The 144,179-nt window shown below is 44.7% G+C and overlaps 3 protein-coding genes across 3 annotated transcripts; 2 read left to right on the forward strand and 1 right to left on the reverse strand.

Moving 5' to 3' along the window:
- Positions 1-17,686: 17,686 nt before the first annotated feature.
- XKR9 (XK related 9) lies at positions 17,687-56,643 on the reverse strand. Its single transcript, XM_060242957.1, has 3 exons — positions 56,365-56,643; positions 27,123-27,346; positions 17,687-18,341 (listed from the first exon to the last, which is right to left on the reverse strand). The coding sequence occupies exons 1-3, from the start codon at positions 56,622-56,624 to the stop codon at positions 17,713-17,715; spliced, it is 1,113 nt and encodes a 370-aa protein (XP_060098940.1). The 5' UTR covers positions 56,625-56,643; the 3' UTR covers positions 17,687-17,712.
- Positions 56,644-71,820: 15,177 nt separating this feature from the next.
- On the forward strand, positions 71,821-81,984 carry LACTB2 (lactamase beta 2). The gene is made up of 7 exons (XM_060243655.1): positions 71,821-72,006; positions 73,018-73,181; positions 75,261-75,387; positions 75,790-75,968; positions 77,539-77,687; positions 80,306-80,387; positions 81,750-81,984. The coding sequence occupies exons 1-7, from the start codon at positions 71,885-71,887 to the stop codon at positions 81,791-81,793; spliced, it is 867 nt and encodes a 288-aa protein (XP_060099638.1). The 5' UTR covers positions 71,821-71,884; the 3' UTR covers positions 81,794-81,984.
- Positions 81,985-84,403: 2,419 nt separating this feature from the next.
- TRAM1 (translocation associated membrane protein 1) lies at positions 84,404-98,747 on the forward strand. Its single transcript, XM_060243656.1, has 11 exons — positions 84,404-84,758; positions 87,294-87,357; positions 88,683-88,804; positions 88,966-89,082; positions 89,525-89,583; positions 89,886-89,970; positions 90,625-90,695; positions 91,909-92,013; positions 92,216-92,359; positions 94,771-94,928; positions 95,648-98,747. Exons 1-11 carry the CDS (start codon positions 84,636-84,638, stop codon positions 95,719-95,721), a joined length of 1,122 nt encoding a protein of 373 aa, XP_060099639.1. The 5' UTR covers positions 84,404-84,635; the 3' UTR covers positions 95,722-98,747.
- Positions 98,748-144,179: the final 45,432 nt, after the last annotated feature.

Genomic DNA, 144,179 nt, shown 5'->3' on the forward strand with positions numbered 1-144,179 from the left:
CAACCTTTGGTTAGACTAAAAGATAACATCCTGCCCAAGGTCATCAGGTAAGTGTAATAACAGAGTGGGGTGGTATGCTAAGAGGGCACTATGTTCCAAGCTTTGGCCTTCTATCTCCAGGGCAGAAGTATATAGCTGTCAACGGCTTCCTTGAAAGTGCAAGAGCTTAAAGGCCTAGCAGGAAGGCCTGAGAAGGAGGATGGCACAACTGAGGGAAGCATGGACCAGCCTTTTTCCATAACTAAACTGGCTAGAGAGGGCTAGGGTTGCCAAGTCCAATTCAAGAAATATCTGGGGACTTTGGGGGTGGAGCCAGGAGCAAGGTTGTGACAAGCACAATTGAACTCCAAAGGCAGTTCTGGCCATCACATTTCAAGGGACTGAACACCTTTTAAATGCCTTCCTTCCATAGGAAATAATGAAGGATAGGGGCATCTTCTTTTGGGACACATAGAATTGGACCCCCTGGTCCAATCTTTCTGAAACTTGGAGGGTATTTTGGGGAGAGCCACCAGATGCTATGCTGCGAATTTGAGGCCTCTACCTCAAAAAGCAGCCCCCCCAGAGCCCCAGATACCCGCAGATCCATTCTCCATTATTTCCTATGGGAATACATCTCCATAGGGAATAATAAAGTTCCCAGCAGATATTTCCCTCCCCTCCCCTCGCTTTCTGATGACCCTGAAGCGGGGGGAAGGCCTCCAAGCCGGGGGATCCCCTGCCCCCACCTGGGGATTGGCAACCCTACAGAGGGCACTCTCAAGCAGACTCCAGAGGTTTCTGTTTCTGAGCTTCTCACTGACAGAATCATCCATCCAGACTGGCAAACTCCAGATCCCTATTCTGGCTGTAGGTGGAAGTGACTCCTGCACTGAGATGCATGTTCTGCACTGAGATGCATCAGTTACGAGACATTCAAGTGTTTCTATAATGAGGTTGACAGGTCCTCTATTCATCACAGTGGGGGGATTAAGGGGAGGACATTCCAGGGATGGGTGGGACATTGTGCAATGATGTTATCATGTCAGCAACATCAGAGGTAATGCTCTGGTTTTTGGACAAAACTCTATGGGTTTTTTACTTCGAAACTATAGTTTGCTCAAAAGCCAGAGTGTTGCCACCAACTGTCCCCAGAATGTTCATGTCTCCTGGAAGTGATGTCATTGCATTGGGGACATTGCATGAGGATATCACTGTTTGGTGGTGGGCTTTCCCCAGGCCAAAACCACCAAAAGTGGGGGGAACCCCGCCAGGATCTGGGAGCTGGCAACCCTATTCTATTACTATTTAGCCAGGAAGGAGTTCTCTGTGCTTCTGCCATCATGTTAATGTGAGCTATCAGGAATGGCCCAGAGTTTTTTTTCACAGGACATTCCTGAAGGAAGAATGATACTTGAACTATGTAAATTGTAAGCTTATGCTTCTCCTTTATTAGCCAATGTAAGCCAAATGTAAAAGCTGAGGATTTCAAGCAAGTGGTGGTGACAAGACTTCTGCTTCTTGAGAAGAGTTTTGAGGAAGATAAAAGACATTTGCAGATTACTGTGTTGGTTGACCTGAAGTGCTGCTGTACCAGTAAATGAAGATCTCATCCCTAATGGGTCACCTGTGAAACATGCCAATACTCTTTCATCCAACCTATAAAGATGTATCAAAAGGGGTTGCAAAATAGTAAATTAATTTCCCCAATTCAGACCACTATTTTCTTTCCAGTTGGATGCCATATCAGTCAGGCTTCTGTAATTAAAGTATTCACCATTTCTCAGTGCACCCTTCCAGTGCCTATGATGACTTCTAATAAATGGGCTTTGTGGTGTCTCTGTCCTGTGACCTCCTCGAAGTGTGCCCTAAACAAAGTAAGCTGGGCCACACATATAACTTTTTTGGGCAGCAGATAAGACTGCAGTGCCTAAGGCCAGGTGGAACAATAGGAGGAAGCATTTTATGTGATTATTGTGCTTGCTTTTTTGAAATTGTTTATTGTTTACATTTATTGATGAAGCTCATCTTTTGCTGCAGGCTGCAAACAGAAGGTATCTCCTTCTTTGATCCAGGTCAGAGTCATGAGAACTCAGAATGTGGAGGGCTATATCTCTTCCTTCTAGCTCAGATCCTCTGCTATCAGAAGGCCCTTGCATCAGCAGAACAGAATTTACCTGCTGTAGGCCACTGATCTCCTGCTACTGGAGGACAGGGAACCCTCAGAGATGACATGAAGAGCAAACTGGGATTCTGTAGTAGGAAGAGGAAATGTGTAGACTTGAGAACAGCAAAGAAAATAAAATCTAGATCTAGCCCCTAATATCAGAGGCAGTTTGCTTCAGCATGGGGTGCTATAGCTGTGAAATAGTGGGGGTTTTATGATGCCATAGCTACAGAGTGGAAGTCAAAATGTTCTTTGACTGGGATTGCAAGAAACAGCAGCTAGGAATACTGATGGAGAATCCAGGGCTTTAATCTACCGGCAGCTACCATTGCAAACTGAGGGAAAAGGCTCTGCCTCAGCTATGGGAAAGATCTAGCTTTCTGAGTATGAAAGATATGAGGGAAGAAAGGGGCATTTTGAGCAAGAAGAAAACAGAGGAACCTGGGGAAATGATACCAAGGGAATATCTGAGGGGAGTTTGGGGACGATCAGCAGCTGTGAAGTGAGTAGTGCTGAGGGAAGATCTCCAAAGAAAACACAACAGAAAACTAGAGTAGAATCTACTAATGGGATGGGAGTATACATAAGTAGATGTATTAATGTGTCATTTATACATTTCAAGAGGCAAATATTGGATTGACTTTTTACATAGGGCTAAAGGTTAAGTTTTAATCATTTGTTCTTTAATAGATAACATTAAAATTCTTGCTCATTTAACCACATTGATTCCCAGTCCCAAAATAAATTTGATTCTGTGAAAGCATCGAAGAGTTAATTCAGTGTCCCAGTGCAGGGAAAGTGGAAATCATTATAGTCATGACTAACTGCAAGTGCCATTGCTTTCCACAGGTCTTTGGCATCTCTGGTCAACATGTTCTTGCCTGATTAGAATCTGTGATATGAGAGATTGAGCATCTTTCCATGTATGGGAAAGAAGATTAAAGTCCAAGATCCCTATTATATGTACCTTTAATAGTACAGATGCCACTGCCTCTGCGGTTGCTCCACACAAAATTTTTATGCATTTGGTTTTATTCCCCAATATGTTTGCAATCCATCCAAGTAAGTCTACACCTTCCAAAGGGACACATATGGCATTTTTCAGAGTGCTGAGAACCCAAACCACAAGGGTGGTTTGCAGCATGCCCAGACCAATGTGGGAGAAGTCAGAGAAGCAGCAACACGCATGCTGCTGTATCTATCTGGTATGTTTTTATTTCATCCTTCCTCTCAGAACTTCAGGATGGAAAACATAATTCTCGCCCACGTTATCCTCACAATCACTCTGGGTTAATTTAAAGATCTGTTCTCAGCCTTCTCAGGGACCTGTGCATTCCATCTGATGTTTGAGAGACATTTGATCGACCATTGCTTTTTATATTTGTATATACTGTTTTTATATTTTTATTTTAATATTTTCATTCCATATAACATTATGTAAATATTACAATGACATAATATTTTTAATTTTAAAATGTATACTAGTACTAGAACAACAAGATCTATTCAAATTCACTTGGCATTCAGCACAGGCTGCTGGCGAAAGTATATATTCATTAAAATTTAACATTTATCCCAGCCATTTTTACACTGCCATTCCTTCAAGGAGCTCTGGAGAACATACACAGTTCTTCCCTCCTTCATTTTATCCCAACAGCAACCTGTGAGGTAACTCAGGATGAGAGAAAATGACAGGTCCAAGTTCACTGAGCACATTTCATGGCAAGTAGGGGACTTGAACTGAGGTCTTGATCGACTGATCAAGAGTGTCTAGACCAGGGATCTGAATCTGGGTCTGCCAGGTCCTGGCCCCCAACACTCTAACCATCACATCACCTAGGCTCCCCAGTATATGCAAAGGCATACAGAAAGGGAGTCTGAGGCTTCCTGAAGTTTTTATGGTGTCCTTGGGAAAGCAAAAAATGAAAACCTGCAAGATGAGAGACTCAAAAGGGATGCTTCTGTCTACCCGCTACAGATGCACTGTATTTATTCAATTGCTTTGCAGTTGCCTAGAAAGGAAACAGTTTCACCATTGTAAAATAGGAACTGATCTATACTCACCTTGATAACCACAGCTTACAATGTTACAAGCGCTTACATGAAGAACAGGCCCTGTGAGACCTAGAGGCATCAAACTCATGGTTGACCTTCCTGGGATACCTCCCCTACATGCCCTGGTGGGGGGCCCACCAAAGAAGGCACCTTTTCATTCTGTGGCCCAGAACCCACACTTAACATTTTCCCAGGAAGCATTTTCCTGGGAAAATGTTGTTAAGTGTGGGTTCTGGGCCATAGAATGAACAAGACTGACCCTATGTGACCTAGTAGAGGGAAGGCATCAAACTTGCGAAGGATCTCTCCAGGATGGACACTCCCTCCACCACCCCCAGAAGCATGTGGAAGAGAACTGTTGCTGGCACTGTTATGGATAGACATGTCCCTGGTTGGTTTTCAGAGGATCCTGCCAGCTGCAGAGGGAACTTGAAGAGAGGCAGAGCAACTCACCACCCCGGGGCAGCTTGTGTGAAATCCAGCAGAAGTGCTACAGGAAAAAGAACAATGAGACCAGATCAAGGCAAGTGGGAAATTGATCTCAGAAGGACATTAGGCTACAATTTATGCATCTCCGTAATATTCAGTTGCAGCATCGGTTTGTTAACAAACAGCTTGTGGAAGCAGCTCCCAATTTTCAGATGTGTTTATGTAAGCTTTCTGTGGTAAAACATAGGTAAACAAAAAACAATTCCTTTTAGATTTAAAAAGAGAAAATACTATAAAATATTTCATTGCTAAAAAATAGCCCGTTAGTAACTTCAGTACACATACAGGGTGTGCCCTTTAGAGCCTATCCTCTACTAGATTGTGGCAATAGATAAGGCTGAGCAATTGGGTGGCCAGGTCTGTGTTGGAAAACATCTGGAGACTTTGAGGGTGGATCCAAGAGAGGGTGGGATTTGGTGGGGAGGGGATAGGTCTCAGCATGGTACAATGCCATAGAGGCCACCCTTCAAAGGAGTCATTTTCTCCAGCGAAGCTAATCTCTGCCGGCTGGAGATCAGTTGTAAAAGTGAGAACTCTCCAGGCCCCACCTGGAGGTAGGCAAACATAGCTCAGCACACCCAGTTCCATCACATATTGGACATATCAGTTTATGGGACATCTTTTCACTTTTGCAATAGCTCAGGGAGCAGAGAACTCTTTGCTTATGCTTGGACAGCAGTTGCCATAAGCACTGTTGCGCTGCCATTGCAGCAACAAACTCATGAAGGGCAAGCAAGTGGAATTTTTTTTTTTCTGATGCAGAGGTAGTTATCATTTTATATCCAGTCCTAAGTAGACTCATATCCCAAACCAAAATTGTAAGAAGGGGCTACACCCCAGTCGAACTTATTTGTTATGAGAGCCGGATTTGACATAAATGAGACCTTGTTGGGCCAGGCCATGTGTGTCATAAAATGTAATGCTAGGTAACAGAGATACAAACTTTATAAAGGACACAAACACAATTAAAGATTTAAAAAAAAAAAAAACTTAAAATAAGATGCTTAAAAGATTAGTGTTGTTGTAATTTTTTATTTATTTAACAATTTCTGATACCTGACACCTCTTGCTCTGAATTATTGCATCAAAATCTGGAGACAATGTCTGTGCTGTAGCAATCTTAAGTATGCTGTTCAGATGTTGTTCAGGTGTGTGTCTGTAAATTGCAAACCTACTTTTGATTACAGAAATATCATGGTCAATGACCCAGAGGAAAACATAAAGTGGTTGGGCATTGTGAGCTTTTGGACATGTTGCTTCATGTGCTGGTCAGCCAATGGAGAAAATAGAGACTTTGCTCTGTAGCTCCTGTGCGATTGAGCAAGCCTGGCAAAGCAAGTTGTGATGCAGAAGGAAGCAAGAGAGAGAGAAAGAAGTAGATGCCAGTGAGATGCTTGCAGGCCTGATAGGAGCCCTCCAGGGGCCTGATGCAGTGCTTGGGCCATACATTTGACACCCCCAGACTACCCATTATAGATAATTGCACAGAGCACCATTTTAACAAGTTCTAGGTAGGGCTGTCAGCTCCAGGTTGGGACATACCTAGAGATTTTGAGGGTGGAGCCTGAGAAAGGTGGAGTTTGGGGAGGGGAGAGACTTCAATGGGATATTAATGCCATTAAAGGTGAACTGATCTCCGTCAACTGGAGATCAATAGTAATCCAAAGAAATCTCCAGCTACTACCTGGAGGCTGAAAAAACAGAAAATTCTTCCATATAATAAGCAAAAAGATATTTGAAATAAATGAATAGATTTGTTATATATTGATTTATTTGAAATATCCTACTTTTTGCTTATTATATGGGAGAGTTTTCTGTTTACTGACCTCCCTTCCCTGGTTGTTTACCACTTGGGAGGTTGGTGCCCCTAGTTCCAGGCAAACAGAGGCTGGTGCTCGAATGGCTAAAGCCTTGGACAGAATCATCCAATAAAACTCACAGGATCTGTATCTGTAAAAGAAAATATATATAATGGACTAGTTGTCTCTGTTTTAAGAATATAAATTGAATATCAATCATTATTACAAGACATAACTGAAGTTGGAATCCTAAAACCAATCAGGCTCCATCAATATTAATAGGGTGTACTTCTGAGTAAACCAGAGGATGAATTAGCTGTTAAAGCCACCAGAAAAAGTCCTGGTGAGTCAATAGCCTGGCCTTTGCTTGGGCAGCCCCTTGCCCTGTGTGGAACTGGCATGCGTTGCTGCTGTCACCCAGTGGTCCTTACTGTTGAAAATATGTATCTATTCTGTATGTCCTTTGCAATGTTCTAAAGGGAAAGCAGAACCCTGCATATACACTAGACTGAAAGATGGAGAATATCGATACATTCTGGTTTACATTGATGATTTGGTTGTGAACTGCAAGAACAAAGAGGACATTAAAGACATTGTTGAAAAGCTGAACAAAGAGGTCGAAGTCAAAAGACTTGGAGATATTAAACACTATATAGGAATAGAGATTGAGAGACTCGAGGATGGAACCTTTCAACTGTGCCAAAGATTAAAGATTATGGACTTTATAGAATCTCTTGGCATGAGAGACCGGAAGATTCTGTTCACTAACCATGAAGTCTTCCTTCTCGGTGGTCCCAGAGTGAGTCAGTCCTGACCTATGGGATATAGCTCCTCCTCTCCGTAGGCAGGGCCAGCAAAGCAAGTTCCTTCCAGGAGGGGGTGCTATTCCTCTTAACTTTCAGTTCATCTTCAAGCCAGTCGACTCCCAACTAGAAACTAGAAAACAAACTGCAACCGAGGGACGAACACCACAGTAATATCTGTCGTCCCCTCCCAGACCCGGAATCAAGGAAGCATACACAGAATCATCCAACTTCCTTTATTCGGTGGAACTGGACAGTTTGGTACAACCAAACCAGAATGCCCGTAACCAATAACTCCCCATGTGCATTTACATGGTCCACAGTAAACTCAGCAGAAAGACAAATGCCCGGACTCCTGGGCCTCCCAGTGTATTGATGCAAAGACTGAGTCAATCCCAAACCGGGTGGGGAGGACTGACCCACTCTGGGACCACTGAGAATGAAGACTTCACAGTAAGTGAACAGAATCTTCCGTTCTCCAGTGGTCCCAGTAGTGGGTCAGTCCTGACCTATGGGACTTATAACAGCAGTTCCCAAGGGTGGGCCCACTCAGTCCTTTGGATCAAATAGCAGCCTGCAACACCCTACCAAATGCGGCCTCAGCTGAAGCAAGCTTATCAATACGATAGTGCTTTGTAAAGGAATGAATGGAGCGCCAAGTGGCCGCTCTACACACCACCTCCATAGAAGGGAAAGCTCTGTAAGCTGCCGAAGTGGCTGCTCCCCTTAAGGAGTGAGCTGTGATGCCTGATGGAGGCTCCAGTCCCCAGGCCTTATACGCCTTGATGATGCAGCCTCGCAACCATCTACTAATTGTAGATTTAGAAATGGCTTTACCCAGGGCTCTGGCACTAAAAGAAACAAATAAGGAATCAGAAGACCTTAGAGGCTTATTTCTGTCCAGGTAAAAGTTTAAGGCTCTGTGAACGTCTAAACAGTGCCATAGTCTCTCCTTTTCATGCTGTGGATTAGAACAAAAGGAAGGAAGAATAAACTCTTCCGATCTATGAAATAGTGAATTAACTTTTGGGACAAAGGCCGGGTTAGGTCTCAAGACCATCTTAACTCGGTGGAAAACACAAAGATCTTTGTGTATAGACAATGCCTTAATCTCAGACACCCTGTGTGCCGAAGTAATCCCCACCAAGAAAATCATTTTAAAAGTAAGCATCTTTAAACTGCATGAAGCCATAGGCTCAAAAGGCTTGTGACTTAATGCCTCAAGCACTACATTCAAATTCCAAGAAGGGAACCTGTGTGCCTGCGGTGGATTAAGGAAAGACACCCCTCTTAAAAAGCATTTGATGTGTGAATATTTGAACAGCAACTTGCCCTTCCTATCACTTCTCAATGCTGAAATGGCCGCTACCTGCCTTCGGAGGGTGTTGGTACTAAGTCCCTTCTCCAAACCCGCCTGAAGAAAGGCTAGAACGTCTGCTATCTTAGCAGCCATTGGGTCTGCACTGTTCTCCTGACACCAGGATACAAAGGTCTGCCAAGTGGCATTGTACACTCTATTAGTAAACATTCATCTAGAGGCCAAAATGGTATCTACAACCCCTTTTTGGTACCCCAACTCAGTCAGTTGCCTCCATTCAACTTCCACGCTGTGAGTCTTAGCATCTCCAGTCGTGGACACAGCGCCTCTCCCTGTAGCAGAAGATCCTTCCTTAGCGGAAGTATCCAGGGTTCGGCTACCATGAGACGCATCAACTCCTGGAACCAGACCATTCTCGGCCAAAAAGGTGCTATTACTATTACCTCCGCCCCCAATTCCTGTACCCTGAGCAAGAACCTCTGCAGCATCTGCACTGGGGGAAAGGCATAAAGGAGAGTCTTGGGCCACTCTGCGTGCAACGCATCCGTGTCCATGGCTTTTTGAGTTTTTGTTCTTGACAGGAAGTTTGGAACTTGATAGTTTAGTTCCGATGTGAACAAGTCCACCTTTGGAAACCCGAACCTCTAAAAAACTTGACAGAAGACCATCTTGTTCAGCGACCACTCCGCTGGATCCAGGGTCTGACAGCTGAGCCAGTCTGCTAACACGTTGTCCTTTCCCGCAACGTGTGTCGCCTTCAGGGACAGAAGATTTGTCTCTGCCCAGTCCATCAGCAGAGTTGCTTCTCGCTGCAAGAGTTTCGATTGCGTTCCTCCTTGCTTGTTCATGAAGGCTTTCACCATCATATTGTCCGTTTGGACTAGAACATGTTGGCCTTTCACTATGTCCGAAAGGTGGAGCAGAGCTAGTCTGATCGCCCTCAGTTCCAGGACATTTATACTGTTGGAGGTCTCCTGACCGGACCAGCACCCTTGAACCATCTGGCCTTTCGCATGTGCCCCTCAGCCAAACAAGCTGGCATCTGTTGTCACGACTTTTCGAATTGGTTCTCGCAGAGCCTGTCTGGCTTGGAACCGCCATGGCAACAACCACCATTGCAAGGCCACTTTCACTCGTTTTGGCACTCCTACCTGGAGCGGCTTCCTCTGAGCAATGGCTGTCTGGAAGGGATGTAGGAAGAACTGGATGGGTCGTGTATGGGAACATGCCCATTGCACAAGGTCCTGGCATGAGACCAAGAGTCTCACCAATTTTGCTAGAGTCATCACTTGCATGGTTTTGGCCTGCAACACTGAATGGATCAGTTGTGTCAGCTTTGCTTGTCTTTCCTGGTGAGGAAGACTCTGTCTTCCCTGGTATCAATCTGTACCCCCAGGTGAAGGATGGATTGAGATGGTGTGAGGGAACTCTTCTCCTGATTTATGACAAACCCGTGGGAGGAGAGAACATCTATTGTCTCCTTCAGGGCCACCTTCATCTGCGTAAATGATGGTGCTTTGACTAGGCTGTCGTCCAGGTATGGAAACAATAACACTCCCCTGAGTCACAGGGCTGCCATTAGAATCACCAGTATCTTTGTGAAGACTCTGGGTGAGGACTTTAAGCTGAATGGCAAATGCCTTGTATTGTAGTGGCTGCCGTCGTAAGAGAATCTCAGAAAACGGTGGTGCCCCTGCCAAATTTGTATGTGTAAATAGGCCTCGGATAGATCTATCGATGCCAGAAAGTCCCCTTTTTGTAGGGCTAGGAGGATCAACTGCAAGGTTTCCATCCGAAACGTCTTCGTCTTCACCTTCCTGTTGAGCCACCGGTTGTATAGCCCCTATCTCGAGGAGATGGAGAATGGCTGATAGCAAAAGCTGATGTTTTTGAGGAGATTTGTTCCTGAGAACTTCCAGGAATCTATCCCATGGAACTGTCTTGAATTCTATACTGTAGTCCTTGGACAATGTCTCCACCACCCATCTGTCTGTTATTGTCTATCTCCACACTTCAGCAAAGCATTGGAGACGGCCCCCTATAGCCCCTGGGGGACTGTTCTGGGCATAGTCAGGTGGTATTGCCTTTCCTCGGACCTTTGGAGGACTGCCCTTTGCTATTGAAAGATGAAGATCTGGAACCGTAGGGCTTCTGTTGCCATCTTCCCCTATAGGATTTGGAGTAATTCGACTTGGAGTCCCTCCTTTGATCCCGAAAGGGCTGGAAGCATCTCTTATCTCTGTCCTGCTTTTTGGATGGAAGAACCTTCTTCTTATCCTTGTCCTCCACCAGGTAGTGCTCTAGGCCTTGGCCGAAGAGTAAATTGCCTTTAAAAGGGACCGCTGCTACTTTGGCTCTTGCAGATGGATCTGCATCCCAGTTTCGCAGCCAAGTGTTCCATCAGGCCGTCACGCTCGAGGCTATGGCTCTCACAGATTGTTGCATAGCTCATCTTTAAATTCCTTGGGCAAGTCTTGTTCTGCCTTGGCCAATTCTGAAGCCCATGAATAAATGGCTCTGACAGCCAAAGAAGCCAACATATTCGCCTGCAAAGAGGTGGCTGAAGCTTCAAAATCCCTTTGTAGGACTTGTTCAATCCTTTTATCCATGGGGTCTTTTGGTGTGCCATCAGCATCCAATGGTAGGATGGAAGAGGAGGCGAGGCTGTTAACTGGGTCATCCACTTGGGGCAACTTGAGCCGTTTCATGGCCTCTGGAATAAGAGTGTAAAACTTGGAAAAAACTGAATGAGTCGCCTTTGGTTTGGCTGGGTGTTCCCATTCTGCCTTCATAATGGAGAAAAATCCTGCTGGCAGTGGTACCAGCTGTGACTTAGATCTGGCCTTAGGAATAGTTTTCTCTGAACCCATTGGGAAATCTGTTTCCTCTTCCTCCTTAAGTTTAGGATCAAAATTCAGTTCCAAGGCTCTGACAATTTTAGCGAAGAGCCGTGAATAATGTCAAGAGGAAACAACCTATTCTGAGATGGTTGAATTATCTCCACCTCTTCCTCAGAAAGCTCCCCTTCTTCCTTTGAGGAAGATAGTTCTGAGTCCTCAGAATCTTCCCCTAGCTCAGACCCTTGAAAACTTTCCAAGTCTATGCGTCTCTTCTTTCTCTGGGAAGGGGCAGTCTCAACTTTCTCCTCTACCAGATGCTTAGTCTTTTTTGTGCATTTTTTAGACTTCAGCTTGGGGGTCTGACTAGGATCCTCTTTGCTAGACTGTACTTCTTGTTTAACTATCTGTTGGATCCAGGCAGAGATGTTTGCCTTGGTCTCTGTTCAAGGTAAATCCACTATTGGGCTTTCTGTCTGGTCCTCTTGAGAGGGGGAGTCAGACAAGTCCAAATCACATATAGCTGTGTCCTTGGCCTTGGGGAATTCAGATGGGGTAGCCATTTTGAAGTGCCCAGAATACTGTAAAAAGAAGACACAAAATGGCCGCTTTTCCTGCCTAAATTTTCCTTCCCCTTTCACACCCTGTAGGCCCTGTTCATGCCTTGCTACTGGGCTGTGGGACTCCCTTTCATTCTCTGGACCTCCACTCCGCCTGGTCTTCCTTTATGGAAGTAATCAGCCTCTGGACTAGTGCTGTTGTGCCTTCTGGAAAAACCCTGGTGCTAGGGGCCCTTGAGGCTCAGTTATGCTGGTGAGAGGAAGAGTTGTGGTGGGGGGGCAGACTATTCATTAAGTCCTCCCCCAGGCAGCCTTGCACAGGTCACCCTACTTTCCCCCATTCCTGAACTTCTTCCTCCACCAAAACCCCCATTCCATGGGTCTCTGGGACCCTACCTGTTCCTCAGAAGGGAGGAGGAGTTTGTTGCTGTCCTGTCCACCCTGTGCACGCTGCCAGGTCTGGACAGAGGCTCGGGATGTCCATGGGGCCACCAATGCATGTGCTGCTGTCTCCGCCCCGGTCGTCTGCAGTTTCCACCGCTCGCCGCCGTGTTCAGGGAGGCATGGGGAAAACTGCAGCTACGTTCCTGGGTCTCCCGGCTTCTGCCGGACTCCAGGAAGCTTCAGGTGCCAAGGGAAGGGGGGAGAGTAAGCTGCCCCATCCATTTCCTTGTCGCTTCTGTGGTCTTATTATTTATTTATTTATTTGTTTGTTTATTTTGCAAAGTTGAGCCGAAGCTCAGCTGGCATGTCCTGCTCTGGAGGCAGGGCCAAGCAAAACTGAAAGTTAAGGGGAATAGCACCCCCTCCTGTAAGGAACTTGCTTTGCTGGCCCTGCCTACGGAGTGGAGGAGCTATATCCCACAGGTCAGGACTGACCCACTACTGGGACCACTGGACAATGTAAAGAATCTAAGATACCTCTTGAACCTGCATACCTGAGAGCTCAGGGTGGTCAACCACTTAAAGACATTGGAGAGTACAGAGAAGCTATAGGAAAACTCCTGTACCTGAGTAAAACTACCAGATCTGGTATAACAGCTGCTGTCAGAATACTGAGCAGAAAAGTAAGTTCGCCTAATCACCACGATTGAATGCAGTAAAGAAACTTGCCAGATACTCAAAAGGGACTATGGACTTAAGAGTGATCATTGAAGCTTCTGAGAATCCCAGACTAGTTGGGTACGTAGATGCCAACTATGCAGAAGAATCATGCAATTACAGATCAACCAGCGGATACTTGTTCTTCTACGGAAATGGACTTGTAGAATGGACTAGCAGAAAACAGACTATAGTGGCACACTCTACACCAGAAGCTGAGTGTGTGTCAGCAGCCAGTGCCTGCAGTGAGCTTGAATGGATTTTTCATCTGCTGAAAGACTTCAAGATAAAAGAACCTGTACCTATTGTAATGTTTGAAGATAATCAAGCTTGTATTGCTATATGTAAAGGGGAAAGTAGAACAGCCAGAAGTAGATCTATTGGTATTAAATGTGAGCTAATGAAAGATTTACACCAGAAGGGGCTGATTAAAATAGAATATTGTTGTACAGAAGCTATGGTAGCTGATATACTTACAAAACCATTACCTGGTGCTAGATTTGAATGTTTACGTGAAATGATTAATCTAGTTGATGTGAATGTTATAGTGAATAATGAGTAATGACTATTGAATGTATAATAACTTGCACATTAGGCAGAGAAGGGGTGTTGGAAATATGTATCTGTTCTGTCTGTCCTTTGCAATGTTCTAAAGTTCCAGTCATTATAGGGTTAACACTGTGCCTGATTCCCTATTGTCTGCATGACCTAGGAAGAAGATACTGACTGCTGTCAATCAAGGTCTAGAAGCGGGAAAACATGCTTTGTTTGTTTGGTCAGTTAGTCAGGTGATTTCCTTTGTTCAGGCAGAGAGGTCAAGAAGAAGGAGGAAGTAGTCTCCATTAAGCATGTGGTTCTCAATGTGTTAGCATGTAGTTCTTTAGCGTTTGTTTTATCTCCCAGTACCCTTTCCCTGTAGAAGTAAATATGTTTTTGCTTTTTTCATGTTAAATGCCTCTCGATGATTATTTGATCCAGAGATCCATCGTACTGAGATAAAGAAATAGAATTTCAAACAGAAATTCCTAACACTTACCTTGTGGGGCATAGGGAAGTAGTCACAGAGCCTGGACAAGCTCCGCACAGGTTGTGATCAGACAGGTGGCTCGGTGTGGTCTGGCTGCGCCTTTAATTTGGTCCAGGGTTTTTTGTACCAGGAGAGTTGTGATCAGACATCACACTGATTACCATAGCCACTGCAGCTCCTCCATAGCATCAAGCCTGCTGCTGCCACCTTCTTGCAGGCTTTCTGCTCCAGCCCTAAACAAGCACCTCATTTCTCTTTGCCATCCTGCCCACTCTGCTGCTGGACCTGAGCAGGACTGACCACTTCACTGGGCCCAGCGCTCAGTCCTTCTCTATCGACAGCATCATTGGTTGCAGCCTCAGTCTCACTGCCAGCAGCTGTGTCTCTCCATTCACTGTCCTGCCCATCCTTGCCCTCTCACTCTGGGACTTGCATAAGCGGTTTTAAACAAGCCTTAGGCGAATAATGGCTTGTGTGCTTATTGCTAAAAGGTTGAAAAGAAATGACAGCAAAACCAGAGCAATCATTCTTCCCAAAAGGCTTCACCCGGCAAGAGAGCACTCAGATACTCACAGAAGCACTGTGAAGCCAGTAGGATCCCTAAATACAAGACCTTCTGCAGTGTCTAGGAAGTCAGGGTTGAGTGCGGGGGCCCAACAACTGGAGAACAGCTATCTGGACATGCATGTTAGATCCATTGGGAAGAAGCAACAACAATCAATCAAACAGCTTGTCTGATCTCAGTCACAGTGCTGGGAAGGCATCAACTAGCCAGGCTAAGCCCCATGCAACATGAGGAAAATACTGGGGGCCAAACTATTTTGTAGGATGTTTTTTTTCTCTCAGTCCACACCTGGGCTGAACTGACACAGACTGCTAATTATATCATAACCCAATGTTTTAAAAAGATATCAATTTAAAGACAGAGAAACAATTATTTGCCTATTCATATTAGCAGCATGCAATATGAATATTTGTTTTCATATGATGTTGGATCTGGGAAATACAAGTGAGACCCAAAGAGAATCTTTGTTTAAGTCACAGTGGCTCTTGATAGCCTTGGGAATATACTTTTTAGTGCAGCTTGCTGACAGGATAAAATGGAAAGAAAACAAAGTAATCTGGGTAATGAAGCTATACTAGGTGGCCTATGAAATTGTTCAACTTTTTCTGTGAATACTGAAAATATTTTACAGCATATGTAGCCTACAGTTCTTAGACCTCTGGCAGATGTTAGGAACAGAGATAATGACTGGCCCCAAGACCACACAGTGAGCTTCATCAATAAGTGACTTCATCTATTCATTGTATTAAATTATCAATATTTTTACATCCAGATTTTAATAGCTGTATAACAGCCCACACCAGACATATTGAAAGTTCCTTCCATTGCAAACAGTGAAGAATCCTGTTACTTAAGCATGTTCAGTAGAGTGAAATCTTTCTGTTGCTCATACTATGACATACTATTTATGTGTCAAATCCATGTTATATACCTGCTTACTTAGAAATTGCTCAGTAAATAACAAGTAGCTGTGAACATTTCCAGTAATTTATGTTTACAAATAGATCTTTGTGCCCAAGGCTTTTGAATATAAGGCTTGATATATATAATATCATTAACAAGCATGCAATAGAACTCAACACTCCAAAGGTTCAAAGTGAACTTTAGTCCTCCACTGATCACCCCTTAATACTCAGCCTTCATAAATTTCCCCCATTTATGGAGTGTTTTTGATGGCAGGCAATTCTTTGCTGAAAGTTAAGTGCTCTTTTATATGAACATATAAAGCAGGCTTTGGTTTGAATGAGTACATTATTTTGACAAATGTTTATTGGAAAGCCAATTACAGCTTCATAAATCAGGGGCTCTCTGTGGCACATCAGGTAAGCTCACCATTGCCACCAGATGTCATTGCTGAGACCAGCACAGCAATTAAAATAATTGGGTGGAATCCTGTCCCTCATCCACAGCACTGACAGTAGTCAAAACAGGAAGAAATTGTTTATTATCTTTCATTTAACTTATTAAAATACTTGTTGCAAGATGTCATGGCCATACTGGAGGGGGGAGGGATAACATTTGCTTTCAATTTGCAGTTAGATTAAAATGACAAGGTCAAGCACAATCCACAGGCTGACTGGCAGCTGAATTTTAAGAGCGGTCCAGAAGAGGAGGAGGAAGTGCTTGTGCCTATGCAATAGGGTGAAATCCTAGAAGGCTTTAACATTTTATTTCTGAGGTGACTAGTTTTTTATCTATAATATGGGAATTAGCAATATGGACATTTACATATCTCTGTGTGACTTCAGATACTTGAGTCCTAATACAGAACATATTTTGTTTATATTTATGGAGACCAGTTAAAAATAATAGGCTTAAGCACTTAGGGGAAAATGAAGGCTTTCCAAGCAGTGTTTACAGGAAATGCAAGCTTTATATTAACCTGTATGTCTGTCTTTACCTGTTTGTACACAAGAGCCCTCCTGTGGCAAAATCAAGATGTTCAAGACAGAAGGGATTTTCTTGCAGAATCGAAGAGAGAGCAAAGTTACACATGCCTTTTCATGTGTTTCCAGGATCACTCAAGCATCATCTGCCACATCAATAAAGCATTAATCTCTCTGGTTTAAAATATCTCTATAAATGTGTGGGGAACACGTTATCAATTTCACCAGGGCCCATTCTCCAGTCAATTTGTCAAGGCTGGGGCAATCATTACCAGTTTCACAGAAAGGGATTATACCTACCCTGTATGTTTTAAAAAGCCATGCTGGTAAAAAATGTTCCCCACATTAAATCTAAGTGGGTAAGGTAAGGTAAAGAAAACAGCCATGTCACAAATACTCATGATAACAGTAAAGGACGGAACATAACTGCAGATTTACTTGCTAATTTTGACTGAAGAGGCACTTCCACAAATTTTTACAGTATTTCCAAAAAAAACTATGTACTGCTCAAGGTCTTTATGGATTCACAGATCAAACCTAGCATCATGAACTGTAGTATAAGAATAAACAAAAATAGACAACTGGTGAATAACTAATGCATAACTAAGATAAAGATCAGATCAGATAACTGGGGATGGGAAAACAACTACCTAAGATTCTGGAAAGGTGCTATGAAGCAGATAAGACAATACTGACCTTGATAGACCAATGAGGCAACATCATATGCATCCTGTCCAAAACATTCTGTCTTAGTCCCATTCTTCATATGAGAGACATTATGTAGAATGTGGTCATGTGATCAAGTTATGAGCTATAATTTTTCCTAGATGTAGTTGGCAAAAAAGGGAACTAAACTATTGCTTCTACTTGAATGTCAAACAGCAAATCAAGCCTGCAAGCCTTTAGTAGCCATTGACAAAAATGTAATGGTTTTGAAATTCAATTTACATATTTAATTATTAGTTTTAGAATATATAAATACAGCTGGTTGATGGATTTGCAGATCAAACTGAGCATCATAACTCAGGCATAAGAATTTAGGAAATCAAAGTCTAACTATGTATTCTGTTGCTAAAAAGAAACACATACAGAGTGAAAGATAACTTTATAAATAAGTTTATTAAGCTTATTGCATTATGAACTTGCTTATTCTACATATGTCTTCATTTTCAGGCTCTGGTCCATCAACTACATCTTGTGTGCATTGATTACTAGGATGAAAAAACCTATAATAAACAACAAGAAAACAAATGCCTAATGCTAAAGTGAGAGCAACTGTCATGATCACAAATAACAGATTTATTTCCCCATTAAATTGTGACTTCCAGAACATACAAGCACATAGTATAGCTGAAGTTGTAAGTGCTCGGATGGCATAATAAACAGAAAGGGGAACTTTTGTTTTTTCTCCCTTTATATTAAAAAAGGTAAAAATAAGAATTATTCCCACCAGAGTTCGATATACAGCTTCCGCTAAAGCAGATTTGCAAAATGTGGTATGCTGCCTCAGTGTCCAACATGTTCCCCCAAACCAAAACAGCACAACTAGAATGAAAGCAGTTTTGGTGCTCAATGCCATGACCAGCACAATACTCAGTAACCAAGATGTTAAAGTGAACAATTTATACAAAAGATATGTTATTTTGGAAGATAGGCTCGTAAATTTAGTTTTATCAGGTAAGGATTTTCGTAATGCTATTTGGTAGTCCACAGTTGAACAGGTAACACTGCTGAAAGACACAACAATGGAAATATCTAAAAAAAACAGAAAATACAAAAATTGCATCAGAAGAAGAGTTGCAGATTTTTAAATATTGCTCACAAAAGGATCAATGCACATCTAGAATTCCCTTTCTATGCAATTTTTAAATGGACAGCAGTCTTGTCTCATTTTAACTTCAGACCTAGCAAATCTATTTCCCATAGTCTCTAAACATCCTTAGCCTATCCTTGTTACAATCCTTCTTTTTAGCTTCCCTCTTTCCTGTATCCTTAAAACTTCATCTTTCCCCCTCCTCTACATGCTCACCCATAGCATGAGCCCTTCCAGTGCACAGATGCTGTGAATTCTTTCACAATATGCTCTTGTTAAAACTTATCATTTCACTATCCTGTGCCTTCATTTTCAAGTTTCCTTCTCCACTTGTACTCTTTCCCTTTTTCTTTGTCCCTCTGTACCATTTTTCCACAGTCTTGTTTCTAAGTTCCCTGTCCTTTGATTATCTTACTTCCAGAGATGGCCTGCTAGCTATAGTCCCACAAACATACTCTTCATCAAACTGACATTATGCTAATACTTGTTTTTCAAAGCTGAAGTGCTCATGAGTATTCCATGCTGTTACGCTAACAAATCAGTGACAGAAGCTGCACTGCCACATGCAATGTAAAATCTATCTCAGCCATCCAGTTTGTAAGATTCAAGTATGCTAACTTCAGCTACATACCACTGATGTACTATAAAATAGTTCATTTTTCAAAGTGGGGTTCAGATTCAAACCAAATGCTTTCTGACTTCAGGATCCAAAATGTCTCCACTTAGTAAGCCAGCCACAGACCCTCATGAGGATATGCCATGTTCATATTCCAATACAGACCCTTTCTCCTTTCTGAAAATGAAGCAACCATGCAGGACACAAATAAGCAAGCCAAACCAGCAACCACATTCAGAGAGGAATGGCTGGGGACAGAAGCAACATCTAGGGGGACCCAGAACTGTAATGTACGCTCTGCTTGGCCGTTGGTGGCTGGATGGAAAGGGGCAGACCGAATGTGCTGGATGAGTTAACAATTCAAGAACTCCTAGAATTCCCGGGAGGTGAAAGCAGTCCCATTGTCCGTGACAAGGGTCTCGGGAATCCCATGAGTGCAAAAGACCCTTTGCAAGGCTCTGACAGCTGCCGCGGTGGAGGTTGAAGCTACAGGAATCACTTCCAACAACTTGGTGTATGCATTGACTAAGATAAAGAATATTTGGCCCTGGTATGGCCCCACAAAGTCTAGGTGTAACCGGGACCACGGCCTCCTGTTGGACTCCCAGCGGTGGACAGGAGCACTGGGCGGATCAGGTCGGGACTTTTGGCAGGGTTGTTATTATTATTTTTTATTATTAAATTTTATTTGTATCCCGCCCTCCCCACCTAGGCAGGCTCAGGGTGGCTAACAACATTCAATAAAACATTATACAAAATACAATAATTAAAAACGACATTAAAATTATACATAGTTAAATACATATCTTAAAACTAATCCAGCATATATAATCTATAATTTAACAGCAGCAGAGATGTTCCGGGCGCTATTTATCCATTTACGTATTTAGATAATGGCAAGGATCACTAGAGAGTTACTTGGCACCTTAAAACCCACCCTTCTATCTCCTCGTACATCCCTGGCCACCATACATAGCTACGTACCAGGGCCTTCATGCGCACTATCCCCGGGTATGTTTCGTGTAGGGCTTCCAGCACTAGCTTCCGCAATGGGGGAGGAACCACCACCCTGCTACCCCAGAGAAGGCACCCCTTGTGCATGGACAGTTCTTCTCTGCGTGATGCGAATGCCTTGAATACTGCGTCCAATTTGCCCGTGGGCCACCCCCTTCCCACCCACTCTAAAACGCGTGCGAGGATGCGGTCTCTACCCATGGCCCTAGCTACCTCAGCAGCGTGGAGGGGCCTCTCTGGTAGAGTCTCTATAAGCATCACATGGTGGGCGGGGGCGGGATCCAGGTCCATAGAGGGCAGCAGCTGAGGGCATCCGTGTGTCCCATAGCTTTGCCAGGGCGGTGGACAAGAGCATATATGTACGAGTTGAGGAACTGGTTCCACTGCAGGATCAACTGTGACAGAATTTGCGGTGTCTGGCACGGAGGCCCAGTAGTGGCTTATGGTCCGTGGCGATCGTGAAACGCCTACCATACAGGTAGTCGTTGAATTTATGCACACCCGCCACTATTGCCAAGGCCTCCTTGTCTATCTGGGCATAGTTGCACTCTGCAGGGGGGTCAGGGTCCTCGAATATTAGGCCACAGGAACCTCCCTCCCATCCGGGAGTTGGTGCCCCAGAACGGCGCCCACCCTGTACGGGGAAGCATCGCAAGCCAGAATCACTGGTAAGGATTTGTCAAAATGGTAGAGCACATAATTGGAAACTAGGAGGTCCTTGACTGCCTGAAAAGCGGCGGCTTGCTTCTTTTCCCAGACCCATGGGGTGTTTTTATCAAGGAGCCTATGAAGGGGTTCTGCAATGGCTGCTTTGTGGGGCAAAAATGAATGATAAAAATTTAATAATCCCAAGAAACTCTGTAACTCCATCTTGCCCGTGGGGGCCGGGGCGTGGACAATAGCCCTGGTCTTGTCGGCCATCAGGTGGATTCTCACGGCGTGTACTGCAAACCCCGAGAACTCTACCCTTGACACCCCGAGGGAACACTTCTCCCACTTGACTTTAAGTCCCGCCGTCTGGAAACGGCGGAGTACCTCACGCAGACGGCTGCTGAATTCCTCAGTGTCCGGGGCGGCAATCAAAACGTCATCAAAAAATGGTTGCACTCTGGGGATCCCTTTGAGAAGAACATCCATTATGCTCTGAAAAATCCCCGGAGCCACACTAACCCCAAATTGCAACTGCCGCACCTGAAAAGCTCCCCTGTGAGTCACAATGGTCTAGGCTTCTGCTGTCTCGGCATCCATCGGGAGTTGCTGGTACGCCTGGGCCAAGTCCAGTTTCCCAAAAACCTTAGAGCCTGCTAGGGCTGCCAGTACGTGGCTGACCACTGGAACAGGGTATGGGTTGTCCTGAAGTGCCTTATTTATTGTGCACTTGTAATCAGCGCATATGCGCACATCTCCATTCGGCTTCACTGGAGTGACTATGGGTGTTTCCCATGCAGCATAGGATACCAGTTCTAGCACTCCCTGGGCCGTGAGGTGATCCAGCTCCACTTCTATTTTTGGTTTAAGAGCGAAAAGAACTCGCCTGGCCTTCAGCCTTATCGGTCTCACGTGGAGATCGAGGGTAAGGTGATGGGAGGCCCCTTGTAGCACCCCAGGGACCCATCAAACACTTCCGGGAATTCCCAGCACACGTGCTCGAAATTTTGCATTCGCATCTGCTGCACCCTCACTATTTGAATATCCAGCGGTCGAAACCAGGCCAGCCCCAGTAATGTGGTGAGCTGGCATTTGACCACGAGAATGTCCAGCTTGCCCTTAAAGTTCTTAAACTCTACCCTTACAGTGGCCCAACCCAAAATCTGTACAGGAGTTTTTTGGAAGTCCCGCAGTATAAAGTCCGCCGGTCGCAGCCGGGGCCGGCCACGGGGACAAAGTTTTCTTAGAGACTCCTCCGAAATTATGGAGATGGAGGAGCCCGAGTCCAGCTCCATTAGGCATGGAGCGCCCTCGATGAGGACTGACACCCTGACCTTATATGGGGTGGTGAGGGGCAAGTTCATTACCTGCAGGCTAGTCGATGCGGTTGAGTAGGCATCGGTTGAGTCATGGTTGGTGGACTGGCGTCTGCGGGTGGCCTTGGCCCGGCAAGCCTGCTCTATGTGGCCCACTCTTCTGCAGTTCCTGCAGTCCATGTTGCGATAGGGGCAGTCCCGGCACTCGTGTGGATCCCCACAGCTGGCGCACTTGGTTTTGGCTGGTCTCTCTGTTGCTCATGGCCACATGGGTGCTCTCGGCCCCATTCCTGTTTGGCGACGTAGCTGGTTTGCCTCCTCCTCCTCTGGGTTGCCTGGTGCCATCTCCTCCTGGTGGACGGCTTCCGCTCGTGGGTTGTTGTAAGCTTTGGTTGCTCTCTCGAACGCGGTGGCTTCGTTGAAGGCGAGTTGGAGGGTGAGCTCTTCCTTTGTGAAGAGCTTTTGCTGCAGTCTTTCGTCTCGGAGGCCCCAGACTAAGCGATCCTTTTAACCTGTTTTTACATGCCATTAAAGGTTGATTGATTGATTGACTAAGCGATCCCTCAGGGCTTCCTCCAGCTTACCGAAGCTGCAGTTCCCTGCGATTTGGCAGAGGGCGGCCAGGTAGATGGCAGCTGTCTCTCCCGCCCCTTGATCCCTCTTGTGGAAGAGGAATCGGCGGACAATGATGGAAGGCTGGGGCAAAAAGTGCCCGGTCAGGAATCTGACTATCTCCTCGTACGTTTTCTCCGTGATCTTCACAGGGGCCGAGAGAACCTTTGCGATCTCAAATGTGGCCTCCCCGCAGACACTCAGGAGCACGTCTCTCTTACGGCTGTCATCTGTAATCATGTTCGCTTGTAGGTAGCAGTCGACTCGCTCCGTTTCGGTCTCCTACCTATCAGGGTTGGCGGGGTCGAACTCTGCAAGGTGGCCCATCGTCCCACTTGGGTTAGCCATGGCGGCAGCGGGCGCTTCTGTCTCCCTCGAATGCATGCCTTCCTCGTCTCCGGCCAGGTCAGCGAAGAACCACTTGGGGAGTTACCTGGCTAGAATCCCACCTTCGTCGCCACTGTAATGTATGGAGTGACGAGACATGTTGAAGGCAACATGCTTTATTAGCGAGTACATCACAAGGCAAAAAAACGCGGGCCGGAGCAACCCTCAGTCTGGCCAGTTAAACTTCCCGCCACAGATCTTGAATGGCGGAGCGTATTTGAGGAGCTACATCCGGGGACCAGTGGACTTCCACTGGTCACCTCCATAACGTCCGCTGTGTTGTAATTTTGGGACTGAAATGCAAGACACAACACAGAACCAGCTGATTAGTTCCCCAAAGTACACAGCCAGAAATGCAGTATCAATAGCTACCACAAAGGAGCCCACAGAATGGGCCAGCTAGGCTGGGTTTAAAAGGGTATCTGGAAATTCACTGGCAACAGCATCCAAGCAAATGACTAACAAGCAGGGGATAACATCCCCTCAAGAGTCAGGAATCCAGGTTTCTAGTCTTGCAGGAGATGAGACAGTCAGAAGAATAAATCCAGCATCCCAGACTAATTAATGACAATTTATTCCAGCATAGCCTCATAAAGGGTCTCCTTATCCTTGTGAGGTGCTGTCGGCTCTTCATCTTTTGCATCTATGTCATTCAAGATGTAAGTCATGAATGCCAGAAAGCCTGGCCTACTGGCTACCTCAGTTGCCACAGTCACCTGTGCTGCCCTCCAGAAATGACAAGGAAACTGCCAAGAAATCACAGTGCTGATGGGATGCAAGGCTGTGAATGCAAAAGCAAATACTCCCTGTTCTAGAAAGGGAATCATCAGACCCTGCTTGAACTAAGTCTAGTTCTGATGAACCAAGCTGTCAGCCAGCTTTCAGCATTGAAATCTGTTATGTATATGGACTCATGTGAGAACTGAATTGGGTGTTCCTGCCTGACTTATTGGAGCCAGATGACCAGAGCTTGGGGACTTGGGAACAATGGGCAGCAGATCCTAATTCCTGCTGCCCCACTCCAATCACAGCCCCCCTGCTAGTTTGAATGGACCAATAAAGTGTTTGCGCGGGAACCCTGACTATGTAATCAATAAAGAGCTGATGTTTCACTACCACCTTGACTCATTGATCCATAAAACTCACTATATTATAAAATCCAATTTAGGAGTCATCCTTTGTGATTCCACATGCAAGACTATTCCTGCAAGAACTTTGCCCTGTGGACTCTCAAGAGGGTTGCTAACTCCAGATTATAAAATTCCTTGAGATTTGGGGAAGAAGGGTGGAGAGGGGAGGGCTTGGGGAAAGGAGGGTATAATGCCATGGAGTCCATCCTTCAAAATATCCGTTTTCTCCAGGGGAACTAATATCTGTAGTCTAGAAATCAGCTGTAATTCCAGGAGATCTCCAAGTCCCACTTAGAACTCATTTGTGATGAGAAAGAATGGCACATATTGAGAAAGAACTGTGACACTTCCATCTACATAACTTGTTTTATAATTTCCATAGTGCATTCCAAACAAGGTCAAAGTCTGAAACAAATCAACCCTGACATTTTACCACCCTGATTCCTACAACTACATGAACAGTGTTTAATTTCTAATAAATAGTATGCATCACTCAAGCCAGTCTGATAAATATGCCTGCAGATCTGAGAGCTTTGTTTAGTAATCCCAGTTGTGTGGGTGTATGTTGTGGAACATTTGCCTGACATTTTCATATTGGCATTTGAAACAGGATTCTGGAGCTAATTTAGGGCTCAAATAATCTACCTGTGTTCAGGATACTGAATTAACCAGCTGGTATGATTCAAACGAAACAGTCTTTTGAATGCCCAGATGTTCTCTTCTGGGACTCTCCCAATGTACTGTCATAGCACAGACTTGTTACTCCTTCTCCCCAATCTGAAGTGCCCTCCTTAATTCTCATGCTCCATTCTGTTTATTCACAAAAGTTGTTTCTGGGAGTCAGGAGTCCCTCCATTACAAGGTATCGACAACCTGCTGGGACCAAGGCTACTATATGTGCCCCAATGACCATATATTTGTTTTCTTCTTTGGGACAACTAGAACTTTGAATGGGATTATTGGTGGATGAGGAAATGATAAACACCTCCTTCCACCAGTGATGAATCTGGGATCTGATACACCTACATTGGTCTGAGAGGAAGAGTTATGCAGTCAGATTCAAACGCAGAAATTTACATGCAGAAAATCTCAGGTGAACCTATAGCAACTCTGCAACCACTAGCAGATTTACAAGCCAGTCCTTTTTAAGTTGGAGGAGCTGCACTAGCAAAAAATATTTTCTCTGCCTGAGAGCCTAGAGCCAATGCTAGTCAAAGGGAACAATACTGCACTTATAATAAGACACCTGCATGATGATTGCTTTGATTTAAAAAAAAATGATCATGGACTTATCAGTATTTTATCTAGTTCGGCACATAGTATTTCCAACATCCATCTGCTATGCCTTCTACTTTCTGTATGTTGATATTACATCTATAAGAACATAAGAGAAGCCATGTTGGATCATGCCAATGGCCCATCCAGTCCAGCACTCTGTCACACAGTGGCCAAAAAAATCAGGTGCCATCAGGAGGTCCACTAGTGGGACCAGGAGACTAGAAGTCCTCCCGCTATTGCCCTCCAAACACCAAGAATACAGGGCATCACTGCTCCAGACAGAGAGTTCCATCTATACCCTGTGGCTAATAGCCACTGATGGACCTCTGCTCCGTATGTTTATCCCTTGGATACTGGGGTACAGGAGTTCATTTGTTTTTACAGTAGTTAAACAAGAGCGTACTACAGCCTAACTGTGCTTCTTGAAAACTGCACATTGTTACCAAAGAGCCATGTTTTTCAGCAACTGCCGCACTTGACTTTGGGCTCTAATGAACTGTACATGGGCTGGCACCTATGCCAGACCAGCTTCTGGGTACTTGGCCCTCCTAGACTGTCCTGGTGCTGAGTCATGCAAGGCATAAGGCACCCCTCACATGGACTGCTGCATATGGGCAGAGTTGCCCACAGAAACATAAGGATCTTGGACTGTGCTTCACCCCCAGCTGCCTAGCCATCCTGTTGCAGACCACTGCAGCCATGTCTTCATGGAGTCAAGACCAGCAGCAGACTTGGGTGAAGCCATGTTCCTGAAGATTTCAAAACGACACACTATTTTCCAGTAGTAGCCATGGAGAGGCTGCATCTTCACCATGTACTACATTCCAAAGTATTTGCATCAAGCTTTGGTTATGCAAATGTTGGTTGTGAACTGATGTGAGACAATTACCCCGAGTACCTGCCAACAAATGAATCTTCCTGTTCCCATTGAGAAAATGCACCTCCGTCAATATAACATCATTGGACTAATCTCATCATTTTACAGTTATCGGCCAGATCCTGCTACCCATCTCCGCCCCTCCCAATCTCCTTTGTTTCCCATTTTTCCCCAAGAGACGTCACTACAGCAAACCATCAGATCCTAAATTGTCCATTCTGGTTTTCTTTATTTAGTGTATGTTTCTATTCAGAGAAATATTGATCATGCTCTGAGTTCTATTGTTAAATTTCCTGGGAACCACTGACTGGCCAGGCAATCCCATTATGGGACCCTGCCTCAGGTCACAAATTTGGCTACTTAAGGTAGACCCTTCTGCCATTCAAGTGTGACTCTTTCCTGACCACTATCTTGCTGGAAAAGTCACCCCCACTCCCCTTTCTTTGCTGCCAGATCTCAGCTTCTCGCCTGGACAGATAACGTATTACCCTTCCGATGATACTCATGCTAAATCAAATGTTCCTATCATTTCCAACTATTTTTTTTAGTTCTGAACTACGTGTTGAATGTAAGCTTTTCCCCTTTTATGCTTGAGTTTCCTTTAATAAATATAATTTACTTATACCCAATATCTCATCACTCACTTAAGGGCTCCTGGAAAATACCAACTCTGGCATACATAGGTTATTAACCCCACACTAATTTTTGCCATCTTGCCTAAATTGAATAAATTCCCCATAATAACTTGAAAAGGCATTTTACCTAGCAATATCATGTGAGTTCTTTGCCTTGAAGATCTGCTCAGTAGATCAAACTGTCGTCTTCTAGCTATAAAGCAGACTTACATTGACTGATGGCAAAATTGTAAGATGTCATCACGATGTAGATCTGAAGAATAAGCTGGGGTGTGCTTTCCAGAAATGCCTTAAATAGCCGGAGCATACTTATATCAGCCATTGCATCAATGGCTGTTTTATGTACAATGCTGGAGAGGTCATCTATCAACTGATTCCCTGAGCCGATTTGTTTAAATGCAGCTTGGTAGCCATATTTCAGTGCAAACCAATACCTACAATGGAAAAAAAAATTCACATGATGACACATTTTGTTTAGATTTATAACCATATTAAATATTAAGCTGTAAGAACACATAACAATCTTACAGCACTCTACAACTCTCCCACTCTGTCTCTCTCTCTGTTTTAAATTATGTGTTTGCATATAAAATAAATAAATATATACACATACATATAATTTAAAACATTTCCAGACTACTTTTCTTCTGAAGAATTCAAAGTGGGTCGCAATAAAATGAAAATTAACAATTTAAAATCAAAAGCAGCCATAAGGGACTGTATGTTTGAACAGATTACTTAACCCCTTTCTTTCTGGCCATGGTTCTTTTCAAAATTCTTCCTTCCAACTGCTTTGCCACATGCAGGGGGAAATAGGCAGACATCCTTTCAGCAAGTATGGCTGCTTTTCATTAAAATATACCTCAGGAGATTGTTACATGAAATGTCTAGTTTGGCCCTCTGCTGGTGTTGAAACTCTCTGATATACAGTAGTCCTGTATGTAAAACTAGACAGACATAAATGGCAAAACTTCCACATGCCTCTTTGAAGCTTCAGGGAAATATCAATACACATTTTTAAAAATCTATTTTTTCTTAGCTTGACTTACCTTCGTTTGGATTCCCATTTTTGTTTTTTTGTTTTTAATCTTTTCAAATGCCTCATTGAATCCTTCACACATACCCCAATCACATGTTGTAAGCTAGTTTGTGTTGTAATTCTAGTTCTACATTCTCCTTTGTGAAATGAAATCTGCAAAAAAGCCTGCGAAGGCCTCACAGTTTATATCTAATCTACTAACAGTTTGGACTCTCTCTGACAGAGAAGTTAGTGACCAAATAACACAAACAATTGAGCTGGGTGGGAGCTAGGAGATGTGATGGTGACCACATAGAATTTCTCCTTTGCAATCTTCACCGCCATCTCATAAGATTTCATAAACATCCTATAAGACATTCTTGTAGCTTTGTCACAGGATCACCTCCACACTATTATGAATTGCCGAGGGATATCAGATCTCATAGAGCATTCTGGAACCCTATAGGGTTTATAGGTCTTTGTAAGCAAGCATAAACCAGCTCATTGCCTATGCAGGAAGGTGGTTGGAATGCCTAGACACCCCATCAATCATAATCAGATCAATATCCAAGCCTGTACCAAAGATCAAATCCAGTGTGTGGCCCACTTGTTGTGTGGGACCTGATATAATCTGGGAGAGAGTCCTAATGCTGCCATGGAAGACACCAGGTCCCTGGCCTGCAAATAGATAGCATCGTCTGCATGGACACTGAAGTCCCCCAGCCTGGGGAACTCCAAGGCCCAGCCCAATACTGCCTCTAGCAGACCAGATAGGTTGCCTGCCTGTGAAAGAAGGTAGAGAAAGAAGTACTTTTCTCCTTCTCACAATACGACAACTCGTGGGCATTCAATGAAATTGCTGAGCAGTCAGGTTAGAACTGATAAAAGGAAGTACTTCTTCACCCAAAGGGTGATTAACATATGGAATTCACTGCCGCAGGAGGTGGTGGCAGCTAGAAGCATAGATAGCATATGGAGCAGAGGTCCATCAGTGGCTATTAGCTACAGCTTATCGTTGGAACTCTCTGTCTGGGGCAGTGATGCTCTGTATTCTGGTGCTCGTGGGGGGGGCACAGTGGAAGGGCTTCTAGCCCCACTGGTGGATCTCTTGATGGCACTTGGTTTTTTTGGCCACTGTGTGACACAGTGTTGAACTGGATGGGCCATTGCCCTGATCCAACATGGCTTCTCTTATGTTCTTATGAACAGTACCCCATCCAGACAGCCAAACTCTCCTCAGTGTCCTAGGCCAACGCAATCACTACCAAAGATCTTTGGGATGGGGAGTGCCCTGAAGGAGAAAACCTCCTGAATAAGCATTGCCACACCACCCGTCCCTTTGTCCGGGACTGATGGATGGACTGATGAAGGACCAAGAATGGGGGGTGGGGCTAGTTCTTTCAAGGTGACTGTCTTGCCGTCCGTTAGTCAATCTCAGCTGATTAATTAATTGCCTCATGGTGAATAATTCTATTTCTTTTTGAAGTCACAGGTTTTACTCCCATCATCCTTTTGGCATGGAACTAGAATGAAGGTAATGTGTCTTCATATGCCTTTGCCAAACCTGTACATTTGAGTAGATAGATATATTGGCTTCAACAGAATTAAATTAGCTGACACCCAGGCTGTTGATTCAGACTTCTGTTTTCAGAACTAAGGCATTCTTTCTGTTCCAAAGAGGAGCCACAGAAGTTGTTGGACATGTATAAAGATTAACGTATTCACTTAGTTTATGTGTAATGTTTCACAAATAAGAAAATGCAAACATAGAAGAAAGGCCATCTTAAGCGGTCTTTGTAAACCACAATGTCCTGCTTTTTCTCAAAATGACAAGGCACTCTTTCAATTTGTTATTTGTAAAAGCTCCACTTACAATGGCACATTCGGCAAACACAAATTCCTCCTGTGAGAATTTCTAAATAACATTTTGAAGTTTATATCATGACAACTTTGTGGTGGGTTCCAACTGGCTTTGCAGATAGCTCCTACAGTTATTCTATCATAGATTTACTGAAATATGATGGTAGCCTCCATACTACTTCTGGTTCACCTCATATGTTTTCAAAAGAATGCTGAAGATATTTTCCACTTTAAAAATTCTCAGCAATTGATTTGGGTGCTATCAAGCTATTTTTATCACTCTGGTAATTAAAACTGAAGATAATCCTGAATAAAAATTCTACATATGCTCAGCATGATTGGCTTAAAATACTTGACAACTATGTTGCTTGTTTAATCAACCCTCACTAGTTAATTCTTCATGTAATCTATCTTAAAATTGCTAGAAGTTAAAATAATATCACGATGAGATGAGCAACTGAAACACTCTCACACATACCTCCAAGGAAACAGAGCCCTCCAGACCATGCCCAGGAAACCATCCAGGGAGGGTTCCAGAAGCCCAAAGTGATGCCACAGAAGCAGCTTCCCAGCTTGCCACAATGCTCAGAAGCCCAAGGGGAGCCAGAGGCCAGCAGCAGAGGTATGAGGCAATAAGAGTGGTAGAACCCGCCACAAGCAATGGCCCTTTCCTCATCTGTTATGTGAGCAAGGGTTTCTTTGGAAGGGTGAGGCAGCAAACAGGATGCAGGAATCTTTCTAGGCCAGCTGGGCCACAGGAGAGGTCTTATAAGGCTTGCCATATGGGACAGGCAGGGGAAATGGGATCCGAGACACGCAACTGCTGTAATGTATCAGCAACAACATGCGCCCGCGCGGAGGCAACTGGGCTGTCCCAGAAGCCTCCAGCGCAGGGCGCGGAATCACCCGCCAATCAACAGCTGCGGCGGGTAGTTCAACAGGTCAGGATTGGCCTGACCGACCCAGTAGGCTGTACCGGGAATTGTACATAAGCGGGGCCCGGCCCGCGTGCTCTCTCTCTTGCAACGTGCTCCTAATAAACTATGTTGCCCTACGCTCGTCTCCGCTTCGAGCACGTTACACTGGCGACGAGGATGGGATCATAGCCTCAGCGGCTAACACGGAGATCTAGGGCAACCACGAGTCCTGACCGCCGCCGCCATGGCCACACAGAACGGAACCACCGGCTACATCGAGACGTTCGACCCCGCCAATCCCGAGGGCTGGGAGTCCTACGCGGAGAGGGTCGAGTTCTACCTCAGGGCCAACAAGGTCACCGACGCAGGCACAAAGAGGGACGTTCTCCTGAGCGTCTGCGGGCCAGCCACGTTCGAGATCGCCAAGGGTCTCTCGGCTCCCGCCCGCCTCACGGAGAAGTCCTACGAGGAGATCATCAGACTCCTCACCGGCCATTTCTCGCCACAACCTTCGCGGGTGGCCCGTCGGTTCCTATTCCACAGAAGGGACCAGGCCGTGGGGGAATCGGCCGCCGACTACCTGGCGGCTCTCCGCAAGATCGCCGGAAACTGCAACTTCCCCCAGCTGGAAGACACCCTGGCCGACCGGTTTACGTGGGGCCTCCGCGACGAGAGGCTCCAGCAGAAGCTCTTCGCCAAAGAAGAGCTCACCCTCCAGAGCGCCTTCAGCGAGGCGGTGGCGTTCGAGAGGACCTCCAGGACCTTCCCCAAGGCCCGGACAGAAGCCGCCCACCACGAGGAGCTGGACCACGACTGCCCAGAGGAGGAAGAAGCCCACCAGCTGCGCCGCCCAGCCGGGCCACCCAGCAGAGCCGCCCAACGCCCCCGAGCGGCCGAACGACCCCCAGCGACGGAGAGGGTCCCGGCCACCAAGTGCGCCAGCTGCGGCGACCCCCACGACAGGCGGGACTGCCGATACCGGACCTGGGACTGCCGGAGCTGCGGAAAAACGGGCCACATTGCGAGGGCTTGCCGAGCCAAGCCCAACCGCCGGAGGCCGACCACGCATCACGAGTCGGCGGAGTTCCACTCCACGGACTCCACGTCCCTGCAGGTACTGAACTTGCCCCTCTCCACCCCCGATAAAATCAAAATGGCGGTCCTCATCAAGGGGAACCCTTGCCAAATGGAAGTGGACTCTGGTTCCTCCATCTCCATTATAGCGGAGGAAACCCTGAGGAAGCTGTGCCCCCCCCAGCGGCTGCAACTAAGGCCGGCGAACTTCATACTCCGGGACTTTCAGAAGAATCCGGTGCAAATCGCGGGGTGGGCGCGGGTGCAAGTCGAGCGGGGGTCCTTCTACGGCCCGCTGGACATCCTGGTGGTAAAGCGCCAGCTTGCCACCCTGCTAGGACTGGCGTGGTTCAAACCCTTGGGGATCCGGGTGGAAGGGGTGGGGCAAACCCTAACACCCAGGGGGTTCGGGGAGATATGCCAGGAGTTCCCTGACGTGTTCGATGGTTCTCTAGGGAGCTACAAAGGGCCGGCCATCTCCCTACCGCTAGACCCCACGGTCAGGCCGATTCGGCTCAAGGCGAGAAGGGTCCCGTTCGCTTTAAAGCCAAAAATAGAGGCCGAACTAGACCGCCTCACAGCCCAGGGAGTCCTGGAGCCTGTGGACTACGCCACCTGGGAGACCCCCATCGTAACCCCTATCAAGCCAAACGGGGAGGTGCGGATCTGTGCAGACTATAAATGCACGATAAACAAGGCACTGCAGGATAACCCCTACCCAGTGCCGGTGGTGAGCCACGTTCTGGCTGCCCTAGCGGGGTCCAAGATCTTCGGGAAGCTGGACCTGGCACAGGCCTACCAACAGCTCCCGGTGGATGCTAAGACGGCGGAAGCCCAAACGATAGTGACACACAGGGGGGCCTTCCGGGTGAGGAGGCTTCAATTCGGGGTTAGCGTCGCTCCCGGGATCTTCCAGAGTATAATGGACGCTCTCCTGAAAGGGATCCCGGGAGTCCAGCCGTTTTTTGATGACGTGCTAGTCGCCGCCCCGGACCCCGAAGAATTCGGCAACCGCCTAAGAGAGGTACTCCGCCGGTTCCAGGCAGCGGGGCTCAAAGTCAAGAGGGAGAAATGCCTGTTGGGGGTCCCACGGGTGGAGTTCCTGGGGTTCGCCGTAGACGCAGCGGGAATCCACCCAACGGAAGAGAAGACCCGAGCCATTGTGAAGGCGCCAGCCCCCACCTGCAAAGCGGAGCTAACAAGCTTCTTGGGGGTGCTTAACTTTTACCATTCATTTCTCCCCCACAAAGCGGCCCTAGCAGAGCCCCTGCACCGCCTGCTGGACAAAAAAGCCCCTTGGGTTTGGGGCAAACGCCAAGCAGCCGCGTTTCAGGCAGTCAAGGATGTTTTGGTGTCTAATGCAGTGCTCCACCATTTTGACGAGGGCCTCCCCGTCATCCTGGCTTGCGATGCGTCGCCATACGGGGTGGGAGCAGTCCTGGGGCACCAACTCCCCGACGGGAGGGAGGTACCGGTCGCATACTACTCCCGCACACTGACACCAGCCGAGCGCAACTACGCGCAAATAGACAAGGAGGCTCTGGCAATCGTGGCGGGGGTCCGCAAGTTCCATGAATACCTGTATGGGCGGAGGTTCACCATAGCCACGGACCACAAGCCCCTCTTAGGCCTGCTGGCCCCCGACCGTCAAACCCCCCAAATACTGTTGCAGCGCGTGTTGAGGTGGAACCAATTCCTCAACTCCTACACTTACACACTGGTACACAGGGCCGGCAAGGCTATGGGTCACGCGGACGCACTCAGCCGCTTGCCGCTTCCGGAAACGGGTCCAGACCCCGCCCCCTCACACCAGGTCATGCTAATGGAGAGCCTCCCGGAGCCGCCCCTACATGCAGCAGAGGTCGCCAAGGCCACCCGGAAACACAGGACACTAGCACGGGTGCTAGACTGGGTGGTGAGGGGCTGGCCGGCGGGGAACATGGGGGAAGAATTCAAGCCATATAAGACCAGGAGGGAGGAACTAGCAGCCCACAAGGGGTGCCTGTTATGGGGAAGTAGGGTGGTGATTCCGCCCCCGCTGCAAAAGCGTGTCCTAGAATCCTTACACGAGACCCATCCCGGCATAGTCCGAATGAAGGCCTTGGCCAGAAGCTACGTCTGGTGGCCGGGGATGGATGGGGAGATAGAGAGCTGGGTCCGACGGTGCCAAACGTGTCAAGAGTCACGGCCCGAGCCCCCCAGCGCCCCCGCCACTAGGTGGGAGTCAACCCGGAAACCATGGTCGAGACTCCACCTCGATTTCGCGGGGCCACTCCAGGGGCAGATCTTCATGATAATAGTGGACGCCTACACCAAGTGGTTGGAGGTCATCCCCGTAGGGTCCACCTCATCCGCCGCCGCAACCCGAGCGCTGCGCAGGGTCTTTTGCACACACGGTATCCCGGACACCATAGTCTCAGACAACGGGGCCGCGTTCACATCTGCAGACTTCCAGGCATTCCTCCATAGATACCTGATTAGGCACATAAGATCTGCCCCCTTCCACCCAGCCACCAACGGCCAGGCGGAGCGGATGGTCCGCACCACGAAAGAAGCCCTGGGCCGAATTGTGCAGGGGGACTGGGACCACCGATTAGCGGCGTTCCTTTTCGACAATAGGGTCACCCCCAACCCGGTCACAGGGGTGAGCCCGGCAGAGCTCCTAATGGGTCGCAAGCTGACAACCTGACTGGACAGACTACACCCCGACCGGGCGTCAGACACCCGCGAGAGCCCCGAGGTTCGGGACGCAGTCAGGGGGTTCTTTGCGGGTGACCCAGTTTACGCCCGGAACTATGCAAGGGGGCCTGATTGGGTGGCGGGCCGAGTGCTACGAGTGACGGGGTCACGCCACTACGACATATCCACCGAGGGGGGCCAGGTATTACGGCGGCACATAGACCAGTTGCGCCGCCGCACGCTACCGGTGGAGCCGGCGGACGCAGAAGAGGCGTTGTCCGGGGAGGGGCCAACCGAGAGCCGACCCGTGGACGAGGCCCCGACGCCCATCACGCCGACGCAGCGAACACCAGAACGGTCCGAGCCCGAAAGACCCGCGGAACCAGTCCCGCCGCCTTCGGCCACACCACGGGTCGCCGAAGCACCAACCGCGGAAGCAGCGCCTCCCCCACCGGACCTCCCCAGGCGGTCCACCCGGGAGCGCCGGCCTCCCGCGTATCTCAAGGACTATGTTCCTTAACTAGGGGGGGAGGGGTGTAATGTATCAGCAACAACATGCGCCCGCGCGGAGGCAACTGGGCTGTCCCAGAAGCCTCCAGCGCAGGGCGCGGAATCACCCGCCAATCAACAGCTGCGGCGGGTAGTTCAACAGGTCAGGATTGGCCTGACCGACCCAGTAGGCTGTACCGGGAATTGTACATAAGCGGGGCCCGGCCCGCGTGCTCTCTCTCTTGCAACGTGCTCCTAATAAACTATGTTGCCCTACGCTCGTCTCCGCTTCGAGCACGTTACAACTGCCACTGGGCCTATGACCTGCTACTCCAATAGGCCCATCCCCCAGAATAGAAAGAGTGAGGCCACAATTGTCCCAGACCCAAACAGTCCTTGAAAGGTGCACCCTGGGAGAACCAGAAAGGAAGTGCCAGACCTCACCTAAGGCAACTAGGGAGAGGTTAATGGCAGGAGCAGGAAAGGGGTGATATAACACCACACGCCACACTTTTCTGAAGTTCTTCCCCCAGGTTCTTCAAGCCCTACTAAAGGAACTATATATATTTGAGGTTCTTCAAGCCCTACTAAAGGAACTATATATATCTGAGGTTCTTCAAGCCCTACTAAAGGAGCCCTGAGGTTCTTCAAGCCCTACTAGAGGAGCTATATATATTTGCTCAGCCCAGCTTCACACTCTTTTTTCTGTTGGCTGTTCTGCAGGGAACTTGTTAAAAGCTGACTAGCAGAGCACATTCATTTATTCCCTCCTGATTTTGAATGTCAAGAAGTTTGGTACACTCAAAATGGAGTTTGTTTCATAAGTTTAGTCAGGCTTTTTTGAGACCTGCTTTTCAGTTTTTCTCTAGAGACTCAACTTGTAATACTGGGAAAGTGCACAATGACTTCTACAGGAGTAATAATACCAGCTGTGCCTTGTCTTCTCTTTGCAGTTATCTTTCCTGTGCATTCCATCTAATTAGCCACCTGTGGGAGAGTTAAGTTTTTTGGCTGCAGACAGGCTCTTCTACCCTCTCACATGGGCAAAAACTATTAGGTCATATGGTCAATCATTGGATTACACATTTGAACATAGGGAATTGCTTAATGTCCTGATTGGTGCACAGGACTGACAGCACTCTGGACTCTTAGCAATAAAGGAAGCAACCAAAAACCTATTCAGAAGGTGTGCACATGCTGCCATGGCCTGTTGTTGGCATGTCCTGGTTCATTTCGGTCATCTTGGGACTAAGCTTGCTGAAGCCAAAGCAGCACTGGCTTGCTGAACACTGGAGAAAAGCAGGGACAGCCCTAGGGCATGGCACCCCAGGCAGACTCACCGCCTGCTGCCTCCTTCCGCACCTCCCGGTGGCTTGAGGGCTGCAGGGGTCCTTCCATGGCTCCCCAGCCTCCTCTGTGCCACAGCCCCCTCCCTCCCTTTCCCCTGCTGTTGTCCACGGCACCGCAAGGCACCATGCCCCACCAAACGCACATGTGCATGCACAACAGAGAGAGTGCACTCAGAACAGCAACACTAGTGGGCTCCTTACCGGCTTCAAAAGGGCTCTGACTGTGGTGCTCTCTTTAAGAGTGTGCAGGCTAGGAGAGCTCCACTCCCCCTCCCTTCTGGAACCGGAAGGGAGGGGGAGCGAGGCTCTCCCAGCCTGTCTGGTCTTAGAGAGAGCACTTAGAGTTAGAAGCCCACCATCGGGGCCCGCAAGGAGCAGGCTGGCTTCACTCTTCAGAGCGTGCCTTGGCTGCCACAGCAGCACGGGGGGGGGGTGCAGAAGATGGCAGCGGGTGGGCAGCTGAATGGCATTGTCAGTGGTGTCGAGGGTGGCAAATTAGACATTTGTCTAGGGCACCAGGAGGGGGGAGAGCCCAATTCGACACCACCCTCCTGGTGCTCTAGGCAAATGCCTAGGGTTTTTCCCACCTGAGGCAAAACTTTGTGCTGGCGCCCTCCCCCCCTTGTGTCCATTTGCACGCCACGGCACACAGCGTGCCCCCTGCCCAGCAGCCCTGTCCCACCTCCCCCTCTCCCCCCCCCCAGCTGTGATGCGCCTCAGCCCTTCCACAGCTGCAAAGGGGCGTGCATCTTCTCCATCTTCTAAGAACACTGGAGGACACTTCTCCCCACTCCTTTCCAGAACTGAAAGCGAGGGGGAGCCAAGCCTCCTCCAGCACATTCTTAGAAGGATAAGATGCACGCCACGTTGCAGCCGGTGGGGCAGAGACACGGCACACTCTGATCATGCCAGGGTGGAGGCAGAGCGGAAGAGATGGGAAGGGAAGGGAGGGGGCGGTGACGGGGGTTGGGGACCCCAGAAAGAACAGTGGGCGCCTTCCCCTGCACAGCATGCTCTGAGTTCGGAGTACGCTGAGCAGGGGAAGCCACGTCCTTTCTCAGCTCTGAGGGATCGGGGGGGGGGGAGCTCCTCCAATCCCTCAGAGCCTAGAAAGGCTCAGGGATGGCATGAGCAGGGATGGGGAGGAGGCGCCTGCTCCCACCTGCGCCACTGTGGGAGCTTGCGCCTCAGGCCATCACCTAGTTCGCTGACTCCCACGTGCCAGCTATGTCCCCCACCACCACGTTTGCAGAAAAATCTGAATCTTAAAAAAAAATGGGCTAAATCCCCTCCCCAAAAAATGCTCTTTCCTTCCCACCGCAGTGTGGTGGAGGCTGGAAAGCACAGCAGGCCTGGTGACAGCAGTAGTGATGGTGAAACAGCCTGGGGACGATAGCAGGCCCAGTGGCAGCAGCAAAGCAGCCTGGGACCATGCTAGGCACTGGATGCCAGACAGCCTGGAGGTCATGGTGGTGGCAAGGCAGGCCCTGCTGGGCCTGATGGCAGCAGTCAGAAAGCCCAAAGGCCACACTGGGCTTAGCAAGAAAGCTGGAGAAATGGTATTCCCCCAACAAGTCTCATGGGTCCCCACATGTACACATCTATTGTAGCAAAATAAAAACAGAGGTCTGGTGGAACCTTAAAGTTTAGCAACATTTGTTCCAACATACACTTTTATGACCAGAGCTCACTTATTCAGATTCTGCTGATACATACTGTTGTTACACTGGCCCTGATAAGGGGATTTTACTTGTACTCTTAGGACCTAAACTAGAAGCTACATCTTGGCAATATTACTATTTCCAGAATAGGTAATTGCTGCTGACAAAGCCAGATACGTTTGTGGCCTCCCCCCACCTCCCCCCACAGAAAAACTTTTTTTTTGGTCATTCATTCCCTGATTGGAACGGTCCATTTTGGGTCCTACATTAATTGTTTATTGATTTACAGGTGTAACAGGGATTTTGTTGTATGTTGTAATCTGTACTATTTGACGTCTGAAGGTCTCTGCAGACTAAAATACATCAGGTCATATATGGTTCTCTTTTGTGCATTTATCATTTTGATCATTTTATGAGGCTTCATTTGGACCCCTATAAGGTTTTTATATATTTTTGTAATAAACACAGGTACTTTTGTCTTTAACTACTGATGTTTATAACTTTTGACCCCTTACTAACTTTTGACTCTAAACTTCCTTTGGAGGTTTTTCTTTTTCATTCTTCATTGATTTCAGCACTCAGTTCGCAATCTGGTCACTGTTTCTCCAGGGTTTCTGTGAGTGGTTTTGTGTTGATTTCCTCCTTGTTTTGCTTCCAAGTCAAAGGTAATTTAAAAGTGTATGGATTCCCTCTGGTTTTTTCCCCCTGCCCTTTTGCTGCCTCTGGAAAGTCACTCCCCACCCACAACAAAGTCGTTCCACCCAATCTGTACCTTCTATCATTCATCAGTGTGTCCCTCATTGTTTTACATTTTTAAATGTTTTACAAGCAGCATGAGTTTAGCGATATGAGACCTTCACTAGTCTCATGCTGCTTGTAAAAAAACTTAAATGACTCCTAGTTGGATAGCTCTCTCTTGTCACCCACAGGACTAGATCTACATATTTTTGAGGGGGGGCAAAATTAAAAAACGATGCCCCCTTATGGGCCCATTTTATCTTATGGGCCCATAGAATACAATGGACTCCATACCCAATTTGGTGCCCCCCTGCGTCGGCACCCAGGGCAAGCACCTCCCTCTGCCCCCCCTTGATCCAGCCCTGGTCACCCAGTTTCAACCAGGCAGGAGGAGAAGGCAATGCAGAGCCATATGTACATGGAGCAACCTGTTCCCTATAATTCAATGAACTAATGCTAAAATGCATGTGCAAAACCTGAAGCATGAGGATTTAAATGGAGGTGCTTGCTAGATGCTACTGTGCCGCCCCTATAGGGCAATTGCATCAATTTTTTAAAAAAAATTGATGCTGCCCCTCCACATGTCACAAGTGACATTCCACTCCAATTTAGAAAGGGCCCCCCCCTCCAGCGTTGGAGCTGGAGCATGAATACACCAGAGGGGAGGAAATGGTGTGTAAGGCAATAACAATCCAAAGTCAAGCTTAAAGGCTTCCTGCTCAGAAAATCTGCAGTAAGATGTACGTGTATAATGGGCCTTTGTCTCTGTTGGAAAAGGACTACCTATCATTTTGTCAGGACAAAGTTTAAATCTTCAGAAGTGTGCATGCACACATATGCTTATACCTTGAATAAAACTTCAATGGTCTTAAAGTGCCACTGGACTCCAACTTTGTTCTGCTGCCTCAAAGCAGCACGGCTACCCACCTGAAACTATCATTTTGACAGTGTGTCTTTTGATTCTATCAGTACAGGGAGATTCAGGAGCACCCCTATCCTTCCCTCACAGGGATAATTTAGGGATAATATTTTTCTAGAATAAGTAAATGTCTAACTTGTCAGTCTGTGCCTTTGTTGGCATGTTGGCATACACAAAATTCTTGGGCAGCATCAGCCCATCAGAATACACCACCTGAAACACTAAAAAAGCAACATGCAATTCAAAAATTATGTCCCAGCATCATCTGAAACATTCCATGGAAACTGAGGTGGAATTCTTGGGTTAAGTGATGCAAGTGCTTGGGGTAATCCATCACACATCTGATGATGATGTCATTTCCCATTAACTTCCTTTCCTTCATGTCAAGGAAGTTACTTCTTGCAACCCTTGAAGCAGCAGAAACAGCTGTGAAGTGGTGAACTAAAGCCTATGACCTGATCCCTGTTCTCTTGATAATCCCTACAATACAGAGGAAAAGTACAGTAGCCTCTTAGTGGCTTTGAATTTAATACCTAAAACAAGAACAATAATCTCCAGACCGAGCTGCTTCCTTGTGTTATGCTGACACATATTTATCTTTCAGAATGACAATATCCCTGCAGTGTTCTCAGCTTATAAAACAATCAAAAACACAAAACATCTGGTCCCTGCAGCCAAGACCTAGGCATCTGTGTAGTCCACTGTAGATTTCAATAAAACCTACTGGTGTAAATCAATCTGTTACAAACTCACAGAAGCATTCATGCACCCCAGTCCTGTGGTTCTCCAAACTATGTGTTGGGATAAATCTGCTGCAGGACAGAGAACCTCCCAAGCTCACAGCTGGGAAGCTTGATCAGGTGTGAGGTGACCTTTGGACTTCTGGCAAGGATTCTCAAAAAACCAAGGCGTTTACTGGGTATCAGCAGCATTTACCAAGAGAGAAATGGTTGTGTTGCATTTCACTTTCACTTCTTGACAGTCACATGTTTTTAAATAAGGCTTCCTTACTGGCTTTCTAGTAACACTCATTTAAATACATTAACTCTGAAAAGAATTTTAATCAATGTACTTTTTGGAATGAATGGGGAAATTTTTTTCACCCCCCAAAACCCCTTTATATACTATTTAGGCTTGTGTTATGTTCTTTAATCTGTTAACTGAAGCAGTTCACCTGTCTTGGTGGCATGTGCCTGTTTTTAATCCATTCTAAGCTCCCCTCTCTCCATCACTGTGATTTCCCTTGCAACTGCCTTGGTTTCATTGGAGCAGGCCTGGGCTGTTCAGTTTAGGGTCCCAACCTGACTTTATCAACTTCCTCAATTTGATCATCAGGTGTTTGTCTTGAACTTCATGGTAGTGGGCTGGTTATAACAAGGAATGTGGAGTAGGAAACTGATTTTTATTGTGGAGGGGGGACAGGAAGGGGAGGAATTGGACCTGCTGACAGCCAACTCTGAACTTTTCTATGCCCTAACCTGTTTTTTATTGTTTTTATTTGATAAACTTGTTTGGATTGGCTTTCTGGTTATGTCTGATTGTTTTAACTGTGAACTGCCTCAAGCAGGTTCTGGGGAGACAGCATGCACATTTTTAAAAATAAATAAGTAAATAAAAGCTCTTGTGTCCAAATGAAGCATAAATTCCAAGAGCCAAGGTTGCTGAAGATGCAGGAGCACAATAATTTAAATTACAGAAGAGAATTAAAAGCAGCTGTAGTCTAGGCCAATGTTTAGGGCTGTGATCCACCAGTCCCCCTCCAAAACAAAGAATGTGGAATGTTCCATCAAGTCACAGCCTATTTATGGTAACCCAATAGGGTTTGCAAGCAAACAGACAAACAGAAGTGATTTGAGATTACACTGAATTTCCTTGATAGTCTCTCATCCAAATACTAATTAGGCCAACCCTGCTAGTTTTCAAGAACTGACTAGATCTGGCTAGCCTGGACCATCCAGATCAGGGCAATGGTGGACATGTCTATATTGATATCACAAGACTCCACCTGCTAGACTGAGCAGCCTCAGTTGTTCATGCCGTATGTTTATTCAGCATCACTACGTTCCAAAATCATTCAATTTCTCAAATCCCTGTTTAGGATTGCCAATCTCCAGATGGGGCCTGGAGACCTCCTGGAATTACAATTGATCTCCAGACTAAAGATGTCAGTTGCCATAGAGAAAACGGATGCTTTGGAGGGTGGGCTCTATAAAGGAAGGAAGGAGAAGGAGACGAAGGAGAAGAAGAAGAAGAGAGTTGGATTTATATCCTGCCCTTTACTCAAGAGTCTCAGCAGTTTACAATCTCCTTCCCTTCCTCTCCCCACAATAAGACACTCTGGGAGGTAGGTGGGGCTAAGAGAGCTCAAAGAGAACTGCTGTTAAGAGAATAGCTCTGATAGAAATGTGACTGACCCAAGGTCACCCAGCTGGCTCTATGTGGAGGAGTTGGGAATCAAACCCAGTTCTCCAGATTAAAGTCTGCCGCTCTTAACCACTACACTGAAACTGGGTCTCCTCCCTTCCCCAAACCCACCTTTCCCAGGCTCTACTCCCAAATTCCCAAAAATTTCCCAACCAAGAGTCAGCAACGCTATAGGAACCTCATGGAAATAAGCAGCACAACAGCATTATTGGGGGGAGGTGTATATTAAGTAACATCAAGTAACTTCCAATTTATGGCTACCCTATGAATTAATAACCTCCAAAACATCCTACCATTAACAGACTTGCTCAGATCTTGCGAAGTATCCCATGTCCCTTGTCTTCTCATAATGTGACCAAAGTACAATAATCTCAGTTTAGTCATTTTACCTTGTAGGAAAAGATCAGGCTTGATTTTAGCTAGAGCCCGCTTATTTGTCTTTTTGGCAGTCCATGCTATCAATGAAATTCTCCTCCAGCGCCACATTTCAAATGAATCAATGTCCCTACTAGGCCCAAAACATATAACAAGGCCATTGTAATCCTTCGTCATACCATTAAAATGATATTGTTTAAAAGATTTTAATTCCATAATATTTTGAAGAGAAATAATTATATAAATGCCTGAACAGTTTAATCAGGGCATATTAGGAAGTTTATTCTTGACAATGTACAATAGTGGCATCATTAATTTTTAACAATCAAATTGCTACCCCCACAACAATCCCAAAAGCATCAAAACCAAGGCACCAATAGATAAGGAGTATGTTGCAAAAGCTGGCTTTGTGAATTGATTAAACAAAATAAGGACAAGTTTTAAAAAAATAGTCTAATGAGGACTAAATATACTCTAATGTTGACAGCTGCTGTATATGTCAATCAAAGAAAAGAAAAGAGAGGAGGGGAAATGTTCCAGATCAAGCCACTGAAAGCTTACAAAACTGTGGACAGAATATTTTGAGAGATGCAGCAGCCTTTCTAAATAGGGGAAGGAAAACCCTTTCCTGAAATTCTTTTCAGTCCCTTGCTTGTGTTATCTGATATTGCCTAGAGCAGTGGTGTCAAATGTCCATCCCAGAGGCCAGAACCGGCCCACCCAAGGCTTTAATCAGGCCCATGGGACTCTTTTCTCTCCCCTCCTGTCCTCACCCTTTGACGCTCCAAAGCTGCTGAAGTTCCAAGCTCCTTCTTCCTTGTCTTTGCAAAGCTGAAGCAGGAAGCAATTCTGGGTTTGCAAAGCTGCAAAGAAAATGCAGAATGCACTTTCCGTTAAAATCTCATGCCCAGATAGACTACTATGGGATTTGCCAGCCTGCAGGTGGGGTCTGGAGATTTCCTGCCTTTACAACTGATCTCCAGCAGACAAAGTTCAGCTCCCCTGGAGAAAATGACTGCTTTGAAGGGTGGACTCTATGGCATTGTACCATGTTGAGGCCCCTCCCCTCCCAAACCCCACCCTCTCCCAGATGCACCCCAAAGTTTCCAACACAGACCTGGTAACCCTACTCTGAGAGTAGCCTATCTGGGCACAGAGACCTCAATGGAAAACGCATTCCATGCTTTCCTTGCAACTTTGTCTGTGCTGCAATGTACTTTAATGGAGTGGAACTCCGTTTCACTTTTAAGAATTTATATGGCTAGTTAGAAGCTGTTCCTTGCTGGAGTTCTGTGGCCTTGCAAATAATGTGTTGATGCTTTGAGCCAGCATGTCTCTGCTGAATGGACCATGGAATGGTGCCTAGTGAGTACTCTAACCTGGGAACCTACAGCCAAAGGGGAATATTACACTGAAGAGCCATTGCCAATCTGAGTAGACCTGGGGGCAGGAGGAGAAGCTCGCAATGCCCAGCCATTTCATGTTTTCCTAAGCTCAGAGTAATTCATATTTTTGGTTTATATATTTTTAGTTTCTGCTTTGATTCGCATGCTTTTTCTTGTTTTATTTTTAAAACTGCACTGCCAAATCCCACTATTCCCCCACCGTTCATTTTAAACAAAACACTGCAAGAGTTTTAAGCATGTTTGTATTTTAAGTAAAAAATAATACCTTTAATTGTGTTTCTCTGTGTCCTTTATTACATTTATATCTCCACTACCTGGTATTTACATGTTATGTTATGCATGGCCTAGCCCCAGAAAGTTCCATTTATGTCTAGGGTTGCCAATCCCCAGGTGGGGCAGGGGATCCCCCAGTTTGGAGGCCCTCCCCCCACTTCAGGGTCATCAGAAAGCGGGGGATGGGGGGAAGGGAAATGTCTGCTGGGCATTCCATTATTCCCTATGGAGACCGATTCCCATAAGGTATACTGGAGAATTGATCCGCGGATATCTGGGGCTCTGGGGGGACTGTTTTTTGAGATAGAGGCATCAAATTTCATAGAATCATAAAGTTGGAAGGGACCTCTAGTCCAATCTCCTGCACAATGCAGGAAACTCACAAACACAAATTTGCAGCACAGCATCCAGTACCTCTCCCCAAAATACCAAGGGGTCCAATTCTATGAGCCCCAAAAGAAGGTGCCCCTATCCTTCATTATTTCCAGTGGAGGGAAGACATTTAAAAGGCGTGCAGTCCCTTGAAATGTGATGGCCAGAACTCCCTTTGGACTTCAATTATGCTTGTCACACCCTTGCTCCTGGCTCCACCTCCAATGTCTCCTAGCTTCACCCCCCAAAGTCCCCAGATATTTCTTGAATTAGACTTGGCAACCCTACTTATGTCAGTTCCGGCCATCTTACCAAGTGAGTTCGACACTCCTGGCCTATACAGTTTCATTGTTAATGATTCAGCAGTCAGCTGCCTCTTGTCCACATCTTGTTCCTTCTGATGGAACCAAAAAACAAAATAGTGTTTCTGCAGGGATTTTGTTATTGTTATCTTCTTAGACTGACAAAGAAATATGTTAATTGCAAGTGACTTTAACACTCCCAAACTCCACAGCCTGGAGTAGAAGAAACTTTAACTTATATAATGGTCCTTTTGGCTAAAATGACTGTGAGAAAGCTGACTGGAGAACACTGAAAACATACAAGTTGTCATATCAATTCTCCAAAGAAAATTTTTTTGGCAAAGTAACTGCTAGCTCTGGATGCGATTTCCATATATGTTACATTGTCAACTTTCGCATCTTTAAATAATTCTGAATTGTTTTTGCTACATTCTAAACAGAATTATTTGACAAAAATGAAAGTACAAACTATGTTCAGATTGCAAAGAAACCTAAGAATAATTCTCAGGGTCATTTTTTAAAAACAGAACTTGTTTTCAAGTCTTTCAATATTGATTAAGCTCTACTTCACTTAGTGCTGCAAATTTTTTTTAAATACTAAAACAGATGCATTTAGATGCAAATTTCAGTTTCAGTTTTATTATAGTCCACAACCAGATCAAACTGACAAAACAAAACATTATCAGGTATACTAGTATATAAGTTAAGAGTTTCAGTTTAAATGTAATAATAAAATGCATCAGAAACTAGATAAAATTACATTGTTGAGAGAAAGATAATATATAAAATACATAAGCAAAAGCACAGATAACCATTTTAAAATTTGAACCTAGAAATCTAAAAAAAACAGGAACTCCTGAAGAACCTTAATCAGGGCTCAAAAGGGCAGGACTGAAATTTACTGCGCACTTTGATCGCCTGAGCACAGAATCTAGCTGTTAGCTTGGTAATATCTAAGATTTCATCCATTAATAATTTATCTGAACAAGTTTTGTCCTCTCCTACCACAGGATTGTCTACAATTCGACTATGAAGGAGACGCAAATTTAAGATTGCCAGGTTTCATCACAAAAGGAGACCTTACACCTTTAAGAGCAGGGCTTTTTTTTTAGAAGGACCACACAGGAACACAGTTCCAGCTGGCTTGGCAGCAGGGGTGTGGCCTAATATGCAAATGAGTTCCTGCTGGGCTTTTTCTACCAAAAAAAGGGCCTGTTTAAGAGTATGGCTCTTTAGTCACTGCAGAATAGTCAAATTATGTGCACCTCTCCTCTGACACTACCAAGTAGCAGCTGAGGGAGACTGAAGCTGAAAAGTAGGCTGAAGAACTACCTAGCAGCATGCACAAGCACATCACGCTTAATGTGTCTGGGGATTTTTGCCCCAGCGCAGTCTGCCAGAAATTTCTGTTTGGGTCTGGGATACAAGTAGAAGCAGGCACTTCTGCCTCCTCACTTTCCTTATTATTGACCTACTTTTCAGTACTGACTGGGAAGAATGTAGGCCATGTCTCTGTTGAATGGGAGCTGGATTCTCACAGGGATATGCAGGTTCTTCAAGCCGCAGAGAAACACTGCTTGCAAGCCATGTTTCTGTCCATGTGGAAGTTTGTAAAGATCCACAGCCATCCCAGATCTCTGCCTGGTAAGGCTCCACTTTCCATTACTCCTGAGGTACCTACTTCTCTTTGAGTATTTCCACTGCCACTTTCTAGACTTAAAAGAGTCTTTCCTGTGAAAGGAATAGCATTTCAGCACTTTCTACCATTGCATTGCTTGAAAGCTCCTCCTCTTTGCTAGATCTTCCATTTGCACTCGCCAGCAACTGCAAGAACTAGCATGCACACGTGTGTACTCAGAAGATGAAAGGGTCTTCTGCTGCTCTCTCCCCTTACTTTTTCTGGATAAGTGTGACTGAATTAAGAGTCCTGTGGGTCCAGAGATCAAGCTAACAGCATTGAAATTACAAAGTAGTTCAGTGAAGTAATCAAAGCAAGCACATGGTCTATTTATACAGCAAACTTAGCAAAGATCAAAATGAAAAGTGATATAACTGCAAATCTTCTTTCCCTACTTTTATATATCCTCTGAGATGGTTAGACTAAGGATGGGATACTTATTCTTGAAGCTGAAGTTTTCAGAAATCATCTATCACCTCAGTTTCCTAGGCTGGGGTTCCTTTCCTTTTTTCAACCATATGTGCTCAACATGGTGTTCATGGCTTAATTCTTCATGTTAACTGGCCCAAGCTTAAGAGCAGGCCATATCTAAAGAGAGCTTCATCTCCATGTCAAGAGACTTTATTACCACTTGTCTGACTCTATGACTCTCCCACCAGGGCTGGTCCTAGACTATCTGGAACCCTATGCAAAGCTAACTTCTGGTGCCCTACCTCGCACTGATAACCAATTTTCAAAAACAGGTGAATTGTGGGGAAAATGAAAAGCAAAAATCTTGAACTTGCTTCCTAACCTGGATAGCCCAGGCAAGCCTGATCTTGTCAAATCTTGGAAGCTGAGCAGGGCCAACTCTGGCAAGTATTTGAATGGGATACCTCCTTGAAATAACGAAGTTGGGAGGGCAGACTCTACTCAGCCACCTCTCTGAATATTCTCTAGGTCCCCAATAGAGGTCAGTCACCAGAGATTGACATGACTTCCAGGTGTGCGCACACACACCCAAAAATAAACAAAAAAACCCAACAACTTGAAATTGCTATTTTTAAAAAATTAATTGTGTGAACAAGTAATACAGCAATCCTTCATTTCTTTCACAATCAAAAAACAGTTTTAGCACACAAGTCAGAAATCATTTTGAATAATCCTATGGATTGTAATGTTACAATTTATGTCTCTTGAAGGAATCTCAGAATGAGCAACAGGCAAGAATAAAAGCAGCCTTGAGCTGCTTTTTATTTCCTGATTTTTTTTTCTTGAAAGTGAAAAATTTTGGCAAGCAATATTCTTTAGCTCCCACTCTAGACACCACTTGCAAGGGGGATAACACATTAAAAGCCACTAGGTCTCTCCCATCACAAGCATGTCAAACCACAAATTCACTGCCTGCCTTAATATCTGGGTTGCTGAGGATGAGAAAGGGTTGGGGGGGGGGGTTTACAACTGAATTCTTAGACCCCAAAAATTGTGGGTCTAAACTACATTTATTTAACATTTATCTCAACACCAAAACGGCAAAGTCAACTTCTAAATTATTCCTGGAGCCTCAAAGGTAAGTATGTAGAAGACTCAAGACTAACTGAAGCAGTTCAAGGAGTCCAAATATCAAACAGCATAAGAACAAGACAAACAGTAAGACCATTTTCAGTAAAATACAACAATCAAAAATCTAATTCCCTCACCATCCTTAGAAAAACCCAACCCCAAGAGAGCAATAAATATACACTTCTATGACTTTCAGGTATAATAAAATCTACACAAGCAAAGTATGGTTTTATGTACATGTGCTTGTTTATAGTCCACCTTTCTCACTGAGACTCAAAGCAAAGTACATCTATACACACATATTTCTCAAGGCCACTTGGCAACCCTGAGAGGCAGAATTACACAAGTCTTCCAGAATCAAGTTTCAGGCATAAAAGCCAGCAAGGGAGAATTTTTAGTCAGACATTTCACAAGTCAAAGCAGCTCCTCTCTCTTCCTAGCCAGCTGATTCCCCAACATTTGTTAAAAGCAAATATCTGATACAAGACTTGCAAAAGCTTATGCTCCAAAAATCTTGTTAATCTTTAAGGTTCTACTGGACTCAAATCTCACTCTTCTCCAGTACTGCCACCACTGAAAACTTAAAGCAAATAGCAGTCGATTGTTGAGACTGCCATGTGAGAAGAGAAGGCTTAATCATTCAACCCCCTTGTGGTCTCCCCCACTGAAGTAAGACTCTAATCAACACTCCCACACACAGAGAGAGATCTGTAGATTTGTTCTCAAGTTACAATGAATTTATGTACAAATTGTACATAGTAGGCTTGATACTTCTTCGCACGTGCATTGAGTAATTTTCATGTCACATTACAGGCATGCACAAGCTGAACATGTGACTGAAACTTCCCATTTCTCCAGAGATCAGTCCCCGGTTTAATTTGTCAAGCCAACCCGTGTTGGCTTTTTCTCAACATGCAGGTTGGGTATTTTTCAAAAGTAACATGTGAATTGGGCTTGTGTGCCTTGTTCTTCCAAGTGGGTTGGGATTTTTTAGTATATTTGTATTTATATGTGCAGGTGTGGATGTGTGTGAGTGGGTGGGCGTGCGCTCATGCTGGGTCTCTCTCAACAGCCCAGCATGGCCCTCAAAGCTCCCACCACCACCAATGTTCCCTCTAAGCTGCAGAGTCTTGTGAGCAAAAATTCTACTTTGCAAGCTACTGGTATTAATGTTGTAAGCTACTGGAATTAAGTTGTGAGCTACTGCATAAATTAGTTTGCTCTGGGACCATTTTCCCTGAGCTAAGACAAAAATGTGTGAGCTGGAGGCTAAAAATTTATGCTAACTCAGTTTACAGGGAACACTGCCCACCACCATATCTACCCACCCAAACACACAAGTGGTCATCAAAACTCCTTCAAAAAGGTGACATACATGGCAACGTCAGCAATCAGGGACTCCACGTGCCCAAATTTGCCCACAGACACATCTGCCCCACAACTGGGAGCAAGTGTGGCTGTAATGTACTGAGTGACGAGCCGTGTTAAAGGCAACATGCTTTATTAGCGAGTACATCACAAGGCAAAAAAACGCGGGCCGGGTCCCGATTATATACATACCCCAGAACAACCCTCAGTCTGGCCAGGTCCAATCCTGGCCAGTTAAACTTCCTGCCACAGATCTTGATTGGCAGAGCGTATTTGCGGAGCTACATCACCTCCGTAGCATCCGCTGTGTTGTAATTTCGGGACTGAAATGCAAGACACAACACTCCTCCCCCCCTAGTTCAAGACACGAAGTCTTTCAAGTAGGCTGGCGCCCTGCGTTCCCAGGTCGACCTCCTTGGGGATATTTGGGAGTTGGAGCGGCCGCCGTGGCTGGCGGGGCGGCTGGTTCCTCATGGTGGGGTGACGCCGGAAAAGGGCTGTCCATCGCCTGTTGCTGTTCTAGAATCTCCTCTCTGGGGAGGTGCTCCCTCCGCTGTGGTGCTCTTCCGCCCGCATAGTCAGTGCGGCCAGCATAGGCTGGGCAGCTTCAGGGGTGTTGCTGTTAGTACTCCCCCACTTCCTGCTCCCATGATCACTGTCAGTTCTTCCAGCAATGTGTGACAGCACAGCTGGTCAATATGCCTCCTTAGGATCTGGCCCCCCTCCGAGACCTTGTAGGAGCGGGACCCGGTGACCCGCAGCACCCGGGCGGCTAACCACTCCGGCCTGCTTACAAAGTTCTTTGCATATACCAGATCCCCTGGAAAGAATCCCCTAGCAGCTTCCCTAGTTTCGGGGGAACTGCAGAGGTCCACAACCTGTCTAGCCTCGTGATCAACTTCCTCCCTATTAGTAACTCAGCAAGGCTTAACCCGGTGATGGGGTTGAGGGTGATTCTGTTATCAAACAGGGAAGGCTGCCAGGCGATGATCCCAATCTCCCTGTACAATGTGACCCAGGGCCTCTTTAACGGTGCGCACCATGCGCTCTGCTTGGCCGTTGGTGGCTGTATGGAAAGGGGCGGACTGAATGTGCAGGATGAGGTACCGATTCAAGAACTCCTGGAATTCCCAGGAGGTGAAACTGGTCCCATTGTCCGTGACGAGAGTCTCGGGAATCCTATGAGTTCAAAAGACCCTTCGCAAGGCTCTGACCGCCGCCACGGTGGAAGTTGAAGCTACGGGAATCACTTCCAACCACTTGGTGTATGCATCGACTAAGATAAAAAAATATTTGGCCCTGGTATGGCCTCGCAAAGTCTAGGTGTAACCGGGACCACGGCCTCCTGTTGGACTCCCAGCGGTGGACAGGGGCACTGGGCAGATCAGGTCGGGACTCTTGGCAGGGTTGGCACCTTCGAACCCTCCCTTCTATCTCCTCGTCCATCCCCGGCCACCATACATAGCTACATACCAGGGCCTTCATGCGCATTATCCCCAGGTGTGTTTCGTGTAGGGCTTCCAGCACTAGCTTCCGTATGGGGGGGGGGGGAACCACCACCCTGCTACCCCAGAGAAGGCACCCCTTGTGCATGGACAGTTCTTCTCTACCCATGGCCCTACCTACCTCAGCAGCTTGGAGGGGCCTCTCTGGTAGAGTCTCTATAAGCATCAGATGGTGGACGGGGGCAGGATCCGGGTCCATAGAGGGCAGCGGCTGAGGGCGTCCGCGTGTCCCATAGCTTTGCCGGGGCGGTGGACCAGGGCATATGTGTACGAGTTGAGGAACTAGTTCCACCACAGGATGCGCTGTGACAGAATTTGTGGTGTCTGGCGGTCTGGGGCAAGGAGGCCCAGTAGCGGCTTATGGTCCATGGCGATCGTGAAACGCCTACCGTACAGGTAGTCGTTGAATTTATGCACACCCGCCACTATTGCCAAGGCCTCCTTGTCTATCTGGGCATAGTTGCACTCCGCGGCGGTCAGGGTCCTTGATTAATAGGCCACGGGAATGAATGATAAAAGTTCAAGAGCCCCAAGAAACTTTGTAACTCCGTCTTGCACGTGGGGGCTGGGGCGTAGACAATAGCCCTGGTCTTGTTGGCCATCAGGTGGATTCTCGCGGCGTCTACTGCAAACCCCAAGAACTCTACCCTCGACACCCCGAGGAAACACATCTCCCACTTTACTTTAAGTCCTGCCGCCTGGAAACGGTGGAGTACCTCACGCAGACAGCTGCTGAACTCCTCAGCATTCGGGGAGGCGATCAAAACGTCATCATTCCTGTTTGGCGACGTAGCTGGTTTGCCTCCTCCTCCTTCTGGTTGCCCGGTGCCATCTCCTCCTGGTGGACGGCTTCCGCTCACGGGTTGTTGTAAGCTTTGGTTGCTCTCTCGAATGCGGTGGCTTTCTTTGCGAAGAGCTTTTGCTGCAGTCTTTCGTCTCTGAGGCCCCAGACGAAGCGATCCCTCAGGGCTTCCTCCAGCTTGTCGAAGCTGCAGTTCCCCGCGATTTGGCGGAGGGCAGCCAGGTAGATGGTGGCTGTCTCTCCCGCCCCTTGATCCCTCTTGTGAAGAAGAATCGGCGGGCGATGATGGAAGACTGGGGCAAGAAGTGCCCGGTCAGGAATCTGACTATCTCCTCGTACGTTTTCTCCGTGACCTTCGTGGGGGCTGAGAGACCTGTTGCGATCTCAAATGTGGCCTCCCCGCAGACACTCAGAAGCACGTCTCTCTCACGGCTGTCATCTGTAATTATGTTTGCTCGTAGGTAGCAGTCGACCTGCTCTGTGTAGGTCTCCCACCTATCGGGCTTGGCGGGGTCGAACTCTGCAATGTGGCCCGTCGTCCCACTTGGGTTTGCCATGGCGGCGGCGGACACTTCCATCTCCCTCGAATGCACGTCTTCCTCGTCTCTGGCTAGGTCAGTGAAGTCCCGCTTGGGGAGTTACCTGGCTAGAATCCCACCTTCATCACCACTGTAACGTATGGAGTGACGAGACATGTTGAAGGCAACATGCTTTATTAGCGAGTACATCACAAGGCAAAAAAAGCGGCTGGAGCAACCCTCAGTCTGGCCAGTTAAACTTCCCGCCATAGATCTTGATTGGCGGAGCGTATTTGCGGAGCTACATCAGGGGACCAGTGGATTTCCACTGGTCACCTCCATAGCATCCGCTGTGTTGTAATTTCGGGACTGAAATGCAAGACACAACAGTGGCCATAGCACTCAGCCTAGAAAGTGACCACTGATCAGCCTCTGATCGCTCAGACTAAGTATGTGTGCTCAGGGCACCCTATTTAGATGGAAAGATGGCACAGAATTTTTTTTAGAAATGCTTTAATTCCCCCCCACACACTTCTTCCTGGGTTGTCTTGTGCCCTTCGAGGGTTGAGAAGCACAGCTGCTTCCTCATGCCTTAATCTCTGTGAAGCCTAGAAAAGAGCCATCCAGGGGGCAAGGACAGGACTGCCTTACCTACCACTCCCACAGTGACCAGCACAACTTCCTCCTCACCGCTCTACTTCCAAGGTCTAGCTTCCTCTTGTCCCTCAGCAATTTTTCCCTATCCACCTTCCCTGCTGGCATCTGCAGCCCATGAGCACCTTCCTTGCTGCCACGGCTGGCTTTTCATGTCTGTATACCCACTCCCCCGCAGCCAGGTGACCACATGTGTTGCTGCTGCCAGCTCTCTCTGCTGCTGTTGCACAGGCGCAGCCCAGAACTGTGCTGTGCAGCTTATGGGGAAGCCCAGAAGGGAAGTGGGCCAGCGGAAGTGGTATGGTGTGACATCACTGAGTAACCTAGGAGGTGTCCAATTCAGTGCCCCTCAAAGGGTGGCTCCCCAGGCGATTGCCTATTTCGCCTAGTGGCAGGGCCAGTCCTGCCTCCCACATCCATCATTCTATCTCTTTCTCTCCAAAAGGTAAAAGTTCACCATTGTAAATCCAAGACACTTAATTGCCCTGTACCTAAGAAGTTGACTCATTCCCCTGTAGCTTTCCCATTGCCAGCTGTTAACCTGTAGAAAGGCCCTCTGAGCATGTAAGAAGTTAAGACATTATTGTTGCATCTCTTATGTGAATTCTAGATGTAGGGCATTTCTCCACACAAGCCTTCCAGGCAACAGCTTGGATTGCCACAATGAGGAGGGTGCTAGTGTAGTACGCCTATCACATTGGGGCTGGCTCCTGGCTATCAGCAGCTTGGGGGATGAGTGACATAACCTCCTACACCACCACCTTCAGATCCTGTGGTGTCCTGTGGTCAGAGTAATTATGAATAACTCCTGATTAATCCATTTCTCTTATTAAGCCTAACCTTTAGAAACTCTAGTACTTGCTGGGGAAATATTAAACCTACTAATGTCTCTTAAGTCATACATTTCAGTCTTATAAAGTTAGGTTTAAGTCCAGTCTTCACCTTACAGGCTAACAAGATTTGCAGGGTATAAGCTTCTGAGAGTCAAAGCTCCCTGCATCAGATTAATCTGACAAAGGGAACTATGACTCTTAAAGTTTATACCCCCAAAATCTTGTTGATCTTTAAGGTGCTATGGGACTCAAGTCTAGCTCTTCTACTGGAGACCAATATGGCGACCTTCTGAAACTACATTCTAGTCTACATTACATTTTAGTTTAAACTCATCACTGACAATCTAGATATATGGAAATCATATACATTTAGTTTAAACTCATCACTAACAATCTAGATATATGGAAATCACATACATTTAGTTTAAACTCATCACTGACAATCTAGATATATGGAAATCACATACATTTAGTTAAACTCATCACTAACAATCTAGATATATGGAAATCACATACATTTAGTTTAAACTCATCACTGACAATCTAGATATATGGAAATCACATACATTTAGTTAAACTCATCACTAACAATCTAGATATATGGAAATCACATACATTTAGTTTAAACTCATCACTGACAATCTAGATATATGGAAATCACATACATTTAGTTAAACTCATCACTAACAATCTAGATATATGGAAATCACATACATTTAGTTTAAACTCATCACTGACAATCTAGATATATGGAAATCACATACATTTAGTTAAACTCATCACTAACAATCTAGATATATGGAAATCACATACATTTAGTTAAACTCATCACTAACAATCTAGATATATGGAAATCACATACATTTAGTTTAAACTCATCACTGACAATCTAGATATATGGAAATCACATACATTTAGTTAAACTCATCACTAACAATCTAGATATATGGAAATCACATACATTTAGTTTAAACTCATCACTGACAATCTAGATAAACTGCAGCTCAGGAGCCACGTGCCTCTTTCACACATATTGTGTGGCTCTCAAAGGCCCCACCACCTCGTCAGCCAGCTTGGAGAAGGCATTTCTCTCTTTAAATCACTTCTCCAAGCCAAGCCAGCTGGCAGCGTGGAGAATGCAGCTAAAGCTGCTTTCTTTCCATTCTCTCTCTCTCCTCCCTCTTTTTGCCTGCCTGCCTTCCATCCATCCATCTTGCAGCTCTCAAACATCTGATCTTCAAACTGCTGACAGTTTTTCTATGTGGCTCATACATTAAGCAAGTTTGGCCATTCCTGATCTAGATTATAGTCACTCTCCACAGAAAAGTGAATATTAGGAACAAACAATAATCATTATCAATTAAATCCATGTAAGAAATTAAACCAGAGATTTACAACCAAAGATTGGGAGAATATTTTAAATCAATGTTATGAACCCCACCCCCTTCGGATCCATATATTCTGAACACATCCGCCTTGCTATCCATCCTTTCTTTGAGCTTTCCTTTGCACCTCAGGCTCCTCCCTCTGACCTCTGATCCCCACATTCCTCTGGACCAGGTCATCTCCATCTCTTCTTTCCAGATTAGTTTGGTCTGTTGTCTCCTTGAGCAACATCTGTCTCTTCTAAATTGTTGTTTCCAAGGTTCCCTAAGCAAGCAAGCCAAGCATCTGCTTGTGGCAACACAATGAAGAGAGTGCGCATGTTTTCAGGGGCTTGGTTCACATCTGGTGTTGGCAGTGCAAGAGACAACAAACTGCATCTCCTAGATCAAGGGTTGCCAAGTCAAATTCAAGAAATATCTGGGGACTTTGGGGGTGGAGCCAGGAGACACTGGGTTGGACCCAAAAACAAGGTTGTGAAAAGCATCATTGAACTCCAAAGGTGGTTCTGGCCATCACATTTCAAGGGACTGCACACCTTTTAAATGCCTTCCCTCCACTGGAAATAATGAAGGATAGGGACACCTTCTATGGGGGCTCATAGAATTGGACCACCTGGTCCAATCATTTTGAAACTTGGAGAGTATTTTGGGAAGAGGCACTGGATGCTAAACTGCAAATCTGGTGCCTCTGTCTAAAAAAACAGCCTCCACAGAGCCCAGATACCCTCAGATCAATTCTCCATTATACCCTATGAAAATCTGCCTGCATAGGGAATAATGGAGTGTCCAGCAGCCATTCTGCCCCCCCCCCCTCTGCTTTCTGATGACCCTGAGGCAAGGGGAGGCCTTCTATTCTATGAAATTTTGTTGTGTAGATGCTTATAGTTGGGTATTGTTTATGATTGTCTCACCCAGTGGAAATATGAAAAGAATGTTTTGTGGAAATTCACTTTATTTAAAATTTTGTAAAAAAAAATTGTTGTATTTGGATTTTATTGTTTTTGTTATTGTATCATGGTTTTTTCCCTGTTCCCCACCTGAGGTTGGCAACAATGCAACAATGGACCAGATTTCAGTCATGTCCCTGTCGTGTTGCCTTACACCTTGGAGTAAATAGAGAGGGTCAACCAATGCCTTTTGAAGCTCAATCACTATAACCACCCCATTAAAAAACAAAAACAAATAGTGCATTATAATACATTTTATTCTGTGTTATAAATTCTAGTGGGATAGCTTCATGCTTCAACAAATCTGTTAGCTTTTAAAATGACACATCTCCTTTCGATTTTAGGCTGAAAATTTGGTTCTTACCTTGTAAATATTCCACCGTGAAAGAAATGTAATAGACAAATCCAGTTTGGCTTTGCATCACTGTCTTCTTTAAACCAAGTGTAACTGAAAAACTGGATCACAAATGATGAAAGAAGCACTATGGTCAGTGTTAAGAAACACCAGAGATACAATTCCTTGCAGAAATAGTTTCTCGCTACCCAAATATCTGCTGCAATGTCAGCAATATAAGTCACTATTCCAAAAACCAGCATAGCAAAGTTCAGCTTAGTAAATCTCATTGTCTTGTTTTTGTGACTATTTCATCTACTTATGATCTTTCTTGACATAATTGGATCCTTAGAAACAATACTGATTTCTCTGTCTGTAAAATAAACTGGTTTGTATTTCTTGGAGCGGCAAATCAAACCAAGCTTACAGGTGCATGAATTTATTAATCCTGTCCATTATTAACAATTCATTTTGAGAAGTATCAGTATGTACTCCACATGAAGTTCAGGAAGGTTCATTCATCCTGATGGTTCCTGGGGGGGGGGGGGGAGAGAGAATAATTAATATATTGGATTTTTGAAAGAGATTAATTCAGAATAACATAGTAATAATCTTTCATCATTTATATCACCAAGTACTTCCTGTATAATATTGCAAATATTAGGTACATTTAGCTAGTTCAAAATTAAGCTTAAGGGAAATTTGCTACAGTACCAAGTACCAAAGTTTGGTATAGTGGTTGAGTGCACAGACTGTAATATGAGAGAACCGGGTTTGATTCCCCACTCCTTCTCATGCATCTGATATGATCCTGGGTCAGTCATAACTCTGTCACAGCTGTTCTGCTTAAAAGCAGTTCCAGGAGAGCTCTCTCAGTCCCATCTACCTCACAGGGTGTCTGTTGTGGGGAAGGGAAGAAGATTTTAAGCCACTCTGAGACTCTAAGTGAAGGGTGGGGTATAAATCTCTTTATCAAAGTGAACAACAAAGTGAATTCAATCAAGGAAGCCAGGGCCCTCAGTTTGCAAACCCTGAGCAAGGCTGTTAATGATAGGATGTTTTGGAGGTCATTGATTCAAAGGGTCAGCATAAGCTGGAAGCGACTTGACAGCACTTAACATAAACAAACAGAAAGTGAACATAAGACAGAAGGAGATCACATTGTGACCTTCAGCCATTCATTCTCTCTCAACCTAACCTACTGCAGAGGGCTGTTGTGCAGATATAATGGAGGAACAGAGAACAATGTTGGAAACCACTATAGGCCACTCCTGGGGGAAATGTGAGGCATGAATGGCTAAATCAATAAATAACTATAAATGGCTGCACAAATAAGGAAGCTGAATGGCCAGGAGTGGTAGTTTGTACACCAGTGAAGTGGTTCACTTTGTGCTTTGCTAGTAGACTGGAGGAAAAAAATCACAACCAAGACTGCACTAGGCTTCCCAACCCTCCCGCCCTGGCAGGGGACCCCAGGATTTCCAGCCTCTTCCCCCGCTCCCCAAAAAAATGGAAGCGGGGGGAGGGGGAAACGGCAACAAGGAGTGTGGCCCGGTGAGTGGCAGGAGCGGCGGGACCGCGGCGATTCTCCCGGGCTGGCCGCCCTTTGGCCGCTTTTGGCCTTGCTCCCCCCCCTTCGGCGGCTCCCACGGGGAGGAGGGGGCATCTGGGCCGGGCTGGCTCCTCAGCCTCATCCTGCCCGCCTTCCTCCCTCAGCCCCGCAGGCCCAGCAGGCCGCCTGCCTGCCTCCCGGCCCCTCTTGCCTCTAGCGCCGCCTCTCGTGGGCAGGCCCGCACCACCGCCTCCCTCCCTGCTTCCCCGCTCTCCTCGCCGCAGCCCCTTCGCTTTTTGACGGGAAGCCTCCGTGCCAGAGAAGGAGGGCTCGGCGCCCTCAGGCATGACGAGGAGGCCCCGTCGCGGGCTGCCACCAGCCGCCGCCAGGCCTTGAGAGGGCTCCACTCTGCCTTCCGTCCATGGGGCGCTGGTGGTCGGGGCCGGCACTGATGCTGGCCTTGGCTTGGGCCCTGGCCAGCCTGAGAGGCTGGAGCTGCGCTGAGGGTGAGCCGGGCGCCACGGGGAAGGTGGCCGGGTGGGCCGCTTGGGAAGCGGGGAGAGGAGGGGAATGCCTGCTGCTGAGCACGCCATCGGGAAGAGAGAACAGCTCCCGTAGGGGCTAATGGAGGGTGGATCTGGGACTGTGGCCTTGGCGTTTCAGGCAGAGGGACCAGATTTTCAGCATGGCACCTGGTGCTTCTCCCCAAAATGCACCCCAAGTTTCAAAAGCATTGGGCCAGGGGGGTCACTTCTGCAAGCCCCCAAAGAAGGTGCCCCCATCCTCCATTATTTCCAGCGGAGGGAAGGCATTGAAAAGGTGTGCGGTTCCTTTAAATGTGATGGCCCTTTGGAGTTCAATCATGCTTGTCACAACCTTGCTCCTGGCTCCACCCCCAAAGTCCCCAGATATTTCTTGCATTGGACTTGGCAACCCTAGACTGCACTGAAATTCTTCCTGCACACTAGAACACCACTGTCTCATACTCTGGATTGGTTTTGTGGCACACCTGCCAAAAAAAATTGGCTATCACTTTCCTATTCAACCCTGAAACAGTTTTTAAATGTAGTTTCTTTCCTAGGGTTCTCCCCTCCACTTCTAATAGCACTTTAGTGTCAATAGCCATATAGAACAATTTTTCAGCATATTATAAGGAGTGAGTCTAGACTTGCTGTGGGGAACCACAGTGGAGGAACTTTTCAACATTTTAATGATGTATGGAGTACATATACTGGAAGGGTAGACCCAGAGGAACAGCAGCATCTACTTAACCAGCCAGAATATCACAGATAAGCAGAAAGTGGCTTACAGTTGCTTCACAGTTTGCTCATTTGTTAGCATCATTGCCATCCTCACAGCATAGGGTCCACAACAGTTTTTATTTGCAGGCACAAGAATTCCAGTATGCCAGATAGTTGCATTATTATTCCGAGAACAGATAAAAAGTGATTTCCCGAAACAACAGAACTTGCTGCCTGTATGATTCAGTAACACCTGTGTAATGCCATCAAATAGCCCACAATCGCTTTATTCCTCATTGAAACACAGCAGCATGTAGTTTTTATTACCATCACAATAACTTTCTGCTTCAACCTCCCTAAAGGGCTGAGTTGCTACAGCATCCTATCATCTACACAGCACTAAGTGAAATCCTGACAAATAAATTTACTTTATTCTGACAACCACTTGCCCAAAACTCTGCCTATAAACAGAAATTGCCAGCTTTCTATAGGCATTTTGACTTTTCTGCACAATTCCATCCTAGGGCATTTAAAAATGACCCAAACCACCTTTGAACTGCTATTTGGGTGTGTGTGTGTTTGTGTGCGAGAGAGAGAGAGAAAGTATACAGCAAGTGAAAGACAGCCATTATGAAATTGAATATGCTTTATTTCTACCTGACATAAGATTGCATAAACATAACAAAAGAAGGAAGCACAGAAAATCTCTTTCAGTATCATTTATGAAAATACTTACAGTGTCGGCGGATTTTTAATCCCACCGATCTACAGTATTGTTTTTTCTGTAGTAAAGTAACTATTGGCCAAGAACCAGCATAAAGAAGTATTATTCCCTATGGCAGACTGAATATTTATTTATATTATTTATATTAAGATTTTTATTATTTATTATTATATTATTATATTAAGATTATATTATTTATATTAAGATCTAGATATTCTTAAATGATCTAGAGGAAATGAACATGCTTATCAAGATGGCAAGCATATTTAACATTCAGCCCAATATAAATTAACCATAATATATTCATTCTGAAACCCATGGCAATTTTTTCCTATTCAACTGCCCTTTAACCCCTTGAGATCAATGGGACATACCCACTTTTAAGGGCCAGCATGCTGGTCACACTGATATGTAGATTTCCACTCAAAGACTGATCAGAAATCTAAATAATATTATCTATATCTGTTGACTGCTGACAGCACATACAGAACACAATCATAAAAAGAACTTACCTTAAAACTTATCAACAAAAATAAGTTTGGTAGAAAACTCGAGGTCTGTGAACAGGAGTTTTCAACGTTTTGAATAGTTGCTCTGTCATCCTTGGCAGTTTCTAACTAGAAGAAAAACATTCCAAGGGGTGTGGGACACTGTGTAAACTGAGCAGCAGTCATTCATGGATCATGTGATAAAATTAATAATCTCCCAGCTAGGTGAATTGTCACAGCTTTAACTGAGTGACTCAATTATTCTTTACTTTGCATAAACTTTTTTTATTTGAAATTCCAGTTATCTATGATAACTTCCTTGATTTTTTTTCAGAGTGAACAAGTTACATTATTTGCACATATTTTATTCTACATAGTTAAACAATAAACCTCTTATATTCGCTAGGCATGGAACTCTGGGAACTCCAGAAAAATTTGTTGATTTAGGCAATGTATATGGCACCTACCAGAGTCCTATGCCAAACATTTAGTTAATTAACTAATTAACTATTAGTTAGGTTGCTTGGTATATCTGTTATATAGTGCTTGTTATACGATTGCCAGGTCCAATTCAAGAAATATCTAGAGACTTTGAGGGTGGAACCAGGAGATTTAGGGGATGGAGCCAGGAGACATTGGGGTGGACCAAAAAACAACCTTGTGAAAAGCATAACTGAACTCCAAAGGGAATTCTGGCCATCACATTTAAAGAACCGCACACCTTTTAAAAGCCTTCCCTCCACTGGAAATAATGAAGGATGGGACACCTTCTTTTGGGGCTCATAGAATTGGACCCCCTAGTCCAATCTTTTTGAAACTTGGAGGGCGTTTTGAGGAGAGGCACTGGATGCTATGTGGAAAATTTGGTGCCTCTACCTCAAAAAACAGCCTCCACAGAGCCTCAGATACCCATAGATCAATTCTTCATTATACCCTATGGCCCTGGTGGTGAACCTTTGGCACGTGTGCCAGAGGTGGCACTCAGAGTTGTCCCTCTGGGCACGTGTGCTGTCGCCCGTTTTTTCCGCTCCCGCTATCTATGCCGCCCATTTTCGCTTCCCCTGCTCCCCCGCCACCCGTTTTCCCCTCTCTCGTTCTCCCTTCCACCCATTTTCGCTTTCCCTGCTCCTCCGCCATCCGTTTTCGCCTCTCTCGCGCTGTCTTCCACCCGTTTTCACCTCTCTCACTATCCCACTCGTTTTCGCTTCCCCTGCTCCCCCGCCACCCTTCACCTCTCTTGCTCTCCCTGCTACCCGTTTTCGCTTCCCCTGCCCTTTTTCACCTCTCTCATTCTCCTTGCCACACATTTTTGCTTCTCTCGCTCTCCCTTTGTAACGTACTGAGTTACTAGATTTGTAGAAGGCAACATACTCTATTGGCAAGTACATCACAAAGAGAAAATGGCGAGGCTGGGTCCCCAATTATATACATCTCCCTGAACAACCCTCTTACCTGGCCAGGTCCAATCCTGGCCAGTTAAACTTCCCGCCACAGATCTTCATAGGCAGAGAGTATTTACGTCCTTACATCCGGTGACCTGCAGTCTCACACTGGTCACCTCTGCGCGCACGCACAGTGTTGTGAATTCAGGGACCGAATTGCAAGACACAACGCTCCTCCCCCCCTAGTTCAAGAAACATAGTCTTTCAAGTAAGCTGGTACCCTTCATTCCCTACTCGACCTCCTAGGTTTTATCTGGGGAACTGGAGCAGCTGCTCTGGCTGTAGGGGCCGCTGGTTCCTCGTTGTGGGGTGAAGCCAAAAGAGTGCTGTCCGGTGCATGGAGCTGCTCCAGGGCCTCTCCTTGCACTCCCACGGGGGAGGGGTCGCTCCAGCCACTGCTAGGCTCCTCTGCCTGCAGAGCCGGCATGGCCGGCACTGGCTGGGTGGCTTCTGGTGGCGCTGCCGCTATTACTTCGCTACCTGCTCCCCCAGTCTCTGCCTGTTCTTCCGGCAAGTTGCGGCGGCGCAGCTGATCAATGTGCCTCCTAAGGATCTGCCCCCCCTCTGATGAGACCTCGTAAGAGTGGGACCCGGTGACCCACAACACCCGGGCTGGTAACCACTCCCGCCCACTTGCAAAGTTCTTTGCGTAGACAGGATCCCCTGGAAAGAACCCACTGGCGGCTTCTCTTGTCTCGGGGGAGCTGCGGAGGTCCGGGGTCCGGTCTGGATGCAACCTATCTAGCCTAGTGGTCAATAGTACCCCTAGAGTCTGGGGATACTATTGGAGCCTTCACTGACAATGGAGGCTCAGATAGCAGCCACTGCCAAGTCTGCATTTTTTCATCTTAGGCGGGCGAGGCAGCTGGCTCCTTTCCTGGAGCACGACGACCTAGCAACGGTGATTCATGCTACGGTCACCTCGAGGTTGGACTACTGTAATGCCCTCTACATGGGGCTACCCCTGTGCCGAACCCTGAAATTGCAGTTAGTGCAGAATGCCGCTGCCCGTCTGTTATTAGGGCTCCCAAGATGGGAGCACATTCGGCCGAGGCTTCGGGATCTGCACTGGCTGCCAATAATATTCCGAGTCCGGTACAAGGTGCTGGTCATTACCTTTAAAGCCCTATATGGCCTAGGACCTGCCTACCTTAGTGACCGTCTCTCCCCACACGTTCCCCAGAGAGTACTGAGATCGGGTTTGCAAAACCTGCTAGTAATCCCCGGGCCAAAGGAGGCCCGTCTGAAATCCACCAGGGATCGGGCCTTCTCGGTAACGGCACCTTACTGGTGGAACCAGCTGCCGGAAGAGGTGAGGGCCCTGCGGGACCTAGGGCAGTTCCGCAGGGCCTGCAAGACAGTCCTCTTCCGGCTGGCCTATAACTAATTGACACTGAGAATTTTTGGAGGGAGCTAGAGTGCATTCTGACAGACCGCTGGTTTTTATGTCCTATGTTTTATTAATTTATTGTTTTAACTGTTGCCATGTAATTGTTTTTAAGCCAAACCTATGTAAGTTTTATATGTTGTAAGCCGCCCTGAGCCACCTCGGTGGGAAGGGCGGGATATAAATCAAAATATAAATAAATAAATAAACTTCCTTCCCATAAGCAGCTCTGCAGGGCTTATACCGGTGACCGGGTTGGGGGTGATTCGGTTCCCAAATAGGAAGGCTGCCAGGTGGTGGTCCCAATCCCCCTGTACCATGCGACCCAAGGCCTCCTTGGTGGTGCACACCATGCACTCTGCTTGGCCGTTGGTGGCTGGATGGAAGGGAGCGGACCATATGTGCTGGATGAGGTACCTATTCAGGAACTCCTGGAAGTCCCGGGAGGTAAAAGTGGTCCTGTTGTCCATGACTAAGGTTGCAGGGATCCCATGGGTGCAAAAGACCCTTCGTAGGGCTCTGACTGCGGCCGCGGTAGAGGTTGAAGCTACGGGAATCACCTCCAACCACTTTGTGTAGGCATCCACCAGGATAAGGAATATTTGGCCCTGGTATGGCCTCGCGAAGTCTACGTGTAGCCGGGACCACAGCACGCGATTGGACTCCCAGCGGTGAATGGGGGCGCTGGGCGGATCTGGCCGGGACTCTTGGCAGGGTAGGCACCTTCTAACCCACCCATCTCTTTGTCCATCCCCGGCCACCATACATAACTACATGCCAGGGCCTTCATACGCACTATCCCCGGGTGCGTCTCGTGCAAGGCTTCAAGCACTTGCTTTCGAAGTGGGGGGGGGGGGAACCACCACCTTGCTACCCCAGAGAATGCACCCTTTGTGTATGGACAGTTCTTCATGGCGGGATGCAAGTGCCCTGAAATCAGCATTCAGTTTGCCCGTGGGCCACCACCTTCTCACCCAGTTGAAAACGTGTGCGAGGATGCGGTCTCTGCCCATGACCCGAGCAACCTCAGCAGCATGGAGATGCCTCTCCAGTAGAGTCTCCACTAGCATCACGTGGTGGGCAGGGGCTGGGTCGGGGTCCGAGGGCAGTGGAAGGTGGCTGAGGGCGTCTGCATGTCCCATTGCTTTACCAGGGCAGTGGACTAGCTTATACGTGTATGAGTTGAGGAACTGGTTCCACCTCAGGATGCGCTGTGACAGGATTTGCGGTGTCTGGCGGTCCGGGGCAAGGAGGCCCAGCAGCAGCTTGTAGTCTGTGGCAATTGTGAAATGCCTGCCGTAGAGGTAATCGTTGAATTTGTACACGCCCGCCCCGATTGCCAACGCCTCCTTGTCTATTTGGGCATAGTTTCGCTCCGCAGGGGTCAGGGTCCGAGAGTAATAGGCCACGGGGACTTCCCTCCCATCCGGAAGTTGGTGCCCCAGGACGGCACCCACCCCGTATGGGGAAGCGTCGCAGGCTAGAATCACTGGAAGGGACTCATCAAAATGGTGGAGCACCGCATTGGAAACCAGGATGTCCTTGACCACCTGAAAAGCGGCGGCCTGCTTTTTTCTCCAGACCCATGGGGCTTGTTTATCGAGGAGCCTATGTAGGGGTTCTGCAAGGGCAGCTTTGTGGGGCAAGAAGGAATGATAAAAGTTCAAGAGTCCCATGAAACTTTGCAGCTCTGCCTTGCACATGGGGGTCGGGGTGTGGACTATCGCCCTAGTCTTGTCTGCCGTTGGGTGTATTCCCGCGGTGTCCACTGCGAACCCCAAGAACTCCACCCTCGGTGGAGGGTGACCTACGGTCTCCCACTGGTCACTTCTGCGCGCACGCACAAGCGCAGTGTTGTGAATTCAGGGACCAAATTGCAAGACACAACACCCTGCCACCCGTTTTCACCTCTCTTGCTCTCCCTGCAACCCGTTTTCTCTTCCCCTGCCGCCCGTTTTTGCCTCTCTCGCTCTCCTTGCCACCTGTTTTCACCTCTCTCGCTCTCCCTGCTACCCGTTTTCGCTTCTCCTGCTCCCCTGCCCTTTTTCACCTCTCTCACTCTCCTTGCCACACATTTTTGCCTCTCTCGCTCTCCCTGCCACTCGTTTTCACCTCTCTTGTTTTCCCTGCAACCCGTTTTCACTTCCCCTGCTCCCCCGCCACCCATTTTCGCCTCTCTCACTCTCCCTGCTACCCGTTTTCGCTTCTGCTGCTTCCCGCCACCTGTTTTCACCCTCTCCCGCTGTCTTTCACCCATTTTCGCCTATCTCACTCTTCCTTCCGCCCATTTTCGCTTCCCCGCCATCCATTTCCACCTCTCTCGCTCTCCCTGCTACCCATTTTCACTTCCCCTGCTTCTCTGCTTGGGTCAGCCTTTTTCACCTCTCTCGCTCTCCCTGCCATCCGTTTTCACCTCTCTCACTTTCCCCACCACCTGTTTTCACTTCCCATGCTCCCCCACCACCCGTTTTCACCTCTCCCACTCTCCCTGCCACCCATTTTCACTTCCGCTGCTCTCCCCACCACCCGTTTTTGCCTCTCCTGCTTTCCCTGCCACCCGTTTTTGCCTCTCCCGCTCTCCCCGCCGCCCGTTTTCACTTCCCCTGCTCTCCCCCCTTCCCTTTTTTCTAAAGTAAAACCTCAGTATTCAGGTTAAATTGCCATGTTGGCACTCTGCGATAAATAAATGGGTTTTGGGTTGCAGTTTGGGCACTTAATCTCTAAAAGGTTCACCATCATTGTCCTATGGGAATCAGTCTCCATAGGGTATACTGGAGTGCCTAGCAGACATTTCCCTCCCCTCCGCTGCTTTCTGATGATCCTGAAGCAGGGGGAGGGCCTGGTTGAGAGCCAGTTTGGTGTAGTGGTTAAATTTGTGGACTCTTATCTGGAAGAACTGGGTTTGATTCCCCACTCCTCCACGTACGCCTGCTGGAATGGCCTTGGGTCAACCATAACTCTGGCAGAGATTGTCCTTGAAAGGGCAGCTGCTGTGAGAGCCCTCTCAGCCCCACCCACCTCACAGGGTGTTTGTTGTGGGGGGAGAAGATAAAGGAGATTGTAAGCCTCTCTGATTCAGAGAGAAGGGCGGGGAATAAATCTGCAATTCTTCTTCTTCTTCAACCTGGGGGATCCCCTGCCCCCAACTGGGGACTGGCAACCCTAGCTTCTTATATAACATCTGTGAAACTTGGGCAGTTTTCCATGCAGTTCCATGTAGATACTGTTTTATTGCATTGTTCTTCAGTTTTACTATTCTGGTCTGTTGTATTATATAATTACATGTATTATAATGTTTCAGTGTGTTGTTTTCTAATGCTGTAATTCAGTTTTATTCACTGTTGGTTGTATCTTTTAATACTGTTCCTGCTGCATTGTTCTTAACTGGGGGATCTGAATGAGAAAGGTGGATTATAATTGATCTTGTAAATGTTCCAGTTATTCCATCTTGAGATCTGAGGGAACTATTATCACAATTCTATTGACAGAATTCATAATAGTCTTTAAGGGGTGCTGTTGCTGCCACCTGCAGACCAAGTATATTTTCACAATCTCTAAAAGGGGGGGGGGGGTGGAAAAGTAAAACACTATCAGTGTTAGCAGCTGTAAAGATCTTTTCACAAAGCTAAAATCACACATTTTCTGAAATTTGAAGGAATAGGTGGAGCATTTTTTTTCTTATCCTGAGTGGAATTTGCAATGTAGAAAATAAAAAGTCAATTGATTTATCAACTTCCTTGAAATTCTTCACATTATTTCCAATTTTTTTCCCTATGAATTTTCTGTGAGGTTAATAGCTTAAAATCATATGAAAGCAATCATAGAATACAGACTTGTCCTCCCATGTAATTCTTTGTCACGGTGGAAAAGATGAAATGGCACACACACAATAGTGAACCCATGCTTTTGGGATGCCTTCTGATGTATTCAACAAACTACTTTTGTAAGGAATGTGAAGTGACCAAGGCTGAATTCAGCACCTGTAATCAGCCTGTACACAACTACCTACCCCATAGAGGTCAGCAACACTGACTGAAAATTGTGGCAACCAGACATAGGATAAGATATAACTTCCCCATACTGCCAGCCAAAATAGTGGAAAAATGTTAACCTAGGTCTCTTCATGGACTGGTGAAACCATTAATAAGTAGACATGCTGGACTTACCTTTTGTTTTTAATAAAGCGGATTAGGGCTTTTGTTGTTGACTCTAAAACAGACTGCCTTCTTGAGGCATTTGAAATCTTTTAAAAATATTTTTCTATTAAAATGACTGGTCCATACTTACACGATTCTACACTGAGATGAATGGGAGTTACTTTACATGTTAGAAAGTTTTGGCAATCATTTGTAAACAGAAGCTCGCTACTGCTGAGCTGGGGAACATATGTGTAGTTGCAGCTTAAGCCCTCATAACCACAGAAACCATCTTGTAATGCTGTAGCTCTGTTCCAGTTATACGAAACTACCAGTTGAGTACAGTAATAGTATGTGTATAGTAAAAGTAACAAAAACATATTAGACTGGCTTAGTGGCATTTAGAAAAAGCCAGAACCAAGATGCCAAAATCACTTTCCCATGTTCCAAATGCTGTCTGTGAGGTTTCTGGTTTATAACTCTACTGTCTACCAAAATTTACTCATTTTGGCAGCACTTTCTGTTAACCACAACATAAGTTACCAGATTTAACACAAAATGTTTCACTTATGAACAATCACATACTCCAAAATGCTATAGCTCATGTTAGGAGGGAGAGAGAAAATCTCCCGTTCATTGTAACAAATTAAAACTAATATAAGTGTGTGTGTTGGTGGGTGGGTTACTTCAAGCACTGCCACCTGCACTTCTTTTCATGTGTATTCTTAGACATGTGTGGATTTCTAACTTGGGTTCAGGACACTTGCCCAGAACTACAGCCAATTTTGGGGAATTAAGCTCAGTGTCTGTGGGAAACCTCATCCCACTTCCATACCCTGGCTAGCCTGGAAAACTGGCACACTTGCCTACGGGAGGGAGAGAAGAAAGTGTGGTTTAGGGATCTTCACCCAGATACTGTGCAAAGAAGCTCAAAGTGCCTCTAGTAGACTACTAATAACCACAAAACAACCAGATTTTTTCCAAAGAAGACTGCAAATTTACTGTGGGAAATAAAGGAGTACAAGAACTGAACAGGTATTCAAGCATAATAACAGTGAAATTGTTGTGTTCAGGAAAATGTGCATATAAGAATTACATGAGAGGACAGAAAGTGAAAGGGGGAGTTTTAAGAAAAATGGAATGAACAGAGAATTTTACCTATCCCCAGTCTACTCACATGGGTACATTGTCTGTTTAAATGATATACGGATTGAGAGTAGGGGACTTTAGGCAGAATTTCCAAAGGTCCCAGGAAATAGTAAGAAGGTTTGCTGGTTCCAAAACAAAAGGGAGTGAGTGGCCTCTGAGCCAGAGGTGGAGATTAGACTGCACAATTTTGACTACAATAGTAGTCATAGGAGCTAGCACAAAATAATATCAGATAAGTAATTATAAAGTCCAGGAATTCAGGGTGAGGATGAGAATCTATGAATTTTCTGGTTCTGAAGGGGGGGCGGGTCCCAGAAAGGTAATAAAAGGTGAGTGCATCCAGGCAGAGTGAACAAAATGGCTGACCCAGTGGAAGGCTTCACTTGTATCTGAGGCAGATTGATAAGAGGCATTCAAGCAGGGTCAGTAAGAGAAATCAGGCCCATATGGCTACTTGATAGCAATTAGATTTTTCACTCAGAAAGACTTGCATTTGCCAATGAAATTACCTTGATAGACTAAGGTGATACCCAACTTCACAAGCCCCCATGGTAATGTGTAGGCATGCAGATGGCCCCATGAGTGAGTCAATTTCCCACTCAAATTTTGGCCACTTGTTAGCTTCCTCTAAGAGAGCCTCAACCTCACCTTCTCAAAAGCAAAGCACTGTTAGCTCCTAAAATGGCTTCCAAGGTGAATTTTGCTAAGATGAAGTCAGGCTAGAAAACACTCATCTAGGAAGGAGGAGCTTGGTAACACAAGCAGTTGCATTCCTCAATTGCAGAACTGCACCTGTTTTCTTAGAATTTATCAGAGGATCCTGGGACACAATTTTTGAGTAGGATACATATAGCAATTCAGGTCTCCCCTTTTTCTGTAGTCAACTCCCTCTAACTTTTTACACACACGAGTTCCCGCTACTAGAAATGTATCAATGGTACTGTCTTGATCCTAGGCCTAGTGAGACCTGTAGGCTCCAGGAAAGCCTGTTTAGGAGTAGCTACATGGCCTACATTTCCCAGGATCCCTTCTGTCCCTCTGATTGTGTGGGAATGTTTTGGAGGGAAAACTTGCAGATGGGAGGGGCCTGGGAATATAGAATAAATAGGTGTAGTTGGAGAGAGGTTGTTCTCTCTGGAAAGGCTGAGCTGGAGACCGGCTGCAGCAGGAGGGATCCCTTGCCCAAAGAGGGTGGTGACTGAGTCTTTGGCATTAGAGGGAGGCAACATCTAGTTAGTTGTGTCAGGGCTTTTATTTATTTGTACCAATTTTTACAGTTTTCATATTCACTGGTGCACTAAAAGGTGGTGGTTTTTTTACAAACCACTTGTTGTTTTTGAGCACTTATAATAAACTTGTTATGTATACTGCCTTGGTCCTCACATCTCTTTGGTCACAGATAAAAAGTTTTGTTAAGAAGGAAGACACAGGGGTCGAATGGATGCTCTGGGCCCTCCCAAACAGACCCTTACCAGAGTGGTGGAAGCCAGTAGAAGGCCCTTCCTGGTACCCTGCTTTGGGACAGGTACCCACTCCATGGCTCATGGAGAGCTACATTTGTAATTACCATCAACCAAAAGAGCCACATTACTGCATGCCCTGTGTGCCTCCCCACCAAACACGCACAAACAAAAACAAAATGTAACTATTGCTATAGCCTTTTAAAAAATCAGATTAAGATTACTTCTGAATATGCAGTTTTATCTCTCCCCGCCAGTGTTAAACGTAGCCAGTCCTAATGTACCTGCAGTGAGGGGATGGGCTTCCATTTCTACCTTTTCTCTCCCCAGTATGAGGTGCAGTAGCAAAGGAGACACAGTGACACTGCCAAGGCAGATTATAAAGAGGGAGGTCAGGAAGGGATGAGCCAATGGCTTGGCTCTTGTGGCCTTTTCTTATATGTCCAGGATACTGCTAATCACCACTTTGGGGTCAGGGAATTCCCCCCACACAGGGCCCAGGGATCCTGGAAGGGTTTTTTACCTTTCTCTGGGCATAGAGCAAGGATCACTGGAGAAGGGCAGGAGGATTGTGGTGAAATTCCTGAACTGTGTAGGAGGTTAAACTATAAGACCCTTAGGGTCCCTTCCAACCCTATGTTTCTGATGCTTGGAAGAGTTGTCCAAGGAGAAAGAGGAATGAAACCACCAGCACCCCACTTGATGGCAAGCTTGGTCTTTTCCTAGGTGCCTGCTAGGGTCAGCTTGCTGTCTTCCTGGTAGTCACCTGGGTGCTGGGTTGAGAATGCAGAGGTTGCAGAGAAGGGTGGGAAATGTTGTTCAAGAAGATGGGCCCCTTTACTTCCATGCCTGGCATGAGGCATGGTCCTCATGCAGCTTACACATCGTCCAGTTCTTCCAGCAGCTGTGAAGATGGTGTGAATACATAGTTTAAAAAACAACCATAAGAAAAGAAATAATAGATTTGGTCCCCCCCCCATTTATTATTCAGCAAAGCAACCAACCATTTTGTGACAGAAATTATAGTTGCTAAAAGAAAAACACCACCCCAGAACAATAACAGTTCATTATGCTTAATTCATCATAGAAAGACACACTGTAACACGGTACTCAAAGAACTGTAGCGATGGTCTCATACATAGGTCTTAGTGAGATTTGGACCTACATGCTGGATGTGCAGTCACCTAGTACATACTGACACAGAAGCACCACTGCTATTTTATTTTTCTAAAAGATGAGGCAACAAAGGGAAGATATGGGGAGTGGGTAAGCACAGGGAGAGAAGAGTTTCTTTTAACAGTTGCCTACAAGAAGCTAGGTTTTGGTCAACATAATGTTCCTCTCTGGCTGTGGGTTCCCAGGTTAGAGTACTCCCTCAGGTCCATTCAGCAGAGACAAGCTGGCTCAAAACATCAGTCATTTATTTGCAAGGAGACAACATCAACAACCAACAACTTCAGCTAACATACAAAAGTGGAAACTGAAACAAGAGCTCCACCTAATACGACCAAATTAAATCACATTAGGGAAGGAGCAGACTGTTCCATTACATATTTATGTGTATACAATAAATATACCAGTCAGTCGAGTTTTTGCGACTCTTGTGGAACTCCCTCCTTTTAACACTATTACAGGACAAAGAGCAGCCCCTTTATATATGGCCACCTCATAGAGAAGAAAAAACGCATACTGTATTACTTTTTTAAAAACTGGAATGGGCTCTGTGATCGAGATGCATTTCAGGATTAAACAGAAATTCTGGAGCTCGAAATGTTCGTTAGCCAACCCCTACCTGCTCACTAACCTCCGTATACCTTCTCCACTCGTTGCTCTTTAATTCCCCACCCCTTTTGTGGGCGTGGCTGAAAGGAAAGGCAGAACCATCGTTTCATAATAAGGGGGGAGGAGCAATAGAATTCTCTTTTTTCGTTCTCGGTGGTTGGGCCCAGCGAGCTCTGCCTGGACGCGAAGATGGTGTCTGTGCTACCGCGGGTGGAGCGGCTGTCGGCCCGGGTGATTCGCGTGCTGGGCTGCAACCCAGGGCCCATGACCCTGCAAGGCACCAACACCTATTTGGTGGGCACGGGGCCCAGGTAGGACGCAACAGCGGCCTTTAGGCAGGACTGGGGGCGAGACGGCGCTTTCTAAAGTGGGCTCTGCTCCCGCCAGTGAGGGAACTTTACACCCCCGTGCGAAAGCCGCAAAACGCGACTCAGTTACACTAAGGGCTTATTTCTCCTTCCCTTAAGCTCCGCGAGTCAGTGAGTAGCTGGCTACTTAGCGTGAGATCAGATACATTCTCAGAAAACGAGAGACGGGCCAGGAGTGGAGAGAAGTTGCTGCTCCCTCACTGGCAGGTTTGGCGTATTTTAAATAAGAAAAAGGCAGGCAGCAATTCAGCAGGGAGAGATTTTCAGATGACCCGTCGCGCCTGTTGTGCCTCTCACGCTGCTTTGAAAGGTGCTGCTGGATGCCTTGCCTATTGGGCGGGACGAAAAGATCGGGGGTGGGGGGTGGGATGCGGGAATAAGCCTGCACCTAACATTAGATTGCAAATAAAACTGCATTTATTTTGTTCTATAAAGACTCGATAAAGTTTGGGTCCAAGTCATGCGAAATCCAGCTTTTGCAACTTTGTACTTTTTCTCCTTTATACATGCCTCCAGACATGATCAGAAAGGCTGAATACTCTCCCCGACAATCCTGGGTCTCAGTCTGTTTTCTCTTTTTATCTCTGTCACCTTTGCACTACATGGTACTTTCCCATTTACCCATAAGACTTGCAGTTTACTAATAACTTCCCATTCCCCCCTTCATGTGATGGTGCATTCTGGTTTCCCATAGTAGGTTTACCATCATCCTCGCATTGTTGCCAGCCTGTTTTCTGGCATTTCCCCTCCCAAATTGTACTTTCTTAGGTACAGTAAGTGATGCAGTATCGTCAAATTACATTTTTAAAGATGCTGCTATATCCTGGAGTAAGGAAATTCTTGGCTCTGTGTTAATGTGATCCAAAGATTGATTGCCAGCATGTTTTCTATTAAGCATGTCTTGGCTTTTGTACTTAAATCTGTGCCTTGGGGTGGGATCTGCCTTTAATATAGAAGGATCCTTATTGATTCAGGGGAGCCGGCTGTTCCTGAATATATTGGCTGTTTGAAACAAGCACTTACAGAATTCAGTGTCTCAATCCAGGAAATTTTGGTGACACACTGGCATCATGACCACACTGGAGGCATACCTGATATCTGTAAAAACATTCCAAGTGGTAAGTACTTCAGTGTAACAATGAACTTGAGGGGTGGTTAGAACAGAAAGAAAAACTAAGACAGCTGCTCCTTTTTAATGGTAATATTGCAGAGAACTGTACAACTTCAGGACCCTAAAGAGCGGGCATAGAAATACCCTAAATAAGTAAAATAGTTTCATGCACAGTTGGACAACCTTATTAACATAGTACAATAAAGCATTTTTCACAGCTCATCCCAGATGTTGCAACATGTATTCCAAATACAGGGGTGCATGTACAAAGACTGCAAACTGAGGCAGGATAGTTAGGTACATACTTGAAGTCACTCTTGTAGTCTGACATAGACAGGAGAAAGAAGATGATAATGATATTGAATTTATATCTCAGCCTTCACTGTGAATCTCAGAGTGACTCACAATCTCCTTTATCTTCCTTCCCCACAACAAACACCCTGTGAGGTTGGTGGAGCTGAGAGAGCTCTCACAGAAGCTGCCCTTTCAAGGACAACTCTGTGAGATTTATGGCTGGCCCAAGGCCATTTCAGCAGCTGCAAGTGAAGGAATGGGGAATCAAACCCAGTTTTTCCAGATAAGAGTCTACAACTTAACCACTGCACCAAACTTGATCTTTCAGCTATCTTCTATGGTAATTTTCCATGCAAACAGGGCCGGTGCCAAGTTTTCTGGCTTCCTAGGCTGGGAGGATAGGGGCCACCCCCTCCCTCCCTGGTGATTTTAATCAGCAGGAAGGCACCCAGGAGCAGCCACTGCCCTCCCAAACCAGTGAAAAGTCCAGCTGATCAGTGGGTCCTTTAAATTGCTAGTGCTTGTTCCTGGGCACGCTCCAGATAACATGGGAGTGCCAGCAGAAACAGCAGGGCCGGCCTTCCCCTCCATTTAAAGAGCCCGCTGACCAGCTAGGTATGCGGCTGCTCCTGCCACTCTTCCCATGTGATTTGAATCACTGGTGAGGGTGGTCTTCAAGCCACAGTGGAGGTGCTTAAAGGCAGCCCCCACCCTCCCAGGGGGCGCTCAATTAGGCATTCCCCCAAGGCCACGCCCTAGACAACCACTTAAAGTCACCTAGCGGGCACCCTGGTCCTGCATGCAAGAGTTGCTTTTGGCCTGTAGACAAAAGAAGAACAAAAGAGCCCTGCTGGTCCATCTAGTCCAGCATCCTGTCTTACACAATTCCTCACAGTTCCTCAGGAGGGCCAATAGCAGAACTTAGAGAATGAGACCTTCCCCTGATGTTGCCTCCTGGCTCTGGGATTCAGAAACACATCATTCTCCTTTAACTAACTTTGCAAAGATATTTTCCATTGTGTATGGCAAAGTTTGCCTTGTGCTATAACAGAACAAGAGCACTCTGAATGTATGGCATTGTGGTCCAAGTATGTAAACTGCAGCTGAGCTAAGTCCTGGGAAAAGATCAGGAAATCAGGTTTTTCCTTTGTACTGGTGCTAGACTGGATGCTGTGAGCCACAAGTTTTATTGCTGTCCCCTTGGTTGTGCTTCTGATACATGACATATCCTTATTCCTCCCCAGTTTGTGACTGTAAACTATATTTAAACAGAGGCTAGATGGCCATCTGACAGCAATGCTGATTCTATGAACTTAGGCTGAGAGAGGGAGGGCAAGAAGGGTTGCATCAGTGCTTACGCTCTTTCTTACACACCCAGGGAAATGCTGTTCGCCACTTTGGGGTCAGGCAGCAATTTTTTTCCAGGCCAGTTTTGCCAGGGATCCTGAACGGATTTCTTTTTTCTTTTTTGCCATCTTCTGGGCAGGTGTCGCTGGGGGTGTGGGGGGAGAGGTATTTGTGATTTTCCTGCATTTTACAGGGGTTGGACTAGATGACCATGGAGGTCCCTTCCAGCTCTATGTGTACCTATGTGTATGGAATAATATTAACAGCTTAACTGAAAATCAGAATAATTCTCTCAAAATATAAAACAGATCAATACATTTTTAATTTCCATATTTAAAACCTCAGTGTGGTTTCTTCTTCCAGAAATATTTCTAAAACATTGCAGTGTACCAATGGCTGCTAAATATTGTATGAAATTTATTCTTTTAAAAAAAAAAAAAACTAGCTTCTGAATATTGCATAAGTAAACTTCCCCGTAACCCACATCGTGAAGAAGTAATAGGAGAAAAAAAGCAAAAGTATTCATACCTGAAAGATGGAGATGTTGTCAAGACAGAGGGTGCTACTCTCAGGTAAATGTCAATTTTGTACACTGACTACTGTGTATATGTAGTCTCATATGAAGAATTTTTAAAACTGTTGTGTGTTGCTATTACATACCCATATGAATTAGATTGGACTGACCACTCATTTATCCTCTGATGACCATGCAGATTATCACACAACTTGGATGGCTTGATTTTATATTGTCCTGATCTATCATATAAACATGAGAGTTTTGGTTATTCAAGATTTTTAATTGTTTAGTATGTGGTTCTTCTATTAATCTATAGATCTTCTGTTCTGCAGGATATATTATTTTTATAGAATACTCTGCATGCTATCTAACTGTCTGTGATGCATAATGGCTTCTTGAGAAATTTGAGAAATGAGAAAATGCTTGAGAAATTTGTACTCTCTTTTTTTTTTGGTAGAGTGTTGTATACACCTGGACATACAGATGATCACATGGCTTTACATCTCATAGAAGAAAATGCTATCTTTTCTGGTGACTGTATTTTGGGAGAAGGGACAGCAGTGTTTGAAGACCTTTACGATTATATGAAATCACTGGAAAAGCTACTGGCAATGAAAACTGATTTAATATACCCTGGTTAGTATCGCATTTGATTTGAATAATTAAACCAACAATTCTTGGTTCCTGTGTTCTACTTGCACATTCCAAGGCCAAAATTCCTTGTATGTACCCTGTGCCCAATAGACCTTTCCTACAGCTCTTTTCTGATCATTGGATTTTCACAGCATGTCATAGCAGGTATGGGGAGTCTTCCTCTCTTGATGTACAAGGAATTCTTTTCATACTATCCTGTTCAAACTGGAACTCTAGTTTATTATCTTGGAACAAATGGCATTGTGTTTGCCTCCTTAAAAATGTTTTGCACAAAACTAGATTTCAGCCTTCATTTGAGATCTTAGTCCTATCACAAATTAGTCTATGGATACTTGGAAAATAAGTGACAGACAAAACATGGAATGAATTGCGTGCCACTAATTTAAAATGGTTAAAATGATACACATGCATATGTACTAGCTTGCTTGTTTTGATAAATGTTCCTTTATAGTTTTGATCTTGTGACATTTGCTGAGTCTAAAAATGACTGCAGTGCATGAATATTGAACAAAACATATTGAACATGAGAACATGCTACATAGATTTTTATAATTTATGAAATACCTTTACTATTCCCCACATTTGTTAGTGAAGATTAAGTGCGATAATCCAATGTATGTCATCCTGAAATCTTTGGATGAAGGGCTTCAGTCAATGTGATAAGCATATTTATTCAGAAATGTGTCCCACTGAAGAACAAACTACCTGTTAAACATAGAAAAAGGAAGCCTTATTTGTTTCCTTTCCAAAATGAAAAGCAGCTGTGACTATTTGAATGGAGATGTGTGGGAATGGTTAATCCTATCCCTGCTGGCTGTATTTATGCTTCATACTCTGCTTTTACCCTGTTTGCTGAGTGCCAGATGCATGTTGGTCCTTGTAAACAAACATCTGAAACTCTACAAGTGAAAGGCCACTGGGGAAGGGAACCTGGAATTTAAAGGTTCAGCTGAGAGCAAAAGGGTTGAGCAGACCTTCCTCTGCCACTCTTCCCTGACTGCTACCCAATATCCCCCTCCACCCACTAGCTTTTTATTTTTAAAAAACTGTCAGCAGTTACTTATGCTTGATTTTTTTTTATTAGGGTATGGTTTGCCTCTGTTAAGTACCTGAATTGTGAAAATTACTTTGGCCACTAGAGGGCGTATGTTTTCCTATATTGAACAAAACATGTTCTGAACAAAACATTTCGGTTCTAAATTTAATAGTTAAAGATTGATCTATATCTTATATTTTATAGCACCATTGGTGTAAAGACCATGTCTGCTGTCAAATTCTAAAATACCAAAATCTTGTATTTAAATTTCGTGCTGCGGATAGCAGCGGAAATTGCATCTTCTGGAACGAAGTTGTTAATACTTTTTTGATTCACGTATGCTGTGCTACAAAATAAAATTGGAACAGATTAGCTCTATATTTGATAGCCTTGCACACCCCTTCCTTTTGTGCCCTAAGTGAAGGATTTTGCTGTATGTTTGTTAGGGAGAAATGATTTTATCCCTGCAACATAACATTGTAAACATGTCTGTATAACTTCTTTTTTTCCTTATAGGACATGGTCCAGTGGTAAATGGTGCACAAGCTAAAATCCAAGAATACATTTCTCACAGAAATGCACGTGAAAAGCAAATCTTGAATACCCTGCAAGAGAATACTGGGAAATATCTCACAACCGAAGAACTTGTGAAAATTGTATACAAGGTATTTTTCTTTAGGTGACAAGCAGCTTGGGGCTAGATTTTCAGATTCTACCAAAATAGAAGTGGTAGATGTTTTGCAATAGAATTAACATTTCATAAGGATCAGTTTGTGCAAATCTTACAGGATCAGCAAAGCAAGGCAGGTTAACTTGGCAAGCTGCTATTTTGCTTTTGTAGGACATAATGACTTTATTAACTCTTCCAAACCAAATTATTTTGGTAAGTTATCAACGGAATTGCAAGGTTTTTTAAAACTCCAAGTATATTAAAAGATAAAATTTAAAAATCACTTGTCGATACCTTGTTTGTTAGCCATAGAGAAAAAATTTCAGAATTTTAAAATGGGGACTTGGAATACAAACAGTTAATTAATGATGATGATGATATTCTGCACAAAAGAAATGAAAAGTAGAAGCTATATATCTTCCCTCCATAGGCAAGCTATAGACAGGGCTTTTTTTCTGGGGGAACGCAGTGGAACAGAGTTCTGGAATCTCTTTGTGGAAACAAAATTATTTTTTAAAAATGTTTAAAAGTTCAGGAAGGGCACCCGTCTGTTTCTCCTTCATTTCTCTCTTAAGAGTTCTGGCACCACTTTTTTTTTTTTTAAAGGCCTGGCTATAGATACAAGTGGTTCACATGCATTAACAAATTAATTCCATAATATGCTACCTCAGCATACCTTATGGTATGTGTAGCTAGCTGCACTAATACAAGACATGATGTTATTCCAGCATCATAGATGCGTGACAAAGGCTTTATAACTAATAGTACCAGAAGGGTAGCTGTGTTATTGTATTATAGCAAAATAAAACAGAGGTCCAGTGGTATTTTAAAGACTTAATAACATTTATTTCAGCATGAGTTTTCAAGAGTCAGAGATCACTTTTTCTGAAGAAAAGCTCATGCTGGAACAAATGTTAATCTTTAAGATGACACTGGACTTTTGTATTATTTTTATAAATACACCAGCAGAAGTGTTAAAAATCAGGATATAAGAGAAAGGTATAGAATTGCAAAGCCTACCATTCACCATCAGATTCTGGAATATGACTGCAATAAGAAATTTGAGTTTGCATATACAAGGGTTTCTAACATACTGAGCTGGATTCATACTAAATTGGTAATTTCCACTAGTTTCCTCTTCTCACTGTAGATCCCAGTCCCCTTCAAGTCTTTCCTCAGGGACCCTTATTCTCCAAGGGCAGCATTTTGTGGAGATAAGAAGTCTGCATTGGGAAGGGAGAGGCAGGAAACCTCCATTGGCTGATGGAAAATGTAGTCTAGATCTACTGCAATGAAGAAGACTACAGTAGTAACATCATAAAATGGCAATTTAATGCTGTGAGGTGAAGAATAATAGAACTATATTACTCTGAGATAACAAGCAAAAGGTTACATAAGAGCAGTAGCCAGAATCCCTTTCTCAGTGACATTACTTACAGCTTTTGAAACAGGACAGGGGGTAGAGATTTAGAATAACTGGCATAGAAATCAGTTGTTCAAAGTGTGTGGGGGAAACATGCCCATTGAGCTTACACAGTGTGAGCTTATAGTCTTCAGATCCCAACCAATTATTATAGGATACTACCCTACCACTCCTTTTTGTCAAGAAGTGCTCAAAAATGCTTTACTTTAACTGTGGTTCAGTTCTGTTCTTAGCACTAGAGTGTTTTTTTAAAAAAAAACCTTCTTGCCTCAGTAACATTAATAGGATGTCTTGTTAGTTTATTTGAAAGTTTTATCCTATCTTTAAAATATAACCAGGCCTCAGATTTAGCAGGAGCTCACAGGATTACAGCACCTGAGCCTTTCTGTTTGGTTCCCCCTCCTCCTCCCCACCTACCTTGTCCATTGAATCGTAGGTGCAGCTGCATAACAATCCCTGGATTAGGAAAGCAGGCAGCCAGCCAGCCCACACCACCCTTTCTCCACTTCTTATGTGATTTTGGATGGTGGGTGGCTTGCTACCCTTTTGACTGAGAAGGGGGGTAGCCCAGGAGAGCCCCAGATGAGCAAGGCCTGCTTGGGCTGGTTGGATCTCTAGCCGTCCCAAGCAGACCTCACTTGACTGGGGCTCTCCTTTCTTGCATCAGTTTGCTTTTGGCTGGTGGTGGTGGCCTATACTAGTGAGTTATGCTAATGAGCTCTGCCACTTATTATTCTACAAAACTACCCTTGAATATAACATATCCTCCAGGTGACTTGCAGAATAAAATTGCTTAATAAAAATCACTATATTTCTTTATTTAGGACATTATACCCTACCTTTCTCAACAAAGTCCCAGGAATCAGTTAAGCCAAAGCCCATTCAAGCTGCTCCCTAACTCTTTTAAATAGCTCTGTTCTACAGCCTTCTCAGAAGGCTGCTGCCTTATTCCTTCTGGGAGGCTGTTCCAAAACTGTGTAGTGGCAGCAGAAGAAAAGGGCTAGGCCCTGACCATCAGAGACCCATAGGCATAAGAGTGAGGGGACTCCTTGGAGACTCTCATCTGAGAAGTATAATTGCTGCATGAGTTCACCTGGGGAGATGAACTCTGTTCACATAAGACATTGACAAAAGCTATACATGTAAAATGTTGCCTTTAAATCCATAACCATGTTGTTGCTTCTTTGTAGGACACACCTGAGCACTTGCATAAAGTAGCAGAAATTAATCTCACACATCACTTGAAGAAACTAGAAAAAGAAGGAAAAGTGTGTAAGTAGTTTTGTCCTTTGTGTGCATCTGCTGCATTCTAAAAGCATATTATTTTACTAAGTTGTTTGTATATACATTTTCTCTGTGATGAAGAATACTAAAAAAAAAAACCCAGGGTTTTCTAGGCTTAGGACATGGAGTAAATATTAAGGGGGTTATGTTTATTTCTTTATTTACATTTTTATCCTGCCCTTTCTCCAAGACCAACATACATTGTTCTCCCCTCCTCCATTTGACCATCACAACAACCCCATGAGGTAGATTAGGTAGAGAGAATGTGATTGGTCCAAGGCCACTCAGTATGCTTCATGGCAGAATGGGGATTTGAACCAGGGTGTTTTAGATCCTGGTCTAATGCTTTTATCATTAAACCAAGCCAAAAAATAAGAACACATACATGTCTCTAACACTTGTAAATTTTCACAATAGTTCACTTGCCTACTCATGCTCATTTAAAGTGTTTTGAACATATACGTTATTATGCATGTGCACTGAAAACAACCTGTTTCTAAAAATCTGGGCAGCCTAGGGAGTGATGCCGAGTTTGGATCTTAATAGTATGTAGAGATTGGCAGGATAAGCCATGGGTACAAGAAATCCTAATTCTGACTATAATTAGCCCTTCCTGGCAACACTTTTCCCATGCTCTACCTAAATGTAATGATTAGTGACGTCTGTTTCAGCTTATCTGAAGTGTGTGTGCACATGAAAGTTTATACTCAGAATAAAACTCTGCTGGTCTTAAAGGCGCCACTGGACTCAAACTTTGTTCTCCTAATTTTGTAGTAATTGAAGTGGAATTCAATCTTTGTTAAATTATTGTCAACTTTCACAGCAAGAATTATTTCATACTTCTTTATCTGTTATGTAAAAATCTTTAACCCATGGAGCTCACAAGGGTGACAGATAAAGGGATCAGTTTTGATCACACAGATAATATACAGTAGTTGCCTAGGAAATGCCCGCACCAATCAATCATTTGGGCAAACATCCCAGCTGCTCATTCTATGGTAACATTCAACATTAGTTTATTATGGATTCATGTAAAGGGGTGGCGGGGTCTTACAAGGACTCATGCGTTGTCTTTTAACTTTTAAAAAGTCGTAAATAAGAATATTGCTGGAAAGGACTTAACACTAAACTACTTACACAAGCTAATGGATTCTGGTATAATTTGTGTCTTGTTTTCTCTGTCATTTTTAAAACAAAGTAGTTCAGGGTTCTTAAGTTTTCTGCTGGTTGAGTTCAGATGTATGATGTTTGCATAGAGATTTTGTGTGGACTATTAGACACGTTTGTTTAAATGATAGAGATTTGAGAGACGGAACCTTGCTTACTCATCTTTGTGTTTGTTTTTTGCAGTACATGAAAATCCTCCCAGTTTGAGGTGGAAAAGCAGTTTATGATGCAGAAGCAGCATGGTTATGGTATACATGTGCTTATCTATATTTTGTGAAATTTGAGAGCTCTGAAATCACTTTGTTCATATGAAGTTATAAAAAGTGCCTGAGTACTTAATCTTTCTTTGTGAAAGATTTATTTTGCTGCAGAGTAGAATGAAATAAGTTAAATAAATAAAATGAAATTGTTCATAGAATTAGTGTTTTCTCTTCTTTGAAGTATCAATATCACATCAGTAGCAAATTAAAAGTATATTAAAAGCCCTGTTATCCAGCGCTTGATTTCCAGAATGCTCAGTTAACCAGCATCACAGAGGACAAGCTCCTTCTCCTTCAGCCACCATACTTCTGCATCTTTGGGTGCATCTGTGTCCCACTCCTACCTCTCTGGTCACATAACTGGACTTTTGATAACTTGGTATTGCCAGCTGATGTCATCCTCTGGTGCCTCCTTTCCTCTCAGCCTTCCTCAAGCTGCCTTTGCTGGAGAATGCCTGAACATCTGTCACAATTGATTAACAAGCAACCCCCATTCCCCACAACTGTCAGACAACAAAGCTTTTGCTCTAAATCCAGTGGTGCTTTGCAATGCATGTGCTATATGAGTGGCGGGTTTATTGAATAGAGGGCCCATTCTTAAGAACTGCCATTGCTGTTTTAGAACACTTTAGCATCAGTGTTTACTGCTTGATGCTGCTTAAACTGCATAGTATGAGAAGAAACTGCTACTGCCTGAGATTGCACATAGACAGGGCTTTTTTGAGGAAGAACGCACAGGAACGCAGTTCCGGCTGGCTTGGTGTCCGAGAGTGTGGCCTAATATGCAAATGAATCCCTGCTGGGCTTTTTCTACCAAAAAAAACCCTGCACATAGATATGTAAACACTAGTAGCAGCATTATGATGAAAGTTCCACATCATCCCAAACTCGGCAAATATCATTTACTGGTTGCTTCCACAAAGAGAACAGGTTCTCTCAAAGGAATATGACCAAAGGATTTGAGAGCTGTTTATGTCTCCACTATATAAACTCTGATTATCTACAATTGTGTATGGTCTCTCATCAATATGAGAACAGCTTTTGAGGGAGGAAAGAACACCTAAAACAATGTTAAACCCTGCCTTAAAAAGCATTTCACTAAACTTGCAAAGGAAATGTTTTATAAGCTTTTAAAATATATTGGCTTTCATTACTCATGTCACCTGTTTGAGGCACTCCACTGTTATCCCTATATTTACTCTTGAAAAGCACAGTCTGGGGAGTACTGAATTGTTGTAGAGGAGGGGCATGTGATGGTAAATCAAAGTGACTTTCTGCTAGTGGTAGAAGAGTCCAATAGCACCTTAAAGACTAACAAAATCAGTGGTAGCTTTAATGAGTCACTGCCCATTCTAGCAGTATCTGAAGTTGGCAGTAACTCATAAAAACTCATACCCTACCACAACTTTTATTAGTCTTTAAAGTGCTAATGAACTTAGTCTGTCCATAGCAGTGAAAATAATAACATGGCTACAAGGGTGAAAGTATCTTACAATGCCTTTTGGAGAATGTGTCTCTAATGAAAAGCTTTAACAACTGTCACCAGCATTTCAACCCTCTTTTGTACACATGGGATCTTCTTTCTGCTGTGCTGTATGAATATAAGTGGTGGCTGAATTTGTAAAATACACTTTTTACTTGAAGTCCTGACCTTCCACAGAAGCAAAGTTTGGTTGAATAAGTGTTGGGAGTATTTTATTTTAAATAAAATTACTTATAATTTGGATGGGAGGTCTTTAAAACAGAGGTCTAATATTTTAATAAAGTGCTCCCCTTTACCAGGTTCTTTTTCACATTTTGGTTCAAATGAACAATGTATGCTGGTTTGACATTCGTTTGTGTTCCTTGATTGCTGTTTGTAATCTCTTTAGTTGTTTTTGGGTGACTGGGTGGGCTTGATCTTGTTTGTTTATACATTTACATACAATTCTGTATATGATTCTGTGTATATTTCTGTATTTTGAAATATTGTTTGAACTTTTTTTAAAAAAATACACTTTTTACATAGCCTAGTTGGGAGACCTGTAAAGGCACAGTGCGGGTGTTGAAGGGGAAAGGATTCAACGCTATGGGGAAGAAAAGGTTGTTTAAAGCTACTTTTATTGGTTGATAATTACGGCGCTAAAATTAACATAAGTTACACAGTAAATGGCTACAAAAATAATTCGATAATTTCATTTCACTAAGTCGCCTGAAACGTTCACTTGTTCATGTTGCAAACAAACCAAGGGCGATAATGCATCCACACACACACCTAAATACCTTGCGTTGGAGCTATGGTAGTAGATTGCCATCCCCTCCTCCCCCCACAGCTGCAGCCGCACTGGAGAGTTGCCACCCAGATGCTGTAAAATGGAGATCCCAAATCAAAGCGGAAGCTAGCCGGCCTGTCTGTGTGCCAATCTGGCCTTCTCTCTATGGTAAAGCGAGGGTGACTCCTTGGCTAAACGTCCACACACGCGCTCCGTGATTGGCTTAAGGCGGGGCGTGAAGCGGCGCCCGCCGTCCCGCCTATTATTGCGTGCAAGCCGTTGAGCAGCATAATAACGTCACGTTCCCAATTGGTCCTCTTGGGCAGCTGGTGGCGCTGTCGGCTTCTCAGAGGCTATGGCAATGGGGCGAAGCTTCTGTCTTGGGGCGGGGAGATGTGAAACGAGGAGTGGAGGTTTCTAGCGAAGGCGGCGGCTGCTGCTGCTGGGGGAGAGGCGGAGCGGGCGCCTGGGCTTCGTTCTCCTCCTCCTCCTCCTCCCGGGCCCCGCCGCAGAGAGCGCGAGCGGGGCTGTGGTGGCCGCCCTCTGCTGTGCCCGCCATGGGGATCCGCAAGAAGAGCAACAAGAACCCTCCCGTGCTCAGCCATGAGTTCATCGTGCAGAACCACGCGGACATCGTCTTCTGCATGGCCATGGTCTTCCTGCTCGGGCTTATGTTCGAGGTGAGGCATTCCCGCCCCCCTTCGGAGCCAGGGCTGGAGGACCCCGATGAGGGGGAGGCAGCAGGGTCGGTGGGGGAGAGTGAAAAGAGCAGATGCGGGGCTCCCGGCGACCTGCCCCTTCCTCTCCAGCGAGTTGGGAACAAAAAGTCAACTCACTTCTCGTGCCCGCGGTCGCCCCCAGGGACCTTCTTCTCACGCCGCCTGTCCCTGAGTGAGTGAAGCGTGCAGCTCTGGCTTGCGGGCGTCTGGGTCCACACGTCCTGCCTCAAGATAGTGCCTGGAGTGGGGAAGGGGCGTGAGCGCCTTGGAGCGGGAAAGCTTGGGGAGACGGGGCGGACCAGAGGTTCCGCGACCTCTCTTCCCGTGCCCGGCCATCTGGCCGCTTTCTCGTGCGTCTTATCTCTCTCCCACCGGAGCCCGTTTCTCAGAGTAGTGCATCAGCCTGCCGGCAGCATCCCCCTTTGCCCAGCGCCGCGGGCTGCCGCTGCCCGTCCTCCCTCCCTCCCGCGGGCCTGAAGTCAGCCTCTCTGCTGTTGGGCTGCAAGAGCCGCTTCATTCCTGCCCTCTGCCTCCTCTCCTGCTTCCCCTCTAAAGAGTGCCTCCATTCAGCTGTATCCTCCACGTCGTGGGGGAGAGGGCAAGGCTGGAACGTGAGAAGGGAGAGGTCAGGCTCAGCCGGTTTGCTTTGGGCACAGCCGTAGCTTGAACCTTGCAAAAGGACTGCACGCCACGCACGCCTCCCTCCTTCCCGTGTACGGCTGCCTGCCGAGCAGTTCCTGGTCTCGGCAAGGTTACGTGGCACTCGGAGCGCAAGCACTACGGGGAGGGCGAGGAGGGTTGGCCGGCTCGAAGCTCGTGGGGGCGGGAAGGCGTGTTGGGGGGAGAAGTGTGCAGTGGGAGCAGAGCAGGCTGGTCTCGGGTTGCCAGGGCTGGAGGGGGAGGGCTGAGAGGCGTCCCCCCGTCCTTTGTGTACCAGTGGCGGAACTACAAGCCCCATGGGGCGCTGCGGCAGACGGCCCCTCCTCTCCCCACGGCTCCGGGGAAGATGAAGTGGGCGGTGACGTGTACATTGAGAACTCTCAGTGGACTGAAGGGGTTTTGTAGGCTGCATATACAGCCGGGAAGTCTCCCATGCCCAGCACATCCCCCATCCCCCAAAAAGTGCATGTGGAGGCTCAGGTTTACAGTCTTATGTTAAAAGGAAAAAACACCCTTGGATCTGTGAGAAAACAGTAAAATGACTCCCACATCTGGGTACCTAATATATATCTGGAGGAAGGTTATGGAAGGCTTCCGTCTTCAATCTTTATGTATTGTCCCCCCCCCCCCCACCGCAAGCAGATGTATAACCGTTCCAGTGTTAAAGATCTGAAAACAAAACTTTAAAGTCTTGTTGCAGAAGTACTAGAGCCCTATCTCTTATTATACTTTCAGAAAGTTCTGCACAGCAGGAGAAATTGATGTGCTTTTAATAAGTCTGCAACACATCTTATATTCCCTTTGAAGAGACTGTGAACTGCAAAGTTTACTCTGCAAACTGAAAAGACCAATTCTCTCTCCTGCAACCATGTTGTTCTTCTTCCACACACCCATTTTTCTCATTTTTGTACTGTACATTTTTTTAGCCTAATGAATACTGTTAGGGAGCTTGAAAAATTAAAGATGGACAATTAAAAATAACTTTGCAACAAAGCCTCATTGTAGCTTTTCTTCCCTCACTAGGTGGATGTTACCAGTTGCTCTTGGTGCTAGAAACTCATGACAGCTGTTGGGGTTGGGGGAGAGGTAGCTCTGTGTAAAAAGTTTGCACCTCCTGTTGCTGCTTTGTACTACACGTACACTTTGTAGCAATAAAGTTTAATGCAGTAAACTGAACTGGTGATTTGATCTTTGCATGTCCTTCATTAACAGTAACTTTTAAAAGAGCTTGCAAATTCTGGTGTTGAACCTGCGTCGGATCACCTGTGAATGATATCCTGATGCTGAATTTAGTCAGACATAAGATAACTTGGGAATAAATATTTGTACAATGTTTTATGAAGTACTGGTTGAAATTAACCAGCGTTGCACAATGATCAGTAATTAATATACTCCCTGCAGTTATTTGGCTGCTGTGATCATGTGAACCTCTTGTCTGGTTCTCTTATGGCAAGCAAAGATTGCTTCCACGTGATGTGGTAAAGAAGCTTATGGACGTGTTTCTTTTGGCCACAAATGGCAGGTGTTTAAAGGTCAACAGGCGTTTTTATACATACCTTTGGAATGGTGAGCTGGGCATTTAACTGCTGTTCTAGACTATTGGGTATTCTACTAAAATATACCAAAGTGTTATGTCAGCTGTTTCTTATAATCCTGTGTTCGGTATTCTTGCATTTTAGCTAGTTAGCCAAATTGAATCTATGGTTATATGCAGTTTATATAGGTTTAAAAATAAAAGCCAGTTTATTTTATTTCAGTGGGTACTGCTTCTGTGTCTTAGACACAGTACATTTGTTTATCTACAGTAATAGCTTATTCTGCTTTATTTTGTTTCAGGTTACAGCAAAAGCAGCTGTTGTCTTCGTTACACTTCAATACAATGTTACTATTTCTGCTACAGGTAAAGTTCAGTTTAGATACTTGGATGTTTGTCCTATAAAGTAGGACATTCCTACATTGCTAGTATGTTGAGTTGTCATACTGGCAATTACCATTTCTATTGCTTGTTGCACCAACAGGTATCTTCTCATGAGATGATGTGCCAGATGTTGCATTAGCCCAGTGGCTAATTTAGTGAATTTTTATTCTTTCTCAAAGGAGCTCAGTGTAGTGTACATTGACCTGTGCCCTTCTTCATTATATTTTTGACAATCCTGTGAGGTGGGTTAGGCTGAGAATGTATTATTAGCCCAAGGTCACCCAGCAACCTTCATGCCAAAGTGGTGATTTGAACCTGACTTCCCCCAGATACTGTTCTAACACTCTAATTAACTTCAAATCATGAAAGGCATGAAGAAATATCACAGCAGATGTTCTGGTTCAAAGTGGCAGTTGGTTAGTAACAAGACTGATTTTGATCCAGATGTGTCATACTTGACACAGAGCTGAAGTCTTGACCAGGGTTAGGAGTCACTGCAAATTGAGTTACTGCATTCTGAATATTCACAAGGATAGGTACCCCATCTTAGAAGCAGCTTTTGTGGGGCTGTGGGAGGCTGCAGGAAGGAGGAAAGATCAGTCATATAAATTCTGTTCCACTGTACTTCATTCACAGTTTATTGATCCAACCCATTCACTTTGTAAGAGCTCAGTGTTGCAGAGTGGTTAAGCTGCAGTACTGCAGTCCTAAGCTCTGCTCATGACCTGAGTTCGATCCCGGCAGAAGCTGGGCTCAGGTAGCCCGCTCAAGGTTGACTCAGCCTTCCATCCTTCTGAGGTCAGTAAAATGAGTTGCTGGGGGGAAAGTGTAGATGACTGGGGAAGGCAATGGCAAACCACCCCATAAAAAGTCTGCCATGAAAACATCGTGATGCAGCGTCACCCCAGAGTCAGAAATGACTGGTGCTTGCGCAGGGGACTACCTTTACCTTTATTCGCTTTGTAGCCTGTGGACTCTGTAGCAAATATTAGGCATCAGTATCAGTTGCTTTCATCTAGAAGTAAACTTTATGCTGCTGTAGGACCTAAACCAGATTTTGAATGTGGTGTCTGAAAGTGCAAAGGGTTTGTTTTAATATCATAAGGTACAACATGGACGGTCATATTCTTATTAACAGTGCTGTTTGCTAACTAGAAATAAAGAACATGGACTATATTTTGTAGCATTATTTTTTAGTACAAAATGCTAACAATTTATTGTTCCTCAATTCCAGGTGTAAATTGGAAAAAAAGTGAAGTTAAAGTAACCTTTTTATGACTATATACTTTTATTTTCTTTTTTAATAGAAGAACAGCCTATGGAAACAGTCACACTCTATCACTATGGCATCAAAGATCTGGCTACTGTTTTCTTCTATATGTTGGTAGCAATAATTATACATGCTATTATTCAAGAATATGTGTTAGATGTAAGTATTGTCTTTTGAGACTTTGTTACTGTTATGATGATTGATTGCATAGATGCATTTGTAGACTTCAGAAACTGAAAATGAGAACCTGGCATGTTCTTAACGAACATATAATGAAAGTTTTCATGAATATCAGTAACCTAAATAACTTTTTCTTTTAGAAAATTAACAGGCGAATGCACTTTTCCAAAACAAAGCATAGCAAATTCAATGAATCTGGACAACTCAGTGCATTCTACCTTTTTTCCTGTGTTTGGGGGACCAGCATTCTTGTGTCTGTGAGTATCTCACTTCATATACCTGGAATAAACTGATTTGCAAGTTTTAATTCTAGTCTGTTTTAACCCTAGTTCATCTTGTAACTGATCCAAACTGTATCAAAAATAGTGCAATGATACTCATTTGTATAAAGGGACGTGAGACTTAATGATTGCAGGTACAGCCTAGAAAGCGAGAGACTGGGATTGGGTCAGCATTATTAGTAGCTGAAAGGATTCTTCTTGAGCCAAACTTTGTATGGTGTTCTTACCTATATATGAGTCTGGGAGCTGGTCTGATTAAACTAAAGTCTTGCAGTCTCCTGTTCTGTGTGTTGGTTTTTGAAATGTTCTGTTCTCTGTCACTTGGGGAACACAGAAGTAGTTGCTATTTAGTTAAGGCATTTGACAGGAGAGTCTGTCTTATATGCCAATAAAAAGTCTCAATATTTTGGAATTTCAGGAGAATTATGTATCTGATCCAACTTCACTCTGGAGAGACTACCCACATACAATGATGCCGTAAGTACCATAGTGTTTGTTGATGTTCTCCCCCTCCCATTTAATCAAATAAACTGCTTCAAGGTATTCAGGTAACTGTATTAAGATGATAGAGAAAGTACATTTCCTTGTTTTTATAATGTACGCTCCAAAAATTCATTATCTCTGAATTTGGTGTTCTGTGGCCACCATACCATCACTCTTGAATCTGCTAATTTCATGAGATGTTTCAGATGAGTTTTCAGTGTAACATCTCGTATGTTAATGCACTCTTGCATGAAATACTTAATTTGAATTTTAAATATTCCTACTGTGTTATGCAGGTTTCAAATGAAGTTTTTCTACATCTCACAGTTGGCATACTGGTTCCATGCCTTTCCTGAACTCTACTTTCAGAAGACAAAAAAAGTAAGCCTACACAAATATTCTTATTTATCTAGCTAGTAAAGAGGAACAGGAACTTGGAAACTATTTTAAAGTAGCTGGTTACAACCAGTCTATTCACAGATGACAGTGCTTTGAGATTCTGTGTTCTTTAATTCTGCCTTGTGCTTGTCTTTTAACTTTGAACATTAATTGTTTTCTCTGGTGTTTTATATGTTTGCCTTTGCAAAGGCAGGGAAAAGTTGCGGTCTTGTGAATATTCATTTGATGTATTTGAAACTTTATATACTACCTTTCCAGAGGCCTGCTCAAGGTGGCTGACAAAGTTTTTAAAAATGCATTAACATCACAAAAATGAAAATGTGAAAATAGTAAATAAAACACTCAACAAGCCTAAGATGATAATCATAAAGCAAAACTCAGGGTAGAAGCAGATCATGAAAATATCTTAAAATTGGAATCCATTATACTTTAAAAGTCTGAGTACAACAAACATTGATGGATTAGCTATTTGGCAAGGTTCCATGCTACTAAAAATGTCAGAGTGATCTGTAGACAATAGTAGAATAAATACAAATAAAGATTGTGGTGATTGGACAATATCCAGCAACTGGCAATAGCCTTTATATTGATGTTTCCCTGTTGTGCTTTTTAAAATGTATATATTGTTTTTTGTAGGAAGACATTCCTCGCCAGCTTGTTTATATTGGACTGTATCTTTTCCATATTACAGGAGCTTATCTGTTAAAGTAAGTGCTTTGGACACATTTCAAAGCATATTAAAGTGTACAAAGTGTAAGGTACATATGTGATAATTAATAATTGTAATGCTATTAAATATGTGTAATTTTTGAATACTTAAGTATCTTATATTTCTCCCGTTCCCTCTCTTTCAGTAAATAAACAAAACACAGAAATTGAGTGGATGCTGAAATTTGAGACAGAATTATGTGGGAAACTTACCTAGTTTCATTGGGCTCTCTTAGGTCTAAAGGGAGGTCACAAGGAAGGTGTCACATTACAGTGGAGGTATTGAAAGCAAGTGTAGGAATCATGCTCATGTTTGAATATTGATATTAAAATCTGCCTGAAATTTCCACAGCAGTCTTAATATCATAAACAAATGCTGCATTACAGTATATTTTTGCCTTTCTTCATCTTTGACAAAAGATGAGTGTTTGAACCTTAAACATAAAACAGGACGTACGTCATAAATGGGTATAGTTAGGGATGGGCACAGACTGACAAATGAACCCTGGTTCATGGTTCACAAACTAGGGGTTCGAGAGAACGTATCTCCCATGATCTGCTCATGGACCTCCATGAGGCAGATCATGAGGTTAATTGGAATGTTTGTGTGGGCTCCAAAGGCATTCCGGAAGCACAGACTAGTTCATGTCATGGAGAAATTCATGGTTCACAGTTCATGAAAACCATGAACCTCCATTTTTCCTGTTCGTGCTCACCCCAAAGTATAGTATGTTTCAGTTGGATCTTGTCAAGCTATACTTTTTATTGTGGTTACACCTTGCCTGACATTTTTCAAAATATACACAGGGGTCAAACTGGCTGGAACTGTGCCCTGAATGCATGTATCTAATTTCATTAACTCAGCCTTCAGTGAAGTAATTGTAGTACAGATAAATTGAATTACCCAGTATTTACTTACAGATAAATCTGCCAGTTTGACTGCATTAGTGGCTGAGTATTTTGCTATTGTACTATATAAGGGTCTTTATATATTCAGAAAAAGGCAATGAACATCTGATCAATTCTGTTTTTAAGTATTCTTTCTTGGTGACATTGTCTTAATTGTTTCTTTCATTTTAGATCCTGTTTGTATTTTTTTTAATTCATTATTTTATTATGCCATTAAAAGTTTTGAAACTTGAATGCAAATAGGCAAGTGAAAACCAATTATTGACCAGTTATCAGCATACTTGGTTTTTCTTCTTTTAACAGTTTGACCCATCTTGGGCTGGTTCTCCTTGTGTTGCATTACTTTGTGGAATTTCTCTTCCACATCTCTAGACTGTTTTACTTCAGTGATGAAAAATACCAAAAAGGGTAAGTATGTGAAATATAATTTATCACATAAAAATGTGCCCAGGATGTTACTGGCTTCTGGAAATGCCACTTACCTACATACCGTAGGTGGTAATTTTTCAGTTCAATAAAAACTCTATTGAATACCACTGTGATTTTAAAAACTAAGTATTTTGATGGATTAACTGTACAGTGATCAAATGGATTTGCTTCTTCCTTCTAGGTTTTCACTTTGGGCAATTCTTTTTGTGTTGGGAAGACTTCTGACCTTGATTCTTTCTGTCCTCACTGTTGGATTTGGCCTTGCTCGAGCAGAGAATCAAACATTGGATGTTAGTTCTGGAAACTTCAATGTGCTACCAGTCAGGTAGAGCGCAGAGCTATATTGTTTATTGTTGGCTGTTACCATCCTTAATTAATGTGAGCTCTGTGTTCAGAGGCAATGTACCTCTTGCTGGAGGGCTACAGTATTTTTATTTCCAGAGAAAACATAAGCAAGACACATAGCTACTCACAGTGGAAAAGATGCTAAGCTAAATGAATGCTGCTGGATTGAACTAATGGTGGTTCTTTAAACCTCAAGTTCTTTAAAACAGGTCGTTAATCTGAACCTCCTCCCTAGCCCAAAAACCTGTTGAGGGAACTTTTTTCCGCCTTGTGAATCAGAGCTGAACTCAAGCCTAAAATTGCTTGGTGGCTTTGAATATGAACCAAACTCACCTTTTTGTGGGTGTAAAAGTTCAGCTGAAATTCAAGGCAAAGACACTTTAGATTCAGATTCATTTCCGGTCCACAGGGAAAACAAACAGAGAAACCCACTCTGAATCAGTTTTTGGGCTGAGATTCAGGTTCCGTTGACTCTTGGTTTATAATGATTATTTTGTCTAAACTAGTTTTAATTGTCTTGTTAGAATATGACCAAACTTATGTGGGTAGGTCTTGCAGAATGCCTGGATAATGGATAAGTTGGGTAAATGATCAGTTTTTATACAGGATTTTGCTGGCTTGGGATGTATAACAGTAAATTTAGATTATTGGGATGGATTAGCTATCCAAGCATTCATACTATGAAAGTATTAGATTAGTGATGTGTAGATTTTGCCCTGTATTCTGTAAAACAAATCTGGTTTCGGCCAATCTATGATTGTTGTGGCCAGTAGATGCTAGTCAGTATCATGACCAGTGTTCCTTCTAAGTTGCGTTAGTTGAGCTAGCTCACAGTTCTTTTAACCTCTGGCTCACACATGTTTGTCTTAGGAAGAATGGCCCCATAACAAACTAATTTATGCAGTAGCTCACAACTTTAATGCCAGTAGTTTACAAAGTAGAATTTTTGCTCACAGGACTCCTCAGCTTAGATTATTGGTCATGACTTAGAGGAAGTATTGGTCATAACAGGTTTATGGATTGGATGCAAAGATGCTGTTTGGTTGACAGGATGGTACTTAAACTAGTACAGAGGCACTTTCATTGGCAGGGGGAGGAATAGTGATGAATCACTAACCCCAGGAACAGTATTTCAGTGGACTGCAGCAGGAGGGATGTTGTGGAAAAGTCTTATTCCACAGGCTTTGCTGCACTGATGTTAATTTTAATCAGACTTTGTCCTTTAAAACAGGGGTGTCAAATGTCCAGCCTACAGGCCAGAACCAGCCAACCCAGGGCTTTAATCAGCCCCCCCCCCGCCCAGCTCTATTCTCCTCCCTCCCCCTCCTGTCCTTCCCCTTTGAAGTTCTGAGGCTGCTGAAGTTCCCTGCCTTTTCTGCCTTGTCTGGCTGCAGCATGAAACAAAGCTGCAAAGAAAATGCGGAGTGGATTTTCCATTAAGGTTTCTGTGCCCAGATAGCTAGGGCCCAGAAACCATTCCACATTTTCCTTGCAATTTTGTGCAGTTTCAGCGTTCCTATAACCGGTTGAATCTCATGCTTCCTGGAATTGTGTCCTTACAAATAAGGGTTGGTGCTTTGAGCCAACTTGTCTCTGCTAAGTGGACATGAGAACTGATGCTTAGTAAGTATTCTAACTTGGGAACCCACAGCTAAAGGGGGATAATTACGCTGGAAAGCCATTGCCTATCTGAGTAGAGTGGGGGGAGAGAAGTTTGCAATACCATTTCATTGTTTTCCCAGGGTCAGAGCATTGTCAGATCCAGCCCTCCTAACAAATGAGGCCGACACCCCTGTTTTTAAAATATTCAGCTTTTTGTCCTCCAGCCATTGCCAGTTCCATTCATCCAAAACACTACAGATGTCCTGAAAGAGTCTGGTCTTGATTTCAGATTAAGTTTCTGTAGACTCTGCAATCAGAAAACAGTACCATTTCTGGAAGTACTCTGTCGTAATATTATATGCTGTACATATACTATATTCCAGTGTGGTATAGTGAAGAATATTTTGTGTTCAATTATTTATTCCATAGTATAATACATAAAGAAGAACTGGCCCTCGGAGTATCATAAATGTCGCACTGCTGATTAGAGCATGAGATGTTATCTTGTTTCATAACAGCATGGCTTGGCTATTGCATGGGACAGGGAGAACTCCCCATTATGGTGGAGTCAGAACATGCTTTTAATGGTTTGCATTCTTATCATATAATTGTCTAATGTTGGCATACCATAGGTTTTCTTATGCTACAGTCTTGTTTTTTCCAGTGATAGAGATTTTAAAATGGTCTTTCACAAAATTCCTCCCGAGTGAAAACAGTTTTCCTGAGCTTTTTTTTTTTTTTTAATTTAGATACTTTCCAACATTCTAATAGTTTCTCTTTCATTTGTAGAATCAGTGTGTTGGCTTCCATCTGTTTAACTCAGGCCTTTATGATGTGGAAGTTCATTAATTTTCAGCTAAGAAGATGGAGAGAACATTCCTCCCCTCCCCAACCAGTAAAGAAGAAGTTTGTGACAACTAAAGGCAGGCCATCCAAAAAAGAAAGAGGTTTGTGCTTCAGTAGCTTATTCTCCACTTTCGGAAAGGGGAAGGGCTAAGAGTAGGGTTCTAAGCAGATGAAACACACAGCAAAAACCTTTTGACCAAAAATATTTATAGCAAATTAATGTTAGGCTTTGCCTGGGTGAACATCGATATCTCTTTTGTTGGGGATTACTCATTTTTACATGCTGCAGTAATGAGCAGTCCCTAAGGATAAAAAGGCCTTTTCTGCTCCCCACGTGATCACAAGTGATCTTTCCATGGTCTTCTAGCACTATACAAAGTAGTTTCCAAGTGTGTACAGATGTGTAGAGTATAGATGTAAAAACTGTTTAACAAAACAACTATTTTTAAAAAAAAAATCTAAAAACTGGCTGTTTAAATGTTAGCCCCTCTTAACAAGTAAGGGAGAAATGAAGGAGAGTAAGGGCCTCCTGTCCATTCATCAGAATTAAGCTGGCTTCCATTGACCTTCACAGAGCCCAGATCGCTTTGAATCCTGACAAGGAGAGTTAACTGGGCTCAGCAAGAGATGGTCATCTATTTGCCTTCTTGAGCCCATAGTGCAAGGGGGAGAAGAGAGTTTTCTACCCCTAATCTTTATTCTGAAGCTAGACTTTCTAATGTGATACCTTCTGTTTAAAAAAAAGGGGTATAAGCATTTTTGGTTTTAGATTTTGATGTCTGCGGGAAAGTTAACCCTAAATGTATTTTCTTATTTGTAGAAAATGGAATAAATGGAGCATTGACCTCAAATGGAGCAGACTCACCTCGTAGCAGGAAAGAAAAATCCTCTTAAAACAAAACTTTATTAAGTTAATTGACTAATATCCCCAAAGAGAACTGCTTTTTACGTTGGAAAGTCCTTCAGCACCAGAATTCTTACTGTTAACAACAAAAAATAAAATCAATGCTTTTTGATTATTGCTACCATAATGTTTATGTGCAACTTTTAAAAACATTTTAACTGAAAAGGGGGCCACCTTATTTTTAGCATCTTTGAAAATGTTTTGAACATTAATCAAAATTCACTTGCCAAAAATCAGTAATTCAGTTTTTCATTCCTTCCAGCTTTACAGTTGTGATGTAGCCCATTCCAAAAATGTTATGAAGTTTGTTTGAGGATTTGAAGATAAAAGTAATACCATATCTGTTGTTAGATATTCTCTAATGCTTAAGTGTATGTTATGATTTTTCCAATTCAGAACAGAATTTGTAAAGCACCAAAAGAGGTAGGTAATACCTACAGTGGTTCAAGAAATTCCCTTATTAAAATACAGTTTGACTGATTGAAATGTTCCAGAGTATATATGTGTGTGTTGTCAAGGAATCTGTTGTGTACATTGTGGGTATTGTTGGAATCAGGGTTTGAGGAGGTTTGTTGTTTGGTGGTTTAGGGCATCCTATCTTGAGAACCAGCTTAAAAACATGTTTACATCTTAAATTCATACTGAGTTGCTGCTAGAGCAGTTTTCAGTTTGGCATGCTAGCTCTTTTTTTCAGTGTTGTCCTTTTTGGTTTTCTTCCATGTAATTTGCTAGGTGTCAGCTAACTTAGTGGAGCCAATGAGAACTGGATTCCTCCTTAAATTAGGAGCGGCACATAAAACATGTTGCAAGAAGTAGCTGTGAAGGAGTTGATGGTACTAAAATACAGTGCTGCTTGATAAAGTTCCCCCAATACAAGGAAAATTTAGACTGCTATTACAACAGCTGGGGGGAAATACCTTTTTGCATGCCTACCACCATCTCCATTTCTTCCCCCATTCAATGACTGGTAGTCTGTAACCTTGGTATTTCTGCAGTAGGGAGTGAACTGTATGTATTTGATTATAAAGAGCATGGCATGCAAGCAATCGTTTGGGATGACAATGGTCATGAAATGCATATTGTTTTTACACATCAAAATATTAGTGGGATAAGCTTCAGTAAGAATATCATTTGAGAATCACCTTGTTTTAATTATACTATATGAATATATACCAGGTAGAATTCTTGCAGATGAAAGCTGCTATACAGCACCAGATAATCAAACAAATGGCTCAGCCTGACTACCCTGCAAGTGGATTTTGATGGTGGTCAAAAATATCATCAAATTGCAGCCAACTCACAGCAATCACATAGGGTTTTCAAGGCAAGAGATAATAGAGGTGGTTTGCCATTGCCTGTCACTGCATAGTGACCTTTAACTTCCTTGGTGGTCTTCCATCCAAGTATGAGCCAGGGCTGACCCTGCTTAGCTTCCACAATCAGGCCAGTTTGAGCTATCCAAGTTAGGGACCTGTGGATTTTAACAAGGTCCAGATAATTGCTTCAGAGTGGGAGTCTAGTGTTTGCACAAGATGTAGCCATGTTAGGGTTGCCAATCCCCAGGTAGAGACAGGGAGTCCCCCAGTTTGGAGGCCCTTCCCTCACTTCAGGGTCATCAGAACCGGGGGTGGGGGGAGGGAAATGTCTGCTGGGCACTGTATTATTCCCTATGGAGACCAATTCCCATAGGATATAATGGAGAATTGATCTGTGGGTATTTTGGGTGGGGGGGGCTGTTTTTTGAGGTAGAGGGACCAAATTTGCAGCATAGCATCCAGTGCCTCTCCTCAAAACACCCTCCAAGTTTCAAAAAGATTGGACCAGGGGGTCCAATTCTTTGAGCCCCAAAATGTGTCCCTATCCTTCATTATTTCCAGTGGAGGGAAGGCATTTAAAAAGGTGTCCTGTCCTTTTAAATGTGATAGTCAGAACTCCCTTTGGAGTTCAGTTATGCTTATCACAACCTTGCTCCTGGTTCTACCCCCAAAGACCCCAGATATTTCTTGAATTGGACTTGGCAACCCTAAGCCATGTACAGGAAGGAAACATTCTGTGAAAAGCCACTGAAGTCCCCATCGCTTAACTAATTTGCTGTACTTATATAGTTGGATTGCATTTAATCAGAGTAGAAACCTGAAATGTTACCTTAATGGGGTTTCATTGTGAGGTTTGACTATCTTGCCCAGATCATTAGTATCACTGGGTTAGGGAGGAGAAAAGCTCAGAACAGTTGCCAACTCTGATCTTTGAAAGGGGAACAAACCCCAGCCTTCCCTGACTGTCCTTTGCTTGATCTTAAAAATGGTATAGCAATAAGAATCAGGGGCATCTAGCAGCACTACCATGCAGCTGGAATAAGATCTTTATACCTGATTAGATGAAATACTCATAGGAGTATAGTTGCATGGTTTATATGAGCAGAATGGTCCAGTATCAACCATGCCAAAGCAGCCACACAGTCCACGTAGGGTGTTAGAGTGTGAATAACTTACAAAACTTCTGTTTCTCTAACCTTGTCCCCTTCAATAGATATGGAAAATTAATGTTCTGTCCCTATGAAGTGGGTAAAACTGCCCCACCTTTCATGGGCATACTTTTCACCACAAAAACAGCCATGCTTTGGTATAGCATGTCTGCATCCTTTGGACCTAGCCTGTTTATACCTGCAAGCTCTTAAAACAATGCTTCATTGGACTAGGAATGTGGTGTTTGAATGTTTTCTTAGCTGGAATAACTGGATTACTTTGTTCAGTTACATTTCATGTAAATCTTCGTTAATTTTAGCTTTTTCTTCCTGCCTGAGGCAGTGCTTTATGAAAATTCAAACTTTACAAAATGGTTCCAATAAAATGTAATGGTAACTATATGCATTTTTGTTTCACAAACAGGGAGATCATGCCTGATTATATTTCTGGAAGGATTTTTTCAAGATGTATAGGAAATAACAAGGGTTTGATATACTGTTGTTCCTTTAATGTACATTTCTAATAATTCTTAATAAAAGAATGAAAATGTATCTTTTTTCTGTTTTGTTTAAGAGTAGGAAGTTCAAATTTGATCAGAAAATAGTAGTTTAATTGTTTGGGAGGAAAACTGTAAGGCAAATGATACTTTAAACCACTGTTACCTGTTTTAATGTTATAACCAATTGTGTATTCAAATAGTACGTACTTGTCTAACTAGAGAGTGAAACTGAAATTAACTGTCACTTCATCTTGAATGTTTATCTAACACTAACTGTAGGCTAGGTGCTTTGCTTCTGTGGGAAGCCTCTTTTTAAAAATAGTGCTTTCTATAAAGTCAGATTTGACTGTCAATTCCAAAGTGCCAAAACACAGATTTGAAGTTCCACTTGCCATAATCTCCCCCTACTTTGTGAGTTTGCCAAATAATTACTTCAGATTATTATACATCCCAGAGGGACATATTTTGATATGTCCTTTTGATATGTGCATCAGTGCCTAACTATATGAAAACTAGCAATGTGAAGCCAAGTTCTGCAGTTAATAGTCTGAAATAAATTAGCCACTACCTAGCAGTAAACCACAAAGATGAATGCTTTCCTGCTTGTGTTTTCTTATTGGCCCTCTAAAGACGATTAATTATTAAGGTGTCACAAGACTCTTTCTTGTATCTTGCTGCAAAACACTTTACACCACTTTCCCACTTGAATTTGTTTGCTTAGAAGCCATATTTCTCCTTGTCTTCAGAGAGCTTTCTCAAAAGGCTGATTGGCATTATGTAGCCTTTTCATACAATGGTGTAGCATATTAACCATACAGTACACCTGTGAGGTAGGTTAGGCCAGGACTCAACAAAACTCAGGTTATCATGGTACCTAGTATTTTCAGCAATTATTTCACTGTAGTGTCTGTGATCCTTAGTTGTACAAAAGTTTAAATTTGAATGTTTTGCTATGACATAAAAATGTATGTGCGAAAAGTTCCTGTTACTTGTTTATATATTAACTAGGATAAAGGCTTGTCATGGAGGAAAATACAATGGGCTCTAGGAAGAGGCTCTAGGTGAGTGTCCCCACCCTGGCTGGCTTCCCACCCAATTGAAGGCATTCACTCCCACACACACATCTCCAGGGGAGCCGATGTCTCTCATCTGGAAACCAAAAGAGACGGTCTCCACTTGTCCCAAGAGAGAGCCAGGCTGCTGGCACTTAATATCAAAAAGATGGCAGAGTAGTTTTTAAACTGAATCTTGGGGGAAAGCTGACAGGAGATGAAATCTCTCTAGTTCGGGATTACTCATCTCAAAGATGAAGGGTTAGCTGTTAGCTGGGAAATTATAAATGTTTGTATGCAAATGCTCGAAGTGTCCGAAGTAAAATTGGTGAATTGGAATGTTTAGTGTTGGGAGAAAACATAGACATTGTGGGAATTTCAGAAACTTGGTGGAATGAGGAGAATCAGTGGGACACGGTGATTCCTGGATATAAGTTATATCGGAAGGATAGGGAGGGAAGGGTTGGAGGTGGGGTGGCTCTGTATGTCAGAGAGGATATACGGTCCAGTAAGACTGAGGTCAGAGAATTAGATTCCCTTTTAGAAATGCTTTGGGTTGAAATAGAGGGCCCAAAAGGAAATTTAACTATGGGAGTTTATCGCCCACCAAATCAAAAGAGAGAGGACGATTATAATATGATGGAGGGATTAAAGATAGCGGCTAAACGTAAAAACTGTGTCGTAATAGGTGATTTTAACTACCCGCAGATTGATTGGGTCAATATGTGTTCTGGTCGAGAGAAAGAGATTGAGTTTCTTGATGCTCTCAATGACTGTGCTATGGAGCAGATGGTCTCAGAACCTACCAGGGGTGGGGCGATCCTGGATCTGGTCCTAAGTAATGCCCAAGACTTGGTGAGAGACGTAAAAGTGATTGCGCCGCTTGGGAACAGTGACCATAATGTTATTGATTTCACCATTTGTATAAATAGGGAGTTGCCCAAAAAGATCGCCACAACCACATTTAACTTTAAAAGGGGTAAATTCTCTGAGATGAGGAGGCATGTGAGGAGGAAACTGAAAGGAAAGGTAAATACGGTCAAAACCCTTGGGGAAGCTTGGAGACTATTTAAAACTATAATCCTAGAAGCTCAGATAAAATACATACCACAAGTTAGGAAAGGCACAAACAGGTATAAGAAGAGGCCAGCATGGTTAACAAACAAAGTAATGGAAGCTATAAAAGGTAAGAAGGACTCCTTTAAGCGGTGGAAAACCAGTCCAAGTGAGATTAATAAAAGGGAACACAGACAGTGGCAAATCAAATGCAAGACTGTGATCAGGCAGGCAAAAAGGGACTATGAGGAGCATATTGCAAAAAACATAAAGACCAACAATAAAAATTTCTTCAAATATATTAGAAGTAGGAAACCAGCCAGGGAAGCAGTGGGGCCCTTGGATGACCATGGGGTAAAAGGATTACTGAAGGAGGATGGGGAAATGGCTGAGAAGCTGAATGCATTTTTTGCCTCCGTCTTCACCGTGGAAGATGAGAAGTGTTTGCCCGCCCCAGAACCACTAATATTGGAAGGGGTGTTGAAAGACCTGAGTCAGATTGAGGTGACAAATGAGGAGGTCCTACAACTGACAGACAAATTAAAAACTAATAAGTCACCGGGTCCGGATGGCATACATCCGAGAGTTCTGAAAGAACTCAAAGTTGAACTTGTGGATCTTCTAACAAAAATCTGTAATCTTTCATTGAAATCTGCCTCCGTTCCTGAGGACTGGAAGGTAGCAAATGTCACCCCCATCTTTAAAAAGGGTTCCAGAGGAGATCCGGGAAATTACAGGCCAGTCAGTCTGACTTCAATACCGGGAAAGTTGGTAGAAACCATTATCAAGGACAGAATGAGTAGGCACATTGATGAACACGGGTTATTGAGGAAGACTCAGCATGGGTTCTGCAAGGGAAGATCTTGCCTCACTAACCTGTTACATTTCTTTGAGGGGGTGAACAAACATGTGGACAAAGGAGACCCGATAGATGTTGTTTACCTTGACTTCCAGAAAGCTTTTGATAAAGTTCCTCATCAAAGGCTCCTTAGAAAGCTTGAGAGTCATGGAGTAAAAGGACAGGTCCTCTTGTGGATCAAAAACTGGCTGAGTAATAGGAAGCAGAGAGTGAGTATAAATGGGCAGTCTTCGCAGTGGAGGACGGTAAGCAGTGGGGTGCCGCAGGGCTCGGTACTGGGTCCCATCCTCTTTAACTTGTTCATAAATGATTTAGAGTTGGGAGTGAGCAGTGAAGTGGCCAAATTTGCGGATGACACTAAATTGTTCAGGGTGGTGAGAACCAGAGAGGATTGTGAGGAACTCCAAAGGGATCTGTTGAGGCTGGGTGAGTGGGCGTCAACGTGGCAGATGCGGTTCAATGTGGCCAAGTGCAAAGTAATGCACATTGGGGCCAAGAATCCCAGCTACAAATACAAGTTGATGGGGTGTGAACTGGCAGAGACAGACCAAGAGAGAGATCTTGGGGTCATGGTAGATAATTCACTGAAAATGTCAAGACAGTGTGCGTTTGCAATAAAAAAAGGCCAACGCCATGCTGGGAATTATTAGGAAGGGAATTGAAAACAAATCAGCCAGTATCATAATGCCTCTGTATAAATCGATGGTGCGGTCTCATTTGGAGTACTGTGTGCAGTTCTGGTCGCCGCACCTCAAAAAGGATATTATAGCATTGGAGAAAGTTCAGAAAAGGGCAACTAAAATGATTAAAGGGCTGGAACACCTTCCCTATGAAGAAAGTTTGAAACGCTTAGGGCTCTTTAGCTTGGAGAAACGTCGACTGAGGGGTGACATGATAGAAGTTTACAAGATAATGCATGGGATGGAGAAAGTAGAGAAAGAAGTACTTTTCTCCCTTTCTCACAATACAAGAACTCGTGGGCATTCAATGAAATTGCTGAGCAGACAGGTTAAAACGGATAAAAGGAAGTACTTTTTCACCCAAAGGGTGATTAACATGTGGAATTCACTGCCACAGGAGGTGGTGGCGTCCACAAGCATAGCCACCTTCAAGAAGGGGTTAGATAAAAATATGGAGCAGAGGTCCATCAGTGGCTATTAGCCACAGTGTGTGTGTGTGTGTGTATATATATATATATATATATATATTTGGCCGCTGTGTGACACAGAATGCTGGACTGGATGGGCCATTGGCCTGATCTAACATGGCTTCTCTTATGTTCTTATATGTTCTTATGTTCTTACTTTTCTATCAGGCAATGGAATAGAGTTGTCCCCTGAGATGGTGGCTAACTATGAACTGCCTGGCAAAGTCTCGAGGCAGCAGGAGAAAGGTTGCGGACCTAACTTTCATGGGAAATTATAGATGTTTATATACAAATGCTAGAAGTGTCCAAGGTAAAATCAGGGAATTGGAATGCTTAGTGTCGGAGGAAAATACAGACTTTCTGGGTATTTCAGAAACTTAGTGGAATGAGGAAAATCAGTGGGACACGGTGATTCCTGAATATAAATTATATCAGAAGGATAGGGAGGGAAGAGTTGGAAGTGGAGTGGCTCTGTATGTAAGAGCGTATACACTTCAGTAAGATTGAGTAGGTCAGATAATTAGATTTGCTTCTAGAAATGCTTTGGGCTGAAATAGTGGGCCCAAAAGGCAGCTTAGCTCTGAGAATTTATTGCTCACCAGATCAAAAGATAGAGGATGATTATAAAATGATGAAAGAATTAAAGATAGTGGCTAGATGTAAAAACTGTCATAATAGGTGATTTTAACTACCCACACATTGATTGGGTCAGTATGTGTTCAGGTCGGGAGAAAGAGATTTCTGGACACTGCTATGGAGCAGATGGTCATGGAACCTACCAGAGGAGATCCTGGATTTGATCCTAAGTAATGCCCATGATCTGGTGAGAGATGTAAAAGTGATTGCACTGCTTGGAAGCAGTGACCATAATGTTACTGAGTTCACCATTTGTATAAACAGAGTTGCCCAAAAAGACCAACACAACCACTTTTAACTTTAAAAGGGGTAACTTCTCTGAGATGAGGCATGTGAAGAGGAAACTGAAAGGAAAGGTAAATAGGGTCAAAACCCTTGGGGAAGCTTGGAGGCTATTGCAAACTACAATCCCAGAAGCTCTGATAAAATATATACTGCAAGTCAGGAAAGGCACAAATAGGTATAGAAAAAGACCTGCATGGTTAACAAAGTAATGGAAGCTGTAAAAGGCAAGAAGGATTCTTTTAAGCAGTGGAAAGCTACTCCCAGTGAGGTTAATAAAAAGGAACACAGGCTGGCAAATACAATGCATGTCTATGATCAGCCAGGCAAAAAGGGTCAAGGAGGAGCATATTGCAAAAAACAAAGACCAATAATAAAAATTTCTTCGAATACATTAGAAGCAAGAAACCAGCCAGGGAGGCAGTGGGGCCCTTGGATGACCAAGGGGTAAAAGGATTACTGAAAGAGGATACGGAAATGGCTGAAGATGAATGCATTTTTTGCCTGTCTTCACTGTGGAAGAATAGAAGTGCTTGCCCACTCCAGAACCACTGATTTTGGGAGGGGTGTTGAAAGACGTGTGTCAGATTGAGGTGACGGGAGAGGAGGTCCTACGACTGATAGACAATTCAAAAACTGATAAGTCACTAGGCCCGGATGGCATACAGCTAAGAGTTCTGAAAGAACTCAAAGGTGAAATTGTGGATCTGACAAAAATATGTAATCTTTCATTAAAATCTGCCTCTGTTCCTGAGGACTGGAAGGTAGCTAATGTTACCCCATCTTTAAAAAGGGTTCCAGAGGAGATCCGGGAAATTATAGGCCAGTCAGTCTGACTTCAATACCAGGAAAGTTAGTGGAGACCGTTATTAAAGAGAGAATTGGGCACACTGATGAACAAAAATTGTTGAGGAAGACTCAGCATGGGTTCTGTAAGGGAAGATCTTGTCTCACTAACCTGTTTGAGTTCTTTGAGGGGGTGAACAAACATGTGGATAAAGGGGACCCAATAGATGTTGTTTACCTTGACTTCCAGAAAGCTTTTGATAAAGTTCCTCATCAAAGGCTCCTGAGTAAGCTCAAGAGTCATGGGGTAAAAGGACAAGTCCTCTTGTGGATCAAAAATTGACTAATTAATAGGAAACAGAGTGAGTATAAATGGGCAATTTTCTCAGTGGAAGGTGTTAAGCAGTGCAGTGTCACAGGGCTCAGTACTAGGTCCAATGCTTTTTAACTTGTTCATTAATGATTTGGAATTGGGAGTAAGCAGTGAAGTGGCTAAGTTTGTGGATGACATTAAATTGTTCAGGGTGGTAAGAAATAGAAAGGATTGTGAGGCACTCCAGTCCAAAGGGATCTGTTGAGGCTGGGTGAGTGGGCATCAACATGGCATATGAGGTTCAGCGTGGCCAAGTACAAGGTAATACACATTGGGGCCAAAAATCCACACATTGGGGTGTGAACTGGTGGAGACTGACCAAGAGAGAGATCTTGGGGTCGTGGTAGATAACCCACTGAAAATGTCAAGACAGTGTGCAACTGCAATAAAAAAGGCCAATGTCATGCTGGGAATTATTAGGAAGGAAATTGAAAACAAATCAGCCAGTATCATAATGTACCTGTATAAATCAATGGTGCAGCCTCATTTGGAGTACTGTATACAATTCTGGTCACCGCACCTCAAAAAAGATATAGCATTGGAAAAAGTGCAGAAAAGGGCGACTAGAATGATTAAAGGGTTGGAATGCTTTCCCTATGAAGAAAGGCTAAAACGCTTGGGGCTCTTTAACTTGGAGAAACGTTGACTGAGGGGTGACATGATAGAGGTTTACAAGATTATACACGGGATAGGGAAAGTAGAGAAAGAAACACTTTTCTCCCTTTCTCACAATACGAGAACTCGTGGGCACTCAATGAAATTGCTGAGCAGTCAGGTTAGAACAGATAAAAGGAAGTACTTTTTCACCTAAAGGTTGATTAATACATGGAATTCACTGCCACAGGAGGTGGTGGTGGCTACAAGCATAGCCAGCTTCAAGTGGGGATTGGATAAACATGGAGCAGAGGTCCATCAGTGGCTATTAGCCACAGCGTATTGTTGGAATTCTCTGGGGCAAGTAATGTTTTATATTCTTGGTGCTTGGGAGTAGCAACAGGGTGAGGGCTTCTAGTGTCCTGGCCCCACTGATGGTCCTCCTGATGGCACCTGGGTTTTTTGGCCACTGTGTGACACAGAGTGTTGGACTGGATGGGCCATTGGCCTGATCCAACATGGCTTCTCTTATGTTCTTAATTGTAACTCAGTGATCTCCAGCCCTCACCTGGAGATTGGCACAATGGTTCCCTGGGAGGAAATGGCTGATTTGGAGGGTGGTGTTTATGGCATTGTGCCTGTCTGAGGTCCCACCGCTCCTCAAACCCCACCTTCTCCAGGCTCCAGCCCTCATATCTCCAGGAACTTGCCAGCCTGGAGTTGGCAACTGCTAAGTCATACTGGCTGTTATAGTGGGGCTGCTGCTGAACAGTAGCAGGCAGCCACACCTAGTTAAGTCATGTCACTCAGAGGGTGCTGCGAGGACTAGGGTAGCCAACCTCCAGGTAGAGCCTGAAGATTTCCTGGTATTACAACTGCTGACAACAGATCTCTCTCCCCATCCTGGAGAAAATAACTGCTTTGGAGGGTTGGACTGTATGGAATTCTATTCACCTGAGGCCTTTACTGAAAAAAGCAGTCTTGGTTGCCAAGCAAGGGGCGAGGCTGAGGGCTGAAGAGAAAAGAGGCAGCAGCTATGGCCTCTGAGGAAATGCTCCCAGTGGTGCCAGACCTTGCCGCCTAGTTGCATTATGGTGGTGGCAGCTCCCTGGCTATTTCTGTGGCCTTTGGTGGCTATGTGTGCTTGGGAGGCTGTGTGGGCTATTACGGGGTGGCAAAGGTCAGGTGCTGGTAGCCTTTTGTGAGGCTGGTTAACAGAGAAGAGTTGGAGATGTGTCTGTCTGTTGGTAAGACTGTTTTGGTGGTTTGTTCAACATTCTTGGGCCTACAGTAGGCTGGGGCAGGGTAGCCAGGCAATGGGAGGCCAGAGATGCTGACTGAGTTGCTGACTGAGCTGCAATGGGCCAAGGTTTTATGGAATGCACCCCTAAGTCAATGGGAGAACTCCATTAGGCTACCACCATTAGGATGGATGGATAGAAGGATAGATATGATCACAACATTCAGTGGTGATAGATGAATTCATTTTTAAACAGTTGATTTTCTATAGGAACTTCAGTATTCAATTAAATTTAGCCGTTTAAAGCAATTATGAAGTTATGAGAAATTTGGGATAACATGTTATGTTTAGGTTGGTTTTTTGTTGTCATAACCAGGGATAACCCATATTTATGTACTACAACACTTTCGTCATAACTTTATAGTATAAGAAACTGAATAATTGGGTTAAGTTTTGTAGTATCAATAATTTGAAAATTAGGTCATTAAAATATAAAATCCTGAAAGCTGAAGAATGAGTATGGTACCTAAATTTTGTGCTAACTCCTGGAGCTAAGGAAAAATTTCAAGAGTTTGGTTAAGTGTGGGAGGGATGATTGGCCCAAGATCCCCTGCTGTGTTCCTTGCTTGTCTGGGAGTCCTAGTTCAGTTAACTATTAGGCTACACTGGCTGTCAGTACTACATTGCTTGGTCTAATGCCAGCCTGCAAGGCTGTCTGTGAGCAGGGAATTGTATCTGTTCTGGCAGTATTTTTCATTCCAGGCCTAGTGTTGTAACCTGTATTCTACTATGAAGAAACAGCCTTGATAATTCTATGTTAAAAAATTGTCCCATGTCTATGAAATGTGTGAAAGTATATGAAAAAGATAAGCCAAAAATAAGATCGGTTAAAGTTCTGAGGTAAAAGTTGTGTGGTTTTATTACCAGCAGAGTTTTTATAAGGTTACAAAGTAAAGTAGGCCTCTGTTGGCAATCTGCCAAGTAGCAAAGCTGCTTCATAGTTACAGTAACCAAGGGAATAGTAACGGGTTTACAGTAGTCCATAGAAGGCTTTGATATACAAAAGTGGACAGAGAAGTGAATGGTTAGTTCCTAGACGTTCTTTCTGTCCTCAGCCTACCACAACTACACCACACTTCTCCCTCACCTCATCTATCCTGTTACATTGCAACCATTTCCGGACTCAAAAGCACCTAAGCAGGGACACTTATACTTGCAGATCCATTCCATGTCACCAGCAGTGCCATCTCCAGCCTGGAAAGAATAATGCCATGCAACGTGAACCTGTGCCTTCCTTTGCTTGTGTTCCAGTCTAAAGTTATTTTCCTGCCTGTTTAAATCCCCTATTGGCAACCTCTCAGATGATTTTTGGGACCAAAAAGAAATTCTTGGCAAGTCTCCCAGAATCTTCCGGAACACTTTATGCTACATCTTTGAACTGCCTTGAAAGGCACAAATTGGTTGTGCCTCTGTTCTCTTTGGACCTGGAAAAAAACCTTCAAAATACTCTTTCAAACTTTTCAAAAATTGTTCCTGTATTATTCTGGAATTGGGGGGGGGGGGGAGGTCATCCTCAAAACCTCCTCTTCATCCCAGAATCAAGTCAAGACAACTGCAAGCTCTTGATATGTCAAAAGGCAGTTAAACAGCACTCCAGCTGATGTCATCTCATGTACTTCATCCAATTGTTTCATGTTTCATAACATCCTGCCAGAAGCAACCACTTAGTCCTCTCCTTTGACTCTAGAAATCCCACAAACCTACAGATGCCTGCAACCATCTACAAACCATACCTGCTTGCTGTCAAGACCCCACTTTGAAGCCATCCTTCTCTTTACCTCCCTGACTGAAAATCTTCTGCATCTACTATGCAGCTCCTTCCTGCCTTGCCTGTTCTGCAGCCTATTGACCTCCAGCTGTCATCTGCAACCTACAAGCTACAATGGGGTCTCCTATTATCTTGTTCCCGCAACTTCAGCTACAATGCATCTCCATGTTTTCTACAAAGCTTTCTGGATTTTAAAAAAAGTTTTGCCAACTGTTCTTCATTTATTTGAATAAATGGTGAATTAGTGAATTAGGGAAAGTTTCTTCCTGACTCTTAAGAACTATTATGCATTTGCATCAGACCCATTTTAAAAAAAACCTTTAAAACGATTCATCCAACACCTGCATTTCAGCACAAATTGTTTGTGCTACTATTCCTTTGAACATTCTAATACAAATTGCTCCTAATTTTTGCCACCTTCTAAATGCTTGAGGACAAAACAGGGACACTCCCTCCCAAAAACCAAAGCCAACAACCAACCAGAATAAAAAAAAATGGAGGGCCAAAATTGCTCCAGGCCAGTCAGAATGGCTGACATTGTGAATACAGTGATGTACATTGTTCTTGTCTGACAATGAAAAATGATGGGGTAGGAGAAAAAAGTTTGCTGCAGCTAGTCCTAAAATACTTCCCCCCCCCCCTTTTTCTGGACATCAAGTCATAGCTGACATAGCAATCCTGTAGAATTTTCAAGGCAAGAGTCTTCGGGGGTGATTTGCCATTGCCTGCCTTTACATCACAACCCTGGTGTTCATTGGAGGTCTCCCTTCCAAATACTAGCCAGGGCTGACCCTTCTTAGCTGAGATCAAGCTAGCCTGAGCTTAAGATATCTTTAGACATAAACTTGCAGCATAAGCTTTCATGAGTCAGAGGCCACTTCATCAGATGCATGAATTATTACATTCAGATGGCAGAGATTATACCCAAACTATGAAAAGCAGAAAGGTTATAAAAAGAAGCACAGTTTTCCAGAACAATGTATATAACTTGCTTTGCATAGTGCAAACAAAAGCAAGATCTAATCAAGAATAAACAATATACTCAGGGTAGGTGTGAATCATTCCTAACTGATGATGAATTAGCAAACCAGGATGAATCTGAATAACGTTCCTAACTCTCTAATGGAAACAATTGCTTTTCTAGTGAACTAACCATCTCAAGTTTAATTATCAAGTCCAAATGTGATAGAATGAGATAAGCAGTTGAATTCTAACTTGCCAGCTCCTTGCTAGGCTGGATCTCGCTCTTTGAAATCTTTCTCCTAATATGCAGTAACCTTTAAACATATTATTGAACTTCCATGGTGGCTTAGTGGTAGAGCATCTGCTTGGTAAGCAGAAGGTCCCAGGTTCTAATCCTTGGCATCTCCAGCTAAAAAGGGTCCAGGCAAATAGGCATGAAAAACCTCAGCTTGAGACCCTGGAGAACCACTGCCCGTCTGAGTAGACAATACTGACTTTGATGAACCAAGGGTCCGATTCAGTATAAGGCAGCTTCATATATTCCAGGACACAGCCATTACTGGGTGCTTGGCAATGCTTCTATGTTTTGAGGGGAACTAATGCAAGAAATTCTTATAAACGTATTTTATTTTGAAGTGTGTACTTAAATTTATAAGATGCCTTTTTGTGTGCAGTTTTATTGTATTAGATGTTTTAATGTTTTTAATTAACACATCCAAAACCAACCAAAGGCCAACTTAATATGTGTTTTGATTTAATTAGATTTCCTGCAGTAGCTGTTTGAGCCTCTTGAGGATGCTCCCTCAAAGGTCTAGCTTGTCCTCAGAGGTTTTCTTACAGATTATGGAGTACTGGTAGGCCCCACTTGGAAATCCAAGTCATAGAGCCAAAGCTCTCTCTATATCTATACTGGCCATATTATGCTTTCTGGAATGTTCTATAAGAAGTTGTTACATGAATCACAAAAGCATCAAGATCTCAGGAAGCCAGCATGGTGTATGGTTAGCATGTTGGACAAGGAACTCAAAGATTCTGGTTCAAGTGTTTACTTTGCTCTGAAGCTTACTGGGTGATCGTGGGCCAGTCACTTTCTGCCTACCCTACCTCATCAGATGGTTATGTGTATAAAATATATACAAGTAAAAACACATACACTCTTCTGAGCTAGGGTTGCCAAATCTGGGTTAGCAAACTCCTAGAGATATGGGGGTTAGCCTTGGGAGGACCTCAGAAAGGTATAAGGCCATATAGTTAATCTTCCAAAGCAGGCATTTTCTCCAGGGGGATGGATTTCTGTGAACTGGAGATCAGTTATTATTCCAGCAGATCTCCAGGCCCCACCTGGAGACTGGCACAATGATACACCACTAGAGAGACTTGAGTGCTTGTTCAGAGTGCCCAGAACAATTAATGCTGTGAAAACTGTGAAAGACTTCCAAGACCCCTCTTTGAAAATGTGTTGGAAATGGTGCGTCTAAAGAACACCAGCATCTGGCTCTGTCAGAGGTGGCTGCAAGGAGTCCATTGGAATTGCTTGAAGAACAAATTTCCATAGCACTTTTGGTGCACAAGCACTTTTTTCCTATTAATGTGCAATAGCTCTCACATATTTGAGAAAATATGCATTTAAGAGATTGTTGTGTGTGAAATGTAATGGATTGTGAATGAGTGATAAGAATGTGTGCGCATTTATGTGGTTATTTATGGTTGATGTGTCACTCCTACTATTATGATCGGGATTATTGTTGTGAAATAGCTATTGTTGGTGATGAATTGTATTTCAAAATTAATGACATTTTTCTACTAAATATTGTTGAAAATTTAAGAATTGTTATTCATAATTAGCTTCATGGTTTATACACTGGGCTCCCACATGGAGGTTGGCATACCTGGTCTGAGCTTCTGGGAGATAGGTGGAATAAAATTGTACTAGATGGATAGACATACCCTTATTTCAAAACAATCTTCCCAACAGGTTTTGAGTTAGGTATCTTTCTATTTATGTTTTTTTTCTTGACCTGTGCTTCAAAGAGACTGTATATGTGAATCTCTGTTTTTCTGGTATTTATCTGATGTACTCATGATAACGTTCCTGTAAACTATTACAGTATTGAACACCTCTGCCACTCAAAGTCAATGCTGGCTTTTTCTTCCTAATAGGACATCATTATCCTTGATTCAGAAGGACTCTTTCTTCCTCATAGCACAGCGGTACATTAATCTACTGATGTTAAAATAACCTGAAAGAAAAGGAAGAAACAAATCAAACTATGTGGGTGTTCAGTGAAGAGAAATTGTATGTTACTATCTTGCTGTGTTTGCCACTATTATATCTAAATATAACCTTATAATACCAAGAGCTATGATAGTGTAGTAAGCAGTTTTCCTTGTATGTTTCAGTTTGCTTTGGGGTTTCCTGATAGCAGTCAAATGCCCCTTAAAAATAATTAGTTGGATCCTACAAGTTCCTTCCCTAAGCAAGAAACCTTACCTCATGGGCGGAGGTTGATTTGTTTACACGATACTTTTTAAACAAGCTGGGTCCGCTAGCTTTCCCCACAGCCACCCAACAGTGGCAGAGATTATCATTTCAAAAATCTGCTACACCTAATTCAGCTTGGAACCATGATATGGGGTGAGGAAGTATGAATCCTTTGACCTTTATGAGAAACAAGTCGTCTGGTCCATCCTATTGGTAGAGGTAGGGTTACCAATCCCCAGGTGGGGGCAGGGGATTCCCTGGTTTGGAGGGCCCCCCCCCACTTTAGGGTCATCAGAAAGCGGGGGGAGGGGAGGGAAATGTCTGCTGGGAACTCTATTATTCCCTATGGAGATTTATTCCCATAGAAAATAATGGAGAATTGATCTGCGGGTGTCTGGGGCTCTGGGGGGGGCTGTTTTTTGAGGTAGAGGCACCAAATTTTCAGCATAGCATCTAGTGACTATCCCCAAAATACCCCCCAAATTTCAAAGTGATTGGACCAGGGGGTCCAATTCTATGAGCCCCAAAAGAAGGTGCCCCTATCCATTATTTCCTATGGAAGGAAGGCATTGAAAAGGTGTGCCGTCCCTTTAAATGTGATGGCCAGAACTCTCTTTGGAGTTCAATTATGTTTGTCACAGCCTTGATCTTGGCTCCACCCCTAATGCCTCCTGGCTCCACCCTCAAAGTCCTCAGATATTTCTTAAATTGGACTTGGCAACCCTAGGTAGAGGTTCGGTTTCCTCCATTCTTTTGTTTGATATAGGACTTTTTGTGGCAGTACTCACAGCTACTGAGTACAGACACGGGAGAGGGGTGTCTTTCTGAAGTCCCATTTTTTAAAAAAATATCAGTACAGATATGTTGTTGTTTTTTTAAAAAAGGCAATGTTGATAGTGGCCATAATTTCTGCAGGCCAACCAGGGACACCTTGAGGGGGGAAGGAATGTGCGCGCGCCGCCGGAAACAGGAAGTGACGTCACTTCCGGTGACGTCACTTCCGGCGATGTCATGCCACCGCCGGAAACAGGAAGTGACATCACTTCCTGTGACATTTTTCCCCGCACCACCTGCCAGAAACAGGAAGTGACATCACTTCCTGCGACATCATTTCCCCCACGCCACCTGTCGGAAGCAGGAAGTGACATCACTTCCCCCAAATGACATCATTTCCCCCAAATGCCACTGCCGGAAACAGGAAGTGACTTCACAGCACTTCCTGTGACATCCCCAAAAATCCCCCAAATATCACCGCCGGAAACTCCAAGATTATTTATAGAGAGGGAAAGGGGGAAATAAAGTTAAATAAAACTCTTTTTTTACTTTTTTCAAAGTGAGAAGACTAGAGAGAATGGGTTCCACGCTGAGAAGCCAGTCAGATTCCAGTGAGACTGTGCTGCATAATGCAGCCTATTTATTTTGTCCTGTTTGCTCTGTTGGCTCTATCTGCACCACCTTCATCACTTTCGGGGTGTGGATCCCCCAGTGGGGTGGTCTCCCGACTCCCTCCGCCGGCTGTTTCTGATAGCCCTGCGCCCCCTCTTTCATTTGATATGTGTCCCGTGCGGGTGCCACCCTCCCGCCGGGAGATGCCGCAAAATGAGCCCCCTTGAGGCTTATGGCGGCAGGGCTCGGGGGAAGCGAGCTAGACTGCTGTTCTTTTGAGGGGTTATAGAGTGTTTCAAGCCCGTCCCTGTGGCATCGGTCCCATCGTTGTGGGACCCAGGGGGCCGGCGCAGCAGCATGCCGAAGCAGCCTGTCACTAATAACACAGGTCAAGATGCAGGACAGGAACCCGGAAGTGACTGACAGGCTGCTTCAGCAGGCCGCTGCGCCGGCCCCCTGGGCCCCATACATATAGCTATATACAAACACCAATCAGCACACAGTGCTGAGTCATTCTGCATAAGCACAAGTCCTCTGGACAGAACCAGTTTGCACCTGCTAAAGGAAGCTGTCAGGAACTGTCACAGATCATGAACTGTCAGTTGCATTAGACTCCAGCCTGAAGTCCAGCATCTAGCAGTTTCATGTAGCATGGTGGTAATGGTGGTGAGATGGAATTTTGCAAGACTCCATGGGTAAGAGACACAGGGAAAGAGCAGCAGTCTCTTCTGAAAACTATTTTGCAGGTCAGACAGGAATCACCACCACAAGATGGTGTTTCCCAGTCTCAACTGAGAAAGGAGGTGCAGAAAGATACCATGATTGTTAGTATTGATAGTACTGAAAAATATTGAGGCTATGAAATATTGAGGCTATGAAAAGATGAAGGAAAATAGCGAGGAAAATCAACAGGGCTGTACTCCTTCCATCTTTCTCCCAGTTCCGGTCTTCCACCAAAGCAACCAAGGTCATTTCAGCCCTATAATCAGGCCTGAAATCAGTCTGGAAACAATCCAAGCAAGCTACATCAAGGAAACATTGAAACTACCACTTGTTCAATCACCTTGCTCAAGAATGTACATTTGAGACTGGATTATAGTCATTTAAATAAGTCCCTCTCCGCCGCCTCCCCGGCCTCCGCCTGCACTGGAGGCCTGCGCGCGGGGCCCGGCGGCGGTGGCGGAGGCCGGGGAGGCGGCGGAGAGGCCGGCGCTGGTCGCTGGAGAACTTTCTAAGTTTATAACTATATTCCTCCATGTGTAGAACTCATGTTGGGTCTTCCTCTTTTCCTGCTGCCTTCAACTTTTTCTAGTGCTATTGTCTTATCAGTGAGTCTTGTCTTCTCATAATGTGACCAAATGTACAATAGTTTAGTAGTTTTAGCTTCTAGGGAGAGTTCAGGGCTGATTTGATCTAGAATCCACTTATTTGTCTCTGGTGGTGCATTGTGCCCATAAAACTCTCCAAGTCTTTCTCTTCAAAGGAATAAACTTTCTTCCTGTTAGCATTTTCCAGCTTTTACAGCCATATACAGTAATGGGGAATACTATAGTATGAACGGTCTTGTTCTCCATCTCCAGCAACATTTCATTACACTTAAGGCTCTTTTCTAGTCTTTTTCATGCCTGCTCTTCCCAGTATTAATCTCTTTCTGATTTCTTAGTTGCAGCCTCCTTTTGGCTTATGATGGAGCCAAGGAACTGAAAATCTTAAACAATGTCAGTGCCTTCATTAACATCCTTAAAGCTGTGTAATTCCTCAGTTGTCTTGTTGATATTCATCCATAATCCTGCTTCAACACTTTTTACTTTACCCTTCATCAGGAATTGTTTCAAGTCTTCACTATTTTCTGCCGGTAATACATTGTCATCTGCATGTCTCAAATTGTTAATGTTCCTTCTTCCACCAATTTTCACCCCAGCTCCATCTAAATCTGTTCCTTATAATATGTTATTCATGTAGATTGAACAGTTAGGGAGGTAAAAATCTAAATAATATGTTTCCCTGAAACAAATGACTCCTTTGTCTAGCATCAGGTGAGTACAAGCATGATTCATTTAGGGAAGTTTATATGCTCAGACAAGACTGGACTTGCCTAGCATGGCCTCTCACAGAAGAGACCTGAAGAGACATCTTTCCTAAAGAGAAGAGACCTAAAGAGACATCTAAAGAGACGCATCCATTCACATGCATAATCTGTTTCCAGTGCAAAGAGAAATGTAGCACACCCAGTGTCCAACAGTAGATGGGTGGGAAAGGGGAGTGGTGTACAGAATAACCCATTTATGTAGTGCCTTGAACAAATTTCAGGGACCAAGGTGTTGGGCAGCCCTGTGTGCCTAATGTTCGGTAAATACGCATTTGGAAGCCACTGGCACATTTTTAACAGGAGCAGCCCACTTGGCCTATGCAAGTGCCACTGGAGCTACATTGTTAAGCAGAGTGTTGTATTGGTATAGTTTCATTGTCTCTTGGACAGGAACACCCAATCCAGTTGTGTTAAGCAGGGAACAAAGCCAGCACCCTACTAAAAGAACGCATATTAATATCACAAATTATCATAGCTCAGTCTCCATTTACCCTTAAATACTCATTTTTATCTTTTATGATTCAGTTATGAAAAAAGTCAAACTGTAGCCCTAAGTGCTTGTACAAATTTGCTTTCAGTGATGCAATATATCTCATGTTTGAAAATGTGCAGCTGAACACAGTCTTTGTGTGTGCTTTAGATCTGCCTGAATTAGTCAAGAAAGCCGTTAGCTTAAATATGGTTTCCAAACGAGACAAGTAAGGATTTGAAGAAACCATTTGCTCTCTTTTACAGACTCCAGAAGAATGGTATTCATAGTGGTCAGCCAGAAAAAATCACAGATAGCTTTCTGGCATCTTAAAGACAAAACTTACTGTGATGGTTTATGCCTCACCTAGTGTTGGTGTCTTCAAGGAGACAAAAGATTCATGATTGTCTCTTTCACAAACTAGTTGTAATGATGTGCATTCTTTTAGCTAGGGATCCAGGAAAAAATATTTCTTCAATTTCTTTCTGCCTGAACAGATAATTCTTATTTTCTGGTTTGCTGTTTGAATAATAAACAAGCCATTTTGAACACCCAGTTCTAAATAGTCAACGGTAAATAATCATGTTGGTGAAAAGCAGTTTATTCCAACATTGTGTACCCTCAAATAAATAAATAACCCATGGGTTTTGTTTAGCTCTGCCAGCTCCCTTTCAGGAGTGGGGTATCTCCTGCCCCCATCCCATTCCCTTGCCAATCAGCTGACTGGGTGGGGAGACCAGCAGTGGCCTAGGCCAGCCACGCAGTGTCATCACCGATGACAGGGCAATGTCACTTCCAGTACACATCAGAAGTTATGTCAGAATGTTGCCAGCCATTTTGGTATTTGGACAAAAACTCTGGTCCAGTGTCACCAGTGAAACATTGACATCACTGCTGATGCATGCTAGAAGTGAAATGCTGGTGATGCTACTGCATTGCTGACCTAGGCTTCCACCCATTGCTAAGTCCCTCCATCTCCCACCAGTTGCCAGGTAGACCATAGCAACCAGAGCTTTATTTGACCCAAAGCCTAGCCTTGGAAACACAAAAAGAAATATTCTTCAAGGGTGAGAGATTAAGATGAGCCACCCCTGGAAATGAATGGATTCATCCAAATAATTTTCTGGTCCCTTATGGAGATTTCCCTAATGTTGTTGGCATTCTTGCTGATGACTTGATTGACTATGCACCTTCTCTCAGGTCTTAGAGCCCCCTTGGTTTACTGAGGGGCTTCAGGCTATGGAAAGATTAAAGAAACAGAACAACAGTCAATTAATTTGACAAGACACGGGATAAAGTTCATTTTAAAGGCTACTCCATGGTGATGGTGGTGGTGACAGTAGAGGAAAAACATTTCTCTGCCACCACTGCATCCTTACATTGAAGGCCACACAATGTCTTGGGATCTGGTTTGTAGAAGGACTGCTTAGTGGTCCACTGTGATCAGTTTGCCCAACACCTTGAGGATAAAATCTGATGGAGTCAGATGCTGCCAGGATTCTAGCTTGTCCAGTTGTGTGAGATACTTTTCAGTTTATTAATTCTGAGGGTGTGGACAGTGTCTTGAAAGTCTTATCACCCATGTATATGACCCTTCCCCTTCCTGGCTGCTTAAATTTGATAGGGAATTGGGGGGGGAGGGGTTACTGGGTAAGGAAGGCAACAATGGCCTGAAAGACAGGATTGTCACTTCAACCTTGAACCATAAGGTAGTATGCTCTCTGCTAAATAAATCTATTATTGACTCAGGATATTTAAATGACTATAATCCAGTCTCAAATGTACATTCTTGAGCAAGGTGATTGAACAAGTGGTAGTTTCAATGTTTCCTTGATGTAGCTTGCTTGGATTGTTTCCAGACTGGTTTCAGGCCTGGTTATAGGGCTGAAATGACCTTGGTTGCTTTGGTGGAAGACCGGAACTGGGAGAAAGATGGAAGGAGTACAGCCCTGTTGATTTTCCTCGCTATTTTCCTTCATCTTTTCATAGCCTCAATATTTCATAGCCTCAATATTTTTCAGTACTATCAATACTAACAATCATGGTATCTTTCTGCACCTCCTTTCTCAGTTGAGACTGGGAAACACCATCTTGTGGTGGTAATTCCTGTATGACCTGCAAGATAGTTTTCAGAAGAGACTGCTGCTCTTTCCCTGTGTCTCTTACCCATGGAGTCTTGCAAGATTCCATCTCACCACCATTACCACCATGCTACATGAAACTGCTAGATGCTGGACTTCAGGCTGGAGTCTAATGCAACTGACAGTTCATGATCTGTGACAGTTCCTGACAGCTTCCTTTAGCAGGTGCAAACCGGTTCTGTCCAGAGGACTTGTGCTTATGCAGAATGACTCAGCACTGTGTGCTGATTGGTGTTTGTATATAGCTATAGGTATATAACTGAGGAGAGCTTGACAATGTATCCTCTGCTATTGAATGTATTGTCTGGCGAAGCACTTTGACCAGTGTATACCAGAACAATTATAACTTGTAAATCTGTAAATAAATGTATATAGTTAGCACAAGTCAGTGTGCTGTATATTCTTAAGCCTCTCAAACCCAGAGCAAACCAGTGAATATGCCAACAGGGTTATGGGTCCAGCACGCTTCCGCTGTGCCGTGCTCTAGAGGTTCTGAAGGAGGCTGAACTGCTGAGGTAACCTGTGACTGAGTGGAAGTCTGCAGCTTCCAGTTCTGGAGCTGAGGAGGAAGATGTGCTCAGCCAGGCTCCTGATAACAGCACTGAGGACAGGAGTGATTCTGAGGACCAGTTGCCGGATGGAGACAACAGCATGGCTCAGACTTCGACTGCTCTGCTGGTGGAGAAGCTCACTTCTACCAATTATAATGTGTGGGCTCTTCGGATGGAGCATTCTCGGAAGTATGAAGGTCTGTGGATGTATATCAACGCTCCCCCAGATCCTTCAGCTGCTGGAGATGCCATCAAGGATGAAAAGACTCTTGCAACCATTGTTTTGAGTGTGGCAGATGACCAGCTTGTGCACGTGTCTGGTAAGCCGAAGGCTAAACAAGCATGGAACAGTCTGAAGGCTGTGTACATGCAAAACACAACTGGGTCTCTGATAACAATTACCCGTCGCATGTACCGGACTGTAATGAAACAGTGGGAGTCTGTGAGGGCTCATTTAAACTCTTTAGCTGAATGCTTTCAGCAACTAAAGCAGCAAGGAAAAACTGTTCCAGAGGAGGATAAAGTATTTATTATTCTCAGTTCCTTGTCTATGTTGATATCACTGGAACCCATAGAAGCTATAGATTAACCTTGGATTACGTTACTGGACGCCTGCTGGAAGAAGAAGGCAGGCAGAGGGAGTTGTGTTCCTCAGAGATATGGCAGCATTCCAACGTGGAGGAGGCAAAAGGGGCCAGCTGCGAGCCCGGTCGAGCAGAGAGTAAAAAGCATGGAGAGGCATCTCAAATTGCTCTGAGAGTACGTAAATGCTTCTGTTGTGGATCTACAAAGCACCTGAGATGATTGTGCCTGGAATGGAAAAAGAGAGGCATGACTCACAACTCTTCACACAGCCAGAAGGCCACATTTGTGGTCACAGATGTGGTTGCTGAACGTGGAACATGGATTTTGGACTCAGGAGCGTCTCAGAACTTTTGCAGAGACGAACTTTTGCTTCATGACATTCATTCCTCAACATTACAACATGTGAGTCTTGCTGTTGGCAGGAACTCTGCTGTACAGTGTCAGGGAAGTATCACATTCCCAGCACTGCAACACACTTTTAAAGAAGTGCTGCGTGTTCCTGCTCTGGAAAACAATTTACTGAGTGTGCTGGCTTTGGGCAAAACTGGTTTTACCGTGACTTTTGCCAGCAACTCATGTAAAATAATGAAAGGTGCCCGGGTGTTTGCTGTGGGAAGGTTACAAAACAATGTTTATGTTATAGAAAACTCACCTGTGGGAGCACAGGTGGTAACAAACAACAAACTGCATGATAATTTTGTGCACTTGCTCCCCCGAAGGCTGGAGCATGCCAGTTTTAACACTATAAGCAAAACACTTAAGAACATAAGAGAAGCCATGTTGGATCAGGCCAACGGCCCATCAAGTCCAACACTCTGTGTCACACAGTGGCAAAAAATTTTATATACACACATACACTGTGGCTAACAGCCACTGATGGACCTGTGCTCCATATTTTTATCTAAACCCTTCTTGAAGGTGGCTATACTTGTGGCCGCCACCACCTCCTGTGGCAGTGAATTCCACATGTTAATCACCTTTTGGGTGAAGAAGTACTTCCTTTTATCCGTTTTAACCTGTCTGCTCAGCAATTTCATTGAATGCCCACGAGTTCTCGTATTGTGAGAAAGGGAGAAAAGTACTTCTTTCTCTACTTTCTCCATCCCATGCATTATCTTGTAAACCTCTATCATGTCACCCCGCAGTTGACGTTTCTCCAAGCTAAAGAGTCCCAAGCGTTTCAACTTTTCTTCATAGGGAAAGTGCTCCAGCCCTTTAATCATTCTAGTTGCCCTTCTCTGGACTTTCTCCAATGCTATAATATCCTTTTTGAGGTGCGGCGACCAGAACTGCACACAGTACTCCAAATGAGACCGCACCATCGATTTATACAGGGGCATTATGATACTGGCTGATTTGTTTTCAGTTCCCTTCCTAATAATTCCCAGCATGACATTGGCCTTTTTTATTGCAAACGCACACTGTCTTGACATTTTCAGTGAGTTATCTACCACGACCCCAAGATCTCTCTCTTGGTCAGTCTCTGCCAGTTCACACCCCATCAACTTGTATTTGTAGCTGGGATTCTTGGCCCCAATGTGCATTACTTTGCACTTGGCCACATTGAACCGCATCTGCCACGTTGATGCCCACTCACCCAGCCTCAACAGATCCCTTTGGAGTTCCTCACAATCCTCTCTGGTTCTCACCACCCTAAACAATTTAGTGTCATCCGCAAACTTGGCCACTTCACTGCTCACTCCCAACTCTAAATCATTTATGAACAAGTTAAAGAGCATGGGACCCAGTACCAAGCCCTGCGGCACCCCACTGCTTACCGTCCTCCACTGCGAAGACTGACCATTTATACTCACTCTCTGCTTCCTATTACTCAGCCAGTTTTTGATCCACAAGAGGACCTGTCCTTTTACTCCATGACTCTCAAGCTTTCTAAGGAGGCTTTGATGAGGAACTTTATCAAAAGCTTTCTGGAAGTCAAGGTAAACAACATCTATTGGGTCTCCTTTGTCCACATGTTTGTTCACCCCCTCAAAGAAATGTAACAGGTTAGTGAGGCAAGATCTTCCCTTGCAGAACCCATGCTGAGTCTTCCTCAATAACCCGTGTTCATCAATGTGCCTACTCATTCTGTCCTTGATAATGGTTTCTACCAACTTTCCCGGTATTGAAGTCAGACTGACTGGCCTGTAATTTCCCGGGTCTCCTCTGGAACCTTTTTTAAAGATGGGGGTGACATTTGCTACCTTCCAGTCCTCAGGAACGGAGGCAGATTTCAATGAAAGATTACAGATTTTTGTTAGAAGATCCACAAATTCAACTTTGAGTTCTTTCAGAACTCTCGGATGTATGCCATCCGGACCCGGTGACTTATTAGTTTTTAATTTGTCTATCAGTTGTAGGACCTCCTCTTTTGTCACCTCAATCTGACTCAGGTCTTTCAATACCCCTTCCAAAATTAGTGGTTCTGGGGCGGGCAAAAAGTTCTCATCTTCCACAGTGAAGACGGAGGCAAAAAATTCATTTAGCTTCTCAGCCATTTCCCTATCCTCCTTCAGTAATCCTTTTACCCCATGGTCATCTAAGGGCCCCACTGCCTCCCTGGCTGGTTTCCTACTTCTAATATATTTGAAGAAAGTTTTATTGTTGGTCTTTATGTTTTTTGCATTACTTTGTTTGTTACTTTGTTTGTTAGCTTCCATTACTTTGTTTGTTAACCACGCAGGCCATTTCTTATGCCTGTTTGTGCCTTTCTACTGTGGGGCATGAGGAAGTGAAAGAATGTAAAGAATTCCTTGACTGTGACGTGTGCAAACGCACAAAAGCAAAAGCATTCCCAGTTGTCAGGAAAACTGATAGAATGTCTGCAAAACCGTTGGTTTTAGTACATGCAGATGTGATAGGACCTTTCCCCAAAAGCCACTCTAATAAGAGGTTTACCCTAATCTTAGTTGATGACTTTTCCAGGTTCTCATGGGTATTTGTGCTCAAAAAGAAGTCTGAGGTGTTCACAACTATAAAACATTGGACACACAAGGTACAGAAACAATTGGGTGAATTATGTGCTTTGCAGACAGGCATGGGAGGTGAATTCATGTCTTCTGAATTTCACAAATGGTTGCAAATACAAGATATAACTAGAATGATGTGGCTGAAAGAAAGGGGGGAGCTTTGCAGGATATGATGCAGCCTATGCTTACCGATGCTGGTTTACCTATCACTTACTGGGCTGAAGCATTGAAAGCTGAATGCTATATATGCAACAGAATTTGGACCAAGTCCATAGATAAGATTCCTTATAAGGTGTTATACAACAAAAAAACCAGTTTGGGACATTTAAGAATTTTTGGCACCAAGGCCTGGGTGAATGTTCCTTTAAACCAGAAAAAGAAAGGGGGTGCTCGCTCTAAAAAGCTTCTATTTCTAGGCTATCAGACTGGAATGAAGGCTTACAGGTTTGCTAACAAACATCAAATGCTGAGCTTTAGCAGGTCTGCCAATTTTTGTGAAGATCAGAACTGGCACAGAGTGCATGCTAATGAATACCTTCACAGGTCACACTCCCCTTATCAGAGGAAACTTTGCCAAGTATAAAACAAGAGATTGTGTCTCCTAGGCAACAGTCCTCTGAGAGTGAACAGAGAGAGCAAAAGGTACCTAGAGTGTCTACCAGAAGTACCAAAGGTATACTTACAGTCAGATTTGGGTATGATACCACCACTGTAAATCATATATATATAAGAGAACCAAAGAGTTACCAGGAAGTGTTAACTTTGCCTGAGTCAGAAAGGCAAGCTTGACAGATTGCCATGCAAGCAGAACATGATTCTCTTACTGAAAATGAAGTGTTTATTCTGACAAAGTTGCCTGCTAACAAAAGTGTAATCAGTTGCCGCTGGGTATACAAACTGAAAGCCTTACCAGACGGTGGGCTACAAAGGAAAGCCAGGCTAGTAGCACGGGGGTTTTCCCAGTTAGGAGGTCAGGATTATGACAAAGTGTTTGCCCCTATGGTCAACTTTGACACACTAAAAACAGCATTGTGCAAGGCTGGAATTGATAAGATGCAGGTGCATCATTTTGATTCACAACTGCGTATCTAAACGCCCAAATAGATGAACAGCTCTACATGGAGCAAATCCCAGGGTTTGAAAGCACTAACAAGAACCTTATGTTGAAACTAAACAAAGCCCTGTATGGCTTAAAACAGAGTGCCAGAGCATGGAATCAATGTCTGAGCAAAGCCTTAACTGATCTTGGGTTCACACAGGGAATTGCTGACCCATGTATGTTTACAAAACCATTTGAAACACTAAATACTATCTGTTTGTTTTTGTGGACGATATATATTTTCTGTTTCATGAGGATATGCAGCTGCAATGGTTTATAAAAACAACTCAACGCCTGTTTAAAATTAAACATTTAGACAGCATTCAGCATTACTTGGGTGTAGACATTACAAAGAACACAAATGGATGTTTTTTAGCTCAGTCAAGAGCATAAAATAACAAAGCTGCTGGAGGAATACAACATGACTAACTGTTACTACACCAATGACCACAAGCTATGGAAAAGAGCCTGATGACAAAGTATTTGAAAACAAAACTTTGTATCAATCATTAATTGGGTCTCTACTGTATATAGCATGTTGGTCAAGACCAGATATCTGCATTGCAGTTCATATGTTGTGTCAGAATTGTGCATGTCCTTTTATGAGAGATTGGACTGCTGCAAAAAGGGTACTGAGGTATCTCAAAGGTACTGCTGCAAACAAATTGGTGCTAGACACTACCTCAGCACAACAAGTAACAGTTTACAGTGATTCTAGCTGGGGAGATAGAAAAGATGGAAGGTCGACAACAGGTTATGCTGTGTATGTACATGGAGCTCTTGTATTGTGGAAATCTTTAAAACAACCACACGTCTCAACTAGCACTTGTAAGGCAGAGTATTCTGCATTGAGTGATTGTGTTGTTCATCTGGAATGGCTATATTAACTATTAATAGACCTGAACATGAAATGTAACTTACATATATGTGTATTTTGTGAAAATACTGCTGCTCAACAGTAGGCAAATGCACAGGGTGTCAAAATAAGAAGTAGACACATTAACATTCATTATCAGAACATCAGGGAGACTGTACATAGAGGTTTAGTTATGTTACAGTACTGTTCTTCTGACTTAAATGTAGCAGACATGTTCACTAAATGTTTGAACATGGACAAATTTGTATTTCTGAAACAAAGGCTGGGACTCACCGCCTGAGTCTTAGGGGGAGTGTCAGCATATGCTTGCTAGTAAGACTTCAGGCTGGAGTCTAATGCAACTGACAGTTCATGATCTGTGACAATTCCTGACAGCTTCCCTTAGCAGGTGCAAACCGGTTCTGTCCAGGGGACTTGTGCTTATGCAGAATGACTCAGCACTGTGTGCTGATTGGTGTTTGTATATAGCTATATGTATATAACTGAGGAGAGCTTGACAGTGTATCCTCTGCTATTGAATATATTGTCTGGCGAAGCACTTTGACCAGTGTATACCAGAACAATTATAACTTGTAAATCTGTAAATAAATGTATATAGTTAGCACAAGTCAGTGTGCTGTATATTCTTAAGCCTCTCGAACCCAGAGCATACCAGCAAATATGCCAACATGCTTCTGGTATTGACCTTTAAAGCACTATCTGGCTTGGAATCAGCATCTCTTAAGGGCAGCTGTGACAGTTTGGGGTGGCAGGAACATGGTAGAGCATTCTGATTTTGGGAACTCCCTCACCAGGCAGATTCATCTGACTCCCTCAATTATTGTCTTCCACCAGCAGGTAAAGATGTTTTTGTTCAGTTTGGCAAACTCCTAATGACTGTTATTGGCTCTCCTCCATGGTTTTGGTGTTGTATGTTGAAATGTTTTTATTGAATTGTTTTTTTTGCTTATTTATTTATTTACTGGATTTATATCCCGCCCTCCCCACCATTTATTACTAACTACCCCCAGATGCAAATTGTGATGGTATTACTGAGGTACCCTCTCCCCTGTCAATTATAACCTTTTCTGCCCTTACTAATAAGGAGGAGAACAAAACAAAACAAAAGTAAAAGGTTTAATTTACAGTGCATGGGGGTGGGGGGAGTAATCCGAGAAATTCAGGAAAAACACACATACATCATTTTTATAAGATTCAAATGTGGACAGTGGAGAGTTAAACAGGAATTGTGAAGTTCTGCTAGATTTCTTAACCTTTCAGGTGACCACAGCTGAGGTCAGACACACATAAACTGACGAGATGGGCATGGATGAAAGCCAGATGCATGTCGGATTTTATGCGGTTGTCCAAACATCAGCATCTGGCAATGGTCGTTGGCTTGTTCGTGTCCCGAACTGCCACGACTGAGATGTGGACTTTTTTGATAGTACATTAAATCCAGAATAAGAATGCTTCCGGCGACTCCTGCACATACTTTCTATGTTTGAACACTCCATTGTAGCCAACTCATCGCAAGCACACATCTACTTCCCTGCAAGAGCCCACTCCAAATGATATCATTGCGCCAGCAATTGTTGACTCAGCCTTCCAACCTTCCGAGGTCGGTAAAATATGTACCCAGCTTGCTGGGGGGGGGGGAAGTATAGATGACTGGGGAAGGGCAAGGCAAACCACCCCATAAAAGGTCTGCCATAAAAACTTTGTGAAAGCAGCGTCACCCCAGAGTCGAAAACAACTGGTGCTTGCACAGGGGACCTTTCCTAAATGGAGGGTGGAGGCAGATCGCCCACCTTTGCTGTCTCCTTGCCAGGGGAGGAAAATGACCCACCTTTGCTGACTCCCCGCCAGTTAGAGAGACAGCAAAGAGAGTTGCCGTGCTCGCCCCCCATTTAAACACCACGGTGGGGTGTTTAAATGGGGATGGAGGAAGATCACCCACCTTTGCTGTCTCCCCGCCAGGCGGAGAGACAGCAAAGAGAGCTCCTGGGCTTCCCCTTCCTTTCTGGGTGTTTAAATGGGGGGGGGGGCAGATCGCCAACCTTTTCTGGCACCTTTAAAAAAAAAAAGCCAAGCACAATATCCCACCTACTGCGCTTGCGCGAGTGTGGAATGCCATCTCAAAAAATGAGGTCCGGTTGAGACCTCTGATCAACCAGCGACGGGACCAACGCTGCTTAGAACTGAAGGATGGAGGGATGTCTGATTAGGAAATTCGTTGTAAAAAAGCTGCAGGGTATAATAGCGATGGGTTAGGGATGGATTTAATGGTGAGTGTGACCACAGCCACCAGAGCCTTTTTAAAACGGAGACCTCAGCTTGTCCCAATAGCTTTCCAGTCACTCAGAAGGACTACATATGAGATCCATATACTAGTAAGTGCCAGTGCCACACCAGGCCATCACACAGTCCACTTTCCCCTCAAGTAATTGAAGACAGAGCAAGACTACTTAAGAACCCTGTAAACTCTATCTGACCCAAACATCCCCATCTGATCTTCTGCTCCCTAAAGTATCCCAAGGACCCTGACAGTAATTTCTGGCTTTCTCTCCAGACCAGGGTATTAACAGGATTGGCAGATAGTGGAAAAGAGAACAGACTTGGCTCTGTTCATCACAGCCACCTGTTCCCATACGAAACTACCAGACTAGCGGGATCCTGCTTCAGGTGCACCATCTTCTGAGGCTGGATGAGGGAAACCTGAGAAAGAGTCTTCTTGGTCATGGCACTGAAAAATGGGTTTTCCCTCCTCAGGGAAATTTGTCTGTACACTTCTATTATCATCTAAATGAAGTCCTTGTTGTATTGTCTGGTGTCTCCTTACTGACCTTCCATCATGTTTATATTTTTAATAATTTTCTATATATATTTATTGTTTTTAAACTTAGTTTTCAGGATTTTTAAATTGTTTGCCACCTTGAGAGTCCTTACTGGGTAGAAAGGTGAGATTTTAAATAAAAGATACAGGTGCACTTGAACATACACAAAGAGTACACTCCTCACTTTGTCACCACAGACCTTATCTTACATTATCTGAATCTGATTTCAGACCCTGGATTAGACAAGATTAGATTTTCCACCTTCTCCCGTTGCTCACTTGTGTGTTCCTGTTGCTTCAGGGGGAGGGTGTGTGTGTGTTCTGTTCTGCCCATGTTTTGCTTCCTCTGGTGGTTGATTCAATATTACAGCACTGTATGTCTGTCAGAGCTCCCTGAAGATTTAAACTGCAGGGTTTTATGCCAGATTTAAAGCAATGTAGTATGGAATTGATCACTAGCGGGAGCAAAACACATGTGAAAAAGGAAAAAAACCTGGATAGCCCAGATTTATCTATACAGATAGTTAAGCCTGGCAGGAGAAATACATATTGCAGCCATGAGAGAATAAGGAAGGGTGAAATCTCACAGCAGCTGGTACAGTTGCATGTTCACCAGTTCCTAGGTACACCTTGAGCTACTCTGAGGGGCTTTTATGAAGCTAAACATAATAAAATATAAACCATTTTTTGTATTAAAAATGGCATCTTTCTAATAATAATCAGATTGAGGTATACCAATGCTACATCTACTTTTATTCCATGATATTGAGAGCATGCTGTTATTTGACTTACCATTTTAAATTACTTGTCGGCATTACATATACCCATTATTTTATGAAATGTGCTTACTGTTTTGTATCACTTACTGTCTACAGGCAGAAATTTATCTGTTTAATGTTAGCAGCTGTTATTTTGCCCAACAGATGACAGCAAGCTATCACATCTTGGGAATCTTAAGATACTTGCTTGTGGTTCAGGACCCAACAACCCCACTTGTCAGGCATCTGGCTAACTGAAACAGATTTCCATGTGAATGAATTTATGGTGTGTGAAAGTGTTAACATTTTTTAAAAGATGCAGACAGCAGAAATCCTGGCCATACATTTAATGTAGCAACAGGTATTGTGAGCAAACTGCAAGCTGTAATAACACAAGCTTCTTAAATCTGTTTTTCAAAAAGAATATATTTTCAAAAAGAGTATCTGTGGTCAGGGTGGGTCCCTTGACCACAGCTACTGCCTAATTACCTTGTCAACCTTTGTTTATAATCTGAGAGGGAGCTACAGAGGTGTAGTTGTATCAGTCTATGTAGCAAAGGTGTCATGGGTTCTTCATATAAGCATTAGAGGGTTATAAGTTTCACCACTAGAGGGCGAAAGAAGGCTAGTTTCACAGAGAATAATAGCATTTAATGTTGTTATCAAAGTTTTTTTAATTATTAACAGTTGATTCCAGAAAGCATGCAAATACATGTAATGGTGTCCCAATAGTGGTCTCTAAAAAAGAAACAAAAGAATTTATAAGACAAAATTGTCAGCAGAGAAGCAGTAGAGAAGGATGTTCTTGTCTTGACCTATTCCCCACTCTTCAATTTGCTCCTTCAGATGGACTACCAAGAGAGGTTCCCCAGAGTTATCTATGAGGACAAAAATGCATTTGGAACCACACCGCAGTAACAACTATGTATTGCATTTGGAGCAGCAAATGACAGGGAGGAAAAAGTTTAAGCAACCCACATCTCCACTTTAAGCAACCCATATCTCCACTTCTAGAAGGCTGTTGAAAAAAAATAGAATTACACCCATTTGTACCTAATCTGTAGTTAGCCTTATGACAATAATAGATGAGGAACTCATTCATAAACAACCTCCTTCACTAACATTTCTTGTACAAACTGCAAAGTTAAAATCCCCACTCTGCCATGGAAGCTTGCTGGGAATATAGGGATACCAGCATCTAGGTGGGTCCTGGCCTGGAGATCTCATGGAATTACAACTGATATCCAGACAAACAAACAGCAGCTTTGGAGGGTGGATTCTATGGCATAATGCCCCACTGAGGTCTCTCCCCTCCATGAACTTTAACCTCCACCCCCAAATCTCCAAGAATTTCTCAACTCAGAGCAGGCAGTCCTAGGAGACCTTGGGCCAGTCACACTCTATCAGCCTAACTTGCATCACTGGGTTATTGTGAGGATAAAAAGGAAGCACTGTAAGCCTCTTTGGGCCTTGTGGGGAGAAATGTTGGGTATAATTAAGCAAACAAGCAAAGGCTAAAAAATTGCTGCCACCAGTTTAGCTGACCCTTCATTGTTGACCAGATTTCTGTAATGCCAACTAATGTTCACTAACATTCTAGCAATGTTCAACAATAGAATATATTCAGACAGTACAGCCGCTATAAGGAAGATGAAGAGTTGGTGTGGTTGAGACAACTGTAATAGAAAGTGTAGGGATAGGTTGTGTAGTCTCATCACAATCAGATATGAAATAGTTACCTCAGTGGGTAGGCATCTAGGCTGTGAGTCTGTAGATGTTATGTGATTTGGCTTGTTTATTAAGCGAGAGCAAAAGGCCTAGTAATTCAAAGTGCAACAGTAGGTGTGTCACATTATTGTGCAGAGCCCAGATGAATACAAGATCCAATCAGAATGCATGTGATCCAGTCCCAACTACGAGCCAAGCTGCTGGTTATGAGCTGGCAAAACGAGATTAATTGTGTAAGTAAATGCCACAAGAGAGACAATTCTTTGCTGCAGTGAGCTAGTCATTTCTAGTTTTTCTTGAATCCAAGGATCACAGCATCTCATTTGTTGATGAGTTTCAGGTTAGTGGCTTCATGCTGGAATCTCTCTTTGAAATATTTGTTTATTGAAGATTGGCAACTTAAATGTCCTTGGTCAGGTTGTAAGTCCCCAGTTGGAGGCAGGGGATCCCCTGGTTTGGAGGCCCTCCCCCGCTTCAGGGTTATCAGAAACCGAGGGGGGGGGAAGAAATGTCTGCTGGGCACTCCATTATACTCTATGGAGACTGGTTCTCATAGAGTATAATGGAGAATTGGTCCATAGGTATCTGGGGCTTGGGGGGGGGGCTATTTTTGAGGTAAAGGCACCAAATTTTCAGCATAGCATCTGGTGCCTCTCCTGAAAAACACCCACAATTTTAAAAAGATTGGACCAGGGGGCTCAATTTTATGAGCCCCAAAAGAAACCAATGAAGTGATGTGTTTAAAAGGAATGTGGTCCCTTTAAATATGATGGCCGAAACTCCCTTTGGAGTTCAATCGTACTTGTCACAACTTTGCTCCTAGCTCCACTCCCAAAGTCTCAAAAATTATGCCTGCAGGTTCTTTTAGTACCCTCGGAAGCAGTTCAGTTGGCCTGAAGAATTTAGTTTCATTTAAAGAAACTAGGTGTTTATGTACTACCCCTATGCCAGTCCTAGGCTGCAACTCCCTTCCCTCATCATATGTTCTGTTTTTGCCATGTTGAGCATCATTTCCCTGAGAAGACTGAGGAAAAGTAAGAATTGAGCAGTAGTATCATATGTGTGAGAGTCTATATCAAAGCATACTTGGGTGGCAGGGAAATTGAAAATCCTATCATATGGATGCAGCCTATGTGATGCTGCAATCCTAAATTAATTATAAAATCTATGAGATCCAATATATGATGGAAAATTCAAAACAGACAACAAAATATATCCAGCAAAATAAAAACAATCCAGTACATAATATAAAGAAGTAAAATGACCATAGCTGGAGATCTGTAATTGGGCAAATCCAGAGGTGTCAAACTTGTTTGCTGGAAGGGATGGATCTGACATATGTTTCATTTTGATGGGCCAGGCCATGTGTGCCATAAAATGTAACACAAGGTACTGGAGATATAAACTTTATAAAGGTGATTTCAGATGTCGAATGGCAATAGCAGGTAAATGACAATAGCAGCCTTGATTGGATATGGTGTGATATGCGGAGAGATAATAGGTGTGGAGATGCATTGGTAATGAAACAGGAAACCTAGGTCTGAATTCCATCCAGGAGTATTCAGTCCAGAAGGATGCAAAGAATAAACAGACATAAGTCTGACATTAAAAACTACAACATTCAGTTGCTAATCTAAGAGCAGCAGTGGTTTTACAAAGCAATTTCAAAGGGAGATTAGAAAGAGCCTGCTGCTGACTTCCGGGTTTTGGTCATGGCGGATTGAGCTGCTCTTCAGTCGATGAGCAGATCAGAATCTCTGTTCTGGGCAGAGAAGGTAATTGCAACACCTGCTGCCTACTTCTTCCAGGAAGGGAGAAGGCCAAGATATGCATGTTAAGTTCTGAGGGGATTTACTTTGGCTGACGAGGGACTCCAGTGGGGTTCCTTTTTGGCTTTGAAGAGTCCCTCGAGAAGGACTGCATTCAATCGTCTACAGAGGATCTCTGAGGCCATTAAGTTGGCTTAAATCCACCAAGATACAAAGCTTCTTTGGGTCTGATTAACATCTAACATCTAAAAGAGCAGTGCGCAGAAGGATATCAGAACTGAAGGTAAAAGATCTATATCTATCACTGCGGGACTAATATAAGACTAAATTAAAATAAAAACAAAGGTCTGGATCCAGATATACCATGTTAAATTAAGAAAGATAAAGGAGGGGTTAAAATTGGGACTGGTGATATTGGAGAAATAAGATTAAAAGAGGAAAAACAAATATTGTTTGGAATACCTGTGGTCAAGAACAGACAACCCCCTCCGAGAAGAACTGCTGACTTGGTGAATACAACACAGGAAATGTCATCATTGAAATAACACGAGATCTTTAACCACTGAAAACGAGACTTCGTGTCAAGAAAGGAAGGAAGGTAAAGGAAGGAGCCATTAGGAGAAGGGAACAATAACAAGCCTCCCAGTCTTCTCTAGGACCTAAAATCATAGAGAAGTACCAGTGGCCATTATAAGAAGGTCAAAATTTTAAAAACTAATTAAAAGAAAACGAGACATTGAAAAATAATGGAGCCAGCAGATATTGTCATTAAAAGGTAAAATATATTGGATTATATGCTTAGAATTAACTTTGGTCAGTTTTGGGGAAAAAGGGGGAAAAAAAATTTTAAAGGACAGAAAAGCCTCGGAAGCAATTTTGAAGAAATTTTTTTTTAAAAAAAAATAATATCTGGACCTAGGAGCTAGGAGCAATAGGCAAACAGTGTTGTCAGAGCATAGACCAGCAGCAAAGCAGATCCGAACGAGGGCTGGGTCACTTGAAGAAGAAAAAATGGCTAAATGGCAAGATGCAATGGATGCTATGGAAGCAAGATTGGTAAAGATAATTAGAGAAACAAAAATAGAAATAAAAAAAGAACTAAAAAAAGATATTGAGTCCAGCACAGAAGAAATTAAAAAAAAAATTAAAAAGACATTGAAGATCTCAGAAAAGATACTCAAGCAGCATTACAGAAAGTTCAAGAGGTGAAGAAAAAGGTGAAAGACCAAGGTACAAGAATGGACAAAGTGGATTCCATTATTCAAAAAATGCAGGAGAAGGCATTACTATTAGACTGTAAACTAATGGAGAACCAGATACAAATGAAAACATTTCAAAAGCAAGATAGAACAATAATTTGGTATATGCTTTCTGCTGCACAGACATTATATGTGCAAACGTGGAAACAAGACAAAATTCCAGAAATGTGGGAATGGACTTTAAAAGTTACGCATTGGAGTGAAATGGACAAACTTACAAGAATCTTAAAAGAACAAGAACTAGATAAATTTAAAAATGAGTGGGGAAAGTTCCAAAAGTATATTGAAAAACAATGGAACGTTAAAAGACATTTGGTGATCTTTGATAATGGTTAACTTTAAAAAAAAACTATATATGGATTACAGTTTAAAAAATGGGATTATTGGATTATAACTTTTTTGTTTCTTTGGGAAGAACTAAGAAGGACTATCATGAAGATGGACTACAACTATAGCCTTTGGAATCTTTATGAAGAAAGATTCTTTTATAGATAGAGTTTATTACCTTATAACAAATTAAATAAAATAGTAATAGGGAGTTGTTTGTTAAGGGGTTGGCACTGCTGGAGGTCATCAAAAGGGGGTGTGGGGTGGAGAAAATGTTATATACGTGTATTAACTTTCAATAACCAATGATAATATGCTATTACAATATATCACATTATAATAAATTGTTTTTGTAGGAATGATCACTCGACACGTGTTCCGAGAGAAAAAGCCTGCTCAGAGGAGAAGAAGCCCCCTTTTCTCAGCAAGGTTCCTTTATTTTTATACATGCTGTAATCACACTGAAATCACTCAAACAGGAAACATCTGCCCATTTACCAGGAGGTTGTGTCTGCATAGTCTACTAATACAAACTCAGCAGTTATCAGGAATAGATTTATCTGAGGAAGCAGAAATGCATTTGAACACGGGTGTAAGGATCTTGTGCTCTTGTGTCTGCAGACGTTGCAGAATATAGGTGAACCAGGTAGAATGCTGAATGCATGATCCTCCCACAGTTTGAACCAGAGAAAGAACCTGCTGAATTGCAATTTATAATGAAGCTCAAGACAATGCATCCACCTGGACTAAACTGAGATCTAGTTCTCCTGTCTCATGACTAATGTGTGCCATTATCATTTGGCAGGGCTTTTTTTCTAAAAAAATTTTTTTAGCAGGAACGCACAGGAATGCAGTTCCAGCTGACTTGGCATCAGGAGGTGTGGCCTAATATGCAAATAAGTCCTGCTGGGCTTTTTCTACAAAAAAAAGCCCTGTATTCGGCATCTGAATTCATTCCACTCTTCAAAATAGGAGGCCCGATCCAAGTGTTCTAATTCCTAATCAGGGTCTTTTTGAAAGAAAATAAATCCAGATAGAAGATGAAGATGATGAAGATATTGGATTTATATCCCGCCCTCCACTCCAAAGAGTCTCAGAGCGGCTCACAATCTCCTCTACCTTCCTTCTCCACAACAGACACCCTGTGAGATGGGTGGGGCTGGAGATGGCTCTCACAGCAGCTGCCCTTTCAAGGACAACCTCTGCCAGAGTTATGGCTGACCCAAGGCCATGCTAGCAGGTGCAAGTGGAGGAGTGGGGAATCAAACGCAGTTCTCCTAGATAAGAGTCCGCACACTTAACCACTACACCAAACTGGCTCTCCGGAACAGAGAAATCCAATCTTTTTTTTTAAAGCCTTTTCAGAATAAACCAAAAATTTTTTCTCAATGTACATTGTTCTTGTCAGAAAAATCCATCCACCCTCCCTCCCTCTCTCCCTCCAAAGAAGATGTGTAAACACAAAAGTTTATACCTAGAATAAAATGTTGGTCTTAAACCTGCCATGGGACTCCAACGTTGTTTTTCTCTCCTCTTTCCTCCCCCTCCCTTCCTCCCCAAAAGAGAAAGAGCAGCCCAGGAGAAAGAAGCAAAAGCTATGTGTGTTTGGTGGTGGTGGGGGGGGGGGTAACAAGAGAGAGGGGGGAGGGAGACAAGAGTCAGAAAGCAAAGAACCACTAGGGGGCTGGGAAAAGAGCAAACGATGGTGTGGCTGCAGCAGCAGCTCTGGAAAGGAAGCAGGAGAAGGAAGTTGCTCTGCGACTGGATTTGAGCCCTGCACAGGCTACATCCTACCTGCTCGCCATGTGTTTGACACCTCTGGGCTAGGCCAACCTAGTGTCAGCTTCTTCCTTGGAAAGAGACAAGTGCATTTTGCTTTCTTAACTGTTGTCTATTTATGTGGTCTGAAAGCAGTTTTCACCAACATGCTACTGGCAAGTGATCCTGTGCATTTTGCCTGTATAAACCACACAAAGTGGCTGCTTCAGGTTGCATATGAGGGAGGTACTGCCTGGAGCAAACTTTTTGTCATCGCTCCTTTCTCCCTTCTATCAGGCCTAACAAGTTCTGGGGGACTTCTTTTTGTTTATGAGCAAACTATCTTAGGGAAAACACATCCTCCTCACAGCCCTATTTTAAAGCAACAAATTTCACACCTTTTTTTGCACAGTATCATTAGTATCTCTGATAACTAAAGCTGAAGCTTCGCAAAAATAATATCCTTACCAACTTTGGCTGCCACGCCCCCAGGTGGGGGTAGAGCATCCCTCACTCCTGATTCCTGCTATTGTTCTGAGCAGTGGTGGGAGAATTTAAAAAAAAATGGCTGCCAGGCCTATGACATCACATCACTTCTAGGGAAACCCTGGAAATAATATCACACCTCTCTAGGAATCAGCAGAAACTCTGTGGTGTAATGTCACTTTTGCAGTTTTCACAGATGTGACATCATGCTGTTGCCAACAGCTGCCCTCATGTCTTCACTCCTACCCCATCTTCTGTTAGTTTTTGGACCTGGTAACCCTATTCCCAGCTAGTATATATGGCTTACAGGGTTATGGTGACATAATAACCACTATCACCTCTGCATCTATGATTGTTGATCTCATAGCTCTACATGTTACTGAAGACTGCAAAGAAACTAGCCTAAAATTATTTTCTTTATACATACTTGTTGATCACCCTGATCAGAACTTCGTTTTCAGAAGTTTCAATGTTAAATGTAAAATTAGATGCAAATATTATAGCTTATTTCCTTCTCCAGCCACTTTGATCAAGGGAGCTGGCTAGGGGCTTAATGAAAGTGTAAAGTACCAGACTTGGAGACGAGCGTAGGGCAACATAGTTTATTCCATGGTACAATACAAGATGGAGAGAGCGAGCACGCGGGCCGGATCCCGCATATATACAGTTGCCGGACTATTCTCCCTGCTGGCCGGTCCAATGCCGACCAGCCGTATTTCCCGCCACAAGCTGTGATTGGCGGATCGTTGCGCCCAGCGCGGAGGCACCTGGATGTTTCTCAGTTACCTCCGCGGCTGGGGTGGACTGATGTCATTCTGCTGTTGTGGCCATTATGAACTGGTTGCGCTCTGCGAACGCCATACACTACACTCCTCCCCCCTTAGTTAGTGACATAGTCCTGGAGGTAGGCGGGAGGCCGGCGCTCCCGTGTTGAACGCCTAGGAGTTGCTTGTGGTGCCGGGGCTACTTCTGCATCTGGGGTTTCCCCGGGGGTTTGAGCGTTGGTGGGTTGTGGGTCGGGGTCCGAGGGTTGGTCCGCCTCTGCCGGTGTGTGTGGCCGTGGTGCTGGTGCAGGGGTCGTTGGGTGCCCCTCGGACCCTGCCCCCTCCCTCGTTTCCGTGGGTACCTCTGGGAGAGTCCGGCGGCGTAACTGGTCGATGTGCCGGTGTAGGATCTGGCCCCCCTCGGTGGATACCTCGTAGTGGCGGGAACCCACGACCCGTAGTACCCGCCCGGCTACCCACTCTGGGCCTGAAGCGTAGTTGCGGGCGAACACTGGGTCCCCCGCGAAGAACCCCCTAGCCGCGTCTCTGATCTCCGGGGACCCTCGCATGTCGGGGGCTCTGTCGGGGTTTAGCCGATCTAGCCTTGTGGTGAGCTTGCGTCCCATGAGGAGCTCGGCTGGGCTGACCCCGGTGACTGGGTTTGGAATGACCCGGTTGTCGAAGAGGAACGCGGCTAGCCGGTGGTCCCAATCGCCTTGCACTATTCTGCCCAGGGCCTCTTTTGTTGTTCGGACCATCCGCTCGGCCTGGCCGTTGGTGGCCGGGTGGAAGGGAGCTGACCGGATGTGTCTAATGAGGTACCTCTGGAGGAACGCCTGGAAGTCCCCCGAGGTGAACGCTGCCCCGTTGTCCGAGACTATGGTGTCCGGAATACCGTGGGTGCACAGGACCCTGCGTAGTGCTCTAATGGCTGCTGCTGACGAGGTAGACCCTACGGGGATGACCTCTAACCATTTTGTGTATGCATCTACAATGATTAGGAAGATCTGTCCCTGGAACGGCCCGGCAAAATCAATGTGGAGCCGGGACCACGGTTTCCTTGTGGTCTCCCACCGTGTAGCCGGGGCGCTGGGTGGATCCGGCCGCGACTCCTGGCATGTGCTGCATCTCCGGACCCAGTTCTCTATCTCCCCGTCCATCCCCGGCCACCATACGTAGCTCCTGGCCAGGGCCTTCATTCTCACTATGCCTGGGTGTGTTTCGTGGAGTGATTCCAAGACCCGTTTCTGTAGAGGGGGGGGGACCACTACCCTGCTCCCCCATAGTAGGCACCCTTTGTGCTCCCTTCGCATTTTGTAGGGTTTGAACTCTTCCCCCATGTCCCCCTCTGGCCACCCCCTCACCACCCAGTCGAGCACCCGTGCTAGGGTTTTGTTTTTTCCGGTGGCTCTAGCCACCTCCGCCGCGTGGAGGGGCTGCTCCGGAAGTGACTCGATTGACATGACCTGGTGTGCTGGGGCTGGATCGGGGCCTGTGTCAGGGAGCGGCAACCGGCTGAGAGCGTCCGCGTGACCCATTGCCTTGCCCGCCCTGTGTACCAGCGTGTAGGTGTACGAGTTGAGGAATTGATTCCACCTCAACACCCTCTGGGACAGGATTTGGGGGGTTTGGCGGTCTGGGGCCAACAGACCCAAAAGCGGCTTATGGTCCGTCGCTATTGTGAACCGGCGCCCATACAAATAATCGTTGAATTTATGGACCCCCGCTACTATGGCCAGGGCCTCCTTGTCGATTTGCGCATAGTTCCGTTCCGCCGAAGTCAGGGTGCGTGAGTAGTATGCGACCGGGACCTCCCGGCCATCCGGTAACTGGTGCCCCAGGACAGCGCCCACCCCGTACGGCGATGCATCGCATGCCAGGATGACCGGGAGGCGCTCGTCAAAGTGGTGCAGCACCGCGTTGGAGACCAGGACGTCCTTAACTGCCTGGAAGGCGGCGGCTTGCTTCTTCCCCCACACCCATGGAGCTTTTTTGTCCAGTAACCGGTGTAGGGGTTCGGCGAGGGCCGCCTTGTGGGGTATGAACGTGTGGTAGAAATTGAGGACCCCCAAGAAGCTCTGTAGCTCCGCTTTACACGTGGGGGCAGGGGCTTGAACAATGGCCCTAGTCTTTTCCTCGGTCGGGTGGATTCCCTCCGCGTCCACTGCGAATCCCAGGAACTCCACCCGCGGCACCCCCAGCATGCACTTCTCCCTTTTAACTTTTAGTCCAGCGGCTTGAAAACGGCGGAGCACCTCCCGGAGGCGGTTGCGGAATTCCTCGGGGTCCGGGGCGGCGATTAAAACATCGTCGAAAAACGGCTGGACTCCGGGGATCCCTTTAAGGAGAGCATCCATTATACTCTGGAAGATTCCCGGAGCCACGCTGACCCCAAACTGTAACCTGTTCACCCTGAACGCCCCCCTGTGGGTAACTATCGTCTGTGCCTCCGCCGTTTTGGCGTCCACCGGGAGCTGCTGGTAGGCTTGTGCCAGGTCCAACTTCCCGAAAATCTTAGACCCCGCCAGGGCTGCCAGCACGTGGCTGACCACTGGCACCGGGTATGGGTTGTCTTGGAGCGCTTTGTTAATTGTGCACTTGTAATCTGCACATATCCGCACGTCTCCATTTGGTTTGACCGGAGTCACTATGGGGGTCTCCCACATAGCGTAATCGACCGGCTCCAGGACCCCTTGGGCTACTAGGCGGTCGAACTCTGCCTCGATCTTGGGCTTCAAGGCGAAGGGGACCCTCCTTGCCTTGAGCCGGATCGGTCTGACCGTCGGGTCGAGCGGTAGGGAGATGGCCGGGCCCTTGTAACTACCCAGCGACCCATCAAATACGTCGGGGAACTCTCCGCACACCTCCCCGAACCCTCCTGCTGTGGCTGTGCGCGCCACCTCTATTCGGATTCCCAAGGGGCCAAACCATGCAAGACCCAACAGGGTGGTAAGCGGCCGCTTGACCACCAGGATGTCTAGGGGGCCTTTGAAGGACCCCCGCTCCACCAGCACCCGTGCCCACCCCGCTATTTGGACCGGGTTTTGCTGGAAGTCCCGCAATATGAAATTTGCTGGTCGCAGCTGCAGCCCTTGGCCGGGGCGTAGCCTTCTCAGGGTCTCCTCCGCTATTATGGAGATGGAGGAGCCTGAGTCCACTTCCATGGTGCAGGGGGCCCCGTCTATGAGGACCGCCATCGTTATAATAATAATAATAATAATAATAATAAATTTTATTTGTACCCCGCCCTCCCCCGCCGAAGCAGGCTCAGGGCGGCTAACAATACGGTGACCAATGGTGCACCAACAATAAAACAGTTACACTAGAAACATTAAATTAACATTAAACTAACCTTAAAAGCCTGAATTAAAACAATTAACTAAAACATTTTATGACGCTATCCTTGACACTCTTCTAGTTGATGCTGATGGCGGACTTTCAGTTATTCATAAGCTAATTTAAAAAGGGTGGTCTTGCAGGCCCTGCGGAACTGATCAAGGTTCCGCAGGGCCCGCACCTCCTCTGGGAGTTGGTTCCAGAGATGTGGGGCTGCGGCCGAAAAGGCCCGAGAGCGAGTATTCTGTAGTTTAATTTGTCTTGGCCCAGGGGTAGTCAGTCTGTTCTTTCCTACTGACCTCAGTGCTCTCTGGGGTTCATACGGGGAGAGACGGTCCTTCAGGTAGGCTGGTCCTCGGCCATATAGGGCTTTAAAGGTGATAACCAGCACTTTGTACTGGACCCGGTATACAATCGGTAACCAGTGCAGTTCGCGTAGCCCCGGCCGTACATGTTCCCATCTTGGGAGACCAAGTAACAGCCTGGCCGCCGCGTTCTGCACTAGCTGTAACTTCCGGGTCCGGCACAGAGGCAGCCCCATGTAGAGGGCGTTACAGTAGTCCAATCGTGAGGTGACCGTCGCATGGATCACCGTTGCTAGGTCCCGACGCTCCAGGAAAGGGGCCAACTGCTTTGCCCGCCTCAGATGGAAGAAAGCTGACTTGGCAGTGGCTGTTATCTGGGCCTCCATTGATAATGAAGGCTCCAGTAAAACACCCAGACTCTTCACCTGCTGCGCCGCCTTTAGCTGCACACCATCGAAGGTCGGGAGGGATATTTCCCTCCCTGGAGCGCCGCGACCCACACAGAGAACCTCTGTCTTTGCCGGATTCAGTTTCAGCCCACTCAGTCTAAGCCACGTTGCGATAGCCTGTAACGCCCGATCCAGGTCTTCCGGGGGGGAGGCGGGCCGGCCGTCCATTAGCAGATAGAGCTGGGTGTCATCCGCATATTGGTGGCAGCCCAGCCCAAACCTCCTGGCAATCTGGGCAAGGGGGCGCATATAGATGTTAAATAACATCGGGGAGAGGACTGCTCCCTGAGGCACCCCACAATCTAGTGTGCGCCTCTGGGATCGTTCACCCCCGATCGCCACCCTTTGTCCCCGACCCATGAGGAAAGAGGAGAGCCATTGTAAAGCAGACCCCTTAACCCCAATGTCGGCGAGGCGGTGGATCAGTAGCCGATGGTCGACCGTATCAAATGCAGCCGACAGATCTAATAACATCAGCACTGCTACACCGCCTCGATCCAGTTGCCGTTGGAGGTCATCTGCCAAGGCGACCAAGACCGTCTCCGTCCCGTGGCCCGGTCGGAAGCCAGACTGGCACGGGTCTAGGACAGAAGCGTCATCTAGAAATCTCTGTAGCTGCAACGCCACTGCCCTCTCGATGATTTTACCTAAAAATGGTAAGTTAGACACCGGTCGATAGTTCGCCAATTCGGCCGGGTCTGCTGTTGATTTTTTCAAGAGGGGGCGGACCAAGGCCTCTTTCAGAGGCGTTGGAAAACGCCCCTCTAAGAGGGATCTATTTATGATGTCCCGTAGAGGACATCTAAGCTCCCTCTGGCAAGATTTAATCAGCCAGGAGGGGCAAGGGTCCAGATCACATGTTGTTGGGCGAGCAGCGGAGAGAATTCCATCAACTTCTTCCAGGCTGAGTGGGTCGAAGTGGTCCAGCAGTAAATCCGAAGACAGGCGCGGAGCCTCAGTCTGACTTACTGTATCTAATGTGATAGGTAGGTCTTGGCGGAGTGATGAGATTTTATCTGCAAAATATTTCGCAAATGCCTCACAGCCTATCTCCAATTCTCTAACGTTTGGTTTGCCTTGTGGCAGTGTTATAAGATCGCCAATTACCCTAAACAATTGTGCTGGGCGCGAATTTGCAGATGCAATCTTGGCTGCAAAGTATTGTTTCTTGTTGGGGGTGGTCAGGGGCAAATTCAGTACCTGAAGTGAGGTGGAGGCTGTGGAGTGGGACTCTGCGGCCTCGTGGTGTGCGGTCGGTCGCGGGCGGTTGGGCTTGGCTCGGCAAGCCCGCGCTATGTGGCCGGTCTTCCCGCAGCTTCTGCAGTCCCAGGTCCGGTACTGGCAGTCCCGCCAATCGTGGGGGTCGCCGCAGCTGGCGCATTTCGCCCTTTCGCTGGTGCGCTGACTCGGCCGTTCGTGGGCTCGGGGGCGCTGTGGAGCTCGGGCGGCGGGTCCTGCGGCGCGTCGCGTCTGGAAGGCTTCTCCCTCGTCCTGGTGCTCGGGGTCCAGCTCCTCGTGGTGGGCGGTCTCGGTCTTGGCCCGGGGGAACGTCCTGGCGGTCCTCTCCCACGCTACCGCCTCGCTGAAGGCGCCCTGGAGGGTGAGCTCTTCTTTGGCGAAGAGCTTCTGCTGGAGCCTTTCGTCGCGGAGGCCCCACGTGAATCGGTCGGCCAGGGTTTCCTCCAGCTGGGGAAAGTTGCAGTTCCCGGCGAGTTTGCGGAGGGCTGCCAAGTAGTCCGCGGCTGACTCTCCTGCGGTCTGGTCCCTTTTGTGGAACATGAATCTGCGAGCCACCCGTGAGGGCTGCGGCAAGAAGTGGCCCGTGAGGAGCCTGATGATCTCCTCGTAGGATTTCTCCGCCAGGCGGGCGGGCGCCGAGAGACCCTTGGCGATCTCGAACATGGCTGGCCCGCAGACGCTCAGGAGAACATCCCTCTTTGCTCCGGCGTCGGTGATCTTGTTGGCCCGGAGGTAGAACTCGACCCGTTCCGAGTAGGACTCCCAGCCCTCTGGATTTGCAGGGTCGAAGGGCTCGAGGTAGCCGGTGATTCCGCCCTGGTTGGCGATGGTGGCGGCGGCGGTCGTGTCCGGTCGTTCGTTGCCCAAGGTCTCCGTCGTAGCCGATGAGGCTAGGATCCCACCTTCGGCGCCACTGTAAAGTACCAGACTTGGAGACGAGCGTAGGGCAACATAGTTTATTCCATGGTACAATACAAGATGGAGAGAGCGAGCACGCGGGCCGGATCCCGCATATATACAGTTGCCGGACTATTCTCCCTGTTGGCCGGTCCAATGCCGACCAGCCGTATTTCCCACCACAAGCTGTGATTGGCGGATCGTTGCGCCCAGCGCGGAGGCACCTGGATGTTTCTCAGTTACCTCCGCGGCTGGGGTGGACTGATGTCATTCTGCTGTTGTGGCCATTATGAACTGGTTGCGCTCTGCGAACGCCATACACTACAGAAAGTTCTTAGGACAGGAAATAAAAAAAAGTGGGAGTTTGGAGAATGGAAGTACTTTCTTCAGTCTTCTTCACACACATGCACACATACATACACACACTTTGCTGACAAGGCATCCAAATAGCCTTTTCCCTGATAAATTGTTTCTTTTTTAAAAAGACATCTTTTAAAAACAGGAACCTGTCAGTTTTCCCCAACAGGAGCCAAAGATTCTCAAAGTTATTTCCAGAGAGAAGATGGCAAGGGAGAAAAAGGTTAAATATTCTTTTTCTCCCATGCGGTTTTGATTGTTGATAAAACATTCCTGGAAGCTAAAATTGCAACAAGAATACAATTCAATTTAAAATAAATATGAAGCCCTAATGTGTACTTGAGCCCACAAACAGCAAATGATGAGGTGGTAAGCCTATGTCTGGACCATGCCAGTTTAGACTGCAGGTGTCAGGAAGGCAGAAAAATCAGCTTAGACTATTTCTTCCTCAGTGTAATTTATGTGTTTAAACAAATCAAAATGTAAATCAGTGTCTTATTTAAAAAAAACAGAAACTGTTCCTAAAACATGGCAAAGCTACTCCAAGACTCCTGATGTTACAAGTGCCAGCCAATCAGTGCTGTTCCCAGCTTACTCCAGCTGCTGTTCCTGCTGCTGCAAATTAGCAGAACTGGTTTTCCCTGAGCGTGACCCTGCATGTGTCAGGAACAGGGTGAGTTTGATTGCAGAAATCAGCAACAATTCTTTTATGCATGTCTAGTTTTCTATGCGAAGGGCATTTCTTTGTATTGACATGCGAGCCTCCATTTAATTTCACCAACTTTTTGTGAAAGCTGCCTAAGCAGCCTTTAGGTCCTTTTTGCCTTTATTGTTCTTCTGTGTGCTGGTTGGAAGCTTTAAGTGTGCTGGTCGGAAGCTTCTGTGTGCTGGTTGGAAGCTATATTGGGTGGGAGCTCCCAGACATTTTCTGGCTTGTGGGTAGCAATGCTGTTGATAAAAATCCAGGCTGTGGCCAGTCTCCTATTTTTGTCTTATGCCAGCCTGAAGGGACATGCTGTTATGGAAGAAAATTAGGGCCTCTTCATTGTGACTACATGCAGAAAAGCCCCTCCTGCCTGGAGCTGAACATGGTTTCATGTGCATTTTTCACCAGTCTTTTCTGGGACTATAGAGCTGGTACAGCAGAAGCTTTTTGGGTGGTAAATTATTAGGGTTACTAGCCTGCAAGTGGTACCTGGACATCTGCTATTGCAACTGATCTCTAGGTGACCAAGGTCATGGTCAGATAACAGTCTTAGCATGATATGATCCCGCCTCTAATTAATCCTCTAATTTTTTTGTAATGTAGAATTTTGATCAGACATCCCACTATAACCTGCTTCAGGGAATCCACAGTTGATTGATAAGATTACTCCTGCACAGCAACAATGGAGCTGGGTGGCCAGGCAGCTCCCCCACCCCCATCATTTGTCTTCTCAGCATGCACATAAGCACATATAGGAAACAGTGCTTCAAACTCCTGGCAAGATGGTGGTGGCTGGTGGCCAATGGGGTCTCTAAAGGAGGCTGCTGGGGTATGTAGTTCTGGGGGGGGGGGAGTATTTTAGAAGCCTTATAAGAAAAGCAGACTTGAGAAGCTCCCTGGAGAGGGGGAGGGGGAGGGAGGGAGAGAGAGAGAGAGATCTGTACAGTGTAAATAATAAACACGCAAGTGGTGATTGATGACCCAGGGGCGATTATGCACTTATGTGTATGTCCCTACATGAATAAAGGGGGGGGGGGGGGTAAAGGAAGGTTCACACTTCCCAACCG

Source organism: Heteronotia binoei, chromosome 7 (genome assembly GCF_032191835.1).
Source record: "Heteronotia binoei isolate CCM8104 ecotype False Entrance Well chromosome 7, APGP_CSIRO_Hbin_v1, whole genome shotgun sequence".
Classification (NCBI taxonomy): domain Eukaryota; kingdom Metazoa; phylum Chordata; class Lepidosauria; order Squamata; family Gekkonidae; genus Heteronotia; species Heteronotia binoei.

Coding starts and splice junctions, on each gene's coding strand:
- XKR9 (XM_060242957.1), bottom strand. CDS start 56,624: ATGAGATTTACTAAGCTGAACTTTGCTATGCTGGTTTTTGGAATAGTG. Junction 27,347..56,364: donor CACGGTGGAATATTTACAAG/GTAAGAACCAAA, acceptor TTTCCATTGTAG/GTATTGGTTTGCACTGAAAT. Junction 18,342..27,122: donor CAATTTTGCCATCAGTCAAT/GTAAGTCTGCTT, acceptor TGTTTTTTTTAG/ATATTTCCATTGTTGTGTCT.
- LACTB2 (XM_060243655.1), top strand. CDS start 71,885: ATGGTGTCTGTGCTACCGCGGGTGGAGCGGCTGTCGGCCCGGGTGATT. Junction 75,388..75,789: donor ACAGAGGGTGCTACTCTCAG/GTAAATGTCAAT, acceptor TTTTTTTGGTAG/AGTGTTGTATACACCTGGAC. Junction 75,969..77,538: donor AACTGATTTAATATACCCTG/GTTAGTATCGCA, acceptor TTTTCCTTATAG/GACATGGTCCAGTGGTAAAT.
- TRAM1 (XM_060243656.1), top strand. CDS start 84,636: ATGGGGATCCGCAAGAAGAGCAACAAGAACCCTCCCGTGCTCAGCCAT. Junction 87,358..88,682: donor TGTTACTATTTCTGCTACAG/GTAAAGTTCAGT, acceptor CTTTTTTAATAG/AAGAACAGCCTATGGAAACA. Junction 89,584..89,885: donor TACCCACATACAATGATGCC/GTAAGTACCATA, acceptor TGTGTTATGCAG/GTTTCAAATGAAGTTTTTCT.